We start from the raw sequence: 134,341 nt of genomic DNA, 5'->3' as shown, positions 1-134,341 counted from the left end.
TGGGGATTCCGGGGCAGAATAGGTCCCCAGGGTACCATGCTTGTCTGAAGAGCCGGTGGTTGGGCTATTTAACATTTACCCACTCACTCTTGCGCCAGAGGTAGAAATAGCTCCAATTAATTAATTAATTAATGCAAATTTCGTCAATGGAAATATGTAAGTACGTGTCATTTTCAAATAAATATATACATGTGGCAGTTTAGATGGCATGAACGATTTGTATTTTCCTAGCATTGAATGGGAATTGTTAAGACATCCTGCACAGCTGCCCTGGAGGTGAGACTGATTCAAAATAATGACGACATAAATAAATTTGTATTGTCTGAAGTAAAGTGCTTGAACCCTACGTAATGCCCCTCTCGCCTTACACACAGCAATGTGTGACAAAGTATCGGACGACTTCCAGCAAACACAAACCCACTTCTTTAGGACATACAGATAAACAAAACGTTAACAAAACCAAATAATTTCCAATTGAAGACGCTGTAGACAGTGGGCGGGCCGAGCTGAAACATTCAATTAAAGGCTCAGAGGGACCAGTTCGGGGGAGGACCTACCCCAGTATAGCCACCACGCTACGTTAGCACCCAGTGTATACACACGGCAAGACCATACAACCCTCAAAGCGGAGGAGGGGCTTTCAGTTAATGGTAGATCAACAAAGTCGGTCAGTCTTGGGTATAGGTCTCAGTACCGTAGAGACAATAACAGGGTGTAAGGCAATCACTGTTTGTTGTTAAACACGGTGGCAGTCTTGCTGGGACTTTCATAATACACTTGCATATTAATGTCACGTTTCAGACATGTCACAGCTAGTTGTGAAAGTAATTATTGGCGATATGGTCGCGTTTGGATATGGTGTTGTTGTATCGTTCTTTTGCGTCGAATATTTTAAAGTTGAGCAAAATATACTTTTATGACCTATTTCATTGAACTTTTGTGGATAATTATCCATTGCATTTTGATTTTGAATATCACCTGGGGTGAGTGTGGGGGGTGATTTAGCTTCTTTATGTGTTACTGTGACAGTTGGGTCAGTTTTTGTTTGTTTGTTGTTTAACGCCGCACTCAGAAATATTCCAGATATATAACGGCGGTCTGTCAATAAACGAGTCTGGACCAGGCAATGCAGTGATTGACATCATGAGCATCTATCCACGCAATTGGGATACGATGACATGTATCAACCAAGTCAGCGAGCTTGACCACCCGATCCCGTTAGTCGCTTCTACTCTACTACGAGTGAGTGAGTGAGTGAGTTGGGTTTAACGCCGCTTTTAACAGTATTCCAGTCATATCACCGCGTTACTTTACTACGATGACACGATTATTTTATGACGTTAGCGTGTGTGAAATTTCGATGACACGCCCATGCAATGCCGTTAGCCTGTATATAGCACTATATTGAGGTTAATCTGTGTGTTATACTATATTAACACGCTCAGATTATGACGTTTGTCTGTACGGTATTTGTTATGGGTTTGAGAAAATTACATTCGGGTATTTTCGGGGGTCGGGAACAGGACTATAGCATGTCGCTATGCGGGAAACGTTGACCCAGTTTCCGTGTAGCGAGATATTAGCACCTTTGGACAGTGTGAATAATTGACGTGTCAGCCTACAGGAGTAAACATTTTCGCATTTGGGAGGTAACTGTCTTGAAGAAGTATGGTTCAAAATAACAAACGCACTCACAACATTGTGGATTTAAGTTTTAAGAATATCCGCATGCCTCCATGTGAAGATATACTTCATTATAAAATAATATTACAACAATGTATATTACTTTGAAAGCTTAATTATGAAATGATATTAATAACTTTACCACCGTAGATATATCAATGTCAACAATATCATGTATACCACTTTGATTGTGTCAAATTAGTCTGTATGCTATACTACATTGACACGCCCACATTATGACGTTAGTCTGTATGTTGGACTATACTGGCACGCCCACGTTATGACGTTAGCCTGTATGCTATACTACATTGACACGCCCACATTATGGCGTTAGTCTATATATTTTATAATACTGACATGTCCTGGTATGACATTAGTCGGTACATCATTGTGAGTCTGCTTGTAGTAATGCTCTGGCAGGTCTACGTGAGTCTATATGTCACGCTACGTTGGCAGCTACATACAAAATGACTCACTAATGCTTAGTTTGTAAACCTCCTACTCGTGATGCTGATTCACCGTTATTGCGCTGTAAATGGAAGCTGTCAACGGTTGTAGCTGTATTCTCAGCGTCCTGAATGTTGGGTGTGAAACACGCTCGCATCATTACACCGCCACGACTGGGAAGAGCTGTTACACCTTACATTGTATCTCCCCACCTACACACGGAGGACGCAGGTCTGTCTCTGCCCCCCCACCCCCCGCAACTATGCAGCGTTTACCACTAACGTGGGTGGTTACACATTCCACAACACTGGAGAACATTTCAATACATCATCATTAACAGTGAAAACAAACCTATATAGATGTACATGTGACGTTAAGAAGAGAGGGAGTTAACTCTTGCCACGAAGCCGTTGTGTTAGTTGCCGTATATCAAGTATGCGAGGTTCGTGTTGTACCACACACACTGTATTACATACATCGTTATACTCACACTGTATCACCACATTGTACCACATTGTACCACACTCACTGTACCACATACATTGTGTTACCCACACTGTACCACATTGTACCACACCCATCTTGCACATGCCACTGTGAACTGTAGATATGTGTTTAGATGTATCAGTCATTATGACATACACTGGCGACACGTGACCCAGTGGTCTAAGGAGCTCAATTAGCTGTGCAGAGTTGCTTCCCTTAGTCGCGCCAGGACCCTCTTATCGTGGGTTCCAGTTTCAGATTCACACCGATTACGATACTTGGTTTGTCAGCACAGCATCGTGCTCGTTGGTTATGCCTACTTTTTTATATACACTGTATGCGACATCTTCAGCGACGACACCCGACGTTTGTCTGGGCAGACCAGGTCATCGCGAACCACCGACACCCTTCATTCACTAGGCTCTAATTGTACATCTCTTTTGTAAATGTGGATAATGTTCTCATCACAGGGAAGCCTACTGACGACACATGTTTACTCTAACACACCATATGCTTGTGTCTAGAAGCAAAGGACTTCCATGTGTGTGTATGTAATTTCACGTGTCCGACGTGCCGCCATTGTTGCTAGCCTGTTTACATTGTATCTACCTTGCCAGTGCCTCCAGTCATGTTGACTTCCTGCTAATGTTTAGAGTCCTTTTAAGTTCACGATTAAGTGAGGTAGGCCATGCATGGACAGGTTTGAGAGGGACCGGCTAGTTTCATAATGGGATACGGAAAGATAAGCTGACGAGTCATCAGCCTATATCCGGGAGCGTCATCGGGCTACTTGAATATAGACACGTTTTTCACTGACGATTTATTAACCAAAAGAACTAGTAAAATACAAACGATAACACGTGTTTGAGTTTTCATCACGGCTTGAAATACGGGTGGGGTGAAATGGGGTTTAACGTCGCGTCCAAGATTATTGCACTTATAGTGACGTGCATGCACGCGTGTGTGTGGCTGCTTGTACTAGTCCGGACTGATGCCGATTTGTAGTGCTAGCTCACTGAGATACCATGCTGCTGTTTAACATGAATACCCCACTCAGACACAGTATACTGACTCCGAGCCGACCTGTCCTTGTTGTAGCCAGACAGGGAAACAAGAAGTAACATCTTTTAACATCTTTTGGTATTACGCGGCCGAGGATTGAACCCCGGACCTTCCGCTCTCCGAGCGGACGCTCCACCACTAGACCACGGAGGCGGTCTTGAAATACAGGGAGGATGACCATTCACTTTGTCAAACTTACATGTAGACGAACGATAAATGACGATTGCAGCAGTAGAGAGTCAGGCTTGCTATGAAATGGGACCGACAGGAATGACTGAAGGACGAACGCAAAAAGGGCTCCACAGTCTCCTCTGCAGGGACAGCACGCATCACCTAGCAAGTAACACGACATGGTCGATGTGCAGACGTGTTTACTTGGACACTGAACACAGAAACAGGATACAATCAATCCCCCCTGGGATTCCTTCCCTTACACCCACTTTCCTCGGCATCACCCCACCCCTCCACACAATCACACCACCCCTCCACACAATCACACCACCACTCCACACAATCACACCACCACTCCACACAATCACACCACCACTCCACACAATCACACCATCACTCCACACAATCACTCCACACAATCACACCACCACTCCACACAATCACTCCACACATTCACTCCACCACTCCACACAATCACTCTACCACTCCACACAATCACTCCACCACTCCACACAATCACACCACCACTCCACACAATCACTCCACCACTCCACACAATCACACCACCACTCCACACAATCACTCCACCACTCCACACAATCACACCACCACTCCACACAATCACTCTACCACTCCACACAATCACTCTACCACTCCACACAATCACTCTACCACTCCACACAATCACTCCACACAATCACTCTACCACTCAACACAATCACTCTACCACTCCACACAATCACACCCCCACTCCACACAATCACTCTACCACTCCACACATTCACTCCACCACTCCACACAATCACACCACCACTCCACACAATCACTCCACACAATCACTCCACCACTCCACACAATCACCTCACCACTCCACACAATCACACCACCACTCCACACAATCACTCCACACAATCACTCCACCACTCCACACAATCACCTCACCACTCCACACAATCACTCCACCACTCCACACAATCACTCCACACAATCACTCCACCGCTCCACACAATCACACCACCCCTCCACACAATCACACCACCACTCCACACAATCACTCCACCACTCCACACAATCACTCCACACAATCACTCAACTACTCCACACAATCACTCTACCACTCCACACAATCACACCCCCACTCCACACAATCACTCTACCACTCCACACATTCACTCCACCACTCCACACAATCACACCACCACTCCACACAATCACTCCACACAATCACCTCACCACTCCACACAATCACTCCACACAATCACTCCACCACTCCACACAATCACACCACCACTCCACACAATCACTCTACCACTCCACACAATCACTCTACCACTCCACACAATCACTCTACCACTCCACACAATCACTCCACACAATCACTCTACCACTCCACACAATCACTCTACCACTCCACACAATCACACCCCCACTCCACACATTCACTCCACCACTCCACACAATCACACCACCACTCCACACAATCACTCCACACAATCACTCCACCACTCCACACAATCACCTCACCACTCCACACAATCACACCACCACTCCACACAATCACTCTACCACTCCACACAATCACTCTACCACTCCACACAATCACTCTACCACTCCACACAATCACACCACTACTCCACACAATCACACCACCACTCCACACAATCACTCCACACAATCACTCTACCACTCCACACAATCACTCCACCACTCCACACAATCATACCACCTCTCCACACAATCACTCTACCACTCCACACAATCACTCTACCACTCCACACACTCACACCACCCCTCCACACAATCACACCACCACTCCACACAATCACTCCACACAATCACTCCACCACTCCACACAATCACGCCACCACTCCACACAATCATACCACCACTCCACACAATCACACCACCACTCAACACAATCATACCACCACTCCACACAATCACTCCACCACTCCACACAATCACACCACTACTCCACACAATCACACCACCACTCCACACAATCACTCCACACAATCACTCTACCACTCCACACAATCACTCTACCACTCCACACAATCACTCTACCACTCCACACAATCACTCTACCACTCCACACAATCATACCACCACTCCACACAATCACACCACCACTCCACACAATCATACCACCACTCCACACAATCACTCTACCACTCCACACAATCACACCACCCCTCCACACAATCACACCACCACTCCACACAATCACTCCACACAATCACTCCACCTCTCCACACAATCACTCCTCAACACCTTGAGTGAGTGGGTTTCATTTTACGCTGCTCTTAGCGAACGCTTTAACCACTAGGCTCCTCGACCGCGCCTCTACACCTTGAACACTTCAGGTAAAATCAAGATCTTGTACAGGTTATGTTAGTGGTGACGAATTAGGTCATCAATCATCTCAGCTTTATTAAAAATATAAGCAGCGTTAAATGCATGCTCACGAAGGAGGATTTGATTCCTTCGTGATTAACTTCAAGCAAATAAAAGGGACAAACCCCTTTCCATATCCAATAGAAAACTCTGCTAAAAGCAGAGTCGATTGAACGATTCCGACTGCATCACGAGCATGTCTTTATAAATCGCTATCAAATAGTGATGATACCAAGTGTTGGCCAAAGGAACTATTTGCATTGTGTGGCAGAAACACTATTATCCCCCTCACCCCCCTCACACTGCTCCAACATCTCCCCACCCACCACGCCCCTAAAAAAAGCAAAAGGAAGTACTGTGCATCACCGTCAGTTTCCCGATCCTGTTCAGCGTCCGCTATCCCACACGCCATTCGCAACATCCCGTCCCTTCCCGTCCCTCGTGAAAGCCTCTCAACGGCAGCCCCTATTTAAGATGGTTGCACCAAGGCACCTTTAAGCCCCCTTCTGTAGCAGCCCGGGGGAGTCGGTGGGGGCATATGTTACCAAACTTTCCCCGACCAGCGTTAATCTTCCGGTGATCATCCCGTCTCTCATTGATCTGTTGGTTGTGCTCCTCTGTCAACACGTAATTGTCTGTTTCCGGGTCTACAACAAAGTGTCCACTTCCTAATGCTCCAAGGAAACACGGTAATGTCGAAATTTTTGAGAGTTTTTACGCTTTGGTAAATTTTGAGTTTGAGTTAAAACTTAAAGATTTGTTTATTCTTCATCAAGCATGTCACCTTAGTGCATGTCATCAATACCCTACACCATTGACATAGCCACGTGTGTTAAAACGTCTACCAACGACACCACTTCCACGTTCTCAGATATTTAAGGGGCGGTGGGGTAGCCTAGTGGTTAAAGCGTTCACTTGTCACGCAGAAGATGCGGGTTCGATTCCCGACATGGGTACAATGTGTGAAGCCCATTTCTGGTGTCCCCCGCCGTGATATCGCTAGAATATTGCCAAAACAATACTCGCTCACTCAGATATTTCAACTATATCAGAGAAACTGTTCTGTTTGATAATTATATTTTACACACAAAAAGGCACGCTGGGCAAAACAAGTATAATTTAAACAATTTTGAAACGCTGACATTACTAGATACAATGTTATACTACTGGTTTATGAAAAGAATTAAGAGGAGATCGTAAGCCAGGATTTGTATCCTAAACGATACAGGGTCAAACAGAAATTCGTTCTTAAAATATTGCCTGTGAGCGAGATAAATAAAAATATTTTCGTGTCGACCATTCCAACGGAAACGAGAGGACAATCCATTTCCACATCAATAACATGTAACTGAATTTCGGTTATGAATTATGTACATTGTTCCTTATCATAATGCTATAACTACAATCTTTATCACATCAATAATGTCCCAGAGAAAGCGTGTGTGTCATTTCGAGTTTGAACGAATGTTATTGAAGGTTGAAATATTTATGATCTTCCTCGTAGTTTCAGCGAAAGAGAATTATTATTTATTTCCTTCGTTGAATAAAATAAATGTGTACCCTGTTCACATGGCGATGTAATCATAATATATATGAACAGTTGGTAATAGATATTGCAAATATTATGATACGACTTTACTAGAAAAATATACTTCTATAATTAAATAAAATCAATAATTTGTGTTTAAAAAAATAAATAAATGAAAGGAAAGTAACGTTTGAGTTTAGAAAAATCAAAAACATTAAAAATCCCACAATGTCCAGTTGCACCATCAAGGGTGTTTAATACCTATATAGTACTGTTATTACATTCGTTCCACCTCAAAGTGTGAAAGTAGGATGGCCACTTAAGACGGCCCAACGCTTAGTGTAAACGTAGGATGGCCACTTGAGACGGCCCAACGCTTAGTGTAAAAGTAGGATGGCCACTTGAGACGGCCCAACGCTTAGTATAAAAGTAGGATGGCCACTTGAGACGGCCCAACGCTTAGTGTAAAAGTAGGATGGCCACTTGAGACGGCCCAACGCTTAGTGTAAAAGTAGGATGGCCACTTGAGACGGCCCAACGCTTAGTGTAAACGTAGGATTGCCACTTGAGACGGCCCAACGTTTAAAATATCAAATCTGATTACAATTCAACTTATCATGTTTTCGTCAAGAATTACATTTAATTTCAAAACAAAATAGATCAAAAGCCCAGAAACAATAACAAGCTGGAGAATAGTAGACATACGGTGCACTAAGATCCCAGTGCATAAATCCTCCTAGCTGAAACAATGGTTCCATTGTACCCAGGGCCTGACAGTGTAGTTTAACACCAAATATTGCCAAGCCGGCGACTGTGTGTACAGTTCTCCCAGCTGATCTTGGAGTCAAACTTTCAAAGGTCTTGTGGTAGAACCTGCACGAACGGAACTAAACATGATGCTCTCGTGCTAGAATAACACAAAACAAAAATAGCCAACAACCCGAAACTCGAATAAGTCTGAATTTGTAAGATGACGACGCACTTTGACATTTGTAGTTATATGGGGAGGTAACTGTTTCCGGGAATGAACTTTGAGTGCCGATGGCATGCTTATATTTGGTGCTCAGTTTATATTTGGTTTTAACGCTCAGACGTTATATTTCAGATGTAACATCAAATCTGCGGAATTAGAAACACCACGCACGTGGAACCCTACACTCAAATTCTTCCCTATTGTTGGTCAGGGATTTGCGCAGCAAGAGATAGCGCATTCACATTAAAACTTAAAAAACAAAAACGGCTGCATAAACCTTGTCGGTTTTGTTGATACACCGCCGCGGCATTTTCAACACAATGTTATAGCACAAACTATTTTTGCACTACAGCAATATAAAGAATGGTCACAAACGCATGCATTCATGATCATGGAAGTATCTATGACGTGGAGCTATGGCACCAAATTCTAATTATATTTTTGGATATTCAATGTGGCAATTTTGGCATCACTAGTATTTGAAGAATACATAAAGAATATGTTTGTAAATATAATGCGTGAGAATTACGGTAACATTAAGCACGTGTTCAAGTGGTATATGACGGTAAGGTTACACAATGTTATATGTATTCTGCATCGTTATCACAGCTCAGGACAGTATGTTTAAATACACTGATATATACACACTGAATCCTTCTATGAAATAACATTAGTCCAATAAGCGCTTGGTGACAGAATGTTCGTCTTCAAACAATGAGAGCTGTGCGACTTATTTGAACAAAAGCTTTGCACGCATCGCACTTTTTGCAAACGTATAGCCGTGAAAAAAATATTTACATGTTTTGATAATCATACACAGTAAGAATGCTTTTGTGAATCCAGACTATTACCTGGAGATGTGATATTTGGTTTGATATCGGGACAGATCACGTGTATGTGGTGGTCAAGGGGATGTTAGGACAGCACTCAGGTAAACAGGGGCCACGAACGCTCCAGGTAGACATTGGACATGTCAGTGTTACCTGTGTACCACAGGTATGGTCAGAGCGTTAGAAATGGATGAATGAATTGCTAGTGTTGATGCATACATTAGCTTCAACCAGAGAATACACAGGTCTAACCAGCTGAGGAAATGTTGACATAAGACGGCTTACATGGACATTCTGAGATGCTGGATCATGGCCCGTGTTATATATATAGAACAGTACATGCGTTCGAGACACGTGTTACGTTAGGACGGAATTGAATACGCAGAAGAATCTACGTTATAGATCAGTTTAAACTTCTTCATGCCAGTAATATGGGATAAAGGTTGGTTGGTTGGTCTGTTTGTTGTCTAACTCCACACTCAGCAATATTCCAGCTATATGACGGCGGTCTGTAAATAATCGAGTCTGGACCAGACAATCCAGTGATTGACATCATGAACATCGATCCACGCAATTGGGATCGATGACATGCATCAACCAAGTCAGCGAGCCTGACCACCCGATCCCCTTAGTCGCCTCTTACCACAAGCATAGTCACCTTTTACGGCAAGCATGGGTTACTGAAGACCTATTCTACCCCGGATCTTCACGGGTCGCGGTTCCGATATGTAATCAAAAGTATAAAACGTCAACGCAAGACCATAACCAGTCTCGATTATCCGCCGAAACAGATTCCAAAAGGCAAACCAGCAGTGAAAAAATATATGAATGGGTCACTGAAACCAAGTGATGAAACCTGCTATTCGCGAAAAGAGTAAGCTACCCTTATGCCATTAATCTTTTCATATTACATAAGTAATTGTAGAAATAACTGCCTGGCTAAATAAAGTATATATCCATGTTTGGTGGTGGAAAATGAAACGGACAAGAAATGTTTTTTCGGCGGTGATTTGACACGGTATTATAGCCGATATTACATGCATCATATCAATAAGTATCTCACAACAGCTAACGTCTCAAGGAACATGTGTGTCACACTTTCAGCGACTAAGTGTAAGTGTACGCGTATACTTTTTTTGCCTGGCATTTTTTGTACTCAACACTCGGGCTTTATGCAAAATCTGTCAGCGATATACCAAGGCGATTGAGTACAATAGCAATGTTATTTGAATTGATGGAATGACATCAAATCTTATTAACCCCAAACTCAATTTCCGTTTGTTACTTCGTTTCATGGTTTGAATAAGAAACACATTTCTACTGGTTGAAAAAAAAGCCATTTCCTGATTATGTTGAGCTGATAGAAGCCATTGCGATCGACCACCTTCTGTGATGCAACACTGCCGAGAGGCCGTCAACGAAAACCTCCTATTGATAGGGTCGATAAATCATTGAATTTAAAAAAAATCCCCATCCAAACAATTGCAAGTAAGTCTCTAGGTGAATACGTGATACATACATGATAATGATAATGTATAATGTACATGCTTATGTGAGTTGTTACAGACGCCGCAGCAGTGACCCCCCCCACCCCCCCACCCCACCCCACCACCACACACAAACACACCGCTGGAATTCGTTTTATGACCATCATCTATTAAGCGTCCAGCCAGTGTTTGATGATTTCATTCGACTGACGACTTTATCGCCCTCAGTAATACTAATACAAATAGTAACGGCCTATTAGCGAATTTACAGATGTATTCAGTATGGATAGGTTTGTTTAAGATAGGAATGAGCATGGAAATATTTTGTTCTTTTCTACATGTACTGTTATAGATAGTCATGGTCGGATTGAGATATGCATTCAACATTTGAATGCATCGATCATCCTGGTCGCAACTCTTGAAATATGAATTGACTTGATAATTAAATGGGAGTAAAGAAGTGTTTTATTGTGTCTATTTCAATCAAAAGCAATTATGATAAAAGGTTTGGCACAGGTTAATCGGTTTAGCTTCGTTTTGGCAACAATCACAAAATTGACTCGGACAAATCTGATTAACTTAGTACGAACCGCCTGGTCTACAATGCAGTGTCATAGCGACATACTGAAAAGTCGTGTCGGTTCCCTGAATGGTCAAATCAGGTTAAGTCCTTGTTTGTTCTGTTTATATATTTGTCAGTCGACATGTTGTTAAATGATTAATGTAGCAGAGTACGTTTGAAGGTCCTAATTTGGTAGCATTAACCAATGTCTTTGTCCTTATTGGCATCATCAACTGTTTATGTCAACATCACGCCCGTCCTCCTGTGCTATTCCCGCCTCCCCATGTTGTACGAGAACCTAAAATGGGGATCGGGTGACCTTGTGTGACCTTGCTGTGTCAGCGTCACTCGGCGGTGTGGGTCGTAGCCCTTGGATTCATCACTAGTCTGTCTGGCCCAGACAATGACGTGAAACTCGTTATTTCGGACCCTGGTAACACGTTTACATCCGGTATCGCTAACTCGTATACAGAACATTACTCCGTATCTAGCATTCACTTTTCCGGATGTTTGTTAATTCGGACTATTTCACTGAGAATGCTATCGTCCGGATTAACGAGTTTGTTTTTTTGTACTGGCGGGCGTGGTATAGCTTCACAGTGGGATATACTTTGGAAAACATAAGGATTACACACCACGCCATTTTTTAATAAAAAACTCGTTTGTGAAAGTATTTTTTATCATTACATTCGTGTTGTATTGAGTCTCTCTTCTCCCTAAAGAATTAGCTCGTGACTCCATACCATAAGAAATAAGGCAGGCACTATTCTCCAGCCATGATGAACGTGATGAAACAGTGGTTATATCTCCAACCCCGCCATGGCAAGCGTGGGTTGCTGAAGACCTATTCTACCCCGGATCTTCACTGGTCGCGTGATTTATAGAGATATATTACTTCTTTGTTTTAGAGGTTGCTATATTCAAGCCATCCATATTTTCCAGGAACCTTACAGTTGGAGAATACCCAAAACACCAACTGATCCAGTGTTCAATCCAAGGTCGCCAAAGCATTAAATAACTGAGGTATAATTGTTCCTGAACACAAGATATCAAATAAGCAAGGTTGTTATGAAATTGGAATATAAATAATTAACAAAATTATCAAATATCGTTACATGATATTCATTTGATAATTAACACATTATGTGTCAATATCCCATTTCCAATCACATGTCAGATTAATATCTATCGGGGAATGTTTTTTTTATATGTCTTGTCCTGAACCATCGCGTTACAGGTTACAAACAACCAAATGTTTTCCCATAGACTTCTATAGTAACGTTATATTTTTTTTAAAAAATAACTAAGCATTCAACAGCTATTACCTGTACCTGTGTGCACAGTTTGGCCTTAGAGCAGCAATAAAAAAATAGAAAATGACTAGCTTAGCCAGCTCCTTTTCCGAAGCTAAACACACAGGAAGCTAAACACACCACCCCCAGTTTCGCACCAAATGTCACCTACTTGAAAATAGCTGTGGTCATATTCAGCATAAGTCATCATGTTGAAAAAGACAGTAATAAATATAGAAAAAACATGGTCAGTTTTAATAACTGGATGGATGTACATTTGAAAGACATAAAAATCTTACAGAATATCCTCCAATCACAGCCTGCAGATATCTCTCGATCTGCACTGAAGGCTTACCGCACTGTCCAAACTGGTTCTGATTTGGTGTAGTAGAACCTGTAGAGACTATATTCGTCGATGATACAACCCATGACAATGTATAAATTGACCCGAACAACCCTGTCCTTTAAATCAAATATACATTTCATCAATAACAGTGGTCAAGCGTAGAGAATCACACGTCAGGTTTGAGAGGTGAAATAGGAGAAGCGTACAGCCATTACAACACAGACGGGAATATCAAGTGAAAGTCTACCGGAAATGGAGGGCTCTTAGCGTCATTTGCTCCTGCCATAGGCGGTGGGATCACCATGGCAACGTCTAAACAGTTGTCATATGATACGAAAAATCAAACCAAATCAAATCCTGACTTTGATGCGTGTTTTGTTTTAGCAAGAGGTAGGTAAACTTGACACGATGTGGAAATCGATAAAGACGAAGTCAGGAATAGTTGTCCAATACATTATGGATAGAAAGAGAAAGCAGCAGAAACTTGGCAGCAGTCTTGGCTGATATGGACCAACATGGGCGTCGTATTTTGGGTTTTATTTCCTTACTTCGTGTTGGATCTAGAACAATGGGTTGGTGAGGTATTGAACAAATAGTTCGGCTGAAATGTAACTATCTTGTCATTGTAAATTATATCTTGTTAGCAGTGAAAACAATGAGAGTCGGAACCGTCGACAGGTACACCAATACATAGACCACACTAGACCAATAATCGTCTGAGTTGTTGGGTTGTGTATCAGATGAATGATCTGTTAAATGTAGAGTCAATTGTACGTATATCATGAGAATGTGTTTATGAACACTATCAAATAGTGATGATATCAGGTGTTGGCGAATAGCTGAGCGTATCCTGTGCCACAGGGAGCACCCGTCACAAACACTTGCAAAGGCAAGTCAATTCACCTGAAAATACTCGGGAACATCTGGTAAATAGGGAATATACAAACACAAGTGCAGAACGATAATAGAATGCATTGATACAAAGTAATGAATACTGTATGTAAATCACTACCTCCATCAAATGTCACCAATCTCGCCTTTACCTAAACGACAACGTTCACAATCAGCTTTGAACATCATGCTGGGGCCACCTGATTAAATATGAAGCTAAGTGGTAAATGAAAGGACCCCACCCCTAGCCCCTTACCCTCACAACACAAAAAACACACACCAAGAAAACAACAATAAACAAAATATAACCTCAATAGCAAGGAATAAAAATACCTTTAAAATAATATTTATTGTCACTAATAGCATCCATACACACAATCGGCGACCCGGTTTGATGTAATTGTAGGTCAATTAGCAGCCTTTCATTTGTTCAACACTAATCAACTGCGACGTCCTAGCATGTGGACAGTACAGGTGTTAATTGGTTGTCCAGGTGCCACCGCCCACCAGTTTGTTTTAATGAAAAGAAACGCTGGACTTTGGTTCCGTATGACGTATCAAAGGAATTAATGATGAGATGTTTAATGTCGCGTTAAAAAGATAGAAAGAAAACAGCCCAATGGATTTCCTTCCGTCCCCCGGGAGTGTGTTCTACCTGGTCAATAACCCATCACCACTAACCTACTTACACCCATCTAAGAAACACCACAAGGTTGGAGGCAATACCCGATACTTTATCAATGATTACTATGGACACAGCTTTGTTTCCGAGCCACTGTATCAACTAAGATTAATCGTTTGATTAACTCTGTGTAATGTGTCCTTTCATTCGAAAGACATGCTACACGTCAATGCATTAGTAGCGAAATAATGACCATTAACGCTGTTGTTCAAACTAATGTAAAAATGGAGACGAAGGTTCTTGTAATGATAACTCTTGACTTGAAAATTCGGCGAAGTTCACACAATTCCACTATTCCGTATCTGTATGTGTCTTACGTTAAGCACCAACTATTAATGTAGAGAAACAACAACTTTGTGGTAGGGAATTAAGACGTCAGTGCCGTTGTGTTATTCATTTTCGTTTCCGTTTCGTTAAAAGAAAAGAAAAACAACACCCACACACGATTACAGGGAAACCTACGCCCAGTGAGTGAGTGAGTGAGTATGGTTTTACGCCCAGTAAGTACTGAATCACGGTTGTTTATATCAACTCAGACAAATCAGGAACCTCGGGAGTGAGACTCGAACCACGTCCTCAGGGTAGCATGATTCATTAGTCAGTCGAAGTGACAACTAGGTTACTTACCCTTGCTTCCCTTTCCGACACCCATGGATTCAAGTCCATCCTTTTGTCTCGGTATTAAACATTCTCAGGCTTTGCTGTTCCATGTCAAATCAAACAAACATACATAACCTCTACATCACATAAACATACATACCCCCTACATCAGATAAACTTTCATACCCCTACATCACATATACATACATACCCCCTACATCGCATAAACACACATAACCATTATATCACATAAACATACATACCCCCAACATGACATAAACACACATAACCATTACATCACATATACACACATACCCCCAACATCAGATAAACTTTCATACCCCTACATCACATAAACATACATACCCCCTACATCACATAAACTTACATACCCCTACATCACATAAACATACATACCCCCTACATCACATAAACATACATATCCCTACATCACATAAACTTACATACCCCTACATCACATAAACATACATACCCCCTACATCACATAAACATACATACCCCGTACATCACATAAACATACATACTCCTACATCACATAAACATACATACCCCCTACATCAAGAAACATACATATCCCTACATCACATAAACTTACATGCCCCCTACATCACATAAACAAACATACTCCTACATCACATAAACATACATACCCCTACATCACATAAACATATATACCCCTACATCACTTAAACATACATACCCCCGACATCACATAAACTTTCATACCCCCTACATCACATAAACATACATACCTCTACATCACATAAACATACATACCCCCGACATCACATAAACACACATAACCATTATATCACATAAACATACATACCCCCGACATCACATAAACATACATACCCCTACATCACATAAACATACATACCCCTACATCAAGAAACATACATACCCCCGACATCACATAAACACACATAACCATTATATGACATAAACATACATATCCCGACATCACATAAACACACATACCCCTACATCACATAAACACACATAACCATTATATGACATAAACATACATATCCCGACATCACATAAACACACATAACCATTATATGACATACACATACATATCCCGACATCACATAAACACATAACCAATACATCACATATACACACATACCCACTACATCAATCAAACACACATCATACATCACACAAACAGACACAGACCCAACACCACACAAACATACTTCCTCCTTAATATTCTTCGAGATATTTTGAACAATTATACAAATAAACATAAATAATATATATTAGAGATATATGGTGTTCGAGGGAGTGAGTGAGTGAGTAGTATTTAACGCCGCTTTCATCAGTACTTCATTTATATCAGGGCGTGACAGCTTCATGTGGATGGAAAACACAATGTGGAACTCGTCTTATACCGTTGACACACTGGTGAACCCACGAGGAATGGGCATTGTGCTGACAAATCAAGAATGACAATCATGATGAATCTGGGATTCGAACCAACGGTCATGCAATTCTGGCACGCAAGGGACGCAACTCTGCACAACAAATTGCGTCGCTTCAGGCACCTGGGCCACTCGTGTCCCCTCGACGCATGGAAGACGCAATGAAGTGATTTGCGCCTTGCTACACAACATATGCTGCTGACACAATCAGAAACAACAATATCACCCATCTATTACTATACGTGATTACCGCTCTGTCAGAATGGCATATCAAGGGCGCCAGTCGCCCCTGGCGTAGCACAGGATTCTCGACAGATGGGCTACTGTAACTGGGATGGTCCATCTTAACATACATATATACACTATTCCGTTTTTGCTATATTGTTATGAGAACAACATCGGGCCTGGTTGGTAGGCAAATCAATACCACATGTAATCTCGAGCATTTAAAAAAATAAACTGAGCCAGCAAGCTGTTCAAATGTACGTGTCCGATATTGATTGTTGAGAAAGCACGTGCGTAATACAAACATGGTTGCACATACACATAAGATGTAACTTTGTGGGAATAAATCTGCAATTAGAAATATGTCCTTAAATATGTACTTTTGAAAATAACATTCGTGAAACCGAGTGATTATATGTGATCGCTTCAGGCGTATAAGCATTACATATACAACAAAAAAACAGTCCAGATATCTGTGCTTGTCAAAACTCCTTTACACACACGCGCGCACGCACACAAGCACGCACACACACTTATTTTTGTGTTTAGATACATAAATATATATTTACATGCCATTTTCAGTCTGAGTCATTGTTAACATATAAATCATGTCATGACAGGTTTGCGTTAATCGAAACGTACGTGTTGTTAGATGATAATGTTGAGATAAATCATTTATGACAGATGTACTATCCGTAAACCAGACTATTTTTTTATATTAGGAGCTCCGTTGATCTGAGTTTTAAATTAAACGGATATCCTTTACAAACTTATAACACTCCACAACTAATTTTCAACCTGATAGGTAAGTAGTTAAGTCTCGGGTTTAAAGTAAAACAAAATCTCAAATCGTTTCATAACAGGGATAGCATTGATACAAAGTGCATAAATGTTCGGGGTTTTTTTTAAACGAAAAACAGTCCTCCACACTACGAAATTCAAAATCTCGCCTTCCTTAATGGGTAATTATTCAAACTAATAGTCCAAAGAAACTAGGCATAGACCTGCAATCACCATTATTTATATGAATCATAAACATAAATATAGCGTGTGGCCTCCTTGTTTCGTGAAACAAAGACATTAGCGTTAGCCTCGGAATCACAGCGGACAGAAAACACAACCTTGCCTTCCTCCTGTTCCCTGATTTGCTTTGTTTTAAGCGAACTATTTCGACTATGATATGTATAAGGAATAGGTAATTTGATGTGAAATACGCGTGGCTGGATTGAGATTCTACTAATTCACATAAACATCAAGTACCTCAGGTGAACGCCCATGTGAAAGACCGACTGCAAGCCAATCCAAATCACCGACATTACACTTCAGGGAAAATGAATATGTGTCGTGGATTCTGATTGGCTGGACTATTCAATCGACCGGTGTGCTCTTCGTGCAGACGAAAACATCTGTCGCAGTGACACAGAATGGGGTCTTGGAACCAGGTGAATTTACCTGTATAACACGATCAGGTATAGAAACGCGGGTGTGTTGGTCGAAGACATTTGTGTACTTTTACATACACTGACCCGTCAAAACACTTTATGAAGGATAAGTGATCAGACTCCAATTTACAAGGAATCACTGTAGGAAACATTGAAGGGATAAACGGTACAGTTACCTGGTTAAACATCACTGTGACAAACGGCCCTTTAGGCGCCTGTTTCAGCGACAGGCAAGGATACAGCACCATGATATAACACAACGAATTAAACTGAAGGTAGGTCTATATAAGTATTATTTTAACTATATGTATGATATATGTAATGCCAGTGGTGATAGGACGAGTAGCAGTATTAAAGAAATAGCAGTCATTATCGTGACAATCATAGAAATTCTATGATGTCGCATCAGTCATAAACAGTCAAGCAAGCTTATTTGTTATTTGATATTCAATGGCAGATGTTCAGTGTAATTTCACCTATCTATTGTGTCATAAAGTTACGTGAGGGTTCGAATTCAGTTGACAGCGATGCGAACGGTTCTGGGTCGGTAATTTGTGTACGGTAAGCACGTGCGGCAGGTGGACGAGATGTGGGGCACCTGTCATACAGCATGGCCAATGCAGAAATGAGACAAGATTAAACTATTGTCTGGTTGTCTGCAGTTGTACACGGGGAGTTCATATTAGCATTATCTAGACGTATTGTTGTAATTAGAGCACATATTTCAATAGAGGCTCCATCCTTTCCCTTAGCTGTTAAGCCGCGCCCAAAGATACGATCAATGCCGAAATCGATGCTAACCAGTTTGAAGCGAACCTGCGACATTGTTTAAAGAAGTAAAGACTAGCAGAATAGCAAATCTAAATGGTTTAATTATTATTTTATAATTCTGCATCCACACAAAAAATGTAAATGTTGCAGGTATTCTTGCGTTATTTATAAGACTCTGACAAACATTGTGTATGGTTTATCTTAAGCACACGGAAAATCATCTCTCTTGAAATTTGAAGTAGGTTTTTCTTTCTGTTGGTTAAATATTTGATTTTTATTTCAAACTTTCAACACCACAAACCTTGGCCTCTTGAAACTGGTTGATCTGTATGCTCAGGACTGAGGGAGGATATCGTGTATAGCCATTCAGATTTTAGATATTTTCTTTCTCAGCTTCGGAGCTGTGTAAAGTACACAGTGAACAGTAGCAGTTCTGGCATGAATGAGATATTAATAATCCTGAAAGGCATAGTCACTGATATATTAACATCAAGGCAGATTTATGTTTGACTGGAGGAAGTCTGTCTATGCATATTAGGAAAATATTATTTAAGAACATCCTATTTATGAGCTAAGATATTTTTTTATGTATTATGCTATGAATATTCACTCTTGAAAGAATAGTGTTCCTTTGTGCACAGGTCAGTGCATGAAAGGATAGTTAGTTTGTTTATTTGGTTCATTAAAATTTCCAATAAATTTACATCCGCTATATATTTTTTGGTATTTTTGTTATCTGTTTGACAGGTTTTTCCTATTTTACCATCTGATGTCTTTTCACTCCTCTCAAGTTTTATAATTCAGTTATTGAATATTAGTATACATGTGAATATGATAAGTGTTCAGTTTAGGTAAATCAAACATTTTCTTGTCACATAGTGTTTCCTGATGGCTTTTTAATGAGCTCCTTCTTAAGCACAAAAGCATATTTAATTTCTTGGAAAAAATTAGATATGGAACTCTTTTGATGGCTAAATTCCGAAGATAGTTGTGTCTGTTCCAGATTATTTCTTGGGATAATTTTTGTAGCGGTTTAGCCAGGATTTTAATGTACATTATCAATAAGTTACAAGATAGTTATGGAAATGTATATTGTCATTGGTGCTTAAAAGAAAGGGTTAATGTGTTTTTGCTTCAAGTGTGTTTTCTGTCAGACATACTCTTATTTCTTGTTAAGTATTTTGGTAAAAGATAAAATATGAAAAAATTTTGGATTTTCCCCCTGTTCCTTAGACTTGTTATGTGGGGTGGCCCAGTGGTTAAAGCCCTGTCTTGGCAGACAAGTGACGGTTTCATTCCCAACATTGGTACAATGTTTGAACCCATTCTCTGTGCCCTGCTGTGACATGGGTAGGATATTCACCAAAGCAGAATAAAACCACCCTTTTCTTTTTGACCCATTTTCTGTAATGATTAGGCTTATTTAAGTTATAATTCTCTGAATCAAATTTCAACCACAAGATATGTTTCTCTTGAATGAAGTGTTTTAGAGGGTATATCACCAGTGATTTTGCCGCAGACAATTATCCTTAGGACAATGTCATGATTATTTCAACTTTGGAAAGGACATTCTGCTGTATCAAATCCAAACTTGAAAACAATCTTTAGGAAAGTCATGGACGATAATCAATGTCCTAGAAAATGTATAATCTAGAAGCCTGTATCACTGTTACAAACACTATATTTAGTTACTTTCCTTTATATATATATCTATACAATATATATGCTTGTCATAATAGGCGACTAACGGGATCAGGTGGACAGGTTCAATGACTTGATGCATGTCATCGTATCCCAATTGCGTGGATTGATGCTCATGATATCAATCACTTGATTGTCTGGACCAGATTCGATTATTAACAGACCGCCGTAATATACCTGGAATATTGCTGAGTGGGGCGTTACACAAACAAACAAACAAACAAACAATATATATCTTATCAGTAGTCAATATGTGAAACTGAATAATTTTCCTTAGGACACTAGATGAACCTCTGACAATCATCCTGGATGGAGTAGATAATGTCAGTGTCTATTATCATAGACTTTCCTTCATTGAAGGCTCGCTTGCTGATTGTCAGCTGATCAACATCAGCATTATTTGAGTGGCGTACACGCAAACAACTTGTATTTGTTTTCCATAAGAACAGATTAAACATGGTGTTGACATGCAGTTGTGACAAAACTGGTAAATGAATATGAGAGCAAAAAATCCTAATTTTATTTCCTGCAAGAATTGACGTTACAAAACCTATCTGCATTTGAACATGCAGTTCTAATGGCGTGGACAAACAGGAAGAAAAGGTTTGTAAAAATTATTTGAAATATATGTGTCCCATCCGGCATCCCACCATTTTGAACTGACAGGCTGTGACATCTTAACTGAAATACTGTTTAAAGCAGCATTAAACTCAGCACTGTCATAAACTGACTGTTCCTTGTCCTAGTTTCTTGGTGTTTTATGTTTTTTTTCCTTGCTGATATTGTGTGTAACATGTCTTCCGGGCGTGTGTTCGTCCTGGGATAGTGTATGTGTACAAGTATGTATGGAACTGATTTATTACCTTCCTCTATAATAATACTCTATTTATTTCATTATTCAAGAGTGAAAGTAATGAGCATGAGTTGTTCAGAGGGTGGTGGCCGGGTATTGACTGAATATTTAACAAGATAGCTGTGAGAATATTGCTTCAACAAAGACCTGGCGACGCTGTGCGTAGAGGTTCATTGGCGATTGCTGAGATCACTTGTAGATGTCCTGGGAAAACCACTGAATGCGTGTTTTTGTGGATTTAAAGAAGTCATACTCTATGTTGTACAGACATATTAGTAGTAAACGATTTCAAATGAAGTTTCATTTACATAAATTAGTAACAATACTGTGTGGAAAGTCTTATTTGTCGTGGCACATATATTGTAAAATGATGTGGGAAAAACTTGAGAAACTGTAACTGTCAAACAGTGGCTGTATTGGGTTCAGTGAATGTGACAAGGAAGTGGGAAGGGCGGCGGTTTATAACATGGTGTTATTTAACGTAATTGAATTAGAGTTCGTGGCTTGGTTTGTTTGTTTGTTTGTTTGAGTAGTAACATGACTAATAGAAAATGATAATGAAAATTTAAGTGAAAATGAGTCCGTATCTTAGACATGATAAAGGAGGATATTAAACATCAAAACTATATGACATCCTTTGTAATTTCTCTTCCTAGACCCTGTTGAATGTTTAGCTATGAATATGTAGCCCAATCTCCAATACAGCTTGATAATTAACATGATTACTGCTGGTGGGTTAAGCTGTGTTCACTCAAACATATCTATAGGCCACGAGTATTTCCGTCACCCCCTGGACAGCCAGACATTGATTGAGCCCTGGCATTCAATAAGCTGTAATGTATATCAAATTCACATATGGCTTCATACAGAGAATCAATTTAACACACATTCTTATGTTTTGACCAGAATGGTGTGGTATTGACATATATACTTGGCGACTGGAGTGTCCCTTTAAGCGGCACATATTAGATTAACAGCCATGAAGGACTAAGTAGCATGTCACACTATTAAAAAGCCTGGGAGAAGAGCAGGGATAATGTGTGGACTGTGAGAAAACTTACAAAAAAACCCACCAGTTCATGAAAGAGCTAATACTCTTTGTGTGAGCCTGGTATTTGATATTGATAAATGTTGGTCCTTTCAAACTTAGCGTAGCAAGAAATGCGAAAAGGATATTTACTGATGTGGAAACTGTTTCCTGAATACACTTTAATATTACTTCCCAATGCATTAAGGTCTCATGTTTGCCATTTTTGAAGTGATTTGAGATTCAAATAGGAATATGTTTTTACATGCTTTGCAATGGGTTGTTAGCTGTTAGCATTGAATAAATGTTCTGAAAGTTCACTAATGTTTACATTAAAGAATAGAAAACAGTTCAATACTGTATTCATCAAACAATAGAAAGTAATGGTTAAATGTACTGACAGTTCAACTCTGTATACATCAAAGAATAGAAAGTATTGATTAAATGTACTGACAGTACAACTCTGTATACTTCAAAGAATAGAAAGTAATGGTTAATTGTAATGACAGTTCAACTCTGTATACATCAAACAATAGAAAGTAATGGTTAAATGTATTGACAGTTCAACACTGTATGCATCAAAGAATAGAAAGTAATGGTTAATTGTAATGACGGTTCAACTCTGTATACATCAAACAATAGAAAGTAATGGTTAAATGTACTGACAGTTCAACACTGTATGCATCAAAGAATAGAAAGTATTGATTAAATGTACTGACAGTTCAACTCTGTATACATCAAAGAATAGAAAGTATTGATTAAATGTACTGACAGTTCAACTCTGTATACTTCAAAGAATAGAAAGTATTGATTAAATGTACTGACAGTTCAACACTGTATGCATCAAAGAATAGAAAGTATTGATTAAATATACTGACAGTTCAACACTGTATGCATCAAACAATAGAAAGTATTGATTAAATGTACTGACAGTTCAACTCTGTATACATCAAAGAATAGAAAGTATTGATTAAATGTACTGACAGTTCAACTCTGTATACATCAAAGAATAGAAAGTATTGATTAAATATACTGACATTTCAACTCTGTATACATCAAACAATAGAAAGTATTGATTAAATGTACTGACAGTTCAACACTGTATACATCAAACAATAGAAAGTAATGATTAAATGTACTGACAGTTCAACTCTGTATACTTCAAAGAATAGAAAGTAATGATTAATTGTCCTGACTGTTCAACACTGTATGCATCAAAGAATAGAAAGTATTGATTAAATGTACTGACAGTTCAACACTGTATACTTCAAAGAATAGAAAGTAATGATTAATTGTCCTGACAGTTCAACACTGTATGCATCAAACAATAGAAAGTAATGATTAAATGTACTGACAGTTCAACACTGTATACATCAAACAATAGAAAGTAATGATTAAATGTCCTGACAGTTCAACACTGTATACATCAAAGAATAGAAAGTAATGATTAAATGTACTGACAGTTCAACACTGTATACATCAAACAATAGAAAGTAATGATTAATTGTCCTGACAGTTCAACACTGTATACATCAAACAATAGAAAGTATTGATTAAATGTACTGACAGTTCAACACTGTATACTTCAAAGAATAGAAAGTAATGATTAATTGTCCTGACAGTTCAACACTGTATGCATCAAACAATAGAAAGTATTGATTAAATGTACTGACAGTTCAACACTGTATGCATCAAAGAATAGAACAGATAAACTGTTAGAATTAGTTTGACAAACATCCCAATTTTTGGACCAGATGAGGTTTATGAGCATTTATCTCATCTCTCTCCATGAATATTTTAAGACTTTCTTTTGATAGCTGCAATTACCACTGCTGTCAACATACCTATTTTTGTTGTTGTCACAAACATCATGACATTATAGCACATAAAGAGCCTCTGATGTAGTGTTAATGTCTATAGACCATTTGACAAGTCATAAACGGGCATTTCTTGGAGCCCTGGATGGGCGATGTCCCCACTGTGCTGTGGTCAGCTGAGGAACACTGACCTCATGTTATATACTTTTGTTTGTGTCTCTGTTTTGGTAATGAATATGTCCTGGTATGTACAACTGTCAGATTTATGACGTTCTTATATGTATTTAAACTAGAAAGCTCCAAATCTGTGGGTTGTGTTCATGTTTGTTTTTTTAATCAATAATTATGATTATTTTTTTATCATGTGAAAGTATTTTTCGTCTTATGATAAAAGATTTAGTATCGTTTTAGAGAAATTGTGATTTCTTATCCATGCTTTTGTGTGACGGGAATATTTCTGTCAGAATATGAAGTATGTGAGTGAGTATTATTTGTGCGTCACTTATTTCAGCAATATAGCAGACATTTTCCTGAGGCAAGGGAGTTAACTCACTATAAAAGTCCAGTTTCCATCCTTGCTGAAGTCTGGAATTATGGAGTTATATTTTGGCTGGACTAATGAGTCTATGCATAGTCCTTTTAAAAATGCGTAATGAAATTATACCCGGTTCGTAAACTGCCGTGCAGATTTCAGTCGATTTGCAAAGCATGTGTATTAACAACTTAGTGTTAATCTTTTCTTGTTTTTAATCCAGCTGGTCATGTGATTTCATGCACTTCGCAAAGTAAGACCCATTATAGTACACTATAGATCTTAATTATTGATCAGATCATCTTCACTAAACGTCGCCATTTTGGTTGATTAAATGTACTGATTGGTCAATATGAGGGACATAGAAGGGACTTAACTCCTAATAGCCACTGGTGGCGCTACAATCGAGCCCAGAAACTCGGCAAGCCTAGTTCAGCAAGGGCGGAAACTGGACTTATAATGTCAGTTAACACCCTTGCTTTGGAAATATGTATAGCAGGGGACACCAGGAATGGGCTTAACACATATTACCCAAGAACCCGGACCTTAGTGTGACGAGAAAATACAGTAGCCACTAGGCTATCCCACCCCCCTATGAAGGAAAAACTGTATTCTATTGTAATCAAGGCCTTAACACTGTTTTGTTTGTTTGTCTGTTTGTTTCTTTAACACTACACTCAGCAATATTCCAGCTATATGACGGCAGTCTGTAAATAATCGAGTCTGGACCAGACAGTCCAGTGATTGACATCATGAGCATCGATTCACGCAGTTGGGATCGATGACATGCATCAACCAAGTCAGCGACCCTGACCACCCGATCCCGTTAGTCGCCTTTTACAGCAAGCATGGGTTGCTGAAGACCTACTTTACCTGGATATTCACGGGTCTAGCACAGTTTTGAAAACATATTCATGAAGCATAATTTGACTGAAATACCATTCAGCTCCTCCACGTCTCACGTCAAAAATAATTGTTAGCGTTTAATATTTAAGTCAATAACATATTTTGGATACATATGAAACAATTAGACTAAGAGCTTATGTTATTGTTAACAATACTTATTTTGTACACTTTGAACATGTCAAAATAGCTTATACACAATAGCAACATCTCTGACTGAGTTTGCAATGCTAGTCATTCTCTGCATGGCGCTTGTACTTGAAACAATTTCAGAACACAATCTCCCACATTCAAACTGCTGGTAGTGAGTAAATTGCTTCCAAGTTTTTCGGGTCATCTTATCAAGATGTAGAAATAGGTTAGGCCTCCATAGTATGTATAGGGTAGGTACAATCTTCATGACAGAATGTGATAGAAAGGTGATTATATTGACGTGTTATTTGTGCCTTGAAACACTCAACTTTAAGAAAAGCCCCTTAAGTGATGCAGTCGAGTATTAATAGTGTTTTTAGAAAGGCTAAATTTCTCTGGCTTACATGGCCTCAGTGATAGTATCTTGTTTTCCAGTCACTTGTGAAATTGGCCATTTATTGAACTACTTTCTATTATTTAACGGTTGTTGTCAAAAGGTGAAACATTATCCTTAGGGAGGTTAGTGCAGGGTTGGCGCGGTCAATAAGCCAAGCTTTTAGGGCTTGTAGCTAGCCTTTATGTGACATGGAAGTTAAAAGGAACTTAGCTTCTAAGCTTTTCTGTTTTATATTGCATATGGTTATGAGATTTTGCTGATTCATTGCTGTATGGTAAAAGTGTTCTTTGACACTTCTGAAGTGGTTATGGCACAGTGCATTATAACTTATAATGCACTGTACTATAATTTATAAGTATGTCTGTGGGAATTATGAGACCCTATATCCGAGTCATAGAAAACTTCCATACAGTATATGAAAGTTTATATTGTTTTAACAATAAAAATATCTCCATAAGTCTGAAATGATATCTTAATACCCACATAAAATACAATGTTACATTTCCAACTTCAGAAGCATGGTAGTGAATAAAAATGTCTCTGTTATGTATGTTCATTGGTTCAAATAGAGGTTACAACATCATAAATGTTTCTGAACTATAAGGTCCTGATGATGCCAAGTGCATTTTGGTGGGCAAAGGTGAGCAAACCACAAATATCCCTTTATTGTGAATGTTATTTCTGGAATCTGTTCATACCTCTGTCCACAGTTGTTGATGGTTGCTTACCTAGCTACCTCCAATTTACAGTCTGGTAATCGGACATCTAAGTCATGCTAAGACAAGTTAAGATGGTGTTTGGGTGACATCCTGAATGTAAGGCCTATGCTTAGGATGAATTGTATTTTGGTTTGCTAGGTTTGGGTTGTGCAAGGAAAGAAAGAAACTATTTTGGAGTTGAAAATGCTACATTCTAAACAAAAGAATTTATTGCCATGCCTTTTCAGGAAATGGTGTCTTGAAGTTGATTAGCACTTTCACAAAGGTTTTATTTTAAAGGACCATGTTTGATGGTTGACAAGTGTTTTTTTCCTTTTTTTCAGTTAACTGTAATAAACACTAAAGTCCTATTGCCCATAATTGAGAAGTGTTTGTAAAGGGTAAATGATTTTAGTATCCCAAGTGGGTTGTATGGGGGTATTTATGTTGAGGATGCTTAACACAACCACTTGATTCATTTGTTTTTTATCAACAAAAAACAGGAATATCCTGATATATTTGGTAGTTAGTGTCCACCTGTTCTTGACTAATGTATCTTACCTGTACATTGGAATGTTCATTAGTGAATACCTGTCAACTAAGACTGCCATAGGCTACCATATAGAAGTGGCCACATCAAGAAATAAACTGTGCATCATAATTAATGTCCCTTATAGGAACGAAAGACTTTATCATGCTTTAGACATATTTATACATTACAGTTTAGCTTGGATACTGATCTATCAAATTAACATTACATTGAATCTTGCATAACATTCTATATGTATATGCCTCTAACCTTATTGCAGATTATACTTATCTCCGCAGAATGTAAAATCAAATTGATCTTATCCTGTCAGATGAGGTATCCAAAATTATACACTTGACATGACCACCTGCAGATTAGAGAAGCACTTACAAGCTTAATTACCATCCAATATCTGTAAACGTGTTAATTAGGAAGCTCACAAGATTGATGGAGTCTGTAGTGATGTAGGAGGGATATCAACCTTGACAAGTGTGACAAGATATCAATATCATGGTGTTATCCTGATGAGTGTGAGAGGAAGGTTTTTATTGGTCAACCCACTGGCCAGCAGGCCCATATCACACAGGAGAAGCATTACCTTCCAGCTGTTTCTCCTTGACCATGTGTAACTACAGCTATAGCATGTGTGTAGTTGTAAATGATCAGTAAATGACTGATGCATGTGTGAACACGAGAAATCTTTTTGAAGAGGTAATTTATTATTTCTTAATTCTGTGGAATGTTTTCCTTAGTGTACAAACACATATCCAGTATTTTAACAGTATCATATTCCAACAGAACACATTTATTGTTGTTTTTCTATCTGTCAGTGTTATGTGTTTTCAAAATCAGAATAGAACCAGATTTCAAATACCAAGCTTAATGAATCAAGAATAATCATATATTTGTGAATCACCAGGCCCCCACATAAAATATCTGATCTGATGACAGTGGCACTTGCTGACCAGAAAGATTGAGCCAACATAAGTTACAACTGACAACTTTGTCATCATGATAAAAATCATAAGTGCACCTTGAATGGACAGTTGGCAAGTTAAAGTAAGTGTGTCCGGTTTTCAACATTCTTTGTTGACCTAACTGAATCTGACCTTAATATAAGTGTGTGTTTTATGACCAAACCAAATACTTTTATAACAAAATAGCCTTGGTTGTTTGTACAAGATCTGTCTCTGCCCTTCGTGTGGTTGTCCTCGTGACAAGTTAAGTGCTCCAGTACACAGTTCTGACAGTATTGTCAGTGTGGAGTGTTCAGCTATAGGTCTGTACAGAAATATGGAGTACATATACAACTCAAATAGTCAATGAAGAGATTACGGAGGTACTTTGTGACAGTTTGAGATCGAATCTGCTCTTGAGCATGAGAGGAGTAGTCATAGTGCCTTCAAGTTACTTAAACATCACATCCTGTTGTAGAAAATCACATTCACAGTCCTTGGTTATGGTGCAGTGGACAGACTAGTCCATAATAATAATGACATCTATAATTTGTTATGCTCTGTGCTGAACTGCATGCTTAAAGTGCTGAACAGTAGAAAATCTGTTTCGGATATTAACGACAAAAAGTAGGTTTTGAGAACGGATTTGAAAATGCCTTCAATGAAATTGGGAATGTGTTCCAGTAGGTACCTGCATAGTTGGTAAATGGTTTGAAATCACAACCTTTGATGTTTCTTGGAGGTACAGAGAAGTTGATAGTCACTTGATGAAGACGATTTCTTTGTGGTTCATAGAGCTGTATCAGTTCTGACAAATAATCGGGAGCAGGTCCAAATGAATGCATTTGAACTCAATTCTCTCCTGAATTCAAAGCCAAGGAATGACGCTAAGCACAGGTGAGTCTTGATTAATATGCCCTTTCTTTGAAATGACTCAAGGTCCTGAGTTCTGCATCTTCTGTATTTTTTGTCATGTTCTCGCTTTAAGATAAGTTCGCGACAGAGATGTATTACCTGAGTTCTCATAAGAGTTGCTGCAGAGTAGAATGTGAAGAGTTAACAAAATCAAATGTAGAAGTAGTTAAGGCATTTGCTTGTCACACCTAGCACTTGGGGGTTGATTCAACACAATGTATGAGGTCTATTCTTGGTGCCTCCTACTGTGCTCTAGCTGAAACATTGTTAAAAGTGGCGTAAAACCATAACTGTGGGTTAACAGGATTAAGCATGAGACTTATTGAACTTCTAATACATTGCAACGGTCCATGGCTTAATGAGACTGTATTAATGACATTTCAAACATCAGCTTGACATCAGTATGGCATTAGACTATCGACAGTTTCAGTGGATGCAATAAGTTGAAAAAAGTGGTGGTTATCAACAACAACAATCTCCCTAGCAACCTAATAATAGGAAATGTCCCTTGTAAGAGACTTAGACATGGGCATGATGCTGGTAGAGCCAGGAGGTTGACACTGAAGGAAGTTAGAGGTATACATCACACGAGCAAGTTACTGTTGTATCAGTGTAATAAGTGGTACATTTATTGCAATATTGTTTTTATAGTTTGGGGCAGTAGTGAAAAGCCCTCAATAAGTGTTTATAGGGCCACAATTTTTTTGTTTGCTTTACAGATTTTTTATGGAAAAAAGTGTCAATAGGTGGGGAAAAAAAAGTAATTAATGTTTTTTTTAAGTTTTTTCACTACAGGTCAGCTGGTATAAAAAATGTTTGATGTGGGAGGAGAGCCTTCAACAGAGGGGTTGCCTTAACCAAACTTTATGAATCAAGCAAAAATACTGGTGTGCATCTATGCATCCTATCAATTTCAGGAAAAACAATAAACTTTAGTTTGAGGCCCATTTTTAATATTTTATTTCAGTGGGTCCTTGTTTAGAGAATATTTTTTGGGTGCAATATACTGTCAGCTTGTTGGTGGGGTATTAAAAGAGAGCAAATTCTGAATTTTCCCCCCAATTTTAACAAAATTTACAGTTGGCGGATCTGAAAAGCAAGTGAAAAAGAAAGGTGTGGCCTTATGAGTCAGGTGTTATGTTTTCATTGGTGAAAAAATCTTGTTGTGGTCAACTAATTCATCTTGTTATAGTAGAAACATTCTTCTGTGCAGTTAGATGTAAAATATTGAGCAAATGAGGATGCTAGCATGATCACAGTAAGTTAAAACCGGATCTTTGTAACGTTCAAGATCCTCATCAGGGACTTCCTCAATGTTGCCCTCTTTCATTCAGACACTTGCATTGCTATTTTAGCTTCCATGATAAAGGAATGTCTATACTCATAGAAAGTGTACCTGGGTTTCTGTACATTAACGTGTCTGTGATAGAGATGAATGGAATGGAACTAAGACATTAGTGATGGAATTGAACCTATTCATGGTGTCTGGTTGTAGCCTATATCTTGATGTTGGTTACTCGAGAGCATTTAAGTACATCAGAGCCAATCTTAAACCTCATGCTAAATGTCTAAACATTTTAGATAAAATTGCTTTTTTTTCGTTATGTTGTCTTTACCTATTTATTACATATGTGATAACAGCAAAAATGGCCCACAGCAAGCAGTATTAAATACTTCTTGCTATAATTAACATATGTGATAGTATGGAATAAGGCCTAAGAACATTATTGTTAGTTTGTTGTTAATACTGATTCCAAAATCTGAAACGAATTGTTTATTTTGGGTGTGAAATGTATTAAGGCTGACATGGCAATTGTAAAGGCCTTCTTATCCAATAGAAAAGGAAATAAATGCCAAACTATTTTAACCCTATTAATTCATCTAGCCATTGTTAAATCAGGATCTTGGACAATAAGCACAAGACACTCACATCAAATATAGAAATTCTGACTATAAATTCTTATTTTCAGTAGGGATGAAACGATATGTTAGTGCACTGATGCATTGTAAGTTTTTTATGCGATGATACGAAACACGATATGTTTTTCTGTATTGATACAAGACGATTCACTTGCTGAAATAATTTACTTACTATTGTTTATTGACTTCAGTCTTTTAGTCAGTCAGAAATTGAAGAATGTTTTGTAATTAGCGTTTCAAGTTCACTACTTATAATAGCCGCTACGATCATGTGTCTACAGCTAGTGTTTCCTGCTCTGAAATGTTTATAGCAAGAAGCTGCCATGCGATTTGACATAAATATGAATATCGCGATATGTATCGTATCGTGACCTATGTATCTTGATACATATCGTATCCTAACCTTGCAATATTGTTTCCCACTTAATTTTCATGAAGACATTTTTGTAAAAATACCACCCAAAAAAACAATAATTCGTTCCCTAGCTTCAAACTTTTTACGTCAGATAAACAATCAATATGTTGTGACTTTATGTGTAATGACCCTATTTGACTGTAATAAAACATCACCTTTCATGTAAGGAAGGAGACTTAAGGTCAAAAGTAATGGCTTTCCTTCTCAAGACAACTTATTGATCTTTTGCGATCAGTGACAAGAGTGGCAGTAAAATCTGAAATATCGGTGATAGTTAATGACTACAGCTTTGTTAACCAAACGCCACTTCTTTCTTCGAGTCAACATTGCTCTCACTGGTCAAAGGGCTACTGTGTGGGCCATTGTTTCTAGTTGAGAGGGTTTGTTGACTGAACACAGGAATTTGTCTTGTGCTGCCACCTAGTGCATGTTTACAAAGTTGGCGCAGATAATGTCGCACTTAGTTGCCTGACGTCAGCAGAGAAGGCTCTCATCTGTGTTTGGATATTCCTTAGAAATGAAGAGCTGATACATGTCGTGACTCTTCTTTTGTGGACTTGGCTAAGGGTTGAATTGTAACAGCTATTAAACAGCCACGTTTGCTCTTTTTGATGTGTGTGATGTGTTGAAATAAGGTAATGTTTTGCTGCAACATTGCTAGGTGAAACATATTGATTCAATAACAGATCAATTGAAAATGATATCATCGAGAATGTCATACAGAAAATGATTTACAGCCCCAATTAAGAATTCTTATTTAATAGTGGCTTTATCCATCCATGATAGTTGGCTTCTGTGAAAAACAGGTTATCAGTTCAGTTGAACATGTTGAATGATTTATTTATGTTGTCAGAGAAAAGATTTGAATTCATGTATGCAATATTATTGATTTTTCATGAATAACTGATGGAAGTAATCAATGCTTATAGCTCAGGAGGTTTTAATTAAGACTTTATTTACTTTTCATTGATTGATTTGGAAGAATGACATGCCAAATAGAAAAGTAAATAGTTGCCAATTGGTTTGTGTTGCATGTTTACCCAAATTTCTGGATGTGATCTGTTGAATAATGATAGCTACTTCATCGTGTGTGTTTATTATTCAGTGAATGTATTCTGTGCTTTTTATCTGAATAAGCAAAAAGAATTGACGTAAGCAAAAAGAATTGATGTGCTGTATGACAGTAAACATTTTTTCCGAGATTGGTTAGTTTCAATTATTCCACAACAGTTTGAAATATTGTTTAATCAGAGGTTATGTGAAATGGGGTTTAACATACAAGATTATTGCACTTATGTAGCGAAGCCCATGCACCTGTGTGTTTGGCTGCTTGTACTAGTCTGGACTGATGCCAGTGTTGTAGTGCTTGCTTAACACCGATACTGCACTCAGACACAGTATAATGACTCCGAGCCAACCAGTGCTTGTTTTATCCACTTAATACCAAGCACCAGGCAGGGTAACATCAAGTACCTTTTTATCAAGTCTTTTGGTGTGGCATGGCCGGGGTTCGAACCACTGACCTTCCGCTCCCTGAAAGGACACGCTAGCCATGTAGGCGGTTTATAAGTGAGATCACTTGTGACAAAGGTATATATTTATAGTCTCTCTCAGAATTTGTCATAGCCTGAATCATAGCCTGGTTTGTTTTTCAGTATGAAAATGGCGAGAACAAACATAAGTTGTTAATAGAATTTTACAGACAAAAATGATCAAACACTTGTCTTCAATTTCTTATACATTTGCATTCTTGACTACTTCAGGAAAAAAATGGTTAGATCATAGAAAATATTTTTCCAATTGTATGGAGCTCTTTGAAAGTTTTGATGAGCTTTACATGTTCTTCCTGAAAATCAATGTGTGGCATCGTAGTAACATAAGCTCATACAAGAGCCCAGTCATCAGCATCTATTCGATGCACGTAATTAAATACATTTGGCGTGAAACACTTTACTGTCACATGACGGTAGGCCTGCTTATCATAGCACTTCCTTCAGAAAGATGAATACTTTGAATTATTTAACCTTTCCTATTGCGTGAATGCTACTTGCCTAAGAATTATTCAATAATAGATTCAGTTGGCATGGTGTTTCATAAACACTAGTTGTTTTTTTCTTGCTGTCTTTGAATAATACCTTCAGACTCAGTGAGCTGTGACAGTATGTATTTGAAGCTGAAGGGCCAACGCACAGAAGAAATGTAAACTTCCATCAAAGACATCTATTTGAATCTATGGCAGATCAATCCAATACGCAACAATGTGCGGCTATGCAGAAAGCATGCTGAAACAGCTTGATGTTACCAATATTACTGCAAAAATAGAAGTTATTTGCAAGAACATCTGACTGCTGAAAGTTTTCATGGGTCCAAATTTTTGTAGACGGTGAATTTAAGACCTGCCTCTAGCCCACTGAAGCAGTACGAAGAGGTAGTTTGTGTTGTTACAGATGATGATGGTGATGAATGACACAACTGCTGATATAAGAAGTTCCAGGTGTTGATTGCTTGAGGAGTGTTTATCATAACATGGCAACAGTGTGAAGGTCAGATGTGTTGTATAAATGTTGGTTTGTTTTAATATTACATGTTGGGAGAAGCGAAAATTACACCATAATGGTTACAATGGACTGTCAGGGTGGCAGTTTGTTGATGCGTTACCATGGTAACTGCCACTAATCAGTAATCTGTAAATCCATTACAGATTTGTATGATGCTTCCTGTTGACTGATGCCTTTTCTGGACCAATCACATTACATGGTCATATAAAGATGTGATGGTCTGTAGTTTGAGCATGAGCATTTAGCATCTGCTTGTCAGGCTTGATGATCAGGAATAAATCTACCATGGTGTTATGTGCATTACGGACCTGTTGTGGAAACTTTGGTCACTTTGTGTAATTATGTAGAAGTTAAAAGGCTTGATGGTCAGACCGGGAATAAATCTACCATGGTGTTATGTGCAATACTGACCTGTTGTGGAAACTTTGGTCACTCTGTGTAATTATGTAGAAGTTAACCTGTGCTAACCTTCTTGTTATGGTTGTGCATGGTGGCAGGAAAGTAGCACGATGAATGAAATCTTGATAAATGATCCATGGATAATGAACTCCAGAATATCATTTTACAAGAACATGTATTTTAAATCTTGTCTTTTTTTCTCAAATTACATTTCTAGCCATTTTGACACTTCATACTTGTGTATGCCAATATTTTTGTTTCTAAATATTTAATTGATTGTGAAAGAGTGAAACATTCTAAATGATATTTTTTCTTGTAAATGAAAGCTGGGTCTCTACCATACCCGTGAAGATCCGGGGTAGGATAGGTCTTCAGCAACCCATGCTTGCTGTAAAAGACTATGCTTGTCATAAAAGCCAACTTACGGGATCGGGTGGTCAGGCTCGCTGACTTGGTTGATGCATGTCATCGTATCAAAATTGCGTAGATCGATGCTCATGATGTCAATCACTGGATTGTCTTGATTATTTACAGACGGACGTCATATAGCTATAATATTGCTGAGTGTAGTGGTAAACAAACAAATCTACCATGTCTACAGTGAGTGAATGAGTAAGGATGATTATCACCAAGAATGAACTCTACCTAAATGGGGATTAGAACGCAGGTCTGTGGAGTGACAAGCAAATGCTTAAACCTTTAGGCTAACCAACTACTGTCTCTTTAAACATGTCCAGACCAAATGAGACACCATCCTACATATAGTACTTGTTCAAGCAAATTTCTGATCTGTGGTTTCCCAAATAGGGGCATTATTTTGCTATTTGTGTTGGATCACAGTTTTGCCAACCCTGTTCACATAAAGAATAGTAAAATAATAGTTATTTTACACTTTTTTTCTGCCTACAATTCACACCACACCTATTTTGTGATTACTATTTGTTTTACAAAAATTGCCAACAACACAAGACTGATGTAATTTTTCTCTCGCCCTGGAATCAGACTGTACAAAAATTATTGAAAATAATGGATGTAGGGTGTACAGAACTATCTTGTCCTGCTCGATGTATGTTAGTGCTGACTCAGCTATGTCAGGGGCCAACAGCTGCTGTCACTCTGTTCTATTGATTCTGCTGCACCGGTCCACTGTATGTGTATTTCACCAGTCTGTGTTAATGTTGCATTTTGCCATGCATTGTTGAACTGATCATGTTGAAAGGCATTATTGATGTTTATTCAATATGCCTTTATTGAAGTATTTCACATTGAATAATGGAGCATTATTACTGGGTTTTCCATAGCATGTGTTGAATTGTAACCAGTCATCATGGTCAAATCTAATACATGCTAATACATGATATATGGCATGTAGTTTCAGGTTGATTACAGCCTATTTCAGAATATTAATGTTCAGTTACTGTTACTTTCATAGTGTGAATCTGTTGTAGTGTCAGAGGCCGTCAATCTGAGATCATTACAGACTAAGTCAACTACAACCAGTTTCATAGTGTGTCTCATAATACTTGAGACTAAGAAATAGTGGGATGTCTTTTTAATTGGATTTTTGTAGACATGGAAGATGATAAAGACAATTGTGACAACTTTTGCAAGGAGTCCTGATGAAGAAGATCAAACTGAACGCTATGTTCATGATGCAGGCATTTCATAAGAACAATGTTACATCCATGCTCATTGTTTGTACATTTCATGAGAACAATGTTACATCCAAGTTCATTGTTTGTACATTTCATGAGAACAATGTAACATCCAAGCTCATTGTTTGTACATTTCATGAGAACAATGTTACATCCAAGCTCATTGTTTGTACATTTCATGAAAACAATGTTACATCCAAGCTCATTGTTTGTACATTTCATGAGAACAATGTTACATCCAAGTTCATTGTTTGTACATTTCATGAGAACAATGTTACATCCAAGCTCATTGTTTGTACATTCCATGAGAACAATGTTACATCCAAGTTCATTGTTTGTACATTTCATGAGAACCATGTTGCAACCAAGTTCATTGATGACTATTAATGTATTGTCATTTAGTCAGTTCTGATGCTATTAAGAAATGATAATAATAATTTTATTTTGTTAATTTTATTTTCAATACACTTGGAACACAATTTGGTGTAATTATTTAAGATGTTTCAGATGATCCCACATCACTAATTAGTATGTGAGTGTGGTGAGTATACCCTACAGCGATAGTAACTAATAGTTTTAGTCCAATGGTCATTATGATATTAAAAACAGCAAACCCCTTAAAAAGGGCATATTTCTACTAGTCATCATGATACCTTAACAATTTGACCGCCTCTGTGATCTAGTGGTAGAGCGTCCGCCCGGAGAGCGGGAGGTCCGGGGTTTGATGCCCGGCCGCGTCATACCAAAAGAGGTTAAAAGATGTTACTTGTTGTTACCCTGTCTGGCGCTCGGCATAAAGGGGCTAAAACCAGGACTGGTCGGCTTGGAGTCAGTATACTGTGTCTGAGTGGGTTATTCATGTTAAACTGCGGCATGGTATCTCAGTGAGCTAGCATTATAAATCAGCATCAGTCCGGATTAGTACAAGCAGCCACACACACATACACGTACATGCACATCGCTATAATAGTGCAATAATCTTGGATGCAATGTTAAACCCCATTTCACCTCACCTCACGTTAACAATTTGGCAGTGCGGCAAGGACTAAAGGAATGGTGCCAATTTATAACTCTGCCCTACCGGTAGAGCAGGACACGCGTAATCTTTCCACAAACACAAGGTGTCATCACTGATTTACATTGATCCATTCATAGACTTTTTAATGCAATTTTGCCTTTTATATCCAACAGAATCTGTTTCGTCAGATAACTGAGACTTGTTATTCTCTGACGTTGATGTTTTATATTACACCACATTTATGAAGTTCCAGCCACATCGTGGCACCATGTGAGGAATTGGTTTCGGCAGGTTGAGCAAAAACTTCCACCTCTTGTTTTACCCTACTCAGTCATCCCTGATGAAAGATGATGTCAAGCACACTGATGTGCAGTGTTATGACCATGTCTTGGAAGCAATCACCAAACTCAGACCTCGACTAAGCTTCTACCTTCATTTCCTTATCTTGTATGGTTGTTCAATATCTATTTCATGAGACAGAAAATTATCTGATATCTGATACCGATTCATGAATTATTCAGGTTTCATGGATTAAATATTGATAATGGCTTCATAGAACAACTTGCCAGCTTGTTTTCTCCTCAGCTTGAAAGGGAAACCTTATTCAATACTTTATGTGATCAATGATACAGCAAAACACGCTTTTGTTTGAATTGAAAATGGTAGCATGTATAGATTTAAATCCTGTGTCCTAGGATACCTGCACCAGTGACCAGAATCAGCTGGTAGTTGTTAAGTAGGGATAGTGCCTAAGTTGGTTTGTTGGTTGATTTGTTGTTTAACGCCGCACTCAGCAATATTCCAGCTATATGACGGCGGTCTGTAAATAATCGAGTCTGGACCAGACAATCCAGTGATTAATATCATGCTCATCGATCCCCGCAATTGGGATCGATGACATGCATAAGTCAGCGAGCCTGACCACCCGATCCCAATAGTTGCCTTTTACGACAAGCATAGTCACCTTTTACGGCAAGCATGGGTTGCTGAAGACCTATTCTATCCCGGAATCTTCACGGGTCGATAGTGCCTAAGATACAAGGGGGCTTTTGAGGGGACAACCAATTTTACTGTAAACCTTAAATATATTTCTTAGATGCAAATATGAAAGGATAATGACCCACAGTAGATGAAAAACAACTTAAAAGATTATTGACCTAACACCCTTACAGGGGCGGGGCGGGTAGCCTTGTGGTTAAAGCGTTCGCTCGTCACGACGAAGACCCGGGTTCGATTCCCCACATGGGTAAAATGTTTGAAGCCCATTACTGGTGTCTCTCACCATGATATTGCTGGAATATTGCTACTCACTTGAAAAACAAATCACAAACAGTTTTAATGATAAATGAAAAAAATTAAACAAGGCGAGAAAAATAATTTAACATTTCCAGCTGAACATTTTATCATTATACTTTCTTCCTTTCTATTGTATTCACCTTTGTATGTGTCTTAATCCTATGAAAAGATTAGTAAGTTCATAGACTAAAGATAATGATAATCTGTAAAGCTGAAATAATATTTACCAATTGGAGCTTTACGTAAGTTTCTCAGTAAATATTGTCTTTGAAATGTCGCATATTTATTGTATGGTGCGCTAACTTGTGAACGTAATCACTTCACAATGGGATAATCTGCTTGAACACGGCCCTAATCTGATTATAGAGATGTAGCTTTGAGGCACTTGACATAACACTTACTTGCTGGGCTAGTAACTGTTCTCAGAACAGTACAGCACATCATTTAATGACGGTGGATAAGTATGATTTTTTTCTTACAGAGAACGTGTCTTCTTTGAGTTTAAAGGAAATTTCCATGTAATTTTCTTTCCATTGTAACCATAATTGTTAGAATGTAACCTCAATTATTTGAAGGGTTTACTTGATGTATTAACAGTGGGTCTTCATGATCCTACACGGTCAAGTATAGAAATATGGATAATCTGATATGATGTGGATGTGCGCAGGACTTGAATGAGGTATGTAGCTTCTGACTCCGTTACTAATGTGATAACATACATGGTAAAACAAAAACAGTTTATTCAGAACTGATGCTGTTTTGTGAAAATCTACATATTTCATTCTGTATCCAGATGAGTCTTCCATGTGACTTGGAGTGTTGATGACAGACGGCTGACCTCATTTCTAAGCCATGATTTTTTTCTGCCCTTCCGAGCTATACTTCAATATGAGCTGTCATTATTTGAGACCAAATATTTCTCTTTTGTGTTGAAGTTAGATCCGGTATGAACTTTTCACAAAACTTCTAACTGAAACTGTCAATGAGACAAGACATGGCTTGAAGGGACCCTAAGTGCACAGTCTCACATTTGTTGTCAAATCCTGGAGGATTCCATCACACATGCCCCCAGTGTACCTATTACAGTGGTGTAAAATCTCAGTCACTTCTGCAACTTTGAAATAGCTGGAACAGATACTTGGAATTGGTACAAATTTAACCACAGTGTAAAGACGGTGGTAGGAAATCCTCAAATTCAGACAAATTTCCTCAATTCCCTTGGGCTGTTTCAATGATCTGTATGTGTATTTACCTACTTGCTGCCAGAGGAGGTTGAGGAGAGAGCTGGGGTTGGTCCTGCTAGGAAGGATGGTATGCTAGTCTGGCTACACAAACAGTGGTCCGCTTTCTGGAATTTAGAGATCCAAGGTATTTGAACAGAAGCTTAATGAACATGTGGTGTACTTTAATGTATCAAATGTGCCAACTTTTAAGGTTTTACTTAAGTATTATACCTTTATGTCTACTTGTTGTCAGATGAAGTTGACAGCTTGTTGTGCATCCTCTGTGTTTAGCTGACTTCTTTTCATGTTTTGCTGACTTTTTATTCAGGATGTATTTGCCAACATTGAGAGAGTGGAGATTTGTTCACTAAACTACCTCCTTTTATACTATATCTACACAGTGTACTCAAGTATTTAATCTTTTAGAAGGTTTTTCGGTGGAAGAAAGGTTGACGGGGATAGGGAAAGTAAAAGAATATCTGCCTGTGACATTAATATGTTTGCATCATAGGCAATGGACCGGTTGTAATTAAAGTTGTGAAAATCTCATTTTCCTGAGGATAGACCTATAAAGATTAACAGACTGTCTTGTTGTGATTTTGTGTAGGCTACCAATGGTACAGTTGGTCTGGCACAATGTAATCTGTCATAGACTTACTCAAGTTACTCTGACTGTTGGTATGAAATTGATCTCACATACTGGAATAGAGGGCAATTTTCTTAGCTTTAGCATTACATGTGTTTGTGATGGGTGCCACCACTGGGGCAGGATATGCTCGCCTTTTCGCGAACACCTGGTGTCATTGCTATTTGATAGTGATTCATCAACATATGCTCATAATATAGTCGGATTTGTACAATTGGCTCTACTTTATCATGTTTATGCAGAGATTTCTATTGGATATGGGAAACGTTTTGTCATTTCTGTGAACCTGTTAGATTAACCTTCAGCAGCTAACTGAAACAAGACTACATACATATATATCTTTACATTGTTGCCATTGGAATACATGGTGTATGAAGCAGATACAAGTTTTACATCATCTTTGTTTTGAAGTAATGAAGAGGCCACTCGAAACAAAAAGCAATGTGTGATAGAATGGCTAAATGCAAGTAAAATGTTGAGAAGACCACAAATACTGTTTCTGATTTAACATATTTAATCAAAATAAATATTGGAAATCAGGCAAGGTGGCTGACCACCTGACATTGGTTGAGTGTCAAGGGACAGAATGAGTTTGATGCAGGTCAAATGATTTCAGCTTTGAGTCAAACATTGACTGACATGACCTGACAGGGGTAACAGGTCATCACAAAATTTGAACAGACAATAGCCAAGGTTCCAGAGGTCAGGCAGTCAATATGAGAAGTCGCTAAGCAAATTATTACTGGTTAAGATACAATGGAATCTTTAACAACTGACCAAATAGAGATGTGATGTCCTTAAGATTCGTTATCATCTAACGGATGAAGTAGGTAAATGGCAACTGCATGATCTATGTGATTTTGTACCCCAAAGAAAGTACCCAAATTAGTAGGTGGGTTTGTACCTATATCTATATAATTATATTTATTTTGTATTGTTTTGATAGGAAAGTGATAGAAAATTACCAAGTATGATACTAACATAAATGTATGTCTTTGAAGCTAATGCTAAATTATTCAGGGTACAAAATCATGAGACATTTTGGGTACAAAATCTCGACATTTCAACTGGATTTTGTGGAATGATGGGAGAAGAAAATGATTTCTCATCTGTACGATTCCTTTTCACATTTTAAGACAAGTATTTTTTTACACAACCAAGCAGGTATACAGCTAATCTTTTGTTCTAAAAGTAGAAAGAAATAATTTGAAAAATGTGGACACCTCAGAAATGAGGGCTTTTAAAGTTATTATTCCATCTGACTTGTTTTGACATGGGTCTATCAAAGAACAAAATATTTGTTTGTATTTTTTGGACACTGACAATTTCAAGCAAATTGTTACAAAAGAGTACCTTGTGTATTCTTGTTTACACCTGGCAAGGGTAATTGTTCATGAATAATAAACAAAAAGATAACATCAATAACATTTAAAACTCATATTGACTTTTTTTGTATTAAGTGGTTTGTTTCCAAACAAAACAATGCTAAAATATAACTAATAACAGTAATTGTGAAAATATAAAAAAATTAAAATAAATGCAGATCATCACCAGCCTTGGATGTGAAATCTTTGATCAGTTGATGGGCTTCAGAATATTAAGTCAGTATAAGTCTTTATCATGTTTATAGTGTTCCATGAGTCTCAGTCTTCCGGGGGATGAAGTGAAATGTCTCTGTATATATGATATTTAAATAGCAAGGATGTGTGTGATATGTGTAATGAATGTTCATTTAAGACAACATAATTCCTGGTGAAAAATATTTTTCATCTGCCACTTACATGCTTTAATGCTTCTTACCAATGCTATTGATACAAAAAAAATTATCACAGTTTGAAATAACCATTGTCTACAATGGAGTTGTCTAAGATGACCATGGTCTCTACCATGGCAATGTCTTAGATGACCATGGTCTACCATGGCAATAATGTCTTTGATGACCATGGTCTACCATGGTAATGTCTTTGATGACCATGGTCTCTACCATGGTTTTGTTCGAGATGACCATGGTCTCTACCATGGCAATGTCTTAGATGACCATGGTCTCTACCATGGTTTTGTTCGAGATGTCTTAGATGACCATAGTTTACCATGGTAAAAATCTTCAATGACCATGGTCTACCATGGTTTTTGTTGACCATGGTATACTTGGTAAGAAATGAAAGTGACCTTGGTGACCATGGTATACCATGGAGTGCATTTCAGCTGGGTAGCATTACGACATGGGATTTGTATGTTTAAATATTGAAAATATTTAACCAAAACACATGAAATGATCATCAGTGAATATTTATGAGTCAGTTATTGCATCCTGCAGTTTTTATGACATCCCATGTTAGAATAAATCTGATATTCTCATTAAGCAATTGACATGATGTCCTCGGAAATATGATTTTATTTTGACATTTTCAAAATATATTTTACAGAAATGGTTCCTCATTTAACATTGCACTGTTGTTTGCCGATTAAAAAATTGTGTATTTAAGTTCAATAAAATTTAAGATTTTCGGAGATTTGAATATTTAAATCAGTTAGCATGGTTAGCACACACTTAATGATTTATACAGGTTCCTAATATGAAACGCATTCCACACTTAATCACGTAAGTCAGGTAAGTTCAAGAAAATTTACCCAGTTTATGTTCAGTTTGGTCTTAACCTCCATCTATTTGAAAGAGTCACTTTATATTTAACTAATAATGTGTATTTTATCTGTCAGGAATAAATGTGCTCATTATTGAATCATCTGTCCCATGTTTAATGAAGCCTCAACCATTTGAATTCACCCACCCTTTTACAGCGCCTTAATATAATAAAACTAAAATTAATCCAGCAAGTAGGGGTAAGAAGTGTGAAAACAATTCAGCGGTCTAAAGGTTAATCTGACACAGGGAGATGTTACTGAAGCACTATTCAATTCATGAAACTCAATTCACTCACTTTTTACTTTGGGCATATCAGAGGAAAACAATATTATTAATTAGTATTAATGTTTTGTCAAGTTTGAAACAATATGTATTAAAATACAACGAAGAATATTGTATAGAATTCTTTTTGTTGAATAAGGTAAGCTTTATATCCCGGTGCACCAGTGAATCATGTCTGCCTGTAAAAACAGGAACATGCAGTTAGCATTGAAATTGGAAAAGGCAATACGTAGCCACTGTTACTAGGCAGATACAGAGGGAAGGGTCGGTTCCCCCAGGTACAGGATAGGTGCAAGTAGACGATATGACACATCAGTGACTAGTTGTACCTTCCCTTCGGGATATAAGTATAGAGACATAGTGGTGTGTCTATGTTTCATTAGCAAGCTGACATTTTGCATCTAATCATTTGGAATATATACCACTTGTTACATTTTATGAATATTCATAGGTCATATAATTAACATTTTTGCAAATTTGAATTGTATTCAGGTCAATTAATTTTGGTGTAAATATATATTGTTGTAAGTGTTTAATGTTCAGGACAGGTTCACCCTGGTTATGTTTCTAGGTTTGTCAGCACCATACCCGTACTCTTGGGTTTCACCAAGGTGTTAAACATCTGAGACTTACATCACTAGGGCTTTCCTCCCACATGAAGCTGACACGCCGTGATATAGCTGGAATACTGTTAAAAGCGGCGTTAAACCCAACTCACTCACTCACACAGTAATGCTCAGGATAAATGCTAGTTTATATTATTACGTATTATGAAGTTACCGAATATTCCGAGTAAGTCTGACTGTACATACACATAATCCAAACAGAGTCGACTGAGTAGCTGCTGAGAAGAATGAGGGATATGTTTATATAAGGTGTTCATTCACATGTGTGAAAGTATTTCATACTTAAGTCAAATTAACTACCACAGTAACAAACCCGTGAAGATCCGGGGTAGAATAGGTCTTCAGCAACCTATGCTTACAGTAAAAGGTGTCTATGCTTGTCAGAAGTGTCGACTAACGGGATCAGGTGGTCAGGCTCGCTGACTTGGTTGATGCATGTCATAGTATCCCAATTGCATTGATCGATGCTCATGATGTCAATCACTGGATTGTCTGGTCCAGACTCGGATTATTTACAGACCGCCGTAATATACCTGGAATATTGCTGGGTGGGGCGTTAAACAACAAACAAACAAACAAACAAACCACAGTAACCGTATGGTTCTGCTACATGTATGAGCAGGCTGTTCATGTATGGAAGCTAATGTGTGTCAGAGTGATGTGCAGCTACAAGCATATACTCTCCTCATACCACGTGACAGCATAAGGCCCATCACTCTGCAAATCAATTTGCTTTTTGTATTTTTAGTTTGACCAGAAATCAGTACAAGACATTCTGTTTTTCTTTTCTTCTCTGATGCTGTATAGAGACTACAATGTAGGTTAATTTCCATGGAATATATGTCGCATGGACAGGTCTCAGAGTTAGCATGGAACATGATGTGTGCAGAAACATGGTACAACACACATTGGGTTTTAATAAAAAAATGTTGAAGGTATGAATCAATACCCAGATAAATGGATTGATCATGTAATGGACAGTGTCATCAATGCAATAAAACAATCTGATAAACTTGGAATCACAATCCAATAAATATGCAAAGGACGTCACCTCGCAGGAAATACTTTTTAGTAGCCTTCCAACATATATTCAGTGGAAATTTTGATATGGGTGGATTATTTAGAAAAACATGGTTGCAAAACATTTGGCATGGTTCATTCAATTGCAATCATTATTCAAAAGCGGTTTCTAAAGTTATATCACTGAGTTGTATTACCGTATTCGACGTAATAAGCGCCCATGGCGATATTTGCTAATATATTGGATAGTGAACAATCCCGATTAGCACCCTTTCTGATTGATCAATGTACACAAGACTTATTATTCTTGTATAATACGTGTGTTATACATGTTATATGCATCCATAGTAATGGGAAATTAAATTCTGGAAAAATATATCTGTCGTATATAAATATTTAAGGCTGTCAGCATAAACCATGAAATTTACGATCTTTCAACTCTGTTGTTTTTACCCAAAATAATATTCTCATAAGAGCTCCCTATTTCTAATTTTGAGAGCTCCCTGGGCGCTTATTATGTCAAATACGGTATGTCTTAAACGTCAATTATTGAAAGAATGACATCATATGGTAAAGTGATTATTACCTTCATGAGTTTCTGTAAAGTAAATATCAAATAAGAATTAAAATATGTAATAGGCTCACCAAAAGCTCTCATGCAATTGTTACTTCAAACTACATGTAACAACACATTTGGTAAACTTGAGACAGTGCCATGAACTTTGTTAAAAGATGGTCCAGTGTTATCTCTAACAAAACATGCAACAGTTCGGATGTTGAGTGAGTGAGTGGGTGAATTTTTATGTTGCATGCATGACAGTTGGAATCAACAACACAAGCCTCCTTAAGCCATGCAGTGTAGAAATACAGTGTGACCTTTAGGAGTGTTGTATTGAAGCAACAGTTCTCGCTGTATTCATTAGAATGACTTTCTTCCTTTGAGGTAGCTGCACCATTATGTCTCGGACTGTTTAATTGACTTCTCCATACAACACTTTTCGCTTGAGCTAATCCAAGTTAATAATCAATTTCCATCCGGCAGTATCTGGCTACCTTCCATTACATGAATCTACTTCCTACTGTTAAAGAGGTGCTAGGCTCATGCAGATTGTCAGTCCTGGCAAGTCTTGATTCAAATTGTTTGAACACCAATTGTTTCTCTGTTAACTCACATTGTTTGAAGTAGGTCAATCTTGCATGTAATACTATCCCCAATAGGATTGAGGCAATGCCTCAGTTACACACATGGGAATAATGACCATTCATAGAACTAGACTGGACTAGACATAATGAGTTACCAGTCTCACCCAAAATAATCTGGAAAATGACCCATTATTCTGGTTATGTTGCCCTAAGGAATAATTGAGGCCACACTTTTTTATGGTTTCCATATATTTGTAGCAAGATGCTTGGGTAAGTCAAAATAAAAACAAACCAAAACATAAATTGATTTAGTGTAGTTCAAGATTTTATGTTTTATTTGGCCCAAGGTAATAAGTGGTACCTTTTTTAGAGTGTACAATTCTTAAGATGCAGCACAGATGTATCTTCCCCAGCCACAGGCCTTGTTCTCTTCATGAGGGGTTTTGGAGTGTGGGAGACTATACCCAGTGCAGTTATTAGGTTAAAAAGGTGAACATAATCATTTTGTTGTAGTTGTATTCTCTACTCTCTAATCCCTCAAAGATTGAACTAACAGGCAAGTAAAAATAAACTTTACTATTGATACTGTTTTTCTTATGTCTGTATTGGTTCAGGCTGGTCGAATCCATATGGCAAGACATTTAAAAAGTATGGCTTAAATATTTATAATGTTATCAATGGTCACTTTTCACAAATATCAGTCTTACTGCTGACACTATTTGTACATTCATAGTGCTAAGTTTGAAATATATAGGTGGATTTATTGACACATGATTGAGATATATAAAAAAAACAATAGTTGAAGTGAAATAACTATACATAGGGATTATTTCGGATCGTGTTGATTGCAGAATATATTGAAGACAAATTGTCTCCTATTAAGATGGTGAAAGTGTCATCATCAGTAATCTTCCTATCGTTCATAGCAGTTTGTTAATGTAAATGATTGAGTAGGGCCTACACTGGCTCCTTTCACAGTATCTGGTTCATACAACGCAGGTTGGACCTGTGTCGGAGATATTGGGATCTCTCCAGTATTGGGAAAAAGTATGTAGGGAAGCTCTGTTGTTGGGAGATTACCTTCCCAAATCCTTGTCTTTGTGAGCTGGTAGAGGCTGGAGTTTCAGAGACACCTTGTTGGCATTGGACTGATGGACAAACAGTCCAGTGTTGTCCTCACTGCCCACAAATATTGACCATTTTTACAGGGGGCATATCAAAATCTTCAGCTGCACTTTTGCAATAATGTTGTTTTTGTATATTATTGAATGCATCTTTTTGATTTTGATATTAAAAGCAAGAAATATCCTAAAGGTAATTGTTGATCATTGTAAATTTTAAATACATTTACTTGGTTGATATGAATTATGTTGAATAACCCAACGACAGTTTGAAATTACCCCTTTGAAGTATTACTTGTTTAATTGGTCATTAGGTTCAAATCTCACATTTTGATAGCACTTCCTGGTGTCGGAAGGATTTCCAAGTCACAGCTCACATCAAATATAAACAGGTCGTTGTGTTTGTCAAATATACCATATAACATGTATAATGTAATACATGAAAATAACGTAACTGCTAACTTGCATTGGTATTCATCGGTTCCACAGATAATTTGCATTTCCAAACATTAACATGAGTAAAGATGTATGAAATATGTTCACGGTATAAAGACAGATTGTTGTTCAGAAGGAAATGAAGACATTTATAACTCAGCTGACAGGAAATGAAAATATAAAGGATTATCCTAAAAGCTGCTGTTTGTTGAAGGGGCAGCCACATGGATCTGAATCAAGTTAACTTGGTATTATGGGACAAGAGTGACTTGTTGCCCTTGCACTACATAGACTTGACAGCCTAATTTATAATGCTATCATTGTGCTTGTGTGACTCGGGATAAGATGTAAGGAAAGCTTTGATAAAATCACTCCAGTTTTGAAGATTTATTGTTCCAGGAAAGCCATATGGGAAGTGAAACTAATGTGTTTGGTAATATCAATGTGTTCTTAATCAACAAAACTCATTGGAAAACTTTAAACAAAATATTCACTCATAGACCTTTATCAAAAGTGATAATAACCTGATGATAAACATGTTACAGGTATTTAAATTTTTTGGACAAATTGTTGAAATTTTGTTTTGTAGAAATTTTCTCTTTGTGTCTTGTCATAAGAACAAACTAATCACCAGACCACTATATCTTTACAAGCGCTGTCGCTTGGTTGGTTGTTTGTCATTTTCCCCAATAGCATGAAATGTTGCACACTAGACTGAACACTTATGAGGGTTATTCAAGCTTGTTTACATTCAAGCTGCTAAGTGTGCTTCACTATTCTCCCACTTATTATTTATGTGCAATTTCTTCCTCTATATGCAACTTAGCCTGACAAGTTTAGAAATACAGATGCTATGTGAACATTATGGACACAATTTCAAAGGTTAGCTGCTAGAAATGTGTCACCATTTTAACAGTAATGGGCGGAAGGAAGAGAAGTTATGGATGTCAACTTCTTTATTATGAGGAACACCACGTTTCAGGGTATATGCTTACTCCTTCATCAGGTGAATAATGGGTATAGTTCCATGAACTAACAAGGACAGCCCTGTCAGGTATCAATATAAGAAATGATAATGATTCAGTGACCGGATCTAATCTCTACAATGGCGGAAGACAAGTTAGGTCAAACTTTTAAGGGGAGAAAAAACTATAATGCAACTCACACCAAACATAACAGCGGTGGTAAACTAGATAGTATGCCTGATTGATTCTTTGTGTTATGCTTGCTAACGGATCGCCAGACAAACTGTACTTGGTCACATAGAATATTCCCAACAAAATACCAATGACAGCATTTGGACTTACCTGCCCTATCACAAATGTCAAGCAATAAGACTTTGATAACAGTACTATCAACCGTTACATTCAGTGTTGCTTTTGAGAACAAAACGTTGGAATGACAGCAGTATCGGCCAATCCCCTGGTCTAAAGTCATGAATACTTGAGACCTGTTGGGTATCTGGGCAGACCCTAGCATCGAATCAGAGATATGAGAAGGGTTCAGCTATAGGAGGTGTTGAAAATCTGCGGTACAAATTGAAGTGTCTATCTGTATCTATACACAAAAGGACTTAGTTAGAGAGGAGACGTGTATTGTTCATCTGAAGCTCCTGGGAGGGTAGGTGAGTCTCACTTTCTCTGCATCACCTGGTGGGGGGTCGCGTTTGACTGGTAAATGATAGGTTTCTAGTTTGGGTAATTGTGTTATGGGCCTCCAACTGTGCAAGATTTAATCTACTATTTCTTTGTAAATTTGTTCAACAAATAAGTAGATCTTCATGGAAGAAATGAAGGGAATACATGTCATCATTCTTGTGATGCTTCATCCTATGTGAGTAGAGCTAATCTTACTTCTGGGCTTGGCAGTTGCATTTTAATGGTCGTGAGGGATTTTTGGCTATCCCAAACAATTTATCTTGTTTTAAAAATCTGTGTGATCATTAGATAATATTTGTTGAAATTTCACTAGTTTTTAAAGGAAACATTTGACAGTATGATTATGATTACCTTGCTAAGAATTATAAATGATCTTTGAAAATGTTCAACATGTTCAAAATTGATGTCTTATTTTAAAAAAATGACTGCATGATATTAGCATGATTAGTTGATAGAGGAAAAAATGAACAGTACATGAACAGAGGATGACATGACTTGAATTTTTTTAATACAGTAACAACAACTTGTGTTATTCCAAATTTCTATGAGTTATGAATGCCAAATGTGACTTCAATATGACTTAAGAAATGATGATAAGCCAAGGCAAGTATTTGTATCTATATCAGGAAGGCAGATGACCTCACTACATAAGGACTCCGCTTTTCCTGCATCTCTTAAACAACTAAGGCATTGAGGATGGAGTAGGGGTTGGGGAAAACAGGATACTTCTTCTTTGTAATTCCGTATCTGGAAAGTTTTTCAGGTTCTGATTAAGTGCCTATTCTTGACATAAAAATAAACTCAACTGTTGAAGAAACTGTTTGTGGAGTTTTTAGAAAACATTTGCACAAGACCAGTGGGTGTTTCATAAGATATTGATACAGAAAGCGCATTCAAACAGATTGTAATGTGTGAGATGAGAGGAAGTGCTGGCACACTGCTGTGAGGACATGCTTGATATGTGAGGTTATATTGATGGGAAAGTGTTAGGGAAGCATGAAAGCCAGAGTGTTTCTGTATAACTAGAATAAGAAAAAAATCTTTGATGACACTTTAACGTAAATAAATCATTTCCTTTTACCCCAAAGGATGCTTAAATATGTGACGGTGTTAAGTGTTGAAGGTAATATGGTTCTGTGTCAGCGGCTTGTATGCTGTTTTATTGCAGGGCATAGTTTGTGTTACACCATTCTATTTAGTTGTGTTTAGATACAAGACCTCATGATGTGATATTTGTATCATGGCACAAAGTGTTGCGATGCATCTTTACTTTGGTGAGTCAGTCCAGCCCTCATTCTGTTCATATTAAGAAGGGGCGGTCGGGTAGCCTAGTGGTTAAAGTGTTCGCTCGTCACACCGAAGACCCGGGTTCCATTCCCGACATGGGTACAATGTGTGAAGCCCATTTCTGGTGTCCCCCGCCGTGATATTGCTGGAATAGTGCTAAAAGCGGCGTAAAACCAAACTCACTCACTCATATTAAGAATAATCTTACACCAAGTAAATGTTGTTGGAGTTGTTTGACTTTGTATCCGTGTTTCATAACAGAACATTGGCACTCATCATACCAATCTCTAATCATGTTTTCTTTCCTTCACAGATCCATGCTACAACCAGAAACATATATTGAAGACCTTTGAGGAATATGAAGAGTTGCATTAGAGGGTGACATTTCAAAGGATATCGACGGACAAATTTACAAGTCCTTTGGCACCGAACATTTTGAAGGACTATCTAGAATATTGATAGAAATTCATTACAGGACTTCGTACGCCACATCTACCTCATCTATCTACTAAATATTCCACAGTTCCTTGGAATCAAGAATGTTATCAATGTCTGTTTGTGATGAGTGACTTTTGACATCTATCATGTTGAAGTGTTTGGTCCAAGTTGTCGCATCGGCTGCAAGTGTTGACAAGATTTCCAGGTATGTTGACTTCACAGTGCCCTGTCATGTCATCTGATACAAACACAATGTTTAACAATAATTATTGATACAGAAGATTTAGCAGAATGTGAAGTTCACCTTTCGAAATTCTGTCACATTTTGTCATCAAGTTGTTACCTGTAGCAATATTTGACTTTTTTGTCTGAAAAATGATAGGGCCAGCACTATTTGCCAGGCTGGTACATGACATCGTGTGTGTGCCTTCTCACAGGGATCCCAAAACAATAAAATGTAACATGTGGAAAAAGCTGACTTATCTTGATAATTTGTGAGTTCACAGAAACATTTTTTTTAATGAATCTTCCAAAATTTGTGTGGAGTTTGCAAAAACATCTATTCTATTTGACTTGGCAATGTTTAGAGGGGATGACGTTTAAACTTAATTTTGTTGAGAATGGCATTATGAAATTCCAGTGTTTGTGAGTCAAGCAATTAAACACACACAGGATCCAATTCCCATTGAAAATACATATTTCCGTCCGACCCCCAAATTCCCAGATTTCTTCACAAAGACTAGAATGTTCCGATAAAAGACAGAAAGTGTATTTGTTGAGTAATGATATTTATGCCACCAATCTTAGGGAAATATGTGGAATAAACAATGTTTGATGAAGGCTTGGTATAACAGTGTTGAATTGGATATTATGCTGCCACTATGAGTCAATATTGACCATAATTCTGGGAGGAACTCTTGTTGGCCTGTTTACTTTGATGCCTGATTTTGGAGAAGTGTCTTATGAGAAAACCTTTAAGGATATATTTTATATAATATGAACAATATGCATGTTCTTTTTTTACAATAACTTTTTATATCCTGAATTGCAAATGGTAAGAAGAATGTAGTAAAATATGTTTTGACTTGTCAATATCATCTTTGTTAAGAGAGACGATTAAAATAAAATACATGGATGTTTGAATGACAAAGGCATAAAACAGTAAACTATGAAACTGAATGAATCTGCTTTAATATCTTAAAATATTTGTTGACATGTTTTGATATGTTTTCATTGAGTTAAGAAGAATCTAAGATGGACATGCTAGTGTTTGACATTCTTTCTGTATAGTATTTGCCTCATGTATGCTAATATATAATTTATACCTAGCATGAGAGTGTAGTATGACCTATGTTACAATGTGCCACCCATCACAAGTGGCATTTACATACCTGCCCAACAATACAGGAGTTTAAAGACTGATGATGTGTGGAAAGTATTGTGTTATCATGATTAGCTGGGTATTATAGTAGCAACAAAATTTCCAGGCGTTAAAATGGATGGAAGTCAGATAAACTTACGTCTTTCACTTCCGCACAATCAGAATTCACTTGCCCAAATGTCATAATGTTAAAAATGACGTGATCCCTATCTAACCAGTCACATATTAAGTGTGAGTGAAATTGGCTTCTTCTATATCATGATGATGAACATTTGTGAAAGGGTGAACATTTGGTTCATATACCAACGGAACCTGTGTAACAGAACATATGTTCTACATTGCTCTACTAAATAAAACTATTTTTCTCCATTGTCTTATGCTAAAGCTCCGATCAATCGATCATGGTCATGTAAGTCAAACTATAAGCTTGTCTGACTCTACATTCATGGGAAGCTATTTCAATTCTTTAAATTTGTGATTTAGAAGTCTCATTTATAGACACAAACCCGAGTTCCTTATCCCTTAATTTGAAGTTATACTTTATTGTAAGCCGAATATTTCACAACCTATTTAAAACATTGATGACAATTATGTTCCAGGGTGAATATTGGTATGGAAAATAAATTTGTGGCTTTTTGGTCGCAACTCACCCCCAGCAGGCGTTGGTCTTAACTGTGATATTTACACCACCCTAACCTGCTACATTATTTCCTTTTGAATAATCTGATTCATTATTTCATTCCAACAAGTTAATGTCACACTTTATCAGTGTGTACTATTTGTGTCTTTCTTCATGTAAGTTAATACTTTTTTGATAACAAAAAGGTAAAAAGTGCAAAAACAGGCCAAATTGAATTTCTACTGAGTTATGGGAATTGAATTACCGTGTAGATAAGAGGCCACCCTGACTGTTAATTGCATGTGTTGAGTTCACAAATATTTCCCCCCGTTATCTCAGATTTCTGTTTAAGATGATAAACAGTCTTCCACAATATACACATCACAATAGATCTTGATTGTTGATGTACATTCTAGTGTCCTACTGAATTTGATCTCATGGGTTGAAGAGTGATCAACTTTTTGTTACCAGACCATGCACGTTGCTATGTAAGTATTGTCACAACAATGCTAAATATGTGCAACTCAATTAGATAGAATAATTAGCTATTACAGTGCTCACAAGGTTGTAAATACCTTGTCATGCTGCAGGGGGTGACTGCCATTGTCAAATAATCATTAGGATCATACCAGTGTATTTTCTTAGGAAGGGACAGATAGCTGGTAGTAAGTCGTGATCTTAACCAGGAACGATCAAGATCAGGAAATCATGATCTCGTCAAGGAACGATCATGATCGAGGATCAGTTATCAAGTTCTGTACTACTGTGGGGTGTGTACAGGAATCACTTGAACGTATGTAGGAGTTAGTGGATATCATGTACAAGGCTTATGGGGTACAACAGTTGGCCACGTCGCCCACTGAGACCTTGGAAGGAGCAACAAGAGGGGACATGCATGCAGTCATTTCAACTGTTTGAGATACTTTGTTTTTTGACTGTGTCCTCATGCTTACTGAATTCTTAGGCCACATTTATGTATTTGCGGGATTGCAAGCATGGCATGGCCTTCTAAGTATTTAAAGACGATGTTATCCATAAATTGTGTCTACTTTGTCATCCATCAACTTCTAAGTAATGAGTGAGTGAGTGAGTGAGTATGGTTTTACGCCACTTTTAGCAATATTCCAGCAATATTATGTCAGGGGACACCAGAAATGCCAAAGTAATGCCTATCAAACAATTCATGGCATTATTCTTTCAGAATATTATAATTAATATTTTTGGTAACAATTGACACAAGTAAGTTTGATTGGGCCAGTTTCTTTGTAATTTCCAAAATATTCAGGAGCATTAAGAAGGTCCATAAGAATTAGAAGTATGTACAAATATTTTTTTAAGATCAAGCAGTCATTCTACTTTTTTTACTTGGAATGTTTTTTTTTTACTTTTACATCATACATGATAATAGTAGTAATGTGTGAAAAGCATCAGGTTTGATATGCTGGTTATTAATGGGATATCAGTAATTTTAAATCTGAACAGAAAGAATCAATGTCTCAGTTTTTGATTGTTAAATATGTTCAAGAAATAAAATAATATTTCACTTCTTATAAATAACCTATTGTTGTGACCTGGTGCTTTTGTGATGCATCTTTTTGACTGACAACAATGAGCTCAGTTTTATTTGTTTTCGCAGCATGATCATGATATTGGTTTCTAAGCATCACAACAAATTATCCTGTTCTGTTCCCTCTGCTTACGTAGATAGAAGGAAGATTCATGCCTGTTATTGACAATAGGACAGTGTGTCTTCTTCCTGTTAGTGACAGTCACGCTGTTGGCCGGAAGGTCTCAACTCATTCATTCTCAGTTAATTATTAATGTAGATGGGTTTGTGTTATAATTGATGCACTGTCACGTCGTGTATTACGCTATTTGTCTCTGAGTCACCTGTCCCTAATTATTTCTCCTGCCAGGTGTGTAGAGTGAAGCCATTGAAGCAGAGAACTGCTGTTGCCATGGATACATTACAACCAAAGGGCGTTGTGACTTTTGTTTGACATATTATTCATATTAATGTACAATGATAGGGATACGGAGTCATTAATTGAAGTAGGAGGATTAGTTGGTGTGTTGATACTACAGTTGTAGGAGTGAGGAGTCTATATGTCCTGAGGGGCAGTCGGGTAGCCGAGTGGTTCGATTCCCAGGTTCGATTCCTGACATAGGTACAATGTGTGAAGCCTATTTCTGGTGTCCCCCGCCGTGATATTGCTGGAATATTGCTAAAAATGGTGTAAAACCATTCTCACTCACTCACTCACTCACTGAGAATGCAGACAATCTATATTCCTTTACAATAGAACGAGAAATGATGAAGCGAAGAACTGTCACATGTAAAGACATCCTTTTCTACCCAGCTCCACCCATTCCAGAGATTTTTTTATGTCACTTCTCTTTTACAAAGGCCCATGAGAACATGATACTCCAAGAGATGTTCTTTGCTGAAATGGTTGACAAAACGGAAATTCCACTGTCTCTTGTTGACAGGTTTAGCATACGTTTTGTTGAAATAATGTCAGTTCCCATGCTGCAATGAGGAAATGTTTGCTGACCTTGAGTGCCTCACGTACACAGGGAAGTGCTTTGAGAACCTAGAGATCTCCTGACATTATAAATATCATATATTCTGGGATATGTATCTGTATATGTTTTTTTGTACAAGTATTTATGTTCCTTTCAACCATAAAAGCATTTTGTATGTAAGAGAAAGTGTTAACATGGTTAATGGGGACCAAACAGCTACATGAACTTGCTGTTTAAAATAGAATTTGCTAAGTTGCTGTTATCTGTGAAACACTATACAATTACTGAACTAAATAAAAATAGCTTTAATGGACTTTCTTTGAGTATTTCCTGCTAATTTGGTGTGACTTACACGAGTAACCTACGTGCAGATGTGCACAGCTTAATGTGTAAAGTTGATCGTCATCTGTTGCGGACCATGGTTGATTTGCATTGGGGTCTAACGCAGCTTGCTTTGCCACTAAATTAGAGTGTGTTCTTTAATCATGTTTTTTTTCCAGGATTGTTGATGTTTACGAAGTAATGTTTTTTGACAAGCATTTTTGGAATGCGCTAGTTTGTTCCTAGGGTTTGTCCACCTGCAAAAACACTTATCTTTTAGAGGAACATTTTGGTTCTATATTCTTCCAAAACAGTTCTAACTTACTTGTGTATACGTGATAAGGAAAAAGAGGTGAGGCGGAGGTTTGAAAGGAATGTTTTTGAGTAATAGATTAAGTAGGAAATACATTTTATTTTATTCTCAAATGAAGCAGGATGTGTAACATTCATAGAGAATAATTATAAGGAAATGCTTTTATTCTCAAATGAAGGATGTTGGGTCTGATTTGATTTATATGGAAAGTATTACTTCTTGACTGTAGGAGTCTTTCTTTTAGATTTAATACAAAATGTTTCAAAGTACACAACCCAATAAAGTTGCAGGTTTTTTGATTTACTGCATGTAGGGAGACTAGTGTTTATTGTATTCACTCAGGATCTGTGTTCAGTTTTTAATTGACCCATGAAGATTACAGGTTAGAATTGGTCTTCCGCAACCCATGCTTTCCTAATGCGGCTAATGGGATAGGGTGGTCAGGCTCACTGACTTGGTTGATGTATGTCATCGTATCCCAATTGCATGGATTGATGCTCATGATATCAATCAATGGATTGTCTGGTTCAGACTCAACTATTAACAGACTGCCCTAATATAGCTGGAATATTGCTGAGTGCGGCATTAAACAACAAACAAAAAACAAAACAAATCATTTTTTAATTTGACAATTTGTACTGGATATTCATATTGAATGGTCCCCACATTGCAGCAAATACTTCTATCCATATTGATATCCATTACATTTCTCATTCCAATAAAATATTGAAGAAAGTAAGAAAATGCAGCTGTTGATAATCGTGATAATGTATCAGACAAAATGACCTTAACTTTATAGGTAAAGTTACTGCTTCAGAACTAGGGTAATGACAATGTGAATGGTTAATAGTATCAGTGTCAGATCAGCCATGGGACCATGAATGAAATACGGCAAATGGATTGATGACCCTCATCCAGGACCAACTCAGGGTACATAGACCACACATACAATCTGTACAGCTCCGTTACACTGTATTTGGGGGCCAGTATTCAAGTTTTCATGCTGTTCCCACGTGTCAAGGTTTTTACTCGTTGTTATGCCTCTTGACTCAAGCTGTATGAAATGCTGTGACCCCGGAATAAAGCTTATTTCAAAGATATGTTTTGTTAGCTGTGAAAGGATTTCATCTTTGTAAAGGGGATCTTGTGGGTGTTGATTCATCCTGTGAAATTGAAGGTGTTAGGTGTAGCATTCATCGGGGTGAGCTTGATACGGTAGATAGCGGATTACACGCAACATGATGTAGCCTCAGTGGATGGAACGCTAGGATATCTATTGTACAGACATACTGTTACTTGGTGGGTTCAACAGGTAAGACAAACCTACTACACATCATCCACAAAGATGTTCGGTAAACACATTTGACAGTATGAACTCGAAGGAAAGATTTCAGGTTGAATAAACGTGGTCAGGAGTAGGTTAATCTTAGTTCATCAAATGATTCAGGTCTCAGTCGTTTAGATTCACCGGACTGATGTTGTATGAAGAAGTTAAGAAACTTCCAAAGCTCAGTGGCACTTACAAATGTCACGATTGTGAATTTGCTTTGTCAAAGGCCATGCCATCATTTATTTAACTGTTTTATGACTTTCATTGAGAATGATAACTTTGATGTAACTATTTACTGGAGTTTTATCTAGAGTGCCAATATTTATATAACTATTTGCTAGATTTGAATCCTAAAAGTTCAGGAGGTTTGATATTGTTTGAGCATCAGTGTGCTAAACTAAGCAGTTTTAAAGAAATAGGTTTGCCTATTGGATACGTCTCCTGGTTTAAGCAGCTGACAGATTGTGGCAAGTGGTGAAACACTTCAGACAGGCTACGTTGCTGAAGCATGATCCAGTGCATGATCTGGATCATTATAGCAATTTATTGAGCCACTATGTTGCAACATGTGATTTAGCTTCATTAACCTCAGTAAGCATGATAAGGTGACAATAGATATGCTTGTGTGTTTATAAAAAGCCTTTGTACTGGATATATGTTTTTGATGGAAGCCATGACAGGTAATGATTGCGTACTCTGTCATGCTCGTGAGTAGCATTACCTGAGGGTATGTAGGGGGCTATTACGTGATTATCTTTGCTGAAGGGATGAGCTATCGTAGTCGTATACCATGACAGACAATTTGTCTATCTGTATAGGTCCAGCTGTCATTGCACGTTTTGAACAAATCATTCTTTTCATACAATGGTGTTTTTATTCATTTGAAGTGAGTGAGTATGGTTTTCTGCCACTTTCTTGCAATATTCCATCAATATCATGGCAGGAGACATCATGGCAGCTTTAGTCATTGTACCCATGTGGGGAATCGAGACTGTGTGTTTTAAGGCTGGGACGGGTAGCTCGGGTACCCGGGTCGGGTGGGTACTGAGTAGGACCTGGGTACCCACAGGACTACCCGGACTGTGGTTAGTCATGTGATATATTGTTTTATGACAAAAAATCACTATAATTATAACTACATGGTTACACGACAATTTTAAGTCTCAAATGTTCGCATTTCTTCATGACTATGAACACATTCCTTCTGGCTTAAATATGTTTGAACAAAGCTAACACTTCAGTCAACTTCAGTTTATGCATGACCACATCGTTCTATACATGTATCAAAACACATTCAGCCAGGGCTACAGTCAAACTATTCCCAATCGGACATTTTATACCTATGTCTTGACACCAACAGTGGGTACCCGGGTCGGGTCGGGTAATAGGGAAGGGGGTACCCGGGTAGTAAATTTGGGCTCGTCCCAGCCAGTGTGTGTTTGGAGATGAGTGAAAGCCTCAACCGCTGCCCCTATTCAAGTAAAGAACAATGTCAGGCTTTGCATATGTGTTTGGTCAGATATGGTCTTGTGTTGTTTTTTGGTAAAGGTTTTGTGACCCACCTGACAGCCCTACTGGTTGTAGACAATTTTTGTATGTTTCTCATTTTGTGGCTGGCATATCATATTCATGTGATATGTGATGTTTGAATAGAAAAACATGCAATAATAATTTCATTGCATGTTGAGTGAACGTTTTTGTCTTGGGATATACGATTGGTACTTAGATAATTGTCATTTGAAAGATTGATAAGCATTGCCTGACCTCGATCGCTGTCTTGAGTACAACAGTTGATCGCCGAGATCAATATGTGTATTAGCTGTACCACCTGGACATTAGTCATTGATTTTTTCATGGAATCAGAATTGATTTGTTATTTCTTGCTAGTCCTGTCATATTTATGAGAGTTTGCAAGGATATATTGATTCAAGTAATAGATTATTTCGTGAATACATTTGCAAAAGATCAGTCTGGTAGGCTGTTCACCTTAATTTGATTGGGGCTTTACAAACACTGACGGCTATTCAGTATGTAGAGAGGCATTGTTTAGCCTCTTGTGTTGTCAACTGATTTATTGAATAATGCAAATATGTCATTATTTGAGAAATGAGGTATTTTGTCAACAAATGAACACCTACATTTTTACGAAACTCCTCTCCATATCAGCTCTGTTATAGCTCTGTGACTATGAATAATTTATGAGACACAACCACATGAACAAGCTCCTTGTGCCAGTTGAAAAACAGAGGCAAAGAACAGAGGCAAAGAATTGAGGCAAAACCTGCAAAGGTGCAACAGATGAAGCCTGTTCTAAGGTCCCTCAATCACCTCACCTAGCAACTCACTCACTCACTCACTCACTCACTCACTCACTCACTCACTCATGAAGTTGTTTACTCATAAACTCACTCATAAACACACTCAGAAACTCACTCATGAACACACTCATAAACTCATTTATGAATACACTCATAAATTCACTCACTCATATACCCACCCATAAACTCACTCATAAACTCTTTACTCATACTCACTCACCCATTAACTCACTCATAAACTCACTCACTCATGAACACACTCATAAACTCACTCACTCATAAACTCACCCATAAACTCATTTACTCATAAACTCACCCACTCATAAACTCACCCATTAAGTCATAAACTCACTCACTTGTAAACCCATGCTGATTTCGGAATTGGTCAATCACCTCTACCTCTAGCAGAGATATGTAATGAATATGGAAAGGGTTTCCTTCACTTGTATTGATGTCACGGCCTGCTTGTCTGACATCAGCGTCATCACTGTAGTCATCACCGGTGGCAGTGGCAGTAACAGCTTCCCCTCAGAAACCACTGGACCAATGAAGCTGGAACATCACATACTTGCTACCACCAAGAGTTACACCTGAATCTGTCCAGGATTTAAAAAATTCATTTTCATTATTGCCATCTAGACTGAAAAATCTATTTGTGTCCATTAATTGTAAATTTGGTTTGTCCATTGCCCACAATATCTATGCAAAAATAGTTGAATTGCTATGCTGACAGCAGCTTTAATAGTAAGACCCTTTACATCTTTTAGACATTTGACGAGATAAGCAGGTGAGCTACAGCGCTGTAGCACTGGTTTATTATATAGTGTATGCTTATGTCTGGCATAAATATGAGATGATAGCCTTACAGAAAGACAGTAGTTTTATAGTAAGGTAATACTAAGAGCATTATTTATGTACAAGTTTGATCAAATTACCTCTGGTAATTGTTAGAATCACTTCCGTGAAGTGCTATAAGTCTAGGACTACTGATGCATTGGTCGGAACGATGCATACATTATGTTGTGTTAGTGTATAGGCATGTAGGGAAGGTTTGTTGTTTAACACCACACTCAGCAATATTCCATCCATATGATGGCAGTCTGCAAATCATCAAGTCTGGACCAGACAATCCAGGGATTGAAATAATGATCATCAATTTATGCAATTGGGATGCGATGCCCAGACCACCAAATCTTGTTATTCACGTTTCTGAAGACCAATTTTAACGTGGATCTTCGCAGGATTAAAGGGAAGGTACTCAACAGGCTGATGATGATAATAATACTTACCTGATGGATGGACGATATTATTGTGTGCCAGATCAGGTGTGAAATACGTGAAATTTATATAAAACCCAATATACAGCCTGGCATTGTAGGAAAATTGATGCAGTGAACATGAAGTTTAACATCTTGTATTTCTAATTTCTAGGTCTTTGTGTAGTTATGAATGAAATATGTTCAAATCAAACATTACCTCACAACATATGTCATTGATTTATGGTAACCATTCATAGTAGAACATTTAATGAGCAACATTAGGTATTGGATATGTGTTTGCAACATCAAGGCTGTGGGTGTGGATGTGGGTGTGTCTTGTTTATGTTGGATGCATTTGAGCTCAAGTTAGAAACTGCAATCCATACAATGCAAGAGCCAATTGTCCACAGCTGTTGATGAGCAGACATTGACTTCAGAGAATACATGTACGTGATGTTCTCCATTGACTCATCTGTGCTTGTTGTGCTATGGGCTTGTTTGGTTCGATAGCAGTTGCACGTCTGCCATCATCTCACTGACTTGGTACCTCCTGACACTTGGCTATGTATAGCCCCTTTTGATGCTGGTAAGTTTCTTTAGGAGGATCGAAGAGGGAGTGTATGTACGTATTTCCAAAATGATTCTGATTCATATCACTTATGTTAACAATTTAACTTAAACTTAAAAGGGCCACTAATTTCCGTTCGTTATAACCGTAGTTCATTATAAGCATATATACAGAAAATGTCAGGGACAAAAAAAAATAAGTTTGTCATATTCGTCAGTTCATTATAAGTGTGTTCATTATAAACATAATTTACTGTAATTGTTAATATTTGTTTGCCAACACACCTTATAGACAGACTTAAGAAGAAATGTCAATATGTAGAGAAATTATGATGACACGTAGCTCTATGTTTGGATCAGTTTAATCAGAAGTACAACATTGTTTACCCAGTTCATTCTAGAAATTGTTCACCTAAGTTACTTTCAATCCAGCGACAAATAATGATGCTAAGAAAAAAGTGTTGTTAGTTTGTCACCAATTTTCATAAGAATGCACTTATGATAATTTCAGGGGATTTAAGGAAGTTTCAATCTTGATTTCCCATTACTGATAGTATGGTACAGCATAGGTAGGTCATTAAATAAGGTTACAAGTTAATGTATGTGTCAAACAATATGGGTGTCTATTGTGTAGACAATTTACCATAGAAAACGGACTTGAATGGTTCTTTTAGTTTCATTAGGACCTGGGTATGCCGTACACCAAGTAGAGTGGTGGTGGTATTGTTACAGTAGAGCCTGTGGCCTCCATGAGTTGTTGATCTGGGTGACTCCAGCAGATGTTTAATACTGTGATCAAATTCACCGTTGTAACTATACAATACATGAAGCAAATCCTGTCAATTTGCCCCGGTAATTGTACAAATACTGCCCTAATGTGCAGTCAGTGTAGTCATAATGTGTGAACCTCTTCTTATTACTGAAGCTAAGTATATATAGGAGTGGCCCGCTGAGCTACATCGATCAGCGATTGTGTCATGGATGGCTAATTATTCCCACAGACTACATACAGTGAACACCATCTACAGCTCTTTGGTCATATTGATCATTTGATTATGGCCATGCATGACTAAGTAATGAACTATGTTTGGAGGGGATTTACAATCTTTGTATTTCATGAGAGACTGCAACAATCATAGGATATTTCTTTGTAGGGGCTTTCATACTTTTGTACTCTATGGGTCAAGAAATTGTTTTTTGAGTCAAATGGAGTAATGAGTGAGTGAGTGAGTGAGTTTGGTTTTACGTCGCTTTAAGCAATATTCCAGCAATATCACGGCGGGGGACACCAGAAATGGGCTTCACACATTGTACCAATGTCGGGAATCGAACCCGGGTCTTCAGCGTGACGAGCGAACGCTTTAACCACTAGGCTACCCGACCGCCCCTATGGAGTAATGATGAAAACAAATGCATACAATATTATACTTAGAAATATTGTACAGAATAATTCATTTACAGATTTAATTACAAGGCACTAACAGCTTTATTACAACATTGTTTTTGAGCAAAATGTGGAGACAAGGATTCGGGGAGAAAATGCCGAATTTCTGCAAAAAAATCATGGTGTGTAATCTCATTAAATGTTTGACATTGATGAAGTTTGGTGCCGTGTCACTTTGAAGTTTAGTATGGCATATTTACTTATAATAATATTTCACAAGATTCTAGGTTAGAATTGGTCTTCAGCAACTCATGCTTGTCGTAAGGGGCGACGAATAGGGTCGAGTGGTCAGGCTCGCTGACTTGGTTGATGCATGTCATCATATCCCAATGGCGTGGATTAATACTCATGATATCAATCACTGGATTGTCTGGTCTAGACTGGATTATTTACAGACTGCCATCATATAACTGGAAAATAAACCAAACCAAACAAAACACAGAACATATAAGGGAAATGTGTTTGGGAACACACAAAGCCTCACATCTTTAAGCATGAAATCTCATGATCAGTGGTAAATAATTAAAGTTGTTTCATTCCAGGAATCTTATTGCTAATGAAGTAACAGCAGGTTGACCTTGAACTTGGTAATTGGCACCCATCCATTGCATGACCTTGTTAATAAGTTGGTTTGACCACATCGTGTGGTAACCATGACACTGATTAACACAATCCTGTCTGAGTGTACTGCTGTGTGTGTTATTGATAATTCATAGGTGTGTCATTGTAAGCAGGAGAGCTGATGTCAGCAGAAACAATCCATATGTACAATTCCTGAGTTCATTAGTTGCTGTACATGCCACATTGAGATTAATGTATGAGGGAGAATAAGAAATTCATGATTTTTCATGAAACATACAAACACAAATGTGACTTATCATGTCTCGAGAATAGGGGACATGGATTTTGGCCGAGAGCACTATTTCAGCAATATAACCTTGACTTGTGCTTGAACCAGAGCACTATTTCAGCAATATTACCTTGACTTGTGCTTGAACCAGAGCACTATTTCAGCAATATTACCTTGACCTGTGCTTGACCAAGAGCACTATTTCAGCAACATTACCTTGACTTGTGCTTGAACCAGAGCACTGTTTCAGCAATATTATTTTGACTTGTGCTTGAACCAGAGCACTGTTTCAGCAATATTACCTTGACTTGTGCTTGATCCAGAGCATGGTTTCATCAATATTACCTTGACTTGTGCTTGAACCAGAGCTCTATTTTCAGCAATATTACCTTGACCTGTGCTTGAACCAGAGCACTGTTTCATCAATATTACCTTGACTTGTGCTTGAACCAGATCACTCTTTCAGCAATATTATCTTGACTTGTGCTTGACCCAGAGCACTATGTAAGCAATATTACCTTGACATATGCTTGAACCAGAGCACTATTTCAGTAATATTACCTTGACTTGTGCTTGAACCAGAGCACTATTTCAGCAATATTACCTTGACTTGTGCTTGAAACAGATCACTCTTTCAGCAATATTTCTTTGACATGAGCTTGAAACATGAACACAAATTTCATTCAGACAAGGGTCACAGTTTGACTGTCAAATGTCACTTCATGTTCATTTAAATTGTTAAGGTCTTTGGGTTATTCCTATTCCTATGGTCACAAACAAGGACCAAACAAGCTCAATAATCTGCAGTCATGTAGCAGTGCAAGATGGTCACAAGGTATCTGTGTTTTGCATGTGTTTGTGACTGGTGCCACCGGTTGGGCAGGATATGCTCACCTTTTTTTCGTAAAGACCTTGTATCATCATTATTTTATAGTGATTCATAAACACATGCTTGTGATATAGTTGGAATTGTACAATGGACATATTAAGTGGAGATTTCGTTTGATCATAGAAAGGGTTTTGTCTCTTTTATTTCATTGTTCTGACCCTCATTGCTGCAGTTGTAACTGTAGAGTTTGTGACACAACATCCAGTAGAATCCCTCTAGTGTCTGCCAGATGTTACAGGTGTGCTTGACCATTAATAATGCACCATGCACTCTGCACCCAGAGCAGCACCTAGTTGAGTTGGTTCCTATACACTGTTACACGGGACAGAGACACAATGGCAATTGTTTCATACTTCTGTAGTGATATTTTGAGCATTGATGACAATATGTTTGGATGTATGTAACAATTGTCATGACACCAGGTGTTTAATCAAAAGTTGGACAATGGATTTTTTGTGAATATGGAAATGGTTTTGATGCTTTTATTTCCGACACTAAGACCAACACCTTATTAACACGACAATTGTCATATCTCCACCTGTCAGTCAACCACATGAAGGACCATTCAGAAGGCTCAAAGTGACATTATGGCAGCCATTTTGACCGACAACATCAGACAGTTCCAGCTCTTATAAGAATGATAGATGTAAGTCAGGTTAACTTTCAGCACATCTTTGTTTGTAATGGAATATATTCTGGTGCAATGCAGTTGGCCATCTAAATATTCATGAAAGATATTCATGACTCTTGATACACATAATAATGGACCAAATGCGCTTGACATGTGAACATAATTTTTAAATATTTAAATTTGATACTTTGTGATACTTTTTCACTGACATATGTTTGAATTTGCTATGGCAAGCGAAACCAATGGCTAGCTTACCAGCATTGCACCCTTGAAAAAAAAGATCCGGGGAAGAATAGGTCTTCAGCAACCCATGTTTGTCGTGAAAGGCGACTACTCTTGTTGTAAAAGGCGCGAACGGGATAGGGTGGTCAGGCTTGGTGACTTGGTTGATTCATGTCATCGTATCCCAATTTTGTAGATTGTTGCTCATGATGTCAATCAATGGATTGTCTGGTCCTGACTTGATTATTTACAGGCCGCCATTATATATTGCTGAGTGCAGTGTTCAACAACAGAGAACCATACAAACAACCAAACTTTCCAAGATTGCAAGCTTGTATTGATTTGTTGAAACTTTAGTATATTCTGTCAAATCATCCTTTGATACATTTATCATGACAGGGTGTGGCAAGATGAGAGAATTCATTATTTTCTGTCTCCTGTCTTCCCAGTAGACTAGTCTTATTCCATAGTCAGCATAATCGATGCAACTGGTCTTAACATGCTTGCCATAACAATTGCAGTTTGGCTGAAGCTTGTTTAGAGTTGACTTAATTAATTAACACTTACCCTCACAGTCACAACACATTTGGTATCCATATCAATGCTTCCTTGTTTAGGTGCATATTTGGCATGGCCATCATTTTTGTTCTTGGCATCTTTAACAGAGAGTGAATATAAGTTTAGATATTCTGTTTAATTCCTAATATATTTAGATTGTTGTGGTGTATCTACTAGGTTCATTCATCTCAAATGAGGGGCGGTCGGGTAGCCTAGTGGTTAAAGCGTTCGCTCGTCATGCCGAAGACCCGGGGTTCGATTCCCGACATGGATACAATGTGTGAAGCCCATTTCTGGTGTCCCCCGCCGTGATATTGCTAAAAGCGGCGTAAAACCATACTCACTCACTCACCATCTCAAATGAAAATATTTTCATGGACTGTGTTTGAAAAAGCCTCCATATGGCACAAATTTCATGATAGTATAGCCTGATGTAATTATCATTATTGGATCTGTAAAGGAACAGGTATTAGTATATGAAATATTATTTTGTGCTGAGTATTTATTGTCCTGTCACACAGAAGTCCTTGATGAAACATTTGCGCTATTTGGGGAATGTCAGGGATTTATCTTATATTCATTACTAATATGCTGTGTCAGATGAAACATGATCGTGTGGAATGTCTGCGACAGATGTGGGCTGCTGGCAAGCACGATGCTATGGAACGACAGCGTCTTTTTTAGTAACATCTCTACATGATGTGGATAAATCAGTTTCACAAATGTCTTTCTTATTGTTGTATACATACATCTTGGGGAAGCCGTTACAAGATCCCCATCAAACACATTACATGTACATCAGACAGAATTCAGACAAGACAGATGATGTAGCAAGGATGATGAGTCATGTATTTTTCAGAATTTGTGTTTGTGTGATGGTGTCATGTTTAAACTATGTTATACAGGACAGAGATATAATGGTTGATATACTGCTCAGAGAATTTTTAGAACACCTGATTCTTTCACATTGCTATAGTTATCTGTCATGGCATGACAGATTAACTTTAGTAGTATGAAAGAATAAGATGTAGCCTAGTGGTTAAAGCGTTGGGTCGCCACGCCAAAGACCCGGGTTCAATTCCTGACATGGGTACAATGTTTGAAGGCTATTTTTGGCTATATATTGCTGGAATATTGCTAAAAGCAGTGTAAAACCATACTCACTCACTCACATAAAATGAAATGACAGTTTTGGAACAATAATGTTGACACCATGTGTCTGTGAAATGGTTGATCATGACACATGTAGATGCTTGTTAATTATTCATATGGATGAGGTGTCAGAAGACTTAACGTGTTCCTTTTTGATATTTTCCTCATATTGTCTATGCTACCTTGGCGAGTGAGTCCACAAACAACAGAAGAAAATGTGTGGTGTTTTAACAGGGCAGCAATTAGTTTGTAGTGGCATATTGATTGGGCATGTTTCCATGAAATCATTAGGTTTGTACTTAGTATGCACTGGCATTATTACAGAAGTTGGGTTTACTGGCAGTAGATACAGAAACATGCAGTGGAAGATTACAGGTACTAATTGGCAAATTAGCAGGTTGTATGCTGCAATACAGCTTGCTCATACCTTTACCTGATTACAGGTACATGTGCAGTTGTTCACAGGATCACTTCTGTTGACTCTGTGTTAGGGTAATCATGCTTATTTCTTGTGTTTTGAAATAGTACGATGTTTAACATGATTTGATGTATGTCACTGTCAGAGACCATGTATGTTGGTACCTTCTAATGTCTGTGTTTTCTCCCAGCAGGTGAAGCTGATTGACCACTACCTAACCCTAAGCTTCAGCCATGGCACACTGCATCTCTCAGGGAAACACCAGTAGACTCTATGTTATTTGTGTTATAGTCATCTCTACAATAATAGGAACAGGTGAGTGCTTTGCTTGTCACTATGTGTTACTAGGTTATGGTTCAGTTATAATGTAGCTGTTTGTAGTGGGGATATTTCCTATAGCACGCTCTACAGATGCAGGGTTAGGCATAATTATAATAAGTTTCAGGTTTGTATTGAAGAGACTGATTATATTTTTAATAATGCAGTGGATATATAACATATATTTTTTCATAGAAATTGTTATGATGTGATATATGATTGTCATAGATATAAAAATATAGTGCGTTTTGGCTATTATGACATTATGAGTAGCACTTGGCTCCCATCATGGATATAAATATCATCATCATGTGCGTACATCTCTTGTTTACACGAACTACTGTTGGCTTGTACTAACTTGTGTGTGTTGTATGTGCTTGCTGTTCGTTCTGTGTGGGCCTAACTCATCTCAGTGACTAACCTTTTGTCTCGTACTCTCTGAACACTGAATAAAATAATTGCTCCATTATAGAACCATCAGTGATTGTGCAAAGTGGCTCATCTGGGAGAGGGGCGGTCGGGTAGCCTAGTGGTTCAAGCCCGACATGGGTACATTGTTGTACAAATGAAATTGTTACATCCTGAAGACATTATACTATTATTGATAACAACTCCTTTATTGTCTTTACATCATTTTGGGACTACTTCTTGCCCTTCATCAGGTCGGGCTGGTCGGTTCGGTCATGTAGCCTAGTGTTTAAAGCGTTCGCTCGTCACGCCGAAGACCTGGTTTTGATTTCTGGCATGGGTACAATGTGTGAAGCCCATTTCTGGTGTCCCCTGCCGTGATATTGCTGGAATATTGCTAAAAGCTGTGTAAAACCATACTCACTCACTCACACTCACCTGGGAGAAGTGCATCATTTCCTTCTAGTTTTCTGCACACAGGTATAATCAATGATAAATTCATGCACCAAATACTTTAATAATTTTAAATAGCCTACATATAAATGACTTTGAGGTCACCCTCTTTCACACGTTGCAAGTACATCTGACTGGAGCTAATAGTGTCTTCTCTCTATAATTAACTGTATCAACATTTCAAGGGCTGAACTGCTGTATGTTCATAAATAGAATGACAACTCAATATGTAGATTGTTATTTATCCGAATTACTTTTGAAGTATATACCTACATGCTTATGCCATACAAACCTACACAGTTCAAAACCTTTGCAATTAATATATTCTTTTGTTGTCTTCGTTATGAATTAAAATTAAGACAGGTTTAACCATCACACCCATTCCATTCTACGCCTCATTTACCTGGGTAATGATACATAATTGTTAAGAAATGTTTCTTACTAAACACAAGCCTTCCGATTTATTTGTATCAGTTTACCTGTTCTGTGGGACAGGTGAGCTTAGTACATACTCGTCAGCTTCTAAACCAATAGCAGATCTTGCTGCTCATACATATTGCACATGGGAACCATGCCGGAGTTGTTCCTGGGAGGGGTGTTTGCAAGTTACTTAATAATGTAAAGAATGTATCAAATTTCTTTGTGCTTCTTGTGGCCAGGAGCTGACGGGGATCAGGAGACTGGTCATGCAGTTTTCTCTTTACTCAGACTGTAATTAGGAATCAATCAGGTGTACAGTACACAAGTTGACCTGAAGGACATGAATGATGGTCAATAAATCTGGCCGGTTTCAGAGTTGGCTTGCCGATATCAATAAGAATACAAATACTGGCTATTCTCTGCTTCAGATCAGTAGTGAGGCATTTATTTATTTATGTTCTTACTCAAACAGCAAGTTAAACATGTAGCAAATACAGTAAACTACAGTTATAACGAACTCATCTGCTCATAGGGACCATTCATTTTCGTTTGTAATATACGTAGTTCGTTATAAGCATATATACAGCATACATACAACAAATGAACAGGACTAAAAAATATATTTGTTGTATCGGTCAGTCATAAGCGTGTTCGTTATACTGTCAAAGAAAAGCTTTCATTTATGATTTTGTTATTGTTCATGTATTTTATAATGAACTGAGCCTTAGTGCCCCTAATTAGATAAGTATAATATAAGTATAATTAGTAGTATTATATTTTTGTTGTTTATATAACCACTTTGATTTTAATCACACATACACACATGTAGGTATGTTTTCTCAGATGCAAGTATACATCATCAATTAGTAAGTACATGTATGCCTGTGTGATACAATTATATATATATATATATATATATATATATATATATATATATATATATATATATATATATATATACACAGGCATACATGTACTTACTAATTGATGATGTATACTTGCATCTGAGAAAACAGAAAATGTATGTATATATATATATATAGCACTATTGAGTAACATTACCTGTATAAAAATTAAGCCCCAAATCATTTTGTTAATGGACACGGTTTTCTTTCTCGTGGACTCAATGTCTGTACAATTTTTTCTCGTTTATTACGAGATTTGAAGCTATAAGTTGACCCCATGTCCTTCAGACAAATGTTTGCATGTTGTATACTGTGCCTCGTACTCTGTGGACTCAAAATGTATCTATTATGTATGAACATAGTTGATGCAACTAGCATCCATGCTATGTTTTAAATACAGCAGCATCTGCCAGTTTGAGCAAATAAAGGAATGAGGAACACAATATCGGGCATACCTTTATCTCTTATACACAAACACGGACCCTTCAAGGGATTATATCCATCAGTGTCAAAGGAGGAAGATACCCACACTTTTCATTGGTTGTCAAAACTTTAAAAACATTATATGCGTCATGTTGATTTTTATAAGCATGATTCTAGGTAATCTCTTACTTGCTAACACCAGGGTTGATATGAGGGATAACATGCCTGTTGTGTTAAAATTTGATACATTCCCAAGTTTTATAGATGCGGGGCTATTTCCCTACTAAGTGGGCTAACTTAAACAAACAATCTCTTTACATCAATTTTTTACACAATAAAAAATTGAAAAGAGAAGATAGTTACAGTGCACTGATACAGGACTGACTCATGATTTGAGTGTAAAATCCAACTAAATTCCATTAAAACTAAGTATCTAAAGTATTTCATCCTTGTATATGTAACAGGTAGGATATAGATATAGATAGGGTGTCTCAGATTGCCTGACATTTCTTTTGAATATAGTTTTTAAACATTAAAAATACATTGTATATTTTTTAGACTGTTTGTATCTGAGTGTGACAATTCATATGTTGTTATGATATTTGACAGTTTACTTTAAAATCCACAGGGAGAGCCATGTGACTAGGAACATTTGAAGCATTTACATCCCTTCTAGCACTATTTCAAAGATGGCTGCCACGCCGTCTGCCCATGTAATGGTGTATGCTACAAATCCCTTTTGGATCATGGAATACTAAACACTTTTGTAATGCCAACATGAACTGGCTCAGTGCAGGAGAGATTCCTGTCTGAAATGCTATGCTTAGGATGTTTGAGAGGATAACAAACCCAAATCTGGTTCCCTGCTAGAGACTCTTACCAACAAATAAAATGGGGAGCATTTGTCATGTTAGACATCTTCAAATTGCTAGGGCATATTTGGCATTATATGTACCAGCTTTATAGAAGCAAATAGGAATGACAAACAGTAACTGTTAACATGTAAATACTAGGGATGACAGACTTGTATGTTATAATTTATGCAATTGTACCTTCACAAATGATTGCAGAATAAGCAACATTCTTATGGCGAAACAAAATGGCAAATCTGACATTGGAGTCTGATGTTTAGAATGAACAATTTATGTATAACATCAATGTTTTAAATACAGTGAACACTTGTTTACTTGAGGAGGCCTGGCAGTCTATCGAATCACAGACATACTTGTTTACATGTATGTTCCATCATGGTATTGACCGCCTCCATAGTCTATTGGTAGAGCATCCGCCTTGAGAGCGGAAGGTTTGGGACTCGATCCCTGGCCGCGTCATACCAAAAGATGTTAAAAGATGGTACTTGTTGTTATTCTGCTGCCTGGTGCTCGGCATTAAAATTAAAAGGCTAAAACAAGGCAAGACAAGACTAATACAAGCACACACACCCACACACCCACACACACCCACACCCACACACACCCACACCCACACACACACACACACACACACACACACACACACACACACATGCATGCTCGTCGCTGTGTAAAGGCAACATCTTGAACGCAGTGTTAAACACCATTTCACTTCACTGTTCATGATATTACACCATAGTGCTGATATGTATTCCGATGGGACAATGAAGTTTCACTGCTTAGATCAGGAGAACAGAGTAATAGGTACTACTAGTATGTTCCTATCTTGTCTTGGTACCTTGTTTTCCCTGTACTTGTCTGTGTGTGTGTGGCATCACAACTGATGGGACTCCCAGAACTAAACCTCTTCATACAAACATTAACGGAAAGTGTTTGATATTTCAAGAATCAATCTGAACTTGAATAACATCTATTTGAGTAATCAAATATTTAAAAAAATAATTGTGTGTACTAACTGTGGTTTTCATGAAATTTATTTTCGAGATTTTGAAGTATTTTTGTGTGGTTCAGTTCTGAGCACAAAGATGTTCCCACTAACCTTGGCGTATTGTGTTTTGTGTCTGTCTGCTCACGATTCATCACTAACTCACCCCATCATGTCTTGTCCATGCTAGCTGTCAATGAAGGTAAGGTTGCCATGGTTACACATATACGTGTCATACATAACATAGATTTCCTGAATAGATTACCAGTCCTGTCATAGGTAGATGATTTTTCATGAGAACCAAACTGGATGTCTTGCTTACTTTTTGTATTTTTGTTTCATTAAATGTACTAAAAAAAATCATATGATTTACATGATTTTAACTTTGCTGTGTATCAATGAAATAATTTTGCTATGATATTGTGTTGATGTTAATTAGTTTTCTATTTTGATAGATATGTAACAGTGTACTTGCCTGATCATAAAGATTTTAAAACTTTTCATATATCTGCATGTGTGTCATGTCATGTTTGGCCCCTTAGATAGAGATATACAAGGTTTTTGTAGTGACGAAATGCTATATTTATCTGAATATATAAAGTCAGTATTTCGCTTGAGTGAATGAGAATGTTCATTCAAGTGGAATAATTCCGAATTCCGATACTACTTTCCATCTGCCTGACACGGAGTAAGGTCATGAAGATCATGAACATCATTAGGAAAATACATTGTAAAAGTATGTTATAAAAAGATAATGTGTACTTTCTTGTTGAATACCAATTTTTATCTCACCTAACAAATGACATGATGTAATAGATGATTAAATTCTTGAATACAATCATTGTGATGTTTCTAGGTTATTTAGCTTGTCATTTTTACGTTTCCCTTGCTTGATACCTTCTTGCTGAACCAACCCTATGATAATGACATAAGTCTGATCTCTAAAGCCAGATGGACCTACTGTGTGGAGGTAATTCATGGGAGTGCATGAGCACTGGTAGTGTGTGAGAAATATGACTGCAGCTTGAGGGTTTATGAGGGTATGCATTCCATGTCAGTCAAACAAATGACAAATGTTAATTTTATATCCTTATTTGTCCTTGAGATAGTTACATGAAGCACCATGGAGGTTGTAGATGGAATTGTATGTTCCATCATACTCACATTAAATATTTGTTTGTTTGGTTGTTGTTTAATGCCACACTCAGCAATATACAAGCTATATGACAGTGGTCTGGACCAGACAATCCAGTGATTGACATCATGAGCATCAACCCATGCAATTGGGATACCATGACATGCAAGCCTGACCACCCGATCCTGTTAGTTGCCTCTTACGACAAGCAATAGTCACCTATCACATTGTTGAAAAGAAAATATGTCATTTCTACATTAGAGACATGTATTCAAAATAAACTTTACCCAATCATAAAACCCTAAAGATAAGATTATTTATTTACAATTAATGAATAGTATGAACTTATCAATGAAACTCTTTTTCTTTGTTCAATTATCAAAATTCCCAACCAAATCAAGACACCCAATATGGTATCGCTATTCTTGAGAAAATGTTGATATTCAAGAAAAAATGCCCATGTGCATGAATCAGTAACATCAGTGTAAGGAGAATTTGATTAATTATATTCAAATACTTTACAAGTGTGTGTGAGTCCTCGTGTTTGTCAGCAAGGAAATTAGTAAACAGTTTGTCATAAATTTGAGCAGAGCTGTAACTATTCTGTTGTAATGGGAAGGTTTGTGTATTTTATTCTTTTTCTGCACAATACAGAATATATGTCATGGATGGACATATCATTATATCTGTCAGTTTCATAACCTATAAGTATAAGCAGTCTCCAGCGCCATGCCTCCTTTGTTATAGACTTTTAGCACACTCCTTATGAGACCTTATTAAATTGATTGCTGACGACGGTTTTATGTACATTGTAGTCAGGCATTGATATGTCTACTTTGGTTATGTGCCTGTGGCTGTGTAGGGTGACAGATTGCCTGTGAAGAATGGGGTGAAATTGACATAGTTTGACTTAGATATTATGTCACTTTTTCTTCCTATGAAAAAAGAATTGATGAGGTCGAAAGAAACCTCTGGATGAGGGGACATTATTTCCCCTTTGTGTTATTAAAACTTTCCATAAAGTTTCTTCTTCATGGAAACATGAAGGAGTTCATCTTTCACAAAGTTCATCATTTAGTGTATTTATTGTTGATGTAAGATGTTGGTGAGTTGACCGATGTGAATGGTGACATCATGAGTCAGTAAAAGTTTGTGTTAATAAAAAAACCATATTGTTTCTGTTTCAGTTGTTTCGAACAGCCCCCCTCAGCTGAGAAACTTTGGTGGTGTTATTATATGGCCCGAAGATACACCAATAGGTAAGACAGTTAAAGGGGGACAAGTCTGATGGTTCCAGAGAATGCTTGTTAAAGGGGGACAAGTCTGATGGTTCCAGAGAATGATTGTTAAAGGGAACAAGGCTGATGGTTCCAGAGAATGATTGTTAAAGGGGGACAAGGCTGAGGTTTCCAGAGAATGCTTGTTAAAGGGGGACAAGGCTGATGGTTCCAGAGAATGATTGTTAAAGGGAACAAGGCTGATGGTTCCAGAGAATGATTGTTAAAGGGGGACAAGGCTGATGGTTCCAGAGAATGATTGTTAAAGGGGGACAAGGCTGATGGTTCCAGAGAATGATTGTTAATGGGGGACAGGGCTGAGGTTTCCAGAGAATGATTGTTAAAGGGGGACAAGTCTGATGGTTCCAGAGAATGATTGTTAAAGGGGGACAAGGCTGATGGTTCCAGAGAATGATTGTTAAAGGGGGACAAGGCTGATGGTTCCAGAGAATGATTGTTAAAGGGGGACAAGGCTGATGGTTCCAGAGAATGATTGTTAAAGGGGGACAAGGCTGATGGTTCCAGAGAATGATTGTTAAAGGGGGACAAGGCTGATGGTTCCAGAGAATGATTGTTAAAGGGAACAAGGCTGATGGTTCCAGAGAATGATTGTTAAAGGGGGACAAGGCTGATGGTTCCAGAGAATGATTGTTAAAGGGGGACAGGGCTGAGGTTTCCAGAGAATGATTGTTAAAGGGGGACAAGGCTGATGGTTCCAGAGAATGATTGTTAAAGGGGGACAAGGCTGATGGTTCCAGAGAATGATTGTTAAAGGGAACAAGGCTGATGGTTCCAGAGAATGATTGTTAAAGGGGGACAAGGCTGATGGTTCCAGAGAATGATTGTTAAAGGGGGACAAGGCTGATGGTTCCAGAGAATGATTGTTAAAGGGGGACAGGGCTGAGGTTTCCAGAGAATGATTGTTAAAGGGGGACAAGGCTGATGGTTCCAGAGAATGATTGTTAAAGGGAACAAGGCTGATGGTTCCAGAGAATGATTGTTAAAGGGAACAAGGCTGATGGTTCCAGAGAATGATTGTTAAAGGGAACAAGGCTGATGGTTCCAGAGAATGATTGTTAAAGGGGGACAAGGCTGATGGTTCCAGAGAATGATTGTTAAAGGGGGACAAGGCTGAGGTTTCCAGAGAATGATTGTTAAAGGGGGACAAGGCTGATGGTTCCAGAGAATGATTGTTAAAGGGAACAAGGCTGATGGTTCCAGAGAATGATTGTTAAAGGGAACAAGGCTGATGGTTCCAGAGAATGATTGTTAAAGGGAACAAGGCTGATGGTTCCAGAGAATGATTGTTAAAGGGGGACAAGGCTGATGGTTCCAGAGAATGATTGTTAAAGGGGGACAAGGCTGATGGTTCCAGAGAATGATTGTTAAAGGGGGACAAGGCTGATGGTTCCAGAGAATGATTGTTAAAGGGAACAAGGCTGATGGTTCCAGAGAATGATTGTTAAAGGGAACAAGGCTGATGGTTCCAGAGAATGATTGTTAAAGGGGGACAAGTCTGATGGTTCCAGAGAATGATTGTTAAAGGGGAACAAGGCTGATGGTTCCAGAGAATGATTGTTAAAGGGGGACAAGTCTGAGGTTTCCAGAGAATGATTGTTAAAGGGGGACAAGGCTGATGGTTCCAGAGAATGATTGTTAAAGGGAACAAGGCTGATGGTTCCAGAGAATGATTGTTAAAGGGAACAAGGCTGATGGTTCCAGAGAATGATTGTTAAAGGGAACAAGGCTGATGGTTCCAGAGAATGATTGTTAAAGGGGGACAAGGCTGATGGTTCCAGAGAATGATTGTTAAAGGGGGACAAGGCTGAGGTTTCCAGAGAATGATTGTTAAAGGGGGACAAGGCTGATGGTTCCAGAGAATGATTGTTAAAGGGAACAAGGCTGATGGTTCCAGAGAATGATTGTTAAAGGGAACAAGGCTGATGGTTCCAGAGAATGATTGTTAAAGGGAACAAGGCTGATGGTTCCAGAGAATGATTGTTAAAGGGGGACAAGTCTGATGGTTCCAGAGAATGATTGTTAAAGGGGGACAAGGCTGAGGTTTCCAGAGAATGATTGTTAAAGGGGGACAAGGCTGATGGTTCCAGAGAATGATTGTTAAAGGGAACAAGGCTGATGGTTCCAGAGAATGATTGTTAAAGGGAACAAGGCTGATGGTTCCAGAGAATGATTGTTAAAGGGAACAAGGCTGATGGTTCCAGAGAATGATTGTTAAAGGGGGACAAGGCTGATGGTTCCAGAGAATGATTGTTAAAGGGGGACAAGGCTGATGGTTCCAGAGAATGATTGTTAAAGGGGGACAAGGCTGATGGTTCCAGAGAATGATTGTTAAAGGGAACAAGGCTGATGGTTCCAGAGAATGATTGTTAAAGGGAACAAGGCTGATGGTTCCAGAGAATGATTGTTAAAGGGGGACAAGTCTGATGGTTCCAGAGAATGATTGTTAAAGGGGAACAAGGCTGATGGTTCCAGAGAATGATTGTTAAAGGGGGACAAGTCTGAGGTTTCCAGAGAATGATTGTTAAAGGGGAACAGGGCTGAGGTTTCCAGAGAATGATTGTTAAAGGAGGACAAGGCTGATGGTTCCAGAGAATGATTGTTAAAGGGGGACAAGTCTGATGGTTCCAGAGAATGATTGTTAAAGGGGGACAGGGCTGATGGTTCCAGAGAATGCTTGTTAAAGGGGGACAAGTCTGATGGTTCCAGAGAATGATTGTTAAAGGGGGACAGGGCTGATGGTTCCAGAGAATGCTTGTTAAAGGGGGACAAGTCTGATGGTTCTAGAGAATGATTGTTAAAGGGGGACAAGGCTGATGGTTCCAGAGAATGATTGTTAAAGGGGAACAAGTCTGTGGTTTCCAGAGAATGATTGTTAATGGGGGACAGGGCTGAGGTTTCCAGAGAATGATTGTTAAAGGGGGACAAGGCTGATGGTTCCAGAGAATGATTGTTAAAGGGGGACAAGGCTGAGGTTTCCAGAGAATGATTGTTAAAGGGGGACAAGGCTGATGGTTCCAGAGAATGATTGTTAAAGGGGGACAAGGCTGATGGTTCCAGAGAATGATTGTTAAAGGGGGACAAGGCTGATGGTTCCAGAGAATGATTGTTAAAGGGGGACAAGGCTGATGGTTCCAGAGAATGATTGTTAAAGGGGGACAGGGCTGATGGTTCCAGAGAATGATTGTTAAAGGGAACAAGGCTGATGGTTCCAGAGAATGATTGTTAAAGGGGGACAGGGCTGAGTTTTCCAGAGAATGATTGTTAAACGGGGATAAGGCTGAGGTTTCCAGAGAATGATTGTTAAAGGGGGACAAGGCTGATGGTTCCAGAGAATGATTGTTAAAGGGGGACAGGGCTGAGTTTTCCAGAGAATGATTGTTAAACGGGGATAAGGCTGATATTTACAGTGAATGATTGTTAAGATAGTGTTTGAATGACCTGATCTATAATTGCTCCCAAGCCAAGTAGCCCAAGTTATCCCCATCTCAGATCATAACACGTTAGTCTATTATGCCACATATACAGGGTAACATCTTGTCACAAGTACATTTGGATATACACTGGTATTGTATATGAATTGACATGACACCCGAGGTCCTGCGAGATGTAGAGCATACCAGGCATTGGTATTTAAATATGATTTTCTTTTCTGTTAGGTAGCCTGGTATTTACGTAAAGTAATTGTTACTAAGTGATATTTATGAGGATCATGATGGTGTTGTAGATACCGTTCTTGGCAACCTGACAGCGGTAGATTTCGATGGACCAGAAGATCTGACGTTCAAAACGTCAACAGATGAAACCAAGAAGCTGGTGTCCCTGAGTGCTCCTCGGAAAGTTGATGCCGACACATGGATTGTTGACATTGTCCTTAAAGCTGCACTAGACAGAGATTATGTGAGTTATTAGGGGCAAGAATGTATAATGGAGAGTACTTCTTTTGATAAAGGTTCAGGGACTTCCGACATCAGTCCCAAAATATATCCTTTCAAGATAGTCCGAGTCTACAAAAGTCTCGCTATGGAGATTCAGGATGGTGTATTTTTGTAAACTAGGTTTGTGTTTTGTGTACATGTATATGAAGTAAATATATTTCATATATTTTCAGGAACCTAGTGAAAGAAAACTTTTTTTCTCAATAGACGATTCTACAAGTGAGGTAAATTATTTCTTCATATTTCAACTTTCAATTTTTGTATCATAAATGACAATTATTCCGATCAGATGATGAAGAAGATTTACATGGGATGCTTCTTGTACATGTGAAAAATGTGATAAGTTTGTCCTTTTTGGAAATGAAGTGGTGTCTCCCAGGGCAAGTGACTGTTAAAACATGTCTCAGTTCACAGTGAATGGGTAGGATGAGATGGTAATGTGACTGTTAACCATCTAGTGCCTCACACGCAGCTTGGGTTGTATACTCCCCAGGGAGATGAGAATGAAAATCAAGTGCACACTGATCGATTGACCAGGTTAATGAAGTTTTTTAAGCCTGCTCTAGGGTGTGGATTTGGTCCATTATGAGTATGCACATTATTATATTTGTAGCCATTTCATCATTTAATATTGTTGTAGGTACCGGCCCGAGTATCATTATTTATCAGGGATGTGAATGATGTCAGGCCGCAGTTTAAAGATATGCCATACAAAGCCACAATAAACGAGGTGAGACAAATAAGAGTTTTTAACATCTTCATTTGAATTTCTAAATTGTATTTAAAGTCATAAAATGGAAGCAATTAAAGCTGGCTAAAAAGATCGATAAATGGAATTATCGTACATGGTAAGAAATAGTAACGATTATCCATATGAAATTTGTGTCATCAATAATATCTTACATAAACTATTGAGAAATAAAATTTTCCAAAACACTTGTTATTGTCAATCATGTCAATTGCCAAAAACAGAAAGCAACAGTTTTTGTTATAACTTAAATGTCCACAGAGTAATTCATGCACAACTGTGTCACCACTCACCAGTGGCATGAAGTGTGTTGATTCCTTTTGGACTTCTCTAATATTAATGATAATTGATTGATATTTAATTGACAATTATTGATCTCTATGATCTGTATCGATAGCCAGCCATAGAAGCAACAAATTCAAGGACACCAATAATGGGCTTCACGCATTGTGCACATGTAGGGAATCGAACCTTGGAACATTGGAATGACAAGCACTTGCTTAAACTATTAGCTATTCCCCAGCCGGACAGGTTCCCTCAACAGTTGAAGTATGTCTCCTTGTACATGACTCTCTGTATGTTCCAGAGTGAGGTTGCAGGGTCAGTAGTATTCACTGGGGTCAGCGCCACTGACCCCGACAATGGCAGGGGAGGAACCATACAGTATTCCATGGAGGTAGGACACACAGTATAGAAAGAGAGGAAGCATTGAACTAAAAATGCACTACTACTTTTAAAAGTAATAATTCAAAGACTGTATTTTCAAGAGACTTTATTCAATAAGTGCCATATGATGTGCATTACTTCTTATCCGTACCATTGTTAATGATAAATGATGTGACTGTATCCCTCTCTCAATGTAGACGGATGCCCAGGCTGCAGACGAGGACTACCGCACCACCTTCCAAATTGACCAATACTCGGGGGTCATCAAAATCATCAGGCCACTGGATTATGAGAAGCATAATTTCTACCAGTTCAAAATCAAGGCAGTTGTAAGTTGAATAGAGAATTAGATATAATAATTTGTCTTCATTATTTAAAAGGAATAAAATTGTTCTTAGGGAGCGACTCCTATCTCCCGTACATGCCACAATTCCTACATGGTTGGTTCGTTGGTTTGTTGTTTAACGCCGCACTCAGCAATATTCCAGCTATATGACGGCGGTCTGTAAATAATCGAGTCTGGACCAGACAATCCAGTGATTGATATCATGAGCATCGATCCACTCAATTGGGATTCATGACAGGCTTCAACATGCGAGCCTGACCACCCAATCCTGTTAGTTGCCTCTTACGACAAGCATAGTCGCCTTTTAAGGCAAGCATGGGTTGCTGAAGACCTATTCTACCCCGGACCTTCATGGGTTCAATTCCTTCATGAACATTGAAATACATCATGTGTTGTGCAGGATGGCTATGGGTTGGAAGGAGAGCCGGCAGATTTTGTGGTGACTGTTCTGGATGTTCAAGACACTCCACCGTACTTCATCAATCTGCCGTACAGCGCGGAGGTGGATGAAAATGTCACAGTGGTAAGTGCCTCTCAACAGATACTACTTAAAGGAATCAGCATGTTTTTTTCATCAAATTATTAGCACTGTGACACCTTGTTGGTCTGAACAATACCAGTCATTATTATATATATAAAACATCAACGCAAGTACATGCATGTAATAACAAGTTTTGATAATCCCCCAAAGCTGATTTCATTGAGTGTAAAAGGGAAAATAGCCATGAAAATTACATGTGAAGAGCATGTGAAAAAACATTGCCTTACATGCATATTGGAAATGCATGCATACATTCAAAGAAACATTTCTCTGGCTTATGATGATTGATTAACTGGAAAATTAGTTTTTTTCTGATTTTGATCAATGGAACTGGGTTTTGGAAACTGTAATTATGAAAATAATGTTGATGAACCAGCATTTGAAATTGGCACTGGTCATATTGGCCTTGCCATATTCCCCAATGGTTAAGATATCATAAGGACTAGAAGAAATTTACCCTTTTAAGGGGTTTTGCTATATGTTATCATTATAAGAGATGAGTAGTCTTAAACTGTTAGTTTCTACTGCTGTGATCAGTATTCATTTTTGGAAGCTAGACACTATAGTAACTATGCTAGAAGCTGTGTCCTTCAGTAGTGCTGATATCACAGTAAAACACTGATGATGGGTATGGGATATACCCAAACATGGCACCAAACTGAGGGATTTTACTGTCTTTTCTTGAAACTGGAATGTTTAACCCGACATGATGCAAACATGTGTTGTTCACTTCCACTGTGACTATATATTCCAGTACATGTTTCTTCTCTGTTCGTGAATCCAGGGAACAGCAATACAGCAAGTGTCTGGCTTAGATGGAGACAGGGGTATTCCTAACAACCTCACATACAGTTTTGTTAGTGGTAAGTAGCTCTTTTCACTTGCTCTGTATATACATTTGAGTCTGTACAATTCTGTATTTTGTCAAAGTAGTTTTCTGATTCTATATGTCAAGATCCGGGGTAGAATAGGTCTTTAGCAACTCATCCTTGCCGTAAAAGGCGACTATGCTTGTCGTTAGAGGCTACTAATGGGATCGGGTGGTCAGGCTCGCTGACTTGGTCATCATACTCCAATTGAGTGGATCGATGCCCATGATGTCAATCACTGGATTGGCTGGCCCAGACTTGATTATTTACAGACCTTCATCACATAGCTGGAATATTGCTGAGTGCGTTAAACAACAAACAAAACAAAAAAAAAAACCAATATATCAAGCTTAAAGACCAGGGCCACCTCCCACAAAGTGATCTTAGCGCACACTTTAACATTGACTTATGACAGTCTCAGCATAACGACCACTTTGTGGAATGGAGCCCAGTTATCAGAGAACGTCATCACCTGAATCAGTATAATACCCCTGAATGACAGAATTATATTTCTGCTACAAAATGACACCAAGGAAAATTGTAACTTCCTGAAGACATTGCTGGAATATTGCTAAAAACGGCATTAAATCAAACTCACTCACTCACTTACCTTTATCAGGTGATCATTCATTCAACTGATAAAGGGTCATACCTCTGTGGTTGTCCGTGGCTAACGTGTAAACCATAATTAATTAATTTTATCTTTGCTGCAGGTGACTATCAGAACTTTGACCTCGATCCCCACTCTGGATGGGTGACTGTAAAACACCCATTGGATCGGGACTCTCAGAATGTGAGGAACAGAGGGGGCGTGTATGCCTTCTATGTGGAGGTAAGCAATCACCAAGCTGTGCTGCACCTCTTTCCCTATTAATTATGGAAGGGATGACATTTTGGAATGCCAGTAATAAAGTTAAATATTGTATTTGACTTTGGATATATGAACTCTAAGAGAACCATTTCGTTAACTATTAACATGAACAGTACCATTAATTATCACTGCTTGGAACTGTATCTGTCTATTGATGCTGAGGCAAATCCTGGCTTTATAGTACAGCAAAAATCATTGGTGAATACTCACCTACCTCTTATGCCTCAGGTAGTATTTCAAAATATCTACTGCAGATTTGTCCTGAAGGGATTCCTTTGGAAGAACTTATTTGTACTTTTTATATTTAAGAAGTATGGTTATTTACATTCTTGTAAATGCAGTATAAACATTGCTCATTTGTTATTTAGCCTTATGTTGCCACTGTTTTGTTATAAATTGATAGAATATTGCATTTCCATGTTGTGATTTCGAATAAATTTTTTTTCCGGCGACATGTGCTCGTCAGTCCTATACATCTTGAACAATTCCTCTACAGGCAGCAGAGATGATTCCACTCGGACAAGTGAACACCAACCAGACTACAGAGACTACCCTTGTCACCATCACTGTGCGGGACATCAACGACAACGATCCAGTGTTCAGCCAGCCCTCCTATAATGCCAGTATCCTGGAAAACATGCAGAATGGGGTACCCATCACATTCCAGCAGGAAGTCATGCGAGTCTCGGATGCAGATCAGGTGTGTTGGTAGAACCCAGTATTGGAAATAGCATGACTGGCTAATACATATAACATGAGGAATGTGGACCACAAGCTTGAATAACACTAGATTAACGACAGAGGTTCCTTTTAGATATATCTTGGAAATAATCTAATACCTGTTACTCATCAACACTAATGTAAACCTTATCTTGGTTGGTTGGTTTGTTGTTTAACGCCGCACTCAGCAATATTCCAGTTATCATTGGGATCGATGACATGCATCAACCAAGTCAGCGAGCCTGATCACCTGATCGCGTTAGTCGCCTTTTACGACAAGCATGGGTTGCTGAAGACCCGGAATCTTCACGGGTCCCTTACCTTGGGATTAAGCAGTATCAGAATGGGTGAACAATGGCCGCCTTTAAGGTCTTCGGTAGACGGGATCTCATGAAATAGACAGAGATCTGTAGGTCTAACAGAACATTCACTGACCCGTGAAGATCTGGGGTTGTATAGGTCTTCAGCAACCCATGCTTGCCGTAAAAGGCAGCTATGCTTGTTGTAAGAGGCGACCAACGGGATCAGGTATTCACTGCCCCGGTTGATGCATGTCATCGTATCCCAATTGTGTGGATTGATGCTTGTGATGTCAATCACTGGATTGTCTGGTCAAGACTCGATTATTTACAGACCGCCTTCACATAGCTGGAATATTGCTGAGTGCGGCGTTAAACAAACAAACAAAAGAACATTCACTACATGCTCTTATATCACTTGTCTTTCATCGTACACATATGTGCATCAACCATGTCAATTAGTAATGAAGTAGTATTTGTATTGTATACAAGTCTTTGAAAGGCATTTAGAAGTGATACACATAAGGAAGAGAATTTATGGATGTCAACTTCTTTATTATCATAATAAAGAAGTTGACAAAGAAGTTTCGTATTGTATAGTCGACAAAGGGATCCTGTTTTTATCATTGTTCTAAAATTAAAATTTGTGAAGAATGTTCCTCTTATTTTGTTCCAGGGAACCAACAGCCACTTTGAACTGCACATACAGAAGGATGGGCGGCCATACGAGGACTTCTTGCCACTGCCCTCTGAGGTGTATGCTGAGTCCACAGTCCTCATCAGAGTCAACAACTCCCAGGAACTGGACTATGAGAAGAACCACCAGCTGGTGTTTGAGGTAGGTGCGGGGCCCAGTTATACCCCAATTCCCATACTTTAACTCACACTTACTATCTGCATGGTTAGTTTTTGGGTGAGTGTGTGAGTGAGTGAGTTTTGTTTTACGCCGCTTTAAGCAATATTCTAGCAATATCACGGTGGGGGACACCAGAAGTGGGCTTCACACATTGTACCCATGTCGGTAATCGAACCCGGGTGTTTGGCGTGACAACGAACCCTTTAACCATTAGGCTACCCGGCCGACCCGGTTAGTTTTTGAAAGGGGCACAAGTGACCTTCATGGCTCAGCATACATGCTGAGATAGATAAGTGATGTTTACAAATAGATATACATCAATAGTACTTTTGATTGGAACTGATGCGTTTGTTGAAGTAACACAAGGTTTTTGAGGTAAAGTCAAATGGTGTTTAACATCGTGTTCAACATTATTGCAATGCGTGCTTGTGTGTGTGCGTACATGTGTGTCTGCTAGTGTTAGTCTAGACTAATGCTAGTCCGTTGAGATACCATGTTGTAAGAGAACATTGGTACCACATTGAGCCAACAGTTGAGTCCTTGTTTTATCCCCTTATCATCAAGTACCATCTTTTAACATCTTTTGGTATGATGCGCACAGGGGTTTGAACGACCGACCTTCCGCACTCCAGACAGTTGCTCTGTGCACAAGACCAAAGAGGCAGTCCTCAAGGTCTAATGACAGGCTATGTTTACTTTACCGTGAAAGGATAAGCATGCATGTCTTGCACTAGTCCACACTGACTGACTGGATGTGTTACAATACCTCATTAATGAGGTGATGAAGTAGCCTAGTAGGTATGGCATTTCCGCATCATACCTTGCCTTGACTGACAGGTTCGATGAACTTTTTTTTATCCTATTCATTGTTGATTGGCTACTGACTTTTGTGGGCATTCATTGAGGTATGAATTGAAAAACCAATGTGCAAACTGTATGTATACACGTAGTGTGTTTCGTCATGCACAGGGCATTGTGTGCGTACAGTTTGCTCATTGGTTTTTTGAATCATACCTCAATGATCCGAAAAATATCCAGAGTCAATTCCTAATGGATACATACATTAAACTTTACTTTCTGGCTAGGGACATGTGTTAGTAGATCAATGCTGATAATGAGTAAGCGGGAATAAGCAATACATTCTTCATGTTTAATATTTATGAGCTGTTTTGACATAAAGAGGAAACTAGACGTCCGCCTTACATATAACACCTGAGAGTCATGTTTGCTTGGTATGTGAGTAATTGTGTGTCATAACTCCCTATTTAACTGTTGTGCTAATAGATGGCAGATCTATATGTCACAACATGTGGTATTGATTGTAGTGTTACTTGACTGTAGACATTAAATGAGATTATTGATCTCTCGATTGTATACAACTGATGGTATGTCAATGACTTATTTCAATGCATGTATATATAAGCTACAGATGTAGGACAATGTCAGTGCATAACATATCTTAAGAACATTTAGAACATTTGTTTTTAGTTTATGTGCCTCTAATTGGAAAAAGAGTGAGTGAGTGAGTATGGTTTTACGCCGGTTTTAGCAATATTCCATCAATATCATGACACCAGAAATGGGCTTCACACATTGTACCCATGTCGGGACTCGAACCCGGGTCTTCGGTGTGACGAGTGAGAGCATTAACCACTAGGCTAACTGACCGCCCCCAATTGGAAAAAGAACCAAGTTATACATTAGAAATATGAGATGAGAAATATAGTAGATCTATCTACCTTCATGCTAGTTATTTATATTCTTACTCAATTTTCATTCTTCAATCTTTTCACTGCATTATTTAGTTTTAATGTTTTTGTCTGAAAAACATCTCTTTTAAATGTTAAGGATATATTTAACCAGAAGAAAGGTTGTAAGAGCAAACAGTTGTAGATCTGGTGAGTTTCAGTGCGGCATCATATCGTGGTGGCATGCATTGTTGTTCATGCCATCAACCACAAGTTTCCTTGACCAAGACAGTTGTTTACAGGCTTCTGGAACATTGTAGTCTGCCTCATGAAACAATTTTGAATCATTCACTCTCACCATATCATCTCCATGATGTCCTAGGTAGTTCTCTACTTGGACTGTTGACCGCCTCTGTGGTCTAGTGGTAGAGCGGAAGGTCCCTGGCCATGTCATGCCAAAAGACGTTGTTGTTACCCTGCCTGGGGCTCAGCATTAATGGGCTAAAAAAGGACTGGTCTGAGTGGGGTATTCATGTTAAACTGCAGCATGGTATCTCAGTTGGCTAGCACTATAAATCGTCATCAGTCCGGACTAGTACAAGCAGCCACAGACACACGTGCATGCACGTCGCTATATAAGTGCAATAATCTTGGACGTGACGTTAAACCCCATTTCTCCTCAATTACTTGGACTGTCTCTACTCTTGACAGTATCAGCTGAAGGTGTTATTATTGTGTATACTGTCCCACTTCAGAAGACCTGGTGCTTGCTGCAGTGTAGAACAAAGTCATCAGTGTTACTCTTGACAGGCTTATATGTGATATGTGTATATTTCCTAGGTGGTTGCCAGGGAGATGGATACAGAAGAAAGGCGATCAAGCACTGCAACTGTTACAGTCAACATTGAGGATATGAATGACAATGCTCCTGTTTTTGCCAACGACACCTATCTTGTGACGCTCAAAGAAAATACTCCCATTGAAACTAGTGTTGCACTTATCAATGTAAGCATGGATGTTCTTTACAGTTGATGTGAATTTTTATGGGTCAGTATTTATGAGATTCATATCTGGCAGGATATTACATTTTTTATGCTGTTTACCTGTACTTGTAAACTCAAGATTTAGCGAACAGCTGCTCTTAATAAATATTTAATAAGGGTGGTTTTCCTAATACAAGCAAAGATATTATATATATATTTTGTTTCAAGATGAAAATGGTCTTTAGCACTTTAATAATTACATGCTTATTGTTGCAGTTACATGTACTGAACATGTAGTAACTTGGTTTAAGACAAAATAATTTCTCTTGATACTTGCACGTTTGTATCAAGGCCTTGAAAATTGACCCCTTCACAGTAAACAGCATTTTGTATCTGTCATGTGAATGCAAGAAGAAAGTACACGTGCAATGTAGATGTGGATGTATAAAATACATGTTTGTACTACATTGTGAAATTATACTTTAAAGTTTTCTCCATGTTGGCAAATCTTCTGTCAATAGCTTAAGATTGGTATCCAAGAAAATGAAGTTGTTTGTTTGTAATTTGCAGGCTACCGATGAAGATTCTGGCATCTTTGGCACTGTGAGATACACAATCCGAGGAGGAAACAATAAGTAAGACACTTATATCTGTCAATAAGACAAGGAATAGCATGGATAGCAAATACTTTAGTATACATACACAACGTTTCAGGGCTACTTGTTTCCACTTCATCAGGTGAAGTGACATTTGACCACATTTCACCTGATGAAGTGGAAAGGAAGTGGGTGAGTTAGTGAGTGAGTGAGTGAGTGAGTTTGGTTTAACGTCGCTTTTAACAGTATTCCAGTTATATCGGGGCGTGTCAGCTTAATGTGGGAGGAAAGCCCGAAGTGATGCAGATATCAGATGTTTACCACTTTGGTGAAACCCACGAGCACGGCTATGGTGCTGACAAACCTAGAAACATAATTTGGGCATACCGGGAATCGAACCCACAATCATAGGTTTTTGGTGTGCCCGAGGGGCGCAACTCCGCACAGCGAATTGCGGCGCCTTAGACAACTGGGCCACCCATGCCCCCTGGAAAGGAAGTAGCCCTGAAACATTGTGTATGTATAATAAATAAGTGGTCCAAAATATTCCTTGTCATGACTATGTTCAACTTCTTAATGCCTATAAAGTCTTCAATGTTCAATTTATTTATTGTGTTTTGAATGGTGTGTGGCTGGTCTGTAGGACCTTCTGACAGGCCAGGATCCTCCCCAGGATCTGCCCTGATTATTCTCCATTTTATGTACGTCACACTCAACAAAAAATTATATCGATCATGTCAACAACTGATAAAGATACTCTAAAAAAACTATCAATGTTCATTTTCCATTCTATCTAATATGCTATTAGAATATGACCTGTAACAAAACAAATTCCAACAAAATCAAAGAATATATCCAACTTCATTTTCAGATTTCGTATTGGCCTTGAATCAGGGGTCATCTATGTATCTGGTGACCTTGACCGTGAGACAACAGATGAATATTACCTGACTGCAGAGGCCAAAGATGGTGGTGGCCTGAGAACACCAGTGGAGGTGAAGGTTGTCATTGAGGATGTCAATGACAATGCTCCAATGTTCCGGCGTCAAGCATATGAGGCCACTGTGAGAGAACGTGATGTAGACTTCCTCAGACCGTTGATGGTGGAGGTGAGCGGAGAATCCAACAGATGGCTTCAGTAGAATCAAATTAATATTAGGACTTTGGTTTCAATGGAGTTTGGTTATTATTTATCTTTGCCCATTGTCAAGTTGTTTGTTGCAGTTGTATATGGAGTATAAATTTGACATCTCAAAATTCCTAACGTCATGGAAACAGTCAGTTGAGAGTCATTGTAGAAAGGTTTGATATGATTGGAAGAAAAACTATAATTCATAGTGATCCTGTGCCCTTGCATATTAGGCTATATGAATCATTACATTGCAATTACCATTCGTGCAGTTCAGAGAAATCAAAATAGAACTTCTGTATCAGGCTCTGGATGACGATGAAGCCTTCACCAACAACAGTGAGGTCCGGTACAGAATTGATAGTGTTACCCCTGGACTGGAGAGTAACTTCAGCATTGATCCAGTCACTGGCAGGATCTGGGTGCAAGATCCTCTGGACTATGAAAAACTTGACCCTACATTGAAGGGCAAGGTCACCATGCAGGTCATGGCCTATGACCTTGGGGAGCCCCAGAAGACAAGCCTAGTTCAAGTTGATATCACAGTGGAGGTAGCTTCAAGTTTTTATTTCATATCAAATACTATTAATCATGAAATTTGTGTCAGCAAAATAATTTTGAGTATTGACCTAAGCCTAAATTACATCATAAAATTAGAGTAACCGTAGGTCTACGTTTGCAATGTGAAAATGACAACACTAAGAATGTAGACTCAGATACCATGACATAGCATGGGGTATGAAAGTTTCATTTGATAATAACGTTTACTTTTCTCGCAAACTGAGCCTTTATGGCATATGGTCCAAATGAGATATTAACTGTAAACTAACAGGTTACAAATGATACATGAGTTGTCATTGAATGTAAATAGGCAATGATCTGTGTTCTTTAAGCATCACCACATCCCCTGTTACTGGGTATTTTCCCTTTGTGGATGAGCAGGCCCTTGGCTGTATTATGGTACTATTCGATAAGGCTGCCAGGACCAAGGATGCCATTATACATGGTTACAGGCTGTAATAACACTGTCATGACAAGCTGTAGCCACACTTGACACAGTACCCAGTGAGAAATCCATGTCTTACGTTAATTACATTATTGTTTGAAGCCTTGTTATGGGTCAGTACACAGTCGTCCAGTAGGGCTGGGACGGGTAACTCGGGTACTCGGGTCGGGAGATTCCTGAGTAGGACCCGGATACCCATAGAACTACCAGACCCGTGGTTAGTCACGTGATATATTGTTTAATGGCAAAAATTATCTAGAACTTCCATGGTTACACAAGAAGTGACTAATGTTCGAATTTCTTTCTGACTATGCACCCATTCCTTCTGACTTTATATGTTTGAATAGAGATAAAACTTCAGTCAACTTCAATGTATGCATGACCAGATCGTTTTCTATGAGTATTAACATACATTTTGCCAGGGCTACGATCAAACTATTCCCACCCAGACAATTGTACCTATCTCTTGAGACCTACAATGGTTACCTGGGTAGGGTTGGGTAATAGTGGGGTGGGTACCTGGGTAGTAAATTTGGACTCGTCCCAGCCCTATCGTCCAGATACAATGTGTCAATGTATTACATGGCAGGAAGAGCTCTGGCATGTTTCATGGATGTGTAGTGCCCAAAAAATGTCTGTGACTTGATAGTTCTGAGGTCGGACGCCTTGTCCACATGACCAGAGGTTAACCCTGCAGCAAGCAGACGAGGTAAGGATGTCATCTGTGGGATGACTCCACGCCCTGCTACATACTCCCCCATCATCATGCATAGGAGGGTGCTGAGATTTATTTTCTGTCACCATCTGTTTGTTTCAAATTGTGAAGTTGGTGTCTGTTATGTATCTGCCTATATCTGAGGATGCTCGTTTTTCGTTCAGGATGTGAATGACAATGCTCCCATCTTTGAAGAGGACCTCTACACTGTTAGTGTGCCAGAGAATTCAACTCAAGGTCAGTTTAAATCTACACTTTAGAAGTAATGTATGACAGTTTTGATTCCGACAATTCAGCCTAAAGCGTCACCATAAGAAAGCATTGACACAGATCACTGATCTGATTCTGTCATGATACGATGCTTGGGTGGCACAGTAGTCTAAGGTGCTGCAGTTTGCTGTGCAGAGATGCGACCTTTGATCAGAGGGTTGAATCCAGTGATAATGTTCATAGGTTTGTCTTCATGATAGATGTGCTCATAGGTTGCACCAAAGGAGCTGTGCTCATGGGTTTCATGAAAGAGCTGTGCTCATGGGTTTCATGAAAGAGCTGTGCTCATCTGTTGCACCAAAGGAGCTGTATTCATGGGTGCACCACAGGAGCTGTATTCATGGGTTGCACCACAGGAGCTGTATTCATGGGTTGCACCAAAGGAGCTGTGCTCATGAGCTGCACCAAAGAGCTGTCAGTGGTTGCACCAAAGGAGCTGTGTTCATGGGTTGCACCAAAGAGCTGTGTTCATGGGTTGCACCAAAGGAGCTGTGTTCATGGGTTGCACCAAAGAGCTGTGTTCATGGGTTGCACCAAAGAGCTGTGTTCATGGGTTGCACCAAAGAGCTGTGTTCATGGGTTGCACCAAAGAGCTGTGTTCATGGGTTGCACCAAAGGAGCTGTGCCCATGGGTTGCACCAAAGAGCTGTGTTCATGGGTTGCACCAAAGGAGCTGTGTTCATGGGTTGCACCAAAGGAGCTGTGCCCATGGATTGCACCAAAGAGCTGTGTTCATGTGTCACACCAAAGAGCTGTGTTCATGTGTCACACCAAAGAGCTGTGTTCATGGGTCACACCAAAGAGCTGTGTTCATGTGTCACACCAAAGAGCTGTGTTCATGTGTCACACCAAAGAGCTGTGTTCATGTGTCACACCAAAGAGCTGTGTTCATGGGTTGCACCAAAGGAGCTGTGCTCATGGGTTGCTCCTATAGATCTGCAGAAATGGAACAGTCCTCAGTACCTGAACCCATGCATCTGTGTAGCCTGCAGCAACCTGCACAAAAGTGAGAGAGTTCAAGCAGTGTTAGACAAACTTACTCATGATATTGTATAATTCACATTCTTACAGAACTCCAAGCATCCCTGAAGTGTTTCAAGCCTCATTCTGTTGATCCTTTAGAACTAAGTATTTAATATTTGTGTTTCAGGTTCAGTCCTATTAAATGTAACTGCAACGGATCTTGATATTGGGAGTCCCAACAACGAATTCATCTATAGAATTGAAAGTGGTGCTATGGATAAATTTCGAATCGATTTCGAGACTGGTAGTGTATTTGTAGAAACAGGTGCCAAGCTAGATCGAGAGGACAAAAATGTTTACATAATGAATGTGTCAGCCATTGACAAAGGCACCCCACCTCAGACCGGCAGGTGTGTTGTCATCATTCACCTGACGGATGTTAATGATAAATTACCTGTATTTACACCTGAGAGCCAATCAAAAACAGTGATGGAGAATCTGGGTATAGGAACAACTGTACTGACATATAACGCTACAGATGCTGATTTGAACAGTGAACTAGAATACAGTGTGTTGAAGTCACTGACAAAGGCCTACAACGACCGCAATGATGAAGTGGATGTAGTGGCTAGCAACATAACAGTAAGTTCAGTGTAGTGTACACTCCTTAAACTGTTGAATGCTCCTGGAATCTAGACTTTTAAAGTTTTCCAACGGTAAATATGATGAGCTGGACTCAGTAATAACATTAGGGGCAGTGGTGATAGCTAGCCTCGTGGTTAAAGCATTTTTTCTCACACTGAAGGCCAGAGGCGTTGATACAATGTGTGAAGGTCATTTCTGGTGATGCTATTGATGAATGTTGCTAAAAGCATTTAAAACCCAACTCACTCACTAACAACGTTTCAGTAAATCGAGTTTGATAAAATTGTGCTGTAGACAATCTAAACTGTTGTAGGATCCTTGACTGGACCTATTCAGTGATGAGTTTTGAAACTGTGAGGATCTAACCTTGTGTACCAGTACTTTAGAGACTGGCTTTCAAACTTTACATCAACTGTTAGAGTTTGGGAACAGTGCTGGTTTAGCTAAAGTACCCTATAAGGATAACCATTTTTAGCACTGTGTTTTTCATCACCAAACAATGCATAATTTTATGTCCGACTTCCCCGAAAAATGCTGATAAAGGAACAACTACTATGCACGGCTACAAATTAGGAATTATGCCCATTGAGTCAAGGAGACTGACAATGTATAATTTTGCCATGATAAAAAAAGCAATAATTTTGAAGTCATTAAGTGCCAATAACTGTTTTTCAAATCTTTTCTCTGTTTTTTTCCCCCTCAGGAGTATTTTGATGTGTATCCCAACAATGGCACAGTGTATGTGGCCTCTCAACTGGACAGAGAGACCGCTGAGAGGGTTGTCATCAAGGTCCTAGTGCGAGACATCAATGCATGGGAACCAGTGGATCAGACGGCCACAGGTAGTACATAGTACCCCAGTGTCACTCCTGATGGGGGAATACAGCAATCATGTCAACAAACTCCTTCCGTTGAAATAATTCCATAAATTAGGAAATTGTATGTTCACTAGTACTTCTTATTGCTTAATAGGGGCGGTCGGGTAGCCTAGTGGTTAAAACGTTCGCTCGTCACGCCGAAGACCCGGGTTTGATTCCCGACATGGGTACAATGTGTGAAGCCCATTTCTGGTGTCCCCCGCCGTGATATTGCTGGAATATTGCTTAAAGCGGCGTAAAACCAAACTCACTCACTCACTCACTATTGCTTAATATACTTTGTGAGGTTTGGTTATGCAGATGGATGGATGATCAGTCTTAACCACTAGTTCTGGAACTGCTACATACATTACCATAAGATTTTGAACATCCTAAATTACAGCAAGCTGGGTTTGTACTGTAATTCATTTGTGTATGGCTGATGTTTGCATAATCCTCAAAATTAATAAATTACTTGTATCTTTTCTAAAAAACAAAGTCATTGCGACAGTTCTGATGAATACATGTTACCTGTTTAGGTGAATGTCTCTTTATACTTCAAATGTCTGACATATTTCAAAGTAAAAAGCCATAAGCTTTATCTTAGGATTTGTTTTCACATAAATTATATCTCAGATGGAAAGAAGATACACACCTTTTAGATGTTAAGCACATTGTTTCCTGTTGGGAAGTAAGTATATCCAATACATTATGTGCAGTCTGGTATGTTGTCTGCTAGAAATATATATAGTGCAATATTTGTGGTGTTTTCCAGCAACCTTAACAGTGACGTTGGAGGACTACAATGACAATGCCCCACTCTTCCTCCCGACACCGATGTACAGCGCCAACGTCTCGGAGGGCCAGGATGTTGACAGCGAGGCTCTACGGGTGGAAACGGTCGACCCAGACAAGAACCAGCAGGTCACATACACCATCGATGACAGATTTGAGGCCTTCAAGATTGATCCTAGGACAGGTGAGACTCAAGACTGTCTGAATATTCACAATATAGTGAGTGAGTGAGTATGGTTTTACGCCGCTTTTAGCAATATTCCTGCAATATCACAGCAGGGGACATCAGAAATGGGCTTCACACATTGTACCCATGTCGGGAATCGAACCCGGGTCTTCGGCGTGACGAGCGAACGCTTTAACTACTAGGCTACCCGACCGCCCCTTTCACAATATAGAATGTCAACACCAGAGAATAAGCAGTCTAGACTATCTGACTAAACATTACCTTGGGTGTAGCTTGCCGTAAAAGGCTACTATGCTTGTCGCAAGAGGCGACTAACAGGATCGGGTGGTCTGGCTCGCTGACTTGTTGATGCATGTCATCGATCCCAATTGCGTTGATCGATGCTCATGATATGAGTCACTGGCTTGTCTGGTCCAGACTCGATTATTTACAGACCGCTGTCATATAGCTGGAATATTGCCGAGTGCGGCGTTAAACAACAAACCAACCATTGGGTGTAAGAGGCAAAGTAGTGGTTAAGATATTATGAATGGATATCTGAAAGTGAAGGATGACACCAGGTGGTCGCGAAAAGGGCAAGCATGGTCTGTCTTACCAGCAGCACCTGCCACTCACAAAATCTGCATAAAAATAGGTGTGCTTGCTGCTTAACAAGTCACTGCAGTACTCCTGCCATCCGACAGCTTCATTATGGCCATTCTGATGCCAATATGGGCGGTTGGGTAGCCTAGTGGTTAAAGCGGTCGCTCGTCACGCCGAAGACCCGGATTCGATTCCCGACATGAGTACAATGTGTGAAGCCCATTTCTGGTGTCCCCCGCCGTGATATTGCTGGAATAAAAACATTGTAAAACCATACTCACTCACTCACTCTGATGTCAATACTACCTCCGCTACCCATGTTGGTTATGGTTTTCGGATTGGCTGTTTATATGGCTGCAGAGAGCAAAGGACATAGATACCTAGTGTGCTTCAATTCAATAAAACTTGGGGATTTATACAGACGTGCTCAGAGGCTGATATTCGGCCCCAAGGCCACAGCAAATGTCAGTAAAAATTCCCAAATTAGATTGGACATGTTCCTTTTCCTGCTGCTGTGGTTATAACTAATGTTATTGTTATAGGTGACTTGTATTTCACTGATAACTGGACCAATATGGAGGAAGAGGCTTTAATGCCTAGTTTACCATTATTGCATTGATTACAACTTTTATATGCAAAGTTAATACCTCTGAATTTAGGAAGATAAGAACTTATGATTTCTGAAACCAGGTCCTCTATTTTCCCAGGTATTGGTCAATTGACCCATGAGTATTTTTATGACTGTTTGTAAACACAAAAAAAACATACATAGCAAATCTCAAGACACAATTCATTACTAAGACACATTAGAACTTGAAGTATGTTTCTCGTCCACTGATTGTGTGCAGAGAATGCAACCAACAGTTGTATTGTTGCTATTCAGATAATTCATGTTATAAAACCAGTGTACATTGTTCTGTTTAGGTATCATCCGTCTAAAGCGAAAGCTGGACCGAGAGGCAAGATCATCACTGCAGTTCACTGTCATCGCCACAGACAATGGTGTTCCTGCTCAGAGCTCGTCAGCAGTGGTGTTTGTGACAGTGCTGGACACGAATGACAACTCTCCGGTCTTCCTGCCTCATAACCGCACTGCCCGTGTCTCGGAGGATGCAAATGTTGGACACGTAGTGGTCACCCTTGGTGCCATTGACAGCGATATCGGAAACTTTGGACAAGTCTTTTATTTGCTTGATGGGGTGAACAATGACGGAACGTTTGTCATTAATGAGAGCAATGTGAGTTATCTGACATGTGTAAGAGTACGTACATGGGGCTATTCCTCACTGTCTGCTACCCATTTCCAGTCTGTAAAATAGACATTGCATCTTTGCAACTAGGGTAATGATCAACTACTAGATTGATTTATATTGTGAAATGTGAGTTTATAGTGCACGAAGTGGTATGAAAATAACTTGATAACGCTTTCTGGAACTACAAACTGACCCATCTTTGACTGCATCTTGAGCATCGTTGACAACTAAAACAAGTTAAACTGCACCTAAGTAGCCCAAGTAGGACCACAGTTTTTGCCGAGTAGGGATGTAGTATTTGGATGTGATCACCCTACTCTCACCTGGTTCCATACTGATTGAATATATCACTGTATGCCTGTCCTGTTGATTGTTTCCCTTTAAATCATCAAAGGACTTGCGACCAGTATTATTTTGTAAGTGAAAAACTTGACAGTTAAATGACTTCATTTATAAGCACTCAACAGCATATGCAGATCAAACATATTATTGACAGTAAATGAGTGTCAAATGTTTCCTGGTATAGAATACCGGTAGTTGCTGTTATTTTGAGAAAGATCAGTGTTTGTAAGTCTGGTTTGTTTGAATTTATTTGATAGGTTCTTGTGTTGTATTGCTTTCAGGGTGAGATAACTGTAGACAAACCTCTTGACAGAGAATCCCAGGATGAGTATACCCTGGTTGTGGTTGCCAGGGACAACCAGAAGGAACCTCAAGACCAGAGATCAAACAGAACATCAATACTCATCCAAATCGAGGACGTCAATGATAATGCTCCACAATTTGCTGTCATTGGTTCTCAAAGTATCCCAGAGTCGTCTCCCCTAGGTAGCAGTGTGTACCAGATTGTTGCCACCGACAATGATGCTGGCGACAATGGAACTGTTGTGTACAGTCTTGAAGGTGATTCTAATGCTACCAACAACCGGAACCAGGCGTTGTTTGGCATCAACGCCGTGACAGGTATCATCTCCGTCCAGGCTGACCTTCACAACACAGTGGGAGTGAGGTATGTCACAGTGAGGGCCAAGGATATGGGGTCGCCGCAACTCTCCAACTCCACAACGCTCTTCCTCGAAGTTCTGGATGTCAATGACGATGCTCCCCGATTTGTGGTTCCTGATCCAGACAATCCTGTAGTTCTTATTAAAGAGGTAAATGAAGTTTTATCAAGTTTGCATACTCATTTTAATGAGGGGCAGTAGTGTAGCCTTGTGGTTAAAGCGTTTGCTCATCACGCCGAAGACCCAGGTTCAACTAACAACATGGGAACACCATTTCTGGTGTCCCCTGCCGTGATACAGCTGGAATATTGCTAAAAACGGCGTAAAACCGTACTCACTCATTAAAAAAAATAATAAATTATTCAGCATGTATATGTTCTCAGATTTACTATGAAATATATTTCAGACTGAAATAGATAGGATCATTATATTAATTTAAAGGATAAAATATTTCTATACATCAGCTTTCTTAATGATACAGTTCCATAATGTATGTTTCCATAGTGGAGCAAATCTCTAACGTGTATATTTTCTCTCAGGATCAGCCAGTTGGAACACACATCATTACGCTGCAAGCACAGGATGACGACTTTGGCCGTAACGGGGAAGTTGTGTATACACTGGTGGAGACTGAGTCGCGCCTGGACTGGCAGAAGTTCCATGTTGACAGCCTCACAGGCAACCTCACCAACAGGGAGGTGCTGGACCGGGAAACACATGAAAGCTATGAGGTGTGTAATAAACAATAGAGGTGCGTGGTATTACTGGTGTATCGGCATACCACAATTCAAAATTCTTCTGAATATGTATCACAATTTGTTTGCAAAATTCCAGTATATTGTGTTTTTCAAAATCATGCATATTTTCATCTTGTTGGCAAAGTTTACATAAGTTTAAAGTCAACTTGAAATTATGAAATTATGAAATTAGCAACTGTGTCCTGTGATGGAAAGAGCAAAATATTCATGACCAGGTTCCTGTACATAGTGTTTCAATACGCATGCATTGTGACCACAGCAACAGTCCGACGTTATAGGTCCAGTTATTTTCAGGGTCATAACAAATTACAGATGAAAGAATGCATGCAATACGTTGTGGTATGCAGTCCATGAATCATGACTGCAATAAGTCAGGCCGATACCCATCACTACTATACATATAATAAGAGTAAATCCAGTAGATATTATTTGAAACTAAGTCAAAGCATGGAAAGTCCTGCAGTGGACTTGCATGCAGATTTTGATATGTTCTTTATGATGAGCAATCAAATCCCATGGTACATGAATACCCTATTCCAAACTAGAATCTTGTTTCTCAAGTCCTGCATTGTATCAGATATAGCTTGTCAAAGACACATTCAGGCCATAGGTTGTTTTTTACACTGTGTTCATGGGTCACTGTTCATTATAATCAAAAGGTTGACATACATGTTGACATGTTGGGGTCCTCTCCCATATCATACAGGAATGACCCAACTCATCCATATTACAAGTACCATATTCGACATAATAAGTGCCCCGCATTCGACATAATAAGTGCCCCGCTCTAATAAGTGCCCTGGGCGATATTTGCTAATATATTGCCTAGTGAACATATCCAATTAGCACCCCTTCCAATTGATCAATGTACACAAGACTTAATTATTCACGTATAATATGCACCCATGTGTTATATGCACCCTTAATTATGGGCATTAAATTCTGGGAAAATATATCTGTCGTATATAAACATTTCAGGCTGTCAGCATAAACCATGAAATTTATCTGTTTTTTTTTACCAAAATAATATTCTAATAAGAGCCCTATTTCTAATTTTTTATTACGTCAAATAAATTAATTGCCCACCACTGACTACATACCTGTATGCATAGATTTGATTAGCATCACACAAGAGTCGGATGATGATGTGTCTAGTTTCATTTTCTGTTGAGTAATATTGTCTCAATGTCAGTTGATACGTGTATATATTCTCCCCTACCCCCCCAGCTGCTGGTCCGGGCCACCGATCGAGGGGTTCCCAGGAACTACTCTACGGACCTCACTCTGACTGTGCGTGTCAAGGACGTGAATGACGAGAAGCCCAAGTTTGACCGAACTCTTTACCCCACACCCTACCCTGTTGCAGTGGCGGAGGAGAGTGACAGCGCTTGTGCTGGAAATATCAGCATTGCGAAGGACAACGACATCAACTTCAACTTTACCATAATCTGTTACTATATTTATGGTCAGTAATTGTATCAGTAATTAGTGTAAGATTAAATAGCAGTTTGTTACTGACAGCTGTTGAGGGTCTTTCGTCTAACATTGGCACATCAGTTTAAGTTATGACACATTATCACCTGTGTGCGCCAGTTGGGTGCTTGATTTGACTGTTCAGTACAAAAGAATTTCATATTATGAACATTTTATGCACTTAAAACAAGCATACTGCGCTTGCTGGACTGTTTTCTCAGCTATGAGCAGTGTGGATATGAAGCAAACTCCATCCCTCTGCACGCCACCCTCATTACCCTCGCAGACTAGATTCCAGGAAATGGGGTACTGAGATTTAGCTTTGGCTCTTATCCCTTACTGAAATTCTAACGATTCACTTCCACAAAAAGATCGGTTAACCATGGCCGATGCAAGTCTTTTCTACGCCACTTTCTTATTTTCAAAATGTATGATGGAAAATAACTGCATGTAGTAACTCAAGTGAAATGTAATTATCGGCGTGCTAACATTGTGCAGCCAGGGTTGCAATTGTGCATTGAGTGCAGCACAAACAGATCTAAAATGCAAATTTAAAATTCTGTCTTTAATGATAACAAGAATAAGATCATCATATCTCTGTGTATGTTTTTAGCCTGTTTGGTTGTTTGTACTCTTGAAGGGTAAGGTTTGAACATAATAATGGTCTCCTGGTATGATATAACAGACATATGTGTTTCTAAAAAATAGTGGTAATTGTTACTGGGCAGTCAGGTTCTTATAGCAGTCTTAACATACAAAGTGTTAGAAGGATGATGACATTATAGTGATAGGGTGTTGTGTTCATGGTTGATGTGTCATGATGTGATGCCTTCATAGTTGTATAGGGAAGCATGTCCACGTGCCGATATCATAGCCTAGTTTCTGCCCTTGCCACATCAAGGCCACTTTTCTTGGCTCGATCCTCGTAGATCATGAGTTGTGCCCCTTGAAATGAAAATGTGATATTCAATCAGATCGCTGTTCTTATCTCGGAAAACTTTACAAAAGATGGCAACCACCATAGGCCACAACCAAGTCGATCAGACAACGAAAATAGTCACGATTTCATCCCTGACACAAAAACATAGGCAATGGTTGGGGGGGTTTAAAAGATGAAAAAGACATATTCCAGCATTAAATCACTTTCATACAAAGGTTTACCAGTTGTTGATGTTGACTATCGTTATGTGCGATAGTCCAATCTTATTTAGCCTAGGAAAGTGGGCTTGATGTGGCAAGGGTGGAAACAAGACTTTGATGAAATGGCTAGTGGACACTTTTGCCTCAGGAAGATGGGAATTGTCCAGACCTCTGCTGTCTAACACAAACACTTTCTTCTCTACAGCTGAAGAAATCCCAGGAGCGTTCACCCTAAACAAGACAGGTGAGCTGTGCCTGAAGAAGAAACTGGATAGAGAACAGTTAAGATCAACCAACCTCATCATCCAAGCTTCTCCCTTCTGTTACGAGGACATCAAACCCAAGACATTTGTGCGACCAGCGCCTGGTGAACAGCCTCAGGGCTATGACAGCAGTGACCTGACACTGCTGTGGGTGAACGTGTCCATCAAAGATATCAATGACAACCCGCCACAGTTTAACAGGAAGGACTTGGTGCTTGGTGTTACGAGGAGCACGCAGTTCGGACAGATTATATTTGAGTTGAAGGTGAGTCGTAAATGAGAGACAGGACTAATGAGAGAGTGGAGTTTGGACTGGTACCAATTCCATTTCATTGGGAAGCCATATTGTAATTTTCCGTTTTTTAAAATGTTTTGAAAGAAGGTAATATATCATTCACAGAAAACCTGTTGTAAAGTCACTTATATGAAGGTCTCTTTTTTGTATTTACACACCCCAACCTCAGATCTAATTCATTCCTCGGATTAAGAATACGCTCTGTGAGTCCATTAGAATTTGTTCTCATGTTCATGTCAAGATTTCGTATGTGTTTATATATTTAGAAGTTTGTCATTAAATGATGCAGTTGTCTACTTAGTAACAGATTGCTGTAATACACTTTTTTTCCAATCAGACTGAAGTGACTGACAAAGACTCTCTTGCATGGGGAGTGAACAAATTCAACCTTTCGGGCAACATCGGCATTGAACCTGAGGCGCTTCGTAATGAGCTGGCTGAGATGGGAGTAGACAAACCATTCCTTGTCTTTCCAAATGGTTCCCTGAAGACAAACACATACTTCAAGCCAACCATGTTTGGTTCCTTCTTGCTCAATCTTGCAGTTTATGATAAGGGAGGCCTCAATGATTCAGCTCAGCTCAAGGTAATTCCAGAGGAACAGTGGGGTGTTGTTGTTCGAACTGTATAACCAAATATACAGTCGTGTACAATCAACCTGGGAAAGGGCGTCCCTACATACATGTATTCCTTGATGAGTAAAATACTGGAATACAGTATTTGACTGCAAAATAAATTGAAATAAAAGCAAAATGTGAGGCAAACTTTATGATGATGCAGGCGGGGAGAAACAAGACAATTATTTTTTTAGCCTTTAAATGGAGAAAATCATTGAACATTGCAGGTTTTCAAAGAAGGCCAGTTGACAAAGCATTTCTTTGTCACTCGAAAGTACCAATTTTAACTTTCTGACAATTGCGCAGGCGAAATGTCAAGCTTTAGTTGTGATTTTGCTGAATATTGAAACATGTGAGTATAAAGTTGACTGTGTCTTCATTGCTTTATGCTCTGTTGCAGATATCCCTCATCAATGATGACCAAAGACTGAAGGTTGTCTTTAGGAGGAGGCTGGAAGACGTCAGCTCAGTCAAAGATTTCTTTACAGAGTGAGCTTGTTTTTCAGGACTGGAATATGACGAAAATATGATCAAACCTGAAATGCTTGTTATTGTTTTGTGAGATTTGGTAATGACAGTTTGTGGGAATATGTTCTGTGTACAATGAGTGGCAGTGATCTACATTAAAGTAAACATATTTAACTACAGTAAAACATCACAAACCTGAAGTTAATGGGATAACCAAGGTATGTAAAGTTACAAGGTAGCGTCAGTTGAGACAGCAGAGTGCAAATGTTAGACCACAGTGTGTGATAAGGATTTGTCTGGAGGTTTTGCTGCAATAGAATGTCAAGTTGTAAACCAAATAGTATAAATTCCAACATTTCTTCCAGGCGGTTACGGAATATCACAGGTTACAGGATCGTAGTAGACAAGATCTCCACGCATGAAAATGATCAAGGAAAACCAGAGATAGAAAAGTAAGTAAATGTCAGCCATCATGACCCAGGGTTGTGTATTTCAGTCAAGTGTCTTTCCATGTGATAGAGAGAGTTATAAAATATTCCAGTCTTAAAAGATTAAGAAAATAAGATGCAAATAGATAAGTATGGTGTAAAATATGGAGTGTGATTAAGGGAGATAACTCTTGTATGTCAGTTAGTCTATTTCGGAGATGCTTGATTGTAGGGCGTGATTACATCATTCATAAGTAAATCAGTTGAATTCACGATTCTGTTTTTGTCAATTTTGTTTGTTTTGTTAATTAAGTTTTCTATTCTTCAGGACTGACATGTTGATACATGGAGAAGACCCCAAAACTGATAAAGTCATACCAGCTGAGGATCTTCTAAAGTAAACTATTATGTTTCTGTGGATGTTGTTAAGAGATTTTCTGGATGAAATAAGTAGTTGCTTATGCATGGACGATCATTAGTTCTATCTTCTTATCACTTCAGTGATCATTTGCAACTGTGAGATAATTGTGACGAACAGTAATATTGACTATCTTTGTAAATATATAGGGAATTAGAATTTGGGCCAGGATAGCTAATTAATCATTCTACTCAATGATACCATTGCTGAAGTTGACTTTAGTAGAAACAGACCCGTGAAGATCTGGGGTAGGATACGTCTTCAGCAACCCATGCTTGCCGTAAAAGGTGACTATGCTTGTCGTGGGATTGGGTGTTCAGGCTTGCTGACTTGGTTGATGCATGTCATCGATCCCAATTGCATGGATCGATGCTCTTCTTGTCAGTCACTGGATTGTCTGGTCCAGACTCGATTATTTACAGACCACAGCCATATAGCTGGAATATTGCTGAGTGCGGCGTTAAACAAAAAACCAACCAACTGTAGTAGAAACATGGTCAAGGTGTATTTATTTATAAGATGCAACCATTATCTTTTTCAGGTCCATAGATTTCAATGCAGAGCATATGATAGGCATTCTGAACGATTACAATATTGAGAGAATAGTGGTGAGTAGGCCATTGCCCACATGTTATCATTAATGTCACTTTGCACAGAGAACCATGTTCTAAAATGTCTTCATGAAAATAGCTTTTACTAAAACATTATGACATGAAAATTATTTGTTTGGCTGCTAGTTGTCTTTTGGGGTTAACAATATCTAAGTATGAAACAGTGCTGTTAGTTTCATTGTTTAAATTGATTCCTACTTGTCTTTCTTGGTGTTGAGACCAGACACTTTGATGTCAGTGACTTATCAAGGACTGCTTTCTTGTTGATAGATACCCGATAAATATGACACCCCCTCCCCCACACACACACACACACACACACACACACACCCACACACCCACACCCACCCACCCACCCAATATATTTGAAACCACATTTTCTTCATTTGATCTGTTCTTAGTTGTTCTCCAAAGATTACTATCATGAAAATGTAAATTTGGAGATAAAATTCATGAAAAAGACAATAAGAAATTAATAAGACCATTTGGATTCAGCAGAGTCAGTTGTGCCACTTTGAGCAGTGTCACACATGTCATGGTATGTCAGCTTGATGTGGGAGGAAAGTCCAAAGTGATGCAGGTCCTCTGATGGAGCATCGGTATAGTGCTCACAGGCCAAGCATCTTCATCAGGAAGAATCCTGATTCTAATCCATGATCAGAGGATCCTGATACTGTCAAGGGGGCACGGGTGGCCCAGTCGTTTAAGGCGGCGTGATTCGCTATGCACAGTTGTGTCCCTTGGGCAAGCCAGAAACCTATGATTGTGGGTTCGAATTCCGGTTCGCCCCGATTATGTTTCTAGGTTTGTCAGCATCATACCCGTGCTCGTGGGTTTCACCGAAGTGATAAATGTCTGAGACCTGCATCACTTCAGGCTTTCCTCCAACATTAAGCTGACAAGCCGCGATATAACTGGAATACTGTTAAAAGCGGTGTTAAACACAACTCACTCACTCACTGATACTGTCAAGGGACACAACTCTACATTGCATTGGAGCACCTTTGATGAGCCCCCTAAAAAACAATGAAAGAGTGAAATGAGAGATGAATATTTGAATGTATGATTGACAATGTTAGATTTTCAAAAGGTTTACATATATCTAAAGTGATAATCAATTAACATGAGAAAGAAAGGGATTTTTTTAATATTTAAGAAGCAAATTCCAGTGGCATTCACCAGAATTGCTAATAGGAGATTGAATTTTGTTTCAGTTTTTAAAAATCATTGCAAACTGGTTTTAATATGACAATAATTCTTTGATTTACAAGCCAACAAGTTCCACAACACCACAAAACTCCCAAGAGAAAGAGCTGAAGATGGCCCTTATCCTGGTGTCGGTTATCCTTGGCATGTTGCTGGTGGTCGTCATTGTCACATTCTACATGAGTCGGAGGAAGTCAGTATTTACCATGCTTTTATCTCTTTCCACCCAGCAGTTCAATATGCATCAAGAATTCTTGGATCAAATAGAAATCTTAGGCACATAATGCTACCTGCAAATTTTGTTTCTATTGTAATAGTTGACTTTGTTAATGAAATCAGGAAAATAAGTGAAGGAAATTTAAGAACTATCATATTCTTATCCTTTAAAGATTTCACTTGCAATTTATGTATTTATTACACGTTCTTTTTACTCTTTAGGTACCAAAGAAAGTTGAAAGCTGCAACAGCCATGGCTTACGGTATGTATTTCAAGCAGACAATATATCTGATCATGTGGGAGATGAATGATATTGTTGATGATGCCTGGGTCAGAATAGATAATTACTGCTGAGTTACAGTGTGAATTTGTTTTATGTTACTATCATGGGGATTGAACAATTTGTATACAAATGATATTTGAGGAAAGGTATTAGGTCTATTGTAATAATTGGGTCTAAAATAAACCTTTTTTTAGCGAGGTTGTTAGCAGTGATAGTATTTATGTAAATGCTATATGTGACCACTGTACCATGTTTTCTGCAGTCACTCATAATGGAGCTGGTAGGTTGAGATTTTGTCTTTGTGAATGTCCCCTATCTCTCCCTGTGTCTGTGGGGTCTCAGTGACTGGCCTGTTGACACTGGTCACTGAGCAGTCCAAGGTTCCTTCTGAATCTCTCTTGTGAAGACCACACCATGGCTGGCCTCAATACATACCATAATAAGAAACTGACAGTCATCAAGATAACATTATTTATCTTGCGACTTTTTTCGTAATAATTATATTTTACAGGCTATAACTTTGTCATTTTGGTCAGGCTTTCAATACATACCATCATGCTGTTGTACAAAGTGATCTTAGCGCTAAGGTGATTGTAATTCCCATACCTTAACATAGACTTACGACAGTCGTAGCGCTAAGGTGGTTTTGTACAACGGCACCCAGATGAATAGTAACATATTACATCATATGGAACTAAAATGGAAGATAATGGGCATAGAATCGAAATTGTATTTGCATAGGTGACACAATGGTGTGCACCTTCAGGAACCTTGTACATGTACTAATTGTGGCAGGACCTGGTGACCCTGACTGAACCCTTAGTGATGATAGACCCTGGGCAGTGTTCAACAAGGTGGCCCAGTGCTAGGACTATTCTAAGCTATTCTATTCATGTCAACGTGAAAGAATTATGACAGTCCTAGCACTTAAATCCCTTTGAGAACACAGAAGATTGCTGCCGTTTTGCTAGTTGCAGCATGTGTGTGTCAACAGAAATTTGTTTCCTATGGGAAAAGTGTTCCTAGAACTTGTTATGAATCTCAATGTCACTACAGAAACAAGCATACATTACATAATCATATTGATCGTGCCAAAGAGTAGCCTCAAGTCTATGACAATTCTAAGGTTATGGTATTGAATTGGAGTTCCAATAGTGCATTGTGGGAGGGGACCAAGGCGTACTGCCCTTTGCCACCACAACTGTAGCTCCTATAATCTAAGGAACGTGGGGTAGCCTAGTGGTTAAACGTTCACATCCGGGTTCATTTCCCCGCATGGATGCAATGTGTGAAGCCCATTTCTGGTGTCTCCTGCCATGATATTGCTGGAATGGAAAATGGCGTCACACCAACACACTCACTCCTATTATCTAACATGAACTTAAAATTGTTGTAGAGTTCACATTGGTTTGTGGGCCACAAACTTTGTGGCAATGAAATCTAAACTGTAGTGTGAGATCGCTCTAGGAACACTTTCTTGTGGGAACCATTTCTCTCAAGAGAACCAACATCCAGTTCTGTAGTAATGTGTGTGAATGCTCCTCTCATGTCTCCTGTCCTGGCATGGTTGTATTAGATGGCATTATCTACATTCATGTATGTTTATTTTTGCATGTGAGTCTCTTTTTTCTTCTGTACAAACTGTAAATCCTTTATTCTGCTTTTAATTATTTATGCACATGTAAGAAAAGTAATTTTATATATGTGATTAACTAAATATTAATGAAAACCTCCATGTCCTTCTGTGCCCCTGATGCCGGTTTGTCTGTGTCAGTAACATAGGGATTAGCCTTGTAACAGTGTGCAGCCTGGGACTGTAGGAACACAAAGGCCATGATGTCCTCTCTCTGCTTGTGTTGTGTCCTCTAACTGAGGTCTGTACAAAGGAACTGGAATTGCTCAGCAACTGGTACAAGCATTTAGAAATATCCTGAAGAGTTTGAAGTTTATATATATAGAGATATTTCACCAAGAGCATCCATCTTTAGATTCGTGCTCATGATTGTACTGTAGAATTATAGACCTGAAAAGAAAACAGATATACGGGGTAGTTTGAAAAGCTGTTTTACCTGTTTGAGGAAAACAAGCTTGTTTTTGATTACCGGTAGCCTGTTTTATCACATGCAAATATTTTGCTATTTTTGTTTGTTTTGTACAATTCCTACTACTTTTGCTTCAAAGAATGTCTCCGAAGAAAGATTGATAACATCATGGCTATTTCAGATACTGCTTTGAGCCCAGCTGTATATCGCCATAAAGGTGTTTCTCCACTCCTATAGTTTTGTTTGTACATTATTTGGTTCCAATTCTTCAGTGTGGACTAAATATGTTCGTTAACTGTGGGGTTTGAATTTCAGGGTTGATTTTCTAACAGAATATTTCAAGTTTCACACATGAAATGTATATCCTTTGGAAATTTATGGAAATTATGTTAGAAATATAGGCAACAAAACTCTTTTTATGATTATTAGAAATCGCTGCTAAGAGCAGAGTCTATTGTATAATTGCATCTCACTCAAAAATATGTGTTTATGAATCACTGTCAAATAATAAACATTTTCAAAATCATTTCTAAAGAAAATTATTGCAAAGTACATATAAACATGATAAGTTCTATAACGCTTTTAAGACATTTCAACTCCAATTCATGAATTGTCTTTCAAAATGTTTTTGTGAATAAAAGAATCAAGAAAGTAAATATGAAGTAACACATTTCTTTAAGATGCATGTTCAGAGAAAGTCAGGCAAGAAAGTTATATATGTGTAGGATACAGACTTGCTGACTGATACTTGACCAATACATTATTACCGTAATCTCCAACATGTATGCTTCATGTGTCATATCTTAGTTGGTGTTGATACTTTGTTTTTGTCTCTCCCAAGGATTTCTCAAACTCCAGGTATCACGGGTCTAACGCCCAACATGACATAGGCTAGGCATGGGGTCATGCCTCACAATCGGTACTACTTTAGTGACAACAGTTCCTGAGTGGCAGTACCTCTAACAGCTTAAACACTAACTTTGTATTCTAGATGAGTAACACACAACACTGGCTTCATCTTATTACCATCACACCTTTCTTTCCCATCCCAGGATAAGACCAGCTGTAGATTGCATTGCCAGCATTTCAGTGTTATTGCATATGTTGCTCTTACAATTTATATTGCAAAAACATTTTTTCATGGTTAAGAAGCAATCTCATTAAAATCAGATCTTAGTTCTCGCTATCGCTAAACAAAGATCTGAGGAGATCCCATTACGGGTCATGTCAGAACAACCTTTCATCCAACCAATCAGAGCGTCGCTTACCAGATTATGAAAGTGACAGTCGGAATGTGTTTTCTAATCATGCAACCACGAAATATTTAACAAGGGGTATTCCAAACGACAGTTACAGGTTTTATGTTTATATCCATTACAATCTAGGCCATCTATAAGCCATTCCAGAATGTTCTTCTTATCAGTTTTAATTTTTTTAATCGAAAATGCGTCAAAATATGTTTCGAAGCGTAGTCGCCAATTTGAAACTAGTGTCGTAAAGCTCGAGAAAGCTGCCTTCTGATTGGCTAATGTTGATTTCTTGTCAGTCTTTTCATTGGTCAGTCAAAATTCACGAAAGGTCGTTCTGACGTGACCCTTAATGGGATGTCCTCAGATCTTTGTTTAGCGGTAGCGAAAACTAATATCTGATTTTAATGAGATTGGGTTAAGAAGATATTTCTTCTCAATGCAATGCATTTAATGGGTAACACTGACTAAGGGCTATAGTCAACTCCTACATACACAGATGTATACAAACCAACTCATGCTTTCAGAGTATGCCTAATTGTTAATAAAGAAATAAGTAAATATTTTGGCAGAACCCTACTTTAAGAATGACCAATTTGCCACCCTGTTCAAATTTATACAGACCGAAATACACCCGTCATCAATGCAAAGTTTTGTAAATTTCTCAGAAGTCATGATACTAACTTTTGCTTGTGTAATGTAGTGTATTTCCAATGTAAAGATAAGTAAAAGTAAATGTTTTTAATGTACAAGACCTACTGTGTATGATGATGCTATGTTTGTCTTGGTATGTGGTACAAATGTGGTTAATCATTGGTCGCTATATGAAAGAGTTGATAAGTTCTGCCTTCAGGCATTGTGTAGAAACACTGTAGCTTATACATGGGAACCATCACTTTGATATTTTCCCTGAGACCAGGACCCACTTGCACAACTCGATCTTAGCTCTAAGATGATCGTAACTCCCATACTTTAACATAGGCTTACGATAGTCTTAGCGCTAAGATCACTTTGTGCAAGTCGGTCCAGAAGTGCAAAAGTATAAGTGCTGTATTACAAACATGTCTTAACCTTTCTTATTCTCTTCACTAATGTTTCCCATTCTTTTGCTAACATAAACAACCAATGCACCAACTTTGCACCTTTGTATTAGCAGATATTTAATAATATCCTCCATATCGTTTGACTGCATTGGCTTTAATGTTATTTGATGATTCATTTCATAAGTGGACTTCTGGTTTTCAAATGTACGCAATTGTGTTCAGTTGCTAGTGAATGTCTGTCAGTGTGTTAGTAAGTGTTTGTATGCTAAAATAATTTAAAAAATATATGTGTATAATTTGTTACTAGCAGATTTATTCTGTTCGTAGACTCACAAATGTTTCATGTGACTATAAATGCGCATTTTTGAAACATTTCATACTTTTGTTCGTAATACTTTAATGCACATTATATATGCTGCCCAATTATTTGCTGCTTGTTAGGTTTTTTAATTAGTTTTTAGTCCATTAGTTAATTTAGTTTAAATACATATTGGTTATAGAAGCATAGCTATGCACATGCACTTTGTGTATATATGCATGTTAGAAAACCAATAGTCAGTCATTATTTATAGTGGACAAATAAAGTCCATTCTTCAACACTAAGTATGTTTACAGTGGTGTACAAAGCAACAGACCATAGCATAATTTGCACAGTAATTTATGAAATTGTATTAAAGTAAATTTGGAAAGATCATATTAATAATTACCATAGATAAATATTCTTGACTTCCTCGTAAAAAAAGGATAAGATTATGCCACTGCTTGTCTAGGTCAAGGTCAAGGTCATGTTGTAGATACCTGTATTTGTCTCTTCCAGGTTCCCAGGACTCTGACCTGTACAAGCTGGAGATGCCAGGCACCAACATCCACTCTTACGAGAAGTGAGTATGATTGCCGTCTAAAGGCACAGATATCAAGAAATGAAATTTCAAATAATGTAGAAATTGAAATTGTTTTGTCATTTCAAGTCCGAGTTTAAATATTCACAATCAGAAGTTGTTACATTATTGTAAACATTTGAGATAGTTGTCATGTTCTGTTGATGATACTTGCATGATTATTTTCAGTTTCGCTCCTATTTTAGGAAATAGTTCATGATTTATTTTGATGTTTTTTATTAGCAATCATGCATTAAATCTTCTGAGGGTGTAGTCTGAGTTTCCCCAGATTTCATCTCTTGGTTCTCCTAGTATACCAGTAGTTGTGAGGAGGACGTCTTGCTGTATCCCTGTTCATTTTCTGATGTTTGATAGTATCCATTTTCATGAATTATACCTGGCATTGCTTTGTTTCCTCCCCAATAACCTCAGACCAAGAATGTATGAGGGTCAGACGAGATTTTAGCGTACGTGGGTATCCAAAAACTTCATGTTGCCTTTCCTTTTGTATCATAAAGTGTTTGTTGTTGCATGATCGGATTGGCTTCTCACTATTGACCAACAAACATGATGGCTGAAAGTGTAGCTGAATCCACCAACACCTATCAGAAATAGAGACTTCTTGACAACTGTCAATTCCTTTGAAATGTGTCTCATGTCAATCACAAATCCTACTTTGTGTATAGGTAGCTGTGAATCTGCACATTTTAAATGCATGCTCTATACCATACATATTTGTAATTTTTCTAAAACTGTTTCAGAATGAACTTGTAATACACCATTGAGTAGGCTGTCCTCTGTTTTGTGCATGCATTGCATAGCAGGAACACTCAATACCAGCCAGTTCAGTTCATTTCCCTTGTTTGATTCCTTTCACATCTTCTGTTGGTTATATTTATTTGGCATGAATCTTGCTTTTTGAATTCCAGCCTGGATTAACTTTAGGATAAGAATTAACACTTTTTATGAGTTTTATAAACTGAGTTTACCTACTTGGTGATTCGGATTTTATCTCGGAAATTTTGGTGTTTATAAATAATAAATATTGATAACCATTTGGACGGGTGTATTAATTGTTGTATGCTAATGTTATACATGACATACATCATGAAGTGAAATCCTAGAACCAGACCCAGGTGTGCATGATTGCTCCAGTGGATACTGTCAGTAAAGTTTGGACTGTGTTGTGTATGTGATTCTACCCTTACTTGTCTCCCCTTTTAGTTGGAACTGTTCATTGTGATGCACCACAGACTACATCTCTTTATCATGTCCCCGTGAAGATCCGGGGTAGAATAGGTCTTCAGCAACCCATGCTTGCCGTAAAAGGCAACTATGCTCGTCGTAAGAGGTGACTAACGGGATTGGGTGGTCAGGCTTGCTGACTTGGTTGATGTATGTCATCGATCCCAATGCGTGGATCGCTGTTCATGATGTCAATCACTGAATTGTCTGGTTCAGACTTGATTATTTACAGATCGCCGTCATATAGCTGGAATATTGCTGAGTGCGGCGTTAACAAATAAACAAACAACAAACAAACTTTATCATGTTGTATTGTAAGATAACAAACAACTTGAAAAAAACCAACTTCATGTATAAACTTAAGAAGATTGAAATGAATCTAAATAAGTTGTATGTTCTATTATCCATTGACAATAATTATTGATATCGTTTCATTTTATTACATTATAGGACTGTTGGATAATTCAGTTTTTCTCTTTGTGTTTACTTGAATTGATCGTATTTCAAATGGATATATGAAAATGTGTGAAGTCAGATTAAGCTATTGACAGTGATGTTGGGTGTCACACAACTGGTCCCTCTCCTGGAAAGTTCTACATTATTCACAAATAAAAGCCTCATACATTTCTCCCCTCCCCCTCTCTAGAAGTAGAAGTCATTTCACATATTGCCTTCTATAGGTTTAGCACAGAGCAGAGAGTATGCTGATCATTCTAAAAGTGGTGCTGAAAAAATAAAACAATTGGTTCGTAGTCAATGACCTGTCAAGTAGGCTGATTAAAATTAACTGATGAGGGCATTGTCTTAGAACCAAATATTGTTTTTTCAGCCTATGTGATATTATGTTTATAGCCCATGTTGTACATTTCAGTGCCAACCCCATCTACCTGGAGAAGATCCTGCTAGACCAGGTGGATGATGACGGGTAAGTCCATCTCGAAGCAGGGGGTGGGCAGGTAGCTGTAGTCTTCTGTGGCACAACATATTAGTGTGTGTAAATGTTGCACTGTTCATAATGCTATTTTCAGGGAAGAAAATAGTCAGTGAAAGATTCAAAGAGAGCATGTTTAATTTATATAAACATAGTCATGTTCCTTAAGAATAATGATTTATGAGATCAGTTCCTGTTGTCCTTAGGCTGAAGTGGTCAGATTAAGGCATATGTATTAGATGGGCATGGGAATATTTGTTTAATTTTTCAAACAATCCAATGAAAGAATTAAGCAGTTTGATTTCAAGCTAATTTTGCATCAACAGTAAGACTTCCGCCCGTATCTCTCTCTCTCTAAAAGATATAAGGATTTAGCACACGGTATGAAACATATAATAATAACAGGGGATATGGGTGGAAGTCTTTCCATATCAACTGTCACTAATGTGCTGTGTTTGTTGAGGTTGCATAGAATCATAGGTGCACTTTTGCTGCATGGTTTTAGTTACATTTGTATATTCAGTTAATGTGGTGTTTTGTTTGACTCCATCCAAACATGTTCACCTTTTGATAGTAGCCTGCATGTTCTTCCATGGTAGGTTATTGTTTTGAGGAGTGAAACTAGGTTTAAATATTCGGCAGTTTTGATTTGTGACAGTAGGCTCAAACTCTGTCTCAAGAGGTAAAATTCATCATCATTTCTGTATTACCTATTAAGTCAAGGGGCAGTCGGGTAGCCTTGTGGTTAAAGTGTTCGCTCGTCTTGCCGAAGATCCGGGTTTGATTGCTGACATGGGTACAATGTGTGAAGCCCATTTCTGATGTCCCCTGCCATGATATTGCTGAAAAGCAGCGTAAAACCTCACTCACTCATTAATTAAGTCACATGTATGTAACAGGAAGTAGGATTGTTGAATTAAACCCATATTGATATTTCTTTGGTGAAGAATCTCAAATTGTTTTCATTTCTTGTGGAGATGTATTTTCTATATACCTTATCTATGGTACTGATCTCTGTGAACTGTGTAGCTAATGAACAGATCTGAGAAGTATTCCGCATCTTGGCTCTGATGACATCCTTATCAACTTATAACTGTTGATTCACATTTAGCCACCGCCATACTTAATCTAATACCTCCCAATGATATGACTATTTCATCATAAATGAGCACATTTTCCCAATTATTTACTTGTTTTAGCATGAACATTTTAACACCTTTTATTTAGCACCACAACAGACCTATTTCGATGATTACAAAACTTACCTGACAGGATTTGATCATATGTTCCAAACAACATATTCCTTAGCATTGGTCTTGTGAAACACCATTTCACCCCACCCTTTGATGCTGTAGAAGAAGGAATGAAATGCTTCAGTTGCTATAGTGATTAACACTTTATGTTTCCGTTTCAAAATTGTGTAGAAATACAGCAACAGCTTAAGGTAAGAGCCAGTTGAAAGTGTTCACTCAGATTTATTCTTTATTTGACTGTTTGCAGTACATTTCTTCCTTCCAAGCTTCAATGCACCTTCCTCCAAGACGTTTGACATTCCTTCCCTGCTTTTGTATGTTAAGTTTAGTAAAGGAACATTTGGATGTGCTTAATGAAGTCTGACAAAACTTGTCAAATAAATTCCAAATTTTAGGACATCACATACATGTGTATATGGTTCCATTTGTTTTTATCCAAGTGTGCTCAATTGGTCAGCTTCAATGTACGACGCAGTATTTATCCCAAATTCCTTATTATCAAATAACATTACATTTAAAATCATGTTTATCTACATACAATCTCAAATGATACTCCCTATCTGGATAGCCATTGTCCCAGACATTTGTACTGTCATTTTATTAAATTTGTCTTTTGCCTCAGGTTTTTTTCATAACTTGGTTTATGGATGTTTACTCTTAGTTTTAATATTTTAAGTGAGTTAGTTTATGATGACCCTTTGATGCAATTCAAAATACAACATTTTCTTTTTTTCTTTATAAAGAGATCATTTCATAAGACATGTTTATATCATTATGATTTCATTTGTGTTGTTCTTTTCCTGAGAGTTACTGTATGTTTCATGCACTTCCTCTAACATTGCACAAACACTTTTTGATGCACATGCTCATCCTAGGTGCCTGAACGGTGCATAACTGCATGCATATGCTTGAATGGATCCATGTGTGCAGTTTGTGATGTAGATAGTGAGTTTGCAGTTGCATGAAGATTTTTTCAGGAACTGAAAAGTTATTTTCTGAGTATAATTATTATTATAACTCTTTGTGATTACATTCTATTACATATTCTTCTCTTTTGTTTCTTTTGATTACATAATCCCATTTACTGGTGTGTGTTCAAGGGAAATATATTTTTACTGTTATTGAAGTTTTGAAATATAAAAGAAATTAAAGTTTATTCTATCTTTGCTTATGGTTCAGACAGAATATTTGCTTATGGTTCAGACAGAATAATTGTTTTGGTTCAGACAGAATATTTGTTTTTGGTTGCTACAGAGTATTTGCTTACTGTTCAGACAGAATATTTGGCTTTGGTTCCTACAGAGTATTTGCTTATTGTTCAGAAAGAATATTTGCTTATGGTTCAGACAGAATACTTGTTTTGGTTCAGACAGAATATTTGTTTTTGGTTCCTACAGAGTATTTGCTTATTGTTCAGACAGAATGTTTGTTTTGGTTCTTACAGAATATTTGTTTTTGGTTCCTACAGAGTATTTGCTTATGGTTCAGACAGAATATTTGGTTTTGGTTCCTACAGAATATTTGCTTATGGTTCAGACAGAATACTTCTTTTGGTTCTTACAGAATATTTGCTTATGGTTCAGACAGAGTATTTGCATATGGTTCAGACAGAATATTTGCTTATGGTTCAGACAGAATATTTGGTTTTGGTTCCTACAGAATATTTGCTTATGGTTCAGACAGAATACTTGTTTTGGTTCTTACAGAATATTTGGTTTTGGTTCCTACAGAATATTTGCTTATGGTTCAGACAGAATACTTGTTTTGGTTCTTACAGAATATTTGGTTTTGGTTCCTACAGAGTATTTGCTTATGGTTCAGACAGAATATTTGCTTATGGTTCTTACAGAATATTTGGTTTTGGTTCCTACAGAATATTTGGTTTTGGTTCTTACAGAATATTTGGTTTTGGTTCCTACAGAGTATTTGCTTATGGTTCAGACAGAATATTTGCTTATGGTTCTTACAGAATATTTGGTTTTGGTTCCTACAGAATATTTGGTTTTGGTTCTTACAGAATATTTGGTTTTGGTTCCTACAGAGTATTTGCTTATTGTTCAGACAGAATACTTGGCTTTGGTTCCTATAGAATATTTGTTTATGGTTCAGACAGAATACTTGGTTTTGGTTCCTACAGAGTACTTGGTTTTTGTTGAGACAGAATATTACTCAGTGGAAAAAGTAGAAATGATTTATTTTAGTGAACAGTTAAAAGTATTCAACAATGTACAATGAAAAATTTTCCTGTACTCATTTTGAATCTCCTCTAAGTTTCCTTAGAAGTTGTTACATACCCCTGTAATATCATTTTCTAAGACATCGTCCCTTTCTGTCATCTGAAATCTGTAATTTTTCAGGTCTTCCATATACACTGTACAACTAGAGCAGAACTCTGTTGCTATTTATCTGTAATCTGGCCAGCATTTCATATCAGTACTTTGCTTTTCTAGTTTAGTTTTATTTAAAAGATTCCTGAATTATCAATTTCCTTTCCATTTCCCCCTGTACAACATGGTATCTTATCTTGGTCCCAAGACATCCTTCAGTAATATTTGTGAATGTATTGGGGAGTCTATATGACGAAAGAATAGGACTGATGCTTGTGACAAGTCATTATAAACCACCTGTATCATCATTATTTTATTGTGAAATACATGGTATCATCACTCTTTGATAGTGAAATAGTTTGTATCATCACTCTTTGATAGTGAAATAGTTGGTATCATCACTATTTGATAGTGAAATAGTTTGTATCACCACTATTTGATAGTGAAATAGTTGGTATCACCACTATTTGATAGTGAAATAGTTGGTATCATCACTTTTTGAATGTGATACACCTGGTATTTTCACAATTTGATAGTTTGGTTTGTTGTTTATTGCCACACTCATCAATATTCCAGCTGTATCATGGCAGTCTTTGAATAATCAAGCCTGGACCAGACAATCCAGGGATTGACATCATGAGCATCCATCAAAGCTGTTGGCATATGATGACATGTATCAACCAAGTCAGCGATCCTGACCACCCGATCCCATCGTCTCTTTTGACAAGGATGGACTGTTGATGACCATTCTAACCCAGAAGTTTCCCCGGGACACTTTGTGATAGTGATACACCTGGTATCATCACTATTTGATAGTGCCCCATTAATACATACTTATGATAGCGTCAGGAATCGTACGATGAATGCTGCTTTCAGCAGAGATTTCTTACTATTAATGGAAGGGTTGTGTCACTTTTATCTAATGCTCATTATGTTTCAGGCAAAACTCCCTGGATGAAAATGCAGTGGATCCTGGACAACCCTTTGATGAGCAGGAGGTTTCTATGAATATCTTCCCTGAAGATAAAGATTTCACTAACAGTCTTTCTTCTACCGACCTCTATCTTAAAGCAGCTCTCAATGAACATGAAACTTCCAGAAACCTTAAAAATCATGACATTTCCAAGAAGTTTCAACACACAAATGGGAAACTCAAGATTACCAATGGACATGCTCATAAAGACAACGATGTCATTACTACAAGAAATGTGGATGGTTTGCAGACAACAGAAATCTAGAGATATTAATGTATCATTTATGATAACATATATCAGAGGTGCTGAATCTTTAGCAGTTAATCTATGTGATGACAGTTTTTATCTTAACTATAGCTGTACATACCTTTACTAGCTCAACACAAGCCATCAATGATGATTTGGTTTCTATGGTTACTGCCATAAAAGCCAACTCAGTATTTTTATATGCATGTGATGAAAACTTTAATTAATTATGTGATGTTTTTAAGTTATTATGAACGTATGCCTCTAACTGCAACACATTTCAAGTGAGTCTGGACGTTGTCAAATGGATGGTGATGATTGGTGTTGTGCTCCAACAGTGCTTTCAAGAAACTGGACATGAGTGTGTTCAACTTTAAGAATGAAGTTGAGACAAGAGTTTGAAATGACATTGGTATTGTGCTTCATTAATGCAACTGATGCTGTATTTATGCAACTGGTGGTGTCCCAGGTCTAACTTGTCCAGCTTCAGAACACTGTAATTGGTATATGTTATTGTGTCAGAACACATGCATCATTTCAGACTTGTATCAGGAATACTTTATGGGACATAGTACCTGCCACAATTGTGTGAAAGTGGCAGTCAGTCACTTATCAATATAAACCATGGACATTGAGTGGTTTAGAAGTGGTATGAGAAATATTCAGCAGAATGAAAATCAGTGGTATGTGGAGAAGACTGAAGACCATATGAACACAGAATTGGTTAATGACATCATACTGTCATATCCTGTGCATTGTTGTGACAGAATATTTGTGCTGTACAGGATGTAGTGTAACATGGATGCCAGGTCACTGTCACTATGTGAATCTGTCGCTGGAGACCCAACCATAGGTTTCACCAGGCCTGGAATCCTTGCCCATGTGGATCAAGCAGACACTGAAGTGATAACAGTGTAACAGATGTAACAATGATGTGGAGTTGTGATGGGACATGTTACCATTGATTTACTAGTCAACCACTTCAGCATGTGATGTGCCCTGACCTGGTCCAGATGCTCATGATACATTAACACTGGTAGAGATGTTGAAGTATCAAGGGAGAGGAAGATGCCACGCTGCCTCCAGACAATCACAGAGCATGCATCCAGATTGCCCTCCAGGTTGTGAGATGATGAACAATGGCATATGCTACATAGGCTGGGAAATAGGAACCTAGAGGATGACAGTGTGATAAGGTACCTGGACAGTTGGAGTAGGAGAAATGTATATGCTACATCGTGGGGATGGACAGGATGAGTACATTTGAATCTGACAGTTGTGCTGCATCCAAGCGTTGAATAGGATGTGACGATGAACATGTGAAAATAGAATATGATGCATCAATGTTTTATACAAAAAGGGTTTGTATGAATATAAGAAATGTGATAGCTTGTTCATAGCATCGCTTTAATGTAATATAAGACATGCAAATGTACTCAGGAATGATGCATGCTTTCAGTGAAACTATTACTCAGTCTTTGTAATCAGCCTTAATCTGAACCACTGTGTGTTTGGTGAGTGTTTTGTTCATTTCTATTCCTTTGTCTTGTCAGTTAAGTTTGTAGCTTGATTATGTTTTGTACTTTCAAAGTGGAAAATGTTAGATATTGTGTGGTTCTGAAGTGTATTTATGCAGACATTGTGTTTATACATTGTCTTATAAGAACAAACAAAATCAAAACCAAGGAATGTTATCACGTTGAGTCTCCATTAACAATGACTTGCCACATATTTTCATATTTGTCTTAATAATAAAACTTAATCTTGTTGATTTCTGCAATATGTATGTTCTTGTATATAATATGACCATGTTGTTACATATTTTTGACACACTAAGTTCTATATATTTTATATGCAGATATAGTATAGATAAGAATATAATAAAAATCAAATTGGTTATTGTGTTAAGAATATGTATAACTCTTTGAGCATTGTGAAATTTCAGTTGCACAGATAAAGTACACATTAATTCACTGAACACATGTACTTATTGGTACCTAATAGTAAATGTAGATACTGAGATGTAATGTTTTGTATGTGTATATACAGTAATGGAGAGGAGCAGCCAGTATCGAGACCATGTGATATCAAACGAAATCCACCTCGCTTGCATGTGTAGTCAGGTCTTAATTTAGTACTTTCAGAATCATTATTTTTTACACAAGACTTTCCATTTTTCTTACATAACGCTTTGGATTTATGGGATTTTAATAATTAATTCTCAAAATTATGTTTTCTTGACTGGGATGTTGATCATCATTTAAAAATAGAAAATCAATTCTTCGTCTGATGTTATGGTTTTAGTTAATTCATTTGAATTTTTTAGAAAAAGAAGAAGTTTTCTTACATAACGCTTTGGATTTATGGGATTTTAATAATTAATTCTCAAAGTTATGTTTTATTGACTGGAATGTTGATCATCATTTAAAAATAGAAAATTAATTCTTCGTCTGATGTTACGGTTTTAGTTCATTTGAATTTTTTAGAAAAAAAGAACTTGTTTGGTTTTCTTATAATAATTTTACTGGTGAATATTTAAATTGATATATTTTATTTTTATTTATTTCTCTCATGTCCTAAAGGGCTTTAATTAGACTTTGCCTGTACATACATGTAGTAGGGTTCCATGTAAGTAATCATGAATCATTGTACATAACCATTTGTATTAAACCAAGCCGGACTTGGTTGTTGATGTATCACTCTGAGTGTACCATCCTGTGCATGTTGTGTGGAGAGGGAAATGATCAGCTGCTTGCAAGCCTCACTGAAGACATAAGACTTGGTGTTTTCATAGTAATAAGTATTAGACATACATGTGATGCTTGAGATGTGAGACTCACTGTTAAGCACACAGTACCCTGTATGTGCTTACCTTGCCCACCTCCTTCATGATCAAAATGTATTAGGCAAGTGACTTTGTTTGAAATGTGCCTCTGTTCACCCAGAAGTGAGTGGGTACCCGGTAGGATGAGATGGTAATGTGGCTGTTAACCTTCATGCGCCTCACAGGCAGCTGGGGTTGTATACTCCCCAGGGAGCTGAGAATGAAAATCGAGTGCTCACTGATCCATTGACTGGGGTAATAATAGTGTAATGCTATGAGCATCCACTTGGTGAATGAATCTGGCACAATATAAATGCAATTATTATTATAATTATTACTTGCTGAGGAATATGAATGCGAATTGCTACTGTTGGAGGACAGTCGACTGGATATTTCAAAATGTACTCTGTATGTTATGACTCTAGTAAATCCTGATCATGATGATAAACAATTATTCTCAGATGGCTGCAATAATCAATGGAATCAGGTTGGTATCAGTCAGCATTTTAACGTCCCGATGTACTTGCCTCAATGTATACAGGTAATCATTTAAGTTAAATCCTGTGATATTTCTAGGAAGTGTTTATTTATTTCCATTGTATTGTGTTTCTTGCCATTGAAGCTACAACTTCCTAGTCCACCAGTATATAACCTAAGGTATTCCTCCCTAGTCTGTCGCCATTGTCTCAGTAAAGAGCCAGATCTATGCATCTACTGTATATGATTACATAAACCTCATAGCTTATCCATGTTCAGTTTGTGTGCAAAGCATTAAGAAAACTAAGTATGATAGCATTATATACCTGAATATGAGCTTGATGACTGGAGCTACTACCTGTGTGACGACTAGCATTAATCACAGCATGATAAAGAACAGAGAGATACTGGAACTAAGTTATTTAGTTTTGGTGAGGGGGTGTTAAGCATTGATTTACATTATTATTTTTAGAATTTGTGTCATGAGTACCTCGAGTAAAAATACAGGACTATGTCCATGTGCACTATTTGGTATAAAGTTTGTGTCAACATCTAAAGTACATGTAAACATAAATTTTAAATGTCGATAGCAGAATTATCAATCTTGATTGTCTACTGAAACAGAAATGCTTTGTATGTAGACAGACAGCAGTTTGTGGGAAATTAAGGCCTTTAGTTAGTATTTCAACTTTGGATTAATCTCATTTAACTGTTAATGACAGATTTTTACAACTGATGAATGTTAATTTTACACTACTATTTATCTCATGACAGACAGAATGAAAGAATATTTCCTTTTAACCTAGAGTATTGAAATCACTGTTGCGTCTGTGTATGGAGAAAGCACAGTTTCCAGAGAGATTTGTTGTCCATATGTTGTTTATGGTAACTATGCATCATCCATTGTGATTCACATTGTTGAGAATAAATACTGTAAAATAATGTTATTTGTGTTTGTGTTTCTGTCTTGGTTATACCTGCTGAAGATATGCAGATTCTGTATACTCTTGGAATGATCCATTGGTTGTAGGTAAACTGTGATGGGGATTCCATAGGTCAAACACACCAGGCATCAGTGTACCACCGTCAATACATCTGGCAATATTCACTAAAACTGTGGATAAAAAGGGAGACAATATTTGGCATTTGTTTTCATGTGCCCACGCTATAGAAGCACACATAAAATCCAGATTCACGATATGCGTTGGTTATCATTGACCCTTGTGCACCAAAGCCATAGCGAGAGCTGATGTTCTTCTGACCATGTTTAGAATGAGTGAGTTAGAATTGAACGTCGCATAAGCATTATTTCAGCCACATAGCTACGAAAATGTCAAGAAGAGTTGATGCAAGAGTCTATTGTCTTCAACCTGTATCAGTTATGACATGTCACGCAGGTCGTCGTCGTAACCCATGATGTACGTACGGTGCTAACACAGAGATCATAATTAGGGAAAATCTGGGAGTGGGATCATTATAAGCAGATCCTGGTACAACTGAGGAGCGCAACTCCACACAGTGAATTGGGACACCGCAGAACGCTGGCACCCCGTGTTCCCTGTAATGTATGTATAGAGTCAGTTGGTGCAGAGGTTACAAGAACCTGGCTGCGTTCCATATCAGCCCATGACGAGTGTTCTGGTGTCAGAGCGGCATGTGATATGGAGTACAATTTATATCCAGCCATATATCATATACTACAGTTGTGAGAGCAAAGTGGCAACGATAGGGCACCGTATAACTGTATGCTTCGAGTTAATGGCCATTGTAAAGTTTTATGAGTCTTATAGCTGTTCGGACTTCAATGCTTTTAGCATAGCTTCCATATGATTATGGAAATACTTGTGTCGCTTTTATTTAAATATGAAACACAATGGTTTAAGCTGTTCGGTGAAAATACGACTAATTATATGTCATAGTCTATTTACCCATGAAGTGATTCACTGATTCACGTTACCAGCTGCCTGAAAAGTTTCATTCGTTTTGAAAGATTGATTGAGTTAATTATTGCATCCTTTACTTAAATTACCGAACAGGCAAAAATAAAAGCAATCTTACGCGTACGAGGATCGCTACTCAACAACTGTATTAATTAACGGATTAACTCTGTTTGAAAATAAATTGAATTATAGAAGTATGAGTTGCAGAAACCCAGTCAGCCACAAGAATGTCTAGTTCGGTGGAAACTGGACTTTTACAGTCAGTTAACTCCCTTGGCTCGGGAAGATTCAACAATGCAATTGTAAGAAGTTGAGGTTTGATATACCCGCCAGGTTTTGGTGGCCCATGAGACGGAGAATTCTCAAACAGAATCATGTCATTTCTCAAGATGGTGAAGTGAGTGAGTGAGTGAGTATGGTTTTACGCCGCTTTTAGCAATATTCCAGCGATATCACGGCGGGGGACACCAGAAATGGGCTTCACACATTGTACATGTTTCCCATCTGGGGAATCGAACCAAGGTCTTCGGCGTGACGAGCGACCGCTTTGACCACCAGGCTACCCCACCGCCCCTCAACATTGTGAAGCAATGGCTGGAACATTAGTGTTCTTTGTGAGCAGTTGCTGAGTAAGGACCTACTTTTGCCAAGGTTAAGTATTTTACTTTATAAATGGGAAATAATATGCTTCTTCCTCTAAGTATAAATCTAGCGGAAGTTGTGACGTATGAAAGTAATCGTAGTGATCGTAGTGACAGTAGCCACGATTACGTGGTTTGACGCCAGTGGTTAGTCAAGGTGTAGCAGGGCGTGGTGTCATCCTTACCTTGTCAACTTGCTGACGGGGTTAACCTCTTCGGTCATGTGGACAAAGCGTCCGACCTCAGATCAGAAGGTCCGTGGTTCGAATCCCATCACGGGACTCGGAAATATTATGGCCGCTACTAAGGCATCTTCGGAATCATTGGTCAGCTGAACTCTTGACTTTGATATTAAATACATCAGTCAACGCCAGAGAATGAACAGTCCCGATCATCCGCCGAAATGATCCATTAGGCGTCAAAGGCAAAATAGTGGAGAAAGTTATAATATGACTATCATCACTGAAAATCAGTGCTGACACCTTGTGTTTGTGAAAAAGGTCCTGCCCCACCGACAAGGCATTGCCTGGTTAGAAGTCGATGATACAACAGACTTGCCCATGGATTATGTACTCTATAAATAGAGAGCCGATCGATGTTTTAAGTTTACATGTGAATTACATGTGACACAATTACATGTGGCCTTCGTAGTTATTTGAACATCAATCTTGTACAAATGAAATGGGAAGCGATTCACAGCTGAGGTGAGGTGAATTGGAGTTTATAACGTTGCGTCGAAGATTATTGCACTTATATAGCGACGTGCATGCACGTGTGTCCGGACTGAAACCGATTTATAGTGCTAGCTCACTGAGATACCATGCCGCAGTTTAACATGAATACCCCACTCAGACACAGTATACTGACTCCGAGTCAACCAGTCCTTGTTTTAGCCCCTTAATGCCCAGCGCCAGACAGGGTAACAACAAGTACAATCTTTTAACGTCTTTTGGTATGACGCGGCCGGGGATTGAACCCCGGACCTTCCGCTCTCCAGGCGGACGCTCTTCCATTAGACCACTGTGACATGTAGTGTTGTGGCCAAGGAAGTATGTATACAAGTATGGACGTGCAGAGTACTGAGCCATGGCTCAGTGCCATCTCTTCCTGCTTGAGAATAGTAACAGAAACACTCTGCCTTTTGACCCAAGGTTCCAAACACGAGCTCGACTCCTGACAATCAGCATGCAAACTTCTGTGTGTTTTAGTTTTTCCCCATAGATATCGACTATCTGCAGTGTTCTGACTCAAAAGGCGGCGGTCGGGTAGCCTAGGGGTTAAAGCGTTCGCTCGTCTCGCCGAAGACCCGGATTCGAATTCAGACATGTGTACACCATTTCTGGTGTCCCCCGCCGTGATATTGCTGGAAAATTGCTAAAAGCAGCGTAAAAACCATAGTCACTCACTCACTCTGACTCAAAAGCGACTGTTCATATCAAATAAACGTATTTGCCAAGCGAAAAGCAAAACTCAGGGCACGGGCGTTATCATTCTGAAACTCGTGGTTGTGGCGACGTGCCAAATGAGGTATGGCATGTGGTCTCAAGACTTGATCAATGTACCGAGCTGCTGTGACACCATTACATCTCCCTGGACCGATGTTCTGGAAGACCACAGGGCCAACCTTCTGTGCAAGACCAATTCCACCCCACACCATGATGCTCGGACCACCCCACGAGTCTCTCTCAACAACACAAGCATCCGAATAACGTTCCCCACGTCGTCGCCAGACACTCCCTCTGCCATCTGCTGTTGAGATACAGTAACGTCTCTCATCTGAGAAGAGGACTCTTCTCCACTGCTCGTGGCACCAATGCTGTGTTGCCAACTGAAGACGGTCCCGGCGATGACTTGGTGTCAGAATGGGTCCTCGGTGTGGCCTGTGACAGTGGAGGTGTCTGCTCGTCAATCGTCGACGCACGGTGTCCGCACTAATGTGTCGCTGGTGTGTCCCCATGGTCTGTAGAGCAGTTGCCGTAGCAGTAACAAAGCGAACTTGAGGATGCTGTCGCACAATCTGACGATCCTGATGTCGGGTGGTGGCCCTTGCTTATCCACAACGTTGTCGGTCATCTGTTGTGTTGCTGGTCTGGTACCGTTGCTGGAGCCTGTATATGGTCCTTACGTGGACTTGAAATGCATTGGCTACTTGCCGGGCGGTTTGTTCCGCATGCAATAGTTCAAGGGTTTGGTGTCGCTGATTTCTTGTCTTGGCATGTGGTAGCAATTCAATAACGAATGAATGTGCTACAGGACAAGCACTTAGCAATAACTTAGCTATACGACCTGTTGTAGGTTTGAGTCGCCCATTCATGTATACCTGTCACTGGTTGATTGTTGTGCACATATTCAAAATACGTTTCCTCTGTAAAAGTGATTCAGTAATTTTCGAAAAATACTTTCCCACCTACCATACCTGAATATATATAAAGCTAAACCTTTGTAAAACAGACGAGTGTCTATATTGATCAGTAGCTCGTTGAGAGATAACAGCTAGCGATGGTGAATACACTGACACGATATGACGTCGGTCCTAAGGAGATATCAAGCAGGGTGTTGCCCAGAAATTGTGTCATGTTAACAGTCAAAGGGCAGCCGAGCAATTTATAAAAAAATGACAATTGAAAATGTCTGTTACACGACCGAGGAAGGACGGTGAGAGGTCATATCTACATCAGTAGGGTAGTACGGCCAACGATCATACAGCGTTATCCGCCATACCCAGATCTGACCGTTTCTTAATATACGAGGATAGCTCACCCGTCATACCCAGATCTACATGTTACAACTTTTTAGGTAAAATCGAGCACACTCTTTCTACGAAGATTTTAGAGAGCGTCATACGACTCTTGCTCAAAAGTTGTTTGAATTGTAAAATATTCCAAGCATCCGCAAAGCTTTCAAAATGTTTTATGGGAAACATGTAGAGGACATTTCCATATTTGACGCATCGGGATTTTGATATATTTTCCGCTTCAGCTGCAAAACCAGATACATTTTTCATTTAGACTCAACGAAAATATTTTGTTCTTAAACACATTACAACAATGTAATTTTATTGGCAGATAACAATGCGAAGCAGTCGGTCAGTCACAACACTAAATACAAGGATATGAAACTGTGGAGATCCGGATTAGATTAGGTCTACAGCAACCCATGGAGCGGTCGGGTAGCCTAGTGGTTAAAGCGTTCGCTCGTCACGCCGAAGACCCGGGTTCGATTCCCGACATGGGTACAATGTGTGGAGTCCATTTCTGGTGTGCCCTCCGTGATATTGAGGGAATATTGCTTAAGGCGGCGTAAACCCATACTCACTCAGTCACTCACTCACTCAGCAACCCATGCTTTCCGTTAAAGGCGACCATGCTTGTCGCAAGAGGCGACCAACGGGATCGGATGGTCAGGCTTGTTGACTTGGTTGATGCATGTCATCGTAGCCCATGATGCGCGAATGGATGCTCATGATGTCAATCACTGTATTGTCTGGTCCGGACTCGATTATTTACAGACTGCCGTCATATAGCTGGAATATTGCTGAGTGTGGCGTTAAACAACAACCAAGCAACCAAACCAACAAACAAAACAAATACAAGGATATGATAACAGTTCTTCTGGAGAATGTTTTACCGAATACAAGATACCTCATTATCTCAACATGGGCATGTTTCGTGAGTGTCATCCGTGACCGACGGATACCTCAAATTCAAACCCCATTTACTAAACCCTTATAATAAACTGCAAAAGCATGAAGTATGGCGGATTTCCGACCGATCTTTTACACGGCTTATCTGTCGAACAATTAAAGACACTAACAACGTCCTTACCGATTATCACCATGGGCGTGTTGTCAAATACTGTATGTCACATGGTTGTAAATTAACTAGATAACGATCACCTGCGTACTCGTGTAGAGCCATCAACGACGCCAATGTTCCATCTGGGCTGGCAATAGATGGCTGTCTGGTAACCGAATGTTCCCGACTGTGTCCGACTGTACCCGAACAGCTCACATAAAACTCTGAACCAGCTGTGAAGTAACGATTGATAGCTCTCAACACGAGGGTAGAGGACCACCGCCATCATTTGTTTATCGACTAGTGTTTATGTCGGTCCCATGTTGTAGGGGTATGAAATTGTAATACATATTTAGATAATTAAAGAGAAGTTAAATCAGGAAGTCATAGAAATAAGAGCGAATCTATACCAGATATTATGACAAAAATCGGCTACATTCTAGAGAAGTTGTCGTCCTTGAGTAGATACACAGCCCCCCGATGTGACAGCAGCACTAGGCCACGAGGGCAAGGAGGGCTATCAGGTATCATTGTGAGGGTAATACGGCTAGAAATAACATCCAAGCTACCAGAAATACAGCAATAATAATAAGAGTTAATAGGTATGGTTTTACCCCCCTTTTTTGCAATATTCCAGAAATATCAAGTCGGGGGACACTAGAAATGGGCTTCACACATTGTACCCATGTCGGGAATCGAACCCGGGTCTTCGGCGTGACGAGCGAACGCTTTAACCACCAGGCTACCCGACCGTGTTGACTGCCCTTTGTCAGTGGGACTATTGCTCTGAACGATGTTGACCCTATCGTGAACATACATTCCGTGAACACACATTGTGAATGAAAGCTGTTGAACGAAGAACATCCTTTGTGATTGCTGAAGTAACTGCGGTAAATTGAGGTCCAAGGTTCCTGACGTTGTACCTCTCGCTCATCCCTAATCGCCCGGACCAAAGTACGAGTGTTATACCGTAGTTCAGGTGAAGGTACGCAAATTACCTTCCAATTATTATATATATAACATCTTAAAAATAAGATATAGGTCTTCAGCAACCCATGCTTGCCGTAAAAGGCGACTATGCTTGTCGTAAGAGGCGACTAACGGGATCGGGTTGTCAGGCTCGCTGACTTGGTTGATGCATGTCATCGATCCCATTTTCGTTGATGGATGTTCATGATGTAAATCACTGGATTGTCTGGTCCAGACTCGATTATTTACAGACCGACATATATCTCGAATATTGATGAGTGCGTCGTTAAACAACAAACAAACAAACAAACAAACAAACAAACAAACAAACAAACAAACATGGCTGAAAAAAGTCGCCCGAAACACCGCAAACGTAAGGTCCAAAACACAACTATGATATCAGTATCAAATACACCACCATCGAATATGAATTTCTTGTTTGTTTCATTTTGGGCCACCATCAAACATGGGTGTATACTTTCTTTTGCCCGGAACTTATAATTATGAAATGGTTCCAATGTTACTTTGATAACATACATTAGTTTACTATGGAACCCGTTAGCCCCAGATTCCTACATTCCGGACGATTAACGTTATTTGCATACATACTAAGAACATTCGTCAACACAAGATTCGGTTATTTACAGACCGTCGTCATACAGATGGGATATTGATGGGTGCGGCGTTACACAACAAACAATCCCTGATTCATTAATCCGCACGATCTCACTGGGTCTTGTCCGGATTAACGAGGCTTCAATGTAACACGAACTTAGAAGTTAACGATTACGTGAATTGTTTATAAATGTCTTACATTATATAAACTAAGCGGCAAAAGGAAGTATAAGTTGTCAATTTGTAAATTTCCGGAAAACAGCGATAACTAGTTGAAAGTTGGTATTGGGAATATGACTGCCCAGGAACAGGTACCAAAAAACACCTCACCCGGAAACGCCACCTTTGACGGCGCTCGTGCGGTGCCAAAAAAATGGTGAAACAGGTTTCCCGTCTATGGCATAAACTGCACATGCATGTTAGCTGTATAAATGCGTTCGTCTGCAGGGTATAACCATAGGTGATGAAAGCACACAAAAGAAATGCCACGACTGTCACGGGAGCAAAGACAGAGAGAGACAGAGAGACATCGGTATGGCCGAAATGGGGGCAACACAGGTCCAAATTGCCAGAAGGTTTGGTTGTACACCATTGACAGTAGCCAGGCTGATTCAACGGTACAGGCAAACAGGGAGGACACAGGACAGGCCTAGAACCGGACGACACCGAGTGACAACACCACTGGAAGACGGTCTGATACGTCTCATTCACCTGCGAAACAGATTCGTATCGGCGACGGCAGCAACAGCGTTGGGACATCCCATTAGCCAACGTACAGTACTACGACAACTTCGTGCTGCTGGAATCCGAGCGTATCGTCCTTTCTGAGGAATGGTACTGACTGCTCAACATCGACGCCTGAGACTGCGATTGACGAGGCAGGTTCGACGCCGGCAAGTGAGAAATTAGCGTCGAGTGGTGTTTACTGATAGAAATCGGTTTAACTTGTTTCGAAATGACGGCAGAGAACGAGTTTATCGACGCAGAGGGGAACGCTTGTCTCCGGCGTGTATTCGAGAGGTCCATCCATTCGGCAGGGGAGGTGTCATGGTGTGGAGCGGTATTTGAATGCTAAATCTGAATGCTGGCAGTACAGAGACCAAGTGTTGCAGCCAGTTGTGCTTCCCTTCTTACAAAACCAACAGCAGGGGACATAGTTTCAACACGACAATGCCAGGCCCCATACTGCAAGACTGACTCGGAGCTTTCTAAAACCAGCAGAAAGTTGACGTTTTGCCCTGGGCTGCCCACTCACCCAATATGAATCCTATTGAACATCTGTGGGACCATCTTGATAGACAGATTAGTGCACGCCATTTAGCCTCCCGTCAACAGACAAGAATTGCAGCAGGCCCTGAGAGACGAGTGGCAACGGATTCCAGTCCACGTCATCAGAAGACTGACGTCATCGATGAGGCGGTGTATCACAGCCTGCATTGAGGCAGCTGGAGGTCATACACGCTATTGAAGGCAACTGTGTCGACAATGAACTTGTAGTGAGTCTGACAATTTTTTGGTGACATTTCAGACAACTTTTGAAAATGAAATTTCTTGCCCCCCCCCCATTGTTTACCTTGAGCTTACATTACCTGTGATTGCACAATTTCATTCAAACTGTGGTTGATCAATCATTTGTTACCCCTCCCTAGATTATATTATAATTCACATCTAAACCTCTTCTTGTTATTTTTTTATCGATCATGGAACTCGATCTATACTTTCTTTTGCCGCCCAGTTTAGATTGTATAGACTTAATTATTTTACTTTTTTATGCAAATTGTGTGAGTGGCAGCAGCTACCGATAGGGCCAGACATGCTTACCCTTTTTGCGAGCATTTAATTAATGAGTAGTGTTTATGTCGGGCCCATGTTGTATCGGCATGAAATTGTAATACATATTAGGATAATTTGAAGGGAAGTTAAACCAGGAAGACTCAGAAATAAGAGGGAATGTATATTAGACATTATGACATTGGCTACATTCTAGATTAGGTGTCGTCCTCAGCAATATTCCAGCTATATGACGGCGGTACTTAAACGTCACTGGACCAGACAGTCCAGTGATTGACATCATGAGCATCGACCCATGCAATTGGGATATGATGACATGCATCAACCAAGTCAGCGAGCCTGACCACCCGATCCCGTTAGTCGCCTCCTACGACAAGCATAGCGACCTGTTACGGCAAGCATTGGTTGCTGAAGACCTATTCTACCCCCGTTCTTCACGGGCCTCTACTTATGTAATGAAGCGTGTTCGCTGATAACATTTCATAATGTCAGCACTTGTATAGGTGCAGTTCTGATAGGTAAATGACACATTCACTTACAATATCAATTCTGATATTACTTTACAAATACTGCTTTGTCCGTACATGTATCTTTGACAGCGTTGAGAAACCGAAGTCTACACTAGATTATTCCCTTCTGAGACGGTATATTCAGGGAAACTCGTAAAGCCAATCAAAAGTTCGTAATACGGACCATTGGGAAAGCAGTCATGCCTCGTATATTTGTAGACCTTCACAACACGTGCGTGTCCGGAAGGAGAGTATTTCCTGATTAAGGAGGTCACAGTGTATGAAAAAAGCGACAAAATCCTTTCCATATTTATAAGAATTTTTTGCCAAAAATGTTATGCTCATTTTGCCTCTGTTATGAAGTTTTTCAGACACCCCGTTAACATTAAGGAAACATCGGATAAGTTTGAGTGAGTTGGGTTCGAATCCCCAATCATAGGTTTCTTGGGTGCCCATGGGACGCAACTCTGCACCGTGAATTGCGGCGCCTTAAACGACTGGGCCACCCGTGCCAGCTCGGATAAGATAATTCAGTGTTATCCGAGCACAAGGAAAGTCGTGATACTGCATGGGTGTAGGCCTACTGCTCCCCGGCCAACTATCCCAGACTTATCATCGCCTTCATATTTCCGCCCCTCTCTGGCCCCCATAGTCCTGGTCAAATACCCCCATGTCAAATCCCCGCCTAGGTAATTCCCCCCTCACGCCCCCCCCCCCCCCCTCCCTACACACACACGCGCGCGCACACACGCACGTTGGCACGCAGGCACGCAGGCACGCACGCAATATTCCAGCAATATCACACGGCGGGTGACACCAGAAATGGGCTTCACACATTGAACCCATGTCGGGAATCGAACCCAGGTCTTCGGTGTGACTAGCGAACGCTTTAACCAACAGGGTACCCAACCACCCCTAAACAAAGGGGAACCCCCAAAGGAAAAGTAACCATGTTCACATTTTCATATTTCATACTTTAATATGATAACACCTGATACATTAGCTTTGGGGATTATACAGAGAGTAATAGGCCTGATATCGTGAATTCTGTATAATAGTCTGATAAATATATGTTCGAGCCCCCTGTTCGTCCCGATTATGTTTCTAGGTTTGCCAGCACCATACCCGTTCACGTGGGTTTCATCAACCTGGCAAACGTCTAAGACCTGCATCACTTCGGGCTTTCCTCCCACACTAACCTGACACTGACACGTCGTGATATAACTGAGTGGAATACTGTTCAAGCTCGTTAAACCCAACTCACTCACTCACTCAGTCAGTGGTAAATATGTACATAGTTACCTGCCATTAACATGGCATCTCTCATGTGAGCATAACTCACACAACGTGTCACAAGTACACACTCAGAAGGTTGTGTTTTTATTAACACCCCTCCAACGTGTGGATATCAGTTCCCAATGTAGAATACAGCCATCAATCACCGGGGCCATAAAGGGCGTGGTCCTCCGTGCAGTTGCAATACTGGGTCTCGGGTTTCCCGTTACAAATCGGATATATGACCGAGTCTCCACTCCCGTTAGTTGCAGCGTTAAACCCCCATTTCACATGCCATAGGGCCGTTGATGGTAGCATATGACATCAGAGCACGTGATCGACAGCTGGTTGTAAAACCAATGAAGGAAACTGTCGTTTACCTTTCTGTTGGACCCTGACTCCAACAGGAGTAGTTCAAAGGCTTTACGTTGGATTTACGATTTAAGGTAGGTAAATACTTAAAGAAAGTGGTTGACATTTGTATAGACATTTTGTACAGGTAAGATATTCTTTATCATATTAAAAAGTGAAATTAGTACATGTATGATGTAGTATTGATAGATCACGACAGGGTTGTTTCTGAAACCTTTGTAATTAAATACAATAGATAGTAATGTATCTACTATGTGCTTAACTGTGGAAAAGACACATCGATAAAACGTTGTATTATCTAACAGCCAGACTACGCAGCTTTAGGCCTTGAATACCTATTTTAACACCCAGAATATATCTGAATCTTCAAAACCAGTTTATTATCTTGACATGCTTTACAGACATTGATATACGAGTCGCCATCACAATAGCCCGGGTATGCGTGACTCGGGATATAACGCTCTTGTACCTACGTGTACACCCGCCCAAAGAGCATTTTATTGTTTCTATGAAGGATTATAGAAGGGCGTCAGAGGTCATATTCATAACAAATATTGACTGTAACGTGGGATGCAAATGTACCCAATCTGTTAGTCACGACAAACGATGTTTACTTTAGCACTGTCAGCTTTTAAGTAGATTATACTATAGCCTCATTGATTTGG

The 134,341-nt window shown here is 38.8% G+C and overlaps 1 protein-coding gene across 8 annotated transcripts; it reads left to right on the top strand.

Moving 5' to 3' along the window:
• The first annotated feature begins 51,446 nt into the window (after positions 1-51,446).
• On the top strand, positions 51,447-122,678 carry LOC139468368 (cadherin-23-like). Of its 8 annotated transcripts, none has more exons than XR_011653685.1 (38): positions 51,447-51,772; positions 68,556-68,680; positions 75,472-75,543; positions 79,307-79,479; positions 79,691-79,741; positions 80,158-80,247; positions 80,852-80,941; positions 81,129-81,260; positions 81,678-81,800; positions 82,603-82,681; positions 83,401-83,519; positions 84,055-84,258; positions 85,254-85,415; positions 87,962-88,126; positions 88,675-88,739; positions 89,572-89,809; positions 90,135-90,380; positions 91,715-91,787; positions 92,971-93,425; positions 94,132-94,270; positions 95,061-95,264; positions 96,774-97,087; positions 97,726-98,256; positions 98,646-98,837; positions 100,092-100,329; positions 101,683-102,005; positions 102,373-102,621; positions 103,053-103,141; positions 103,486-103,572; positions 103,877-103,945; positions 104,508-104,574; positions 105,849-105,976; positions 106,222-106,262; positions 106,546-106,563; positions 111,433-111,496; positions 111,926-111,960; positions 113,610-113,663; positions 118,190-118,225. XR_011653685.1 is itself a non-coding variant. In XM_071250288.1 (38 exons), the coding sequence occupies exons 2-37, from the start codon at positions 68,599-68,601 to the stop codon at positions 115,110-115,112; spliced, it is 5,445 nt and encodes a 1,814-aa protein (XP_071106389.1). In that variant the 5' UTR covers positions 51,447-51,772; positions 68,556-68,598; the 3' UTR covers position 115,113; positions 118,190-118,266. The 8 variants fall into 8 exon arrangements, 7 of the variants coding, with proteins under 7 accessions (XP_071106389.1, XP_071106387.1, XP_071106385.1 ...); XM_071250288.1 differs by lacking the exon at positions 111,926-111,960 and adding an exon at positions 115,094-115,113 and having other exon boundaries at positions 118,190-118,266; XM_071250286.1 differs by lacking the exon at positions 111,926-111,960 and having other exon boundaries at positions 68,559-68,680; positions 118,190-122,678.
• Positions 122,679-134,341: the final 11,663 nt, after the last annotated feature.

Source organism: Haliotis cracherodii, unplaced genomic scaffold (assembly GCF_022045235.1).
Source record: "Haliotis cracherodii isolate W230 unplaced genomic scaffold, xgHalCrac1.p SCAF_2, whole genome shotgun sequence".
NCBI classification, from domain to species: domain Eukaryota; kingdom Metazoa; phylum Mollusca; class Gastropoda; order Lepetellida; family Haliotidae; genus Haliotis; species Haliotis cracherodii.
The sequence above is the reverse complement of the archived record's forward strand: the minus strand, read 5'-3'. Positions and strand labels throughout refer to the sequence as shown.

What these genes read in the sequence shown, in the direction of transcription:
- LOC139468368 (XM_071250286.1), top strand. Translation starts at nt 68,599, where the DNA reads ATGGCACACTGCATCTCTCAGGGAAACACCAGTAGACTCTATGTTATT. An exon ending in AGTGGATCAGACGGCCACAG is followed by an intron (nt 94,271 to 95,060) that starts GTAGTACATAGT and finishes GGTGTTTTCCAG; the next exon opens with CAACCTTAACAGTGACGTTG. An exon ending in AAACACATGAAAGCTATGAG is followed by an intron (nt 98,838 to 100,091) that starts GTGTGTAATAAA and finishes CTACCCCCCCAG; the next exon opens with CTGCTGGTCCGGGCCACCGA.